Genomic DNA, 144,179 nt, shown 5'->3' with positions numbered 1-144,179 from the left:
GTCCTTGGGCGGGTCTTGCTGTGGCTGCTGTGGGAGATGGGGGTGAGATTCCCATGTCACTGGAGTTGTGTGCCTAGGAGGATTATGGCTGCCTCTGCTGAGTCATGCAGGTTGTCAGGAAAATCGGGGGGAGCGGCAGTCACAGGCCTCACCCAGCTCCCATGTAAACCAAACGGCCAGTCTCATTCCCACTGTGCCTGCCCCAACAGCCCTCAGACCATTTCCAGGTGGAGAGCAGTATGTGTTTGAAAACCTGTCTCGGCGGGGCGCGGTGGCTCAAGCCTGAAATCCCAGCACTTTGGGAGGCTGAGGCGGGCAGATCACGAGGTCAGGAGATGGAGACCATCCTGGCTAACACCGTGAAACCCCGTCTCTACTAAAAGATAAAAAAAACTAGCCGGGCGTGGTGGCGGGCACCTGTAGTCCCAGCTACTCAGGAGGCTGAGGCAGGAGAATGGCATGAACCCAGGGGAGGGAGCTTGCAGTGAGCCGAGATTGCGCCACTGCACTCCAGCCTGGGGCACAGAGCAAGACTCTGTCTCAAAAAAAAAAAAAAAAAAAAAAAAAAAGAAAAGAAAACCTGTCCCAGGCTCTCCACCTCCTATCTGTGAAAGAAAAGCTCTTAGTACTTTCTCTGCCTGTGAAGTCTCCACACCAGATTAGCGCCCTCCCCTAAGTTCTCACCAGGACACTTATCACCCCATTCACATTGTTAGCAAGTTCAGCTACAGATTTGTTTCCCCCTGTTTAGTTTTACCCCCTGCTCCTCTCCGGATGGATCCCTGTGGTGCCAGGCAGGAATGGCCTGCTAGGGAACCCAGCAAGCTCTCAGGGCCTTTCAGTGCTTCCTCTACCCCTGTATTTCACTCAGCTTTCCAAATTGACTCAGTTCCAGGTAAAGTTGGAAACTTCTCCCCCAAACAGACCTTCAGCTTCTCCATTTGCGCTGAGTGTTCGGGAGAGGAGGGTCTCCGTTCCCCGTTTCCACAGTTAAGGCACTCAGAGTTTTGCGGGAGGTGGAGGGAGGGTCTCCTGTGTACTGCAGGAGCAGTCTGCTTCCTTCAGAGGGTCTGTGGGTCCTCTCCGGATTGCTGGTCTATTTTTTGACTTTTTAATAATAACAGTTCTGACTGGCATGAGATGATATCTCATTGTGGTTTTGATTTGCATTTCTCTAATGATTGGTGAGGTTGAGCTTTTTTTCATATATTTGTTGGCTGCATGTATGGCTTCTTTTGAGAACGGTTTGGTCACGTCCTTTGCCCACTTTTTAATGTGATTGTTTGTTGTTTCCTTTAAAATTTGTTTAAGTTCCTTGTAGATGCTAGATATTATACCTTTGTCAGAGGGATAGATTGCAAAAGTTTTCTCCTTTTCTGTGGGTTGTATTTTTACTCTGCTGATAGTTTCTTTTGCTGTGCAGAAGCTCCTTAGTTTAATTAGATCCCATTTGGCAATTTGTGCTTGTGTTGTGATTGCTTTTGAGTTCTTTGTCATGACATCTTTGCCCATGCTTATGCCCTGAATGGTATTGCCTAGGTTGTCTTCCAGGGTTTTTATATTTGTGTTTTACATTTAACTCTTCAATCCATCTTAAGTTTATTTCTTATATATGGTATAAGGAAGGGGTCTAGTTTCAATTTTCTGCATATGACCAGCCAGTTATCCCAGTACCATTAATTAAATAGGGAATTCTTTCCCCATTGCTTGTTTTTGTGTGGTATGTTGAAGATCAGATGGTTTTAAGTGTATGGTCTTACTTCTGGGTTCTCTAGTCTGTTCCATTGATCTTTGTTTGTTCTTGTAGCAATACCATGCTGTTTTGGTTACTGTAGCCTCATATTTTGTAGTCAGATAGTATGATGCCTCCAGCTTTGTTCTGTTTGCTTAGAATTGTCTTAGCTATTCAGGATCTTTTTTGGTTCCATATGAATATCAAAATAGTTTTTTTGTAATTCTGTGAAGAATGTCAATGGTAGCTTAATGGGAATAGCATTGAATCTATAAACTGCTTTGGGCAGTATGGCCGTTTTCATGATACTGTTTTTTCTACCCATTAGTATGGACTATTTTTCCATCTGTTTGTGTCCTCTCTGATTTCCTTGAGCAGCGGTTGTAGTTCTCCTTAAAGAGATCCTTCACTTCCCTCGTTAGCTGTATTGCTAGGTATTTTATTCTCTTTTTAGTAATTGTGAATTGGAGTTCATTCATGATTTGGGTCTCCGCTTGTCTGTTGTTGGTGTATAGTAATGCTTGTGATTTATGCATATTGTTTGCATACTGAGACTTTGCTGAAGTTGCTTATCAGCTTGAGAAACTTTTGGGCTGAGACAATGGGGTTTTCTAAATATAGGAGCATGTCATCTGCAAACAAAGATAGTTTGACTTCCTCTCTTTCTATCTGAATACACTTCATTTCTTTTGCTTGCCTCATTGCCCTGGCCAGAGATTCCAATACTATGTTGAATAGGAGTGGTGAGAGAGGGCATCCTTGTCTTGTGCTCATTTTCAAGCGGAACGCTTACAGCTTTTTCCCATTCAGTGTGATATTGGCTGTGTGTTTGTCATATGTGGCCCTTATTGTTTTGAGGTACGTTCCTTCAATACTTAATTTATTGAGAATTTTTAAGGGATGTTGAATTTTATTGAAGGCCTTTTCTGCATCTATTGAGATAATCATGTGGTGTCTGTCTTTAGTTCTGTCTATGTGATGAATCACTTCTATTGATGTGCATATGTTAACCAACCTTGCATCCCTGGGATGCAGCCTGGTCGTAGTGAATAAGCTTTTTGATGTGCTGCTGAATTCAGTTTGCCAGTCTTTTGCTGATTTTTGCATTGATGTTCATCAAGGATATTGGCCTGTAGTTTTCTTTATTTGTTGTATCTCTGCCAGGTTTTTGTATCAGAATGATGCTGGCCTCATAGAATGAGCTAGAGAGGATCCCCACCTTTTCAATATTTTGGAATAGTTTCAGTTGAATGGGACCAGCTCTTCTTTGTACCTCTGGTAGAATCAGTTGTGAATCTGTCTGGTCCTAGGCTTTTTTTTTTTAGCTGGTAGGCTATTTATTACAGCTTCAATTTCAGAACTTATTATTGGTCTGTTGACGGATGTAATTCCTTCCTGGTTTAGTCTTAGGAGGGTGTATGTGTCCAGGAATTTATTCATTTAGATTGTCTAGTTTATGTGTATAGAGGCTTTTATAATATTCTCTGATAATTTTCTAGTTTATGTGCATAGAGGTGTTTATAGTATTATCTGATAGGTGTTTGTACTTCTGGGGGGCCAGTGGTGATATCTTCCTTATCATTTCTAATTGTGTTTATATGAATCTTCTCTCTTTTCTTCCTTAGTAGTCTACCTGGCAGTCCAGAAAAATTGAGGTTGAAAAAGTGTCCCTCCCTTACCAGCCAGATGGTTTTAATCTGTAGTTGCAGCCTGGATTATCTGTCACTAAAACAGGTAGAACTTCTCTTGCATTTCCAAAGCTGTGCACCACCACTAAATTATTAATTGATTTAGTATTTCTAAAGATCCATGTGGTCAATAAATTCATTAAGGAATCCAAATACCAATTGTACATCAATAAAATTTTGAAAAAAACAAATTGTTATAACAGTTTAAAACCAAGGTACCAATTTTCTCTACCTTACTCCTCAATCAAAAGTAGTGTTCCCAGAACTGTAACATACAGATCTATACTGATTTGCTAACCATAACCCATAGCAAAGAATTAACATTATGGATAACAGGAGTAAATGGAAAAGGAAAACAAAGTTATGGGAAGGAAAGATATGTTTCTTGATTTTGTTCTCTAGTTTGTATTACTTGATACTGGTGAACCACAACCAACAATTGGTTATCTTGAGTTTCAATCAATTATGACAACATGCGTCACATTTTCTGGAGGAAACAACTTTCATTTATAAATGAGTTTCTCTGCCAGAAATTGGAACCCAAAACACCTCTGGCGCTTTGCATATTGAGACATTTGAACTACAGGCTTCTAGATGTTCCCTTTTAGTTTCAATTTTCTCCTGTACCCCAACCTTAGCAATTTCAGTGGGGCTTTTTCTGTGAAGAAGCTGAGCATAGGCCCAAGTTTCACAACATCTTAGATATTCACTGTGTGTGACCTGAAACAAACTATAAAAACTTTCTTAACTCCTGTTCCCTCATCTATTAAAAGATCATAATAATAATACTCTAGCTCACATGGCAATGTTAAGGATTTAATGAGATAATATAATTAACATGCCTTGTGCAATGCCTGACACAAAATAGGTACAGGGCATGTTTTTAATAGCTCACTGTCCAAACAAATATCCTGATTTTAAGGGTCTTCTGCTCTTCTCCTTTATGCTTCTTCATTTAGCAGAAGGTAATGAGGCCATAGGGAGAGAGGATCACACACATGATAAAATATGTAAAAGAGATTAGGTGAATTTAGGAATTATAAAGACATCAAATGTGCAGCACCATAAAAGGTCATCAAGAACTGTGTCATAGCTGTATACATTATGCAATGATTTTCTTTTATGAAATGGTCACAAATTCACATGGTTCCCCAAGGCCTACTTGATTACATATTGTCCCAGTAAATTTTGTACTCCTCTATGCTTTGTTTACCCTAATAAGATTGGAAGCTATTGAAAAATAGGATCTTAGCATCTTGACTTCTTTAATATTTTGTACCTTCAATATGTAATAGAGTACAGGACACTTAATCTTCATTTGTTTGTTGGTTAACTAATGGAGAAATTAGATATGATTGTGTTGTTCCTCTATCAACTATGAACTTATAGACAAAATCTTGTGGAGAGAAAAGACACAGAAAAATATAAGAAATGGTGAATTCAATGAAACATGTATAATTATGGATTTAGAGTAACACTGACATTATAATCCTCTTTATTCACACTTTTAACCCAATTTGGAGTTGTTCTTCAGATATTGTTATAGTATCATAATTTTATCTAAAATAAAACATCAAAAAATGATTGGGCATCAAATTTTTATGAATATTCTAAGTCAAAATGATAAGTCTATTTTCAGTGTCTTGATCACAGGCAAGACGATCACTGAAATCCATAGTTGATTAAGCCAATGTTTATGAAATCGTATCTGTCAGATCAAGTGTGCCCACTTCTTGGTGATGAAAGTACATTGTAATGTTTAACAATTCTGTCTTCTTTTGTTTGTGATTCTATGAGTGAGACTATTTGCATATGACATTTACTTTTTATTACACGAAGCTCTTGTATTTTAGTATTGTCTGTTATTATTCACAAAGAAGGGAAAAATTGCTGTTTGTGTAGTATAGCTGGAGTCCAATACTTCAGTTTTGTTTCAGTTAAATAAACAGTTCCATTTATAAACATTCTTTGGTTCACCTTCAGTGATTCTTCCCTTGGCAGAGTGCTGCTGTCACACTATTTCCACATGTTCTCAGGCAAAGAGAACACAGTTCAACTTCCATGCCACTGGGTCACTGGTTTGGGGGAAAAGTCAACACATGTTAGGTGAACTCTGCACACTCAGCCCTGGAGAACAGAATGAACCACACTTGGTCTCTTTTCAGAAAGCAGTGGAGGAGATAGAGAGGGAATCAGACTTATAAATATCCAACTGTCCTCATAGAGGACAAAGGAGATGATTATAAAAAGATTTATAAATAAGTAGCACTCAATTAAAATCTTGTGACTGCAGGAGAAATTAAACATGGGGTCTTAGGGCTAAATGCATTTTTCCTGCCACTGCTATTTAACCTCTGTTTTATTAAAATGCAGTTTTTCATAGTTAATAAATTATAGTTATATCTTTAACTAATATGAAACATTTTTATTAAGCATTATTATAAAATAATTTGGAACAATTATAATGATATGTGATCTTTACTAAGTACTTTCTATCTACCAATGATTGTGCTAAGGATTTTATAGTACTTGTTTAATTCATTTACATATAAAATATGTAATACAACTGAATATGATGAGAAGAATGGTTGGAAAATATTGTGAACAGAGTAGATGGAGTGGAATTTAGAAAATTATACATGGAGAAAAGATGGATCAAAACAGAAAGTAATTTTTTTGGCCATCCCAGAAGAAGAAAACAATTATCAACCCCCAATAAAGTAAATGTGTGCTCCTCCCTGTCAAGGACCTGGAGAAGTCTGGCAGTGTGTGTGGTTCCACTAAATAGTAACTCCTACCTCCTAGGAAGGTGAGGGTGGGAGTGGGCTGTTGTGATCACAGCTCAAATAATGCACAGAAAGATAAAGATCCATTCTAAGGGATAAATCATTTTCAAACCACAGGTAGAGCTGAGATGATTTTTCCAGCTGTTTCTGAGACTGTACATACCCATTGACTCTGGGTAGAGCTAGGAAACTGAAAAAAACAGCAACACGTGTGCCCACCAAGTTCCTTCTTCTGGCCCAGAAAAAGGAATAAATGTCAATGGTTGCAGATGAGGTGGGTGCACTCTGAAGACTAAGGTCACTTAGGAATCCTAAATATTTATATGCACTCAAACATTTAATGTTTAATATATGCAGGTAATCTATATTTTGTTATTTATATTTCTTAATATTGCATCATCATAACAGTGCTTGAAACAATTTTAGATATTCTCAGAAGTGCTGAGAAAAGAAAGTATATCTCCAGTAAGATTCTATAAAGCTAATTATCAGGATAATTCATAAAAATGGCCTAGGTTAAGATGCTATATATATAATATAAACACTTTTTTAGAAGACACTTGCAGATAGTCTACTTCTAGATAACCCAACTGACTGTCCTTATTTTTAAAAAAACATTTAAGTATTTGAAGATTAAGACAAGCAAATCTAGTCTATGATGTATAGCTTTTAGTTCATACTCTTGAACTATCAATTTTGTCTTCTAGAGACACATTTATTCTTTATAATAAGGCAGTCTTAGAATCAGAGAACTCTACTTAATTAATCTCAACTGGAGTCCCCCGATAAATATATAGACTATGAAATAGTCTAAGCACCTAATAATGATTTCTAACATCTGAAAGAAAATAGTTTCAATGCACAATAGAATATGATGGTTTTATGAAACAACTATGAAAACAGATATTTTGCAATAAAATAAGAAGAATATTAAAAAATAATTTTTAGGACTATTATCCTATGTCACAATGTAAAACCTTGTTTAGAAAGCAAATGTAGAGATTTCTAAATATGAAAAGTTGGAATAGATATCTTCTTTCCTGTCTTTCCCACTAAGTACATCCAAAATCCCTGGACTTTATATATATTACAGACTTAAGAAGGTTGTGAAATATGGAGCAAAGGAAGATAGTCTAGGGATCTTGGAATTAGGAATGAAGTAGTGCATTTCCTGTGTTTTGCTTTTACATTATCTATGCCATATTTGATTCTGCAGAACCCAGCAACCCAGAAACACCAACAAGCACAAACAAAATAAACCCCAAGAAAAACCCATTCTCTCTATCCTAAGGACTAGGAAAGGGGCAGCTTAACAACACAGAAAATTTTTACGCAGTAGTCACTCTATGAAAGCAATACATCACAGAAAAAACCATGACCCCACTCTCACCTCCCACTGACAAAGGCTGAATTTGCAACCTACATGTCCACTCTTTCCATGGTGAAATGAGGTACCTCTTTACCCCACTTCCACCCGGCCAGTGTGGTATCAGAGAAAGCTAAATGGAGAGCCCAGAGTTTTACCCCAACAGGGCAGTAAAGAATCCCTTCCCTGGTCTCCTGGAGTATCAGTGGAGACCACATGGGAGAGCCTGGACTTCCGCTCCCATTGAGGATAAAGAAATACGTACCTCCTCCTGTTAGGGTAATATCAGAGGAGATATAATGGAGAGTCAGAATTGTTATCACCACTAATAATTAACTAGAACAGCCTCTCACCCTTTCAAACATATATCCCTAACATGTCAGTAGAGGCTACATGGCTAAGAGTAGCAGAAACAAGACACCCTTGCTTGGCCAGTCATGATCATGTCAGCAGATGTGTACTGGAGAGCTTCAACTATCATCTCTGCCAAGCAGTAGGAAGAAACTCCTTGGGTGTAAACAGATAGGGAGTGAGTAACCTGGATTTCCACTGTCACTAGAAGTACTGTTACTCCCATGGGAATGGTGGCAGAAGAGGCTTGTTAAAATAGATTTAAATAAAATGCATAGCCTCATAATATAATACCAAAAACATATAAATTTCTATTAAAAATCACTTCCCATACCAAGATCCTGAAACATCTTAACTTCAAGGAGAAAAGACAATCCACAAATGCCAATAGCTAGATGATGCAGATGTTAAAAATATCTGGCAAGGACTTTAAAAGCAGTGATCATAAAAATGCTTCAATGAGCCACTATGAACTTGTTTGAAACAAAATATGGAAAGTAAGGGGAGAGGATATAAAAAGCAAAATGGAAACTTAAAATTTAAAAGTGTAGTAACCAAATTGAAAACCTTCTAGATGGGCTCAAAAGCAGAATGAAAAGAAAAAAGAAAGGAATTTGCGAATTTGAATATAGAATAATAGAAATTACCCAATATAGACAATAATGAGAAATTGAACATAGTAAAGTTCAGGGATGTGAGGGATTGTAGCAAAAGATTCAACATTTGTGTCATTGGAGTCCTAAAAGGAAGGGATATTGAATTTATAATTTTAAGACTTTTAAAAAAAGAAGGTCTCCAGGACACATGGTTTCACTGAAGAATTCTACCAAAGTTTAAAGAATAGTTGATATAAATCTGTTTCAGAAAACAAGAAACAACTTTTCCCAACTCATTTTATGAAGCTGATACTACTTTGATATCAAACCAGAGAAAGGCAACATGAAAAAGGAAGCTAAAGACTAATATCCTTCATGAATATGGACATAGAAATTCTTCATAAAATGTTAGAAAATAGAATTCTGCAATATGTTAGAAAATTACGAACCATGGTCAAATGAGCTTTATTTCAGAGATGCAAGGCTGATTTTAAAATCAATATAATCCACTATATAATAGGTTAAGAAGAAAAATCAGAATAAAAATGATCATATACATTGGTGCTAAAAAGTTATTTGACAAAATTCAACATCTTTTATGTATAATCTCCCAGAATAGTGTGGAATTTATTCAGCTTGTTGAATAACATCTGCAAAAAACCTTCAGCTAACCTCATACCTATTAATGAAAGACCGAATGCCTTTTCTCCTAAGATTAGGAACTGGTTACTACTCTTACCCAACATGGTACTAGAAATTCTAGACGACAAATTAACACATAAAAAAGGAAATAAATGGGATATAAATCAGAAAGAAAGAAATAAAACAGTCTCTATCTACAGATGACATAAATTTACATAGTAAATCCTAAGGAAACTATGAAAAACTCATAAACTAAGTGAGTACAATAAAGTCACAGGATACAAGTTTAACAAAAAACACAACTGTATTTCTATATAAGCTCAATGAACAAACACATATACATCTAAATTAGAAATGCAATATCATTTATAATCACTCAAAAAAGGAAATACTTTGATGTAAATCTAACAAAACGTACATGACTTGTAAGTTAAACTGCACAACACTGAAGAAGACCTTAAAGAAATTGAGGTGGGCGGATCACGAGGGCAGGAGATCGAGACCATCCTAGCTAAAACGGTGAAACCCTGTCTCTACTAAAAATACAAAAAAGTAGCCGGGCATGGTGGCAGGCACCTGTAGTCCCAGCTACTCTGGAGGCTGAGGCAGGAGAATGGTGTGACCCTGGGAGGCGGAGTTTGCAGTGAGCCAAGAACGCACCACTGTACTCCAGACTGGGCGACAGAGCGAGACTCCATCTCAAATAATAATAATAATAATAATAATAATAATAATAATGAATAAATAAATCAAGAAAAATGCCATGCCCATGGATTGGAAGACTCCACATAGGAAAGATGTAATTTTCCTGTGCATTAATGTAATTCTTATGAAAATTCCAGCAATATTTTGTATAAATATAGCAATATCATTTAAAAGTTTACATGAAAAGACAAAGCGTCTAAAATAGCTAAAACAATTTTTAAATGGAAGAATAAAATGGGAGAAATCAGTCTACAAAATTCCAAGTCTCGGAATCATATCATCTGCAAACAGAGATGGTTTGACGTTTTCCCTGTTTGGATGCTTTTTCTTTCTTTCTTCTGCCTGATTGCTCTGGCCAGGACTTCCAGTACTATTCTGAGTGAGAGTGGTAAAGGAGGGCATCCTTCTCTAGCTCTAGTTTTCAAAGGGAATGTGTCCAGATTTTGGCCATTCAATATGATGTTCACTGTGAGTTTGTCATAGATGGCTCTTACTATTTTGAAGTATGTTTCTTCAGTGCCTAGTTTATTGAGTATTTTTAACATTAAGGGATGTTGAATTTGATCAAAATCCTTTTCTGCATCTGTTGAGATAATCATATGGTTTTTGTTTAGTAGTTCTGTTTATGTAATGCATCATATTTATTGATTGGTATATGTTGAACCAACCTTGCATCCCAGGGTTAAAACCTTCATGATCATGGTGGATTAGCTTTGTGGTGTTCTGCTAGATTCAGTTTTGCTAATATTTCATAAAGGATTTTTGCATCTATGTTCATTATGGATATTGGCCTGGACTTTCTTTTTGTTGTTGTTGTGTCTTTGCCAGGTTTTGGTATTAGGATGATGCTGACCACAGAATGAATTGGGTAGGAGTTCCTAGTCTCTACCCACCCACAAGCTCCTTGGTCTGATTAACGACCTCAGAAAACTTTCAGAATACAGAATCAATGTACAAAACTTAGTAGCATTCATATACACCAACAACATCCAAGCTGAGAGCCAAATCAGAAATACAACAATTGCCACAAAAAAATGCCCAGGTATATAGCTAACCAGGGAGGTGAAAAATCTCTACAGTGAGAATTACAAAACACTGCTTATAGAAATCAGAAATGACAAACAAATGTGAAAACGTTCCATGATAATGGATAGAAAGAACTAATATTGTCAAAATGGACATATTACCCAAAGAAATTTATAGATTCAAAGCTATTTCTTTCAAACTACTAATGACATTTTTCCTAGAATTAGAGAAAACTGTTTTAAAATTCATATGGAATCAAAAAAGAACCCAAATAGCCAAGTCAATGCTAAGTAAATGGAAGAATGCTGGAGACATCACACTACCCAACTTCAAACTATGCTACAAGGCTACAGCAAGCAAAACAGCATGTTACTGGTACAAAAAAACACACAGACCAATGAAACAGTATAGAGAGCCCAGAAATGATGCTTCACACCTACAATAATTTGATCTTCAACAAAACTGATAAAAACAAGCAGTGGCTAAAGGACTCTATTCAATAAATGGTGCTGGAATAACTGCCTAACCATATGCAGATGATTGAAACTGGACCCCATCCTTTTACCATATACAAAACCAACTCAAGATGGATTGAAGAGTTAAATGTAAAACATAAAACCATAATAAAAACTCTGGAAGATAACCTAGGAAATGCCATTCTGTACATAAGACCTGCAAATTTTTCATGATGAAGATATCAAAAACAATTGCAACAAAAACAAAAATTGACAAATGAGACCTAATAAATCTAAAGGCTTCTGAACAGCAAAAGAAATTAACAACAGAGTAAACAGATAATGTACAGAATGGGAGAAAATATTCACAAACTATGCATCTGATAAAGGTCTAATATACAGAATCTATATGGAACTTAAAACACATTTACAAGCAAAAAACACACAACCCTATCAAAAAGTGGGCAAAGGACATGAACAGACACATTTCAAAAGAAGATATACATGTGGCCAACAAGCATGTGAAAGAAGTACTCAACATAAACTAATCATTAGAGAAATGCATATCCAAACAACAATGAGATACTGTCTCACACCAGTCAGGATGGCTATTATTAAAAAGTCAAAAAATAACATACAGACCTGGTTGCAGAGAAAAGGGAATGCTGATACAATGCTAATGGGAATGTAAATTAGCTCAGCCACTGTAGAAATTGGTGTGGCAATTTCTCAAAGAAAACAAAATTACCATTCAACCCCTCAAGGGCATTATTGGGTATATACCCAAAGGAATATAAATCATTCTACCATAAAGATACATGTACACATATGTTCGCTGCAGCACTACTCACAATGGCAAAGATATGGAATCATCCTAAATGTCCATCAGTGGTAGGCTGGATGAAGAAAGTGTGGCACACAGGAATACTGCACAGCCACAAAAAAGAACAAGATCACAGTTGGGGGTTATTATTCTAAGCAAATTAACACAGAAACAGAAAACCAAGTACAACATGTTCTCACTTATAAGTGAGAGCTAAATAATGAGAACACATGGATACAAAGAGGGGGAAAAAAAGACACTGGGGACTACTAGAGAGTAGAGAGAGGGAGATGTGAAAATCTGCAGAGCTCAAGATCATTGTGAAGGTTTTTGAGGTAGATCTAGAGCAAACTGTTAGAAATGGAAATCATTCTGTAACTATTAGCATAAGAATTGCTTTCATTAAATTGCTTATAAGGCCAAAGTTAATGGTCCATGGAAGTTTCTTTTATATGAATACAGAGTTAACCTTTGCTAAATTAAAACAATAATTATAGCAGTCATTGCAAGTTTTAATTTAAATTGTCACATGTGACAGGATTTTCTTATTTTTGTGGCTGATGCTATTTCACTGTATGTATATACCACATTTTCTTTACACATTTGATATGGTTCGAATATATGTGCCTGCCCAAATCTCATGTCGAATTGTAATCCCCAGTGTTAGAGCAGGGGTCTGGTAAGAGGTGATTGGATTATGGGTGTGAATTCCCCCTTGCCGTTCTCATAATAGTGAATGAGTTTTCATGAGATCTGGTTGCTTAAAGGTGAGTAGCACCTCCCCCTTTGCTCTCTTCTTCCTGCTCCGGCCATGTAAGATCTAACTCTTTCCACTTTGCCTTCACCATAACTGTAAGTCTCCTGAGACCTCCCCATCCCTGCTTCATGTACATCCTGCAAAACTGTGAGTCTCTCTCTCTTTTTTTTTTTTAAATAAATTACCCAATCTCAGGTAGTTCTTTATAGCAATGTGAGAATGGACGAATACACCATTCTTCCATCGATGGGCATTTAGATTGTCATACAATATAGATGAACCTTGAGGATATCATGCTAATTGAAATAAGCCAATCACAGAAGCACAAATACTGCATGATTCCACTTACACAAGGTATTCTCACCTAGTCAAACATAGAAACACAAAAGAACGGTGGTTTCCAGGAGCTAGTGAGAGGGGAAAATAGGGAGTTGTTCTTCAATAGATATAGAGTTCCAGTTATGAAAGATGAAAAAGTTCTAGAGACATGCTATACAACATTGTGCTTATAGATAACAACCCTGTACTGTACACTTAAAAATTTGTGAAAAGAGTTGATCTCACAGTGTTTTTTTAATACAATAAAAAGTTAAATTACCACTGGAAATACTTTTCTATATCAGTGCTCTTTCAACTGCGATCCACAAATTGTGCTAACAATAAACTCTTTGTTATGGGGTTTGTGTCAATATAAAGAGCTTAATCACAATTCACAATAGCACTAAGCATTCTGTTTCACATATCTGACAGGTTCTTGGTAGCAAGACTTTATTGATTAAGATAGCAATGCATTAAATTACATTTTTGATCAAGCTTCTTATCTCTTAGTGTAAGTGTAATGAACAGTTTGGGAAATAGCTACTTTGAGTATGTGGTTACTTTTATTCTTTGTGAGTCATTTCAAAAATAATCAAAAACAGAAATTACAAATAGAAAGGCAGAATGACTTCCTCATCTGTGCATACACACACACGCTCGCGCGCGCGCATGAGCACACACACACACACGATCCCAGGAAGCTCTGCCTCCTGGCAGGCACTTCGATTGCTGAGATATGGACTATAATGGTATGTTCAAAAGAGTTCAAAGAAAAATTTCAAAATCAAGAGATTAGTGCCTTTCTTTTGTTTTGTTTTGTTTGATATCCAGAAAAACAGATTGTGAAATTTGTTTTCTGACATCAAAGAAAGAGTCCACTTTCAGTCATTTTTTTTTGTATTCTGTTCAGTGGAAAGTATGGCCAAGCCAGGACTTACCATTCAATGACAAAGTTAATGCAATAACTAATAACCCGATATGGCTCAAAAATTGAGTACATTTTTGGGAAAAATGTTTTGGTTGACAGGCAGTAATACAGCTGCACACCTTAAGTTTCTGGAAATGGTGTCACTAGCAGTAATTAACTCTTTCCAAATCTGTGAAGTAACTTCTTGTGGCATCTTCAAATACTCCACATTGAAAGCAAAATGGTATAAATTATACTATTTTTACAACTCAAGTCTTCTCTTTATATGGCCTGAGGCAAACATCAGAGTGCCTCATAGTGTATTGTCAATGCATACCTGTTTAATTGAGATACTTTGGTGTTATGGAAATAACTTGGGCTTGGGAACATGAATATTAGGTTCTAGGCCTAGATCTAACGGACTTAGTGGTGTGACCTGAGTAAGTCATTAGTTGAGTTTACACTTTGATTTCCACTTACTGAAAATTCAGGTTAGAGGAACAACATAGTACATTACTTTTAAAGGCATTTACTTATCTTGCTTAATAAATACCATTAACCAATTTCCAAACTCTTAGAATAATTTCTTTACTGGTCTTTAGTCAGGAAATTTTAGATATACATATAAATTTCACACCTACTGATCGCTTCAGGTAAATCTTCTTAAAGGATTTATTTGACCATTTCACTTTTTATTATTACAATTGAACAAGAAAATAAAAGTTCACTACCATTCTCTAAATAAAGCTCAAAATGTTGACTTTCAGTTTGGCTTTACAAAATCCATTAACAGCCATTATTCTCAGTCTTTTATTTCATTCTGCTGTGAAATTAGTATTTATTCTAGCCCAACAGTGTCCTGCTCTTTACCATACCTGGCTAAGCTCTGCTGCTGTGTTATTGGCTTATAATGTTCCTTTAACCTAGAAGTCTCCTCCTTTTCTCTTTTTTAACCCTTGTTTTGCCAACAATAGTTCACGTTTATTGAGTGCTCACTAGTACCAGCAAATACACTAAAACTTTTACAGAATTTTCTTGTTTTTAATTTGCACAACTCTCTCAAATAGGCAATATTATTAAGTCCATTTTCCTGATAAGAAAACTGAGATATAGAGAGGTTAAATAAATGTTCCAATGTCAGGCAGACAGTATAGTAGCAAAATTGGAAATGAAATAAAAGTCCATTTTATAGGAGTTAAAAATACATCTTATAAGTATTAAAAATACATTTTATAGGAAGCATAGAGTTCTCAACAGGAGACCAAAGGAAAGTCATTAAGGTGGCTTCAAAGGTTATAATAATTATCTCTACTTTAAAAATAATTAAAAGTTTAAAAATAACTTTTATATTCTTCATTCTGTTTAATTTATTTCTTCTTAATTTAGTATCAGCAGAACCTTAAGTTTGGCAAAAAATAGTAATAATGAAATTAAGAGAACATTTTAAAATGTAATAGTTATTTTCCAATTTGAGTACAAAGCTAAAAGAATATGATTATTTCATCTTACTTTTTGGTTGTAATAAAAATAATAAAACGGATTTTTACAAGGCTGAAAAGAATTTCACTAGAACACTGATTTTCTTAAAGTATAAAAATCTTAATAATTTAAACATAAAATTATGTTTACTTGAATGTAAATTATCTGATCCCAACACAGAGTCTGCTTAATTAAAGGATGACTTTTGTATTATTAAAGCTTATCTATATGTATGTATATAGCTTTTGCATTCAACTAGTTGACTAGGGAAGGCTTTCAAAAGATTTAAGAGGTATTCATTTGTTGAACAAATGCTTTATATTCACCACTGGGAAATAGTTTAAGCCTGCTGTGTCAATTAGCTTAATTGATAAGAACTTCAATTGGTCCTGGAGTGTGTTAATTTCCTAAGGTGAGCCTATTGAGAGAATTACTTAGAGAAACTTTCACAGTTGGGAAACCTTTCAAACACACTTCACTTAATCTGGGATTGGGTTACCACATTTTCACACATATTTGATGCCCCAAATAGTCCCTACTTTAGCACCTTTGATGTCAAGATAATCCTCTGCTCCCTCTTTCTCAGTTTTCTTCATCTGCCACTCACTTAGACAAGAAGGACAAAAATTCATACTGATTGTTCCAAAAGGTAAAATTTTCAGTACTTGAAAATTACTCTTTAGTGTAAGGAAGAATTTCCTTAAACTTGTCTCAAAATTATAAGATGTGTAGTTTGCAGGTGGATTACGAATATGCCTATATGTGCTTAGAAGTGTTTACCCATATAAATCCTTTACATATGCAATACTATGTTATCATAGCAGATCTATAAATTACTTATTTCCATTTTATAAATACAACAAACCAGGCTCAGAGAAACTAAATGACTATTTAAGGCTGCATAGCAGAGTCATACATTAAATCAAATCTGGAAAACTGTGTTCTTTTCTCCACATTATACTATCTTATTAAAGATGAGCTGGGCAGTAGCTTTGAGGCATATGCTAAAAGAAATTCAAGCAATTGTTGGAAATTTAGGGAAGAGTTGGACTAAGGTCTTGCACTTATCTTTGAGTCACTTGATGGCCTAGTCTCTTTCTGAAGAGTCTGAAAATTAATGAGATCTCTCTCTCGCTCTCTTCCCTTCTCTGTCTCTCGCTCCCTCTAATTTTTACATGATGGCTGATGCATACAGAGAGTGACGAAAACCACTATAAGCCAGATTTAGGCCTCTGGAGCCTAAATTCTTCTGAGCTTTGCAGCTTGATTGACAGGTTTCCTCCCAGTTACCCTTACCCTCTGTGCAAGGTGCTGGTAGCTGCTCAAAGGTGTTAACTTCTTTGTTTACAAAGGTTCACACCTATGGGACTTTTCCCTTAATTTCACTCTCACAATCCACGTCCTAATTATGCTCTGAACTTTTCATCTCTCTAAATGTCTTAAAATCTATGGCTCTCAAATCTCTGTGTTCAGTGTGGTCCACTTTTGTAAAATGTATTGTCTTAATGAACCCCATTACCTGAATTTTTACAGCTCTCCTAAACTAAAATGCCCCAGTGCCAACAAATTGGCTAACCTAGAAGAAATGGATACATTTCTAAAAACATACAACTTACCAAGACTAAATCAAGAAGAAATAGAAAATCAGAACAGACCAACAACTGGTACAGATTGAATCAATAATTTTTTTAAAAATCTCACATCATAGAAAAGCCCAGAACAAGATAGATTTATAGCAGAATTCTACCAAACATTTAAAGAAGAATATCAATCCTTCTCAAACTCTTCCAAAAATTTAAGGAAAATAAGTACTTTTAAACTACTTTTACGAGTCCAGCATTACTCCTATGTCAAAGCCAGATAAGGACACTACAAGAAAATAAAATGGCAGGTCAATATCCCTGATGTACATAGATACAAAAATCTTCAATACAATATTAGCAAACTGAATTCAACAGCACATTTAGAGGATCTTTCCCCACAGTCAAGTGGGATCATTGTCCATAAAGTTGGATGTCCTACTATCCTTGCATCTATGAAACAATGGATAATGTGATATGGTTTATCACATTTATTATGCAAATAAATAAAAGCATTAAACAATATTAACAAGACAAAGAACAAATGCCAAAGAATCATTTCAGCGGATGTTGAGAAAGCATTTGACGAAGTTCAGCATTTGTTATGATAAAAGGTCTCAAAAAATTAAGCATAGAAGAAACATGTTTCAGTACTATAAAGGCCATATATAAAAAGTTCACGACCAGCCTCATACTCAAAAGTAAAATGTTGAAAGGTTTTCTCTAAGATCAGGAACAAGACAAAGATGCTCACTCTTGCCACATCTATTTAACATAGTCTGAGAAATCCTAGCCAGAACAATAGGCTATAAGAAGAAATAAAAGGCATCCAAATAGGAAAGGAATAAGTGAAATTGTCTCTGCAGATGACATGATCTTATCCACAGAAAATATCAAAGACTCCACCAAAACAATTTGTTTACTGGTAAACAAATTCAGTAAAGTTGCAAAGTACAAAATCAACACACAAAAATCAGCAGCATTTTCTTATACCAACAATAAACAATCTGAAAGAAATTAATATATCAATCCCATTTAAAAGAATGTACACACGAAAAATATGTAGGAGTAAATTTAACCAAGAAAGTGAAAGATCCATATACAGAAAAGTATAAAACATCGATTAAATAAAATCACAGTTGACACAAATAAATGGGGAAGTCTCATGTTCATGGGTTGGAAGAATTAATATTATTAAAATGTGTATATTATCCAAATAATTTACAGATTCAGTGCAACCCCTACCAAAATTTCAATGTCATTTTTCATGGAAATAAAAAAATAAGTAAAATGTATATGAAACCACAAAGTACCCTGAATAGCTAAAGCAATCTTAGGCAACAGGAACAAAGTCAGAAGCATCACACTGCCTGACTTCAAAATCTATTACAAAGTTATAATAACCAAAACAATATCACACCGGCATAAAAATATATATTACTTTGACCAATGGAACAGGGTAGGGAGCTAAAAAATAAAGGCATATGTGTAGTTAATTGATTTAAACAAAAGTGCCAAGAACATACAATGGAGAAAAGACAGTCTCTTCAGTGCTGTGGGTAAAAACTGGATATCCACATGCAGAAAAATAAAATATTATCTGTATCTCACACCATCTACAAAATCAACTCAAAATGAATTACAGACTTAAAGGTAAGACCTAAAACTAAAGGCACTTAAAGAAAGTACAGGGGAAATCCTCCATAACATTGGTCTAGGCAAAGATTTCTTGGACACAACTCCAAAAGCCTATACAATCAAAGCAAAAATAAATAAATGGAATTGCATTAAACTAGAAAGCTGCTGCACAGCCAAGACAACAATTAGCAGATGAAGAGACAATTCACAAATTTGGATAAAATATTTGCAAACCATATATCTAATAAGTGCCTAATATCCAAAATATATAAAAAACTCAAACAACTTTATATCAAGAAAACAACCCAATCAAAAAATGGGCAAAGGATCTAATAGATACTTCTCAAAAGAAGACACACAACAACAAATATATGAAAAATGCTTATCGTCACTAATCAGCAGGAAAATGAAAATTAAAACCATAGTCATCTATCACCGCCACACACCTGTTAGAATAACACCTGTTATTATGAAAAAGATAAAAGATAAATGTAGGTAGGGGTGTGGAGAAAAGGGAATACTTGTGCACTGTTGTTGCGAATATACATGAGTAGTCCTTACAGAAAACATTATTGGGGTTCCTCAGAAAACTAAAGACAGAATTGTCATATGATCCAGCAATCGATCTTCTGAGTATATACCCAAAGGAATTGAAATCAGTATGTGATAGAAATATGTACACTCCAATATTCGTCCCAGCATTATTCACAATAGCCAAGATATGAAAGCAACCTATGTGTTCATCATCAGATGAATGGATAAAGAAAATGTGGCATATACATATGCTGAATTTTGAATACTATTCAGCCTTAAAAAGGGAGGGGGAAATCCTACCATTTGCAACAACTTGGATACACCTGCAACACATTGTGATAAGTGATTGTGCTAAGCCAGGCACAAAAAGAAAAAAGAATGCATCTAGCCTATATATGGAATGCAAAAAAAGTTGAACTTGTAGAAGTAGAGAGTAGATGATTGCCAGATGCTGGAGAATGGAGAGAAGATGGAGAAATAGGAGATATTGATCACAGGGAAATTTCGCTTAGAGAGGAGGAATAAGCCTTACTGGTCTATGGCACAGAATAGTGACTATAAATAAACAATTCATTGTATATTTCAAAATTGCTAAAAGAATAGATTTTAAATATTTTCACCAAAAAAACTGATAAATACATGAGGTGCTGTATTTCCTAATTAGTCTGATTTAATCATTCTACATTGATAACACACATCAAACCATCACAATGTACCCCGTAAATATATATAATTTTTATTTGTCAATTAAAAATAAATTTAAAAAATAAAAAAATAAAATGCCCCAAATAATCTAGTAATCTTTATATTTACTTATATCTCTTCTTTGATTCTTCAAAACCATAAGGTAGAGCATTTGAATTTACCTTGGCCTTCTATAATAAATTAAAGATCCAATTGACTACACTTAAGGTTTAGTTAATGGGACTTCACTTCCTAAACACCCTTTGCCTCATTGGTCTTTCTTTGTTTTCTCTTAGAATAAGTTCTCTTCTTCTTTGGTCTGGTCTAGAGCAGTCACCTTCTTTAAGAGTTACTATTATGAAATCAATATGAGAATGTCTCTGCAAAGCTAAATAAATATAAAATAAATAATAAGTATATTGTATATAATTTCATTTGATTCTATGAAAAAGTATTGCTTTTTATTAAGGTGCGAAAATTAAAGCTGAAAATATACAAGTGTCTTGCCAAAGGTCACATAGCGAAAGAACTGAGTATCAATTCTTTCTTATCACAGTCTCTTTCTATTATTGCAGGCTAGGCCTACCAAAAATTCCTCTTTATACATGGGCTGAAATCGAAATTCCTTTAAAATGTGGCTCTACCTTCAAAATTTTAACTTCTTTCACTCCCACACATTTAATTAATGCTTGCTTAACAAAACTACTTGTCATTTCTCTCAGTAAGCAGGTCTTTATAAATCCACACATATTCCAACTGTCATTAGAGAGGTAACCAGTAACAAGAATTTTTCTCTACAGAACTTGAACCTCCATGAGCAGGAGAACGTTGCTAACCCCTACTCCTCTCTGTCTGTAACACTGACAACTTTGCGAACACTATTTTTCTTAGGAATGATTGTATTATTCTTTTTTTGTGTGGTTACTTACTATAAGAAGCCCTATTCTCCCACACCATTTCTTTTCCCTTAGAAATTTGATTCCTTTAGATTCTGTACATTACCTTTTCTGACCTCAACTCCCATTGCTCATCATCTTCTAAAATATTTTCCCTGGACTCTCTGAAATTCCATGTCAATTATAAAGATAAACCTTTATATCTCCAGCATTTTCAGTGAACAGTCTTCACCTTTTATTCTCTAACCTAAAACCAGATTTCTACTGTGACTATTTTCTATGTGATCTTATCAAATAATCATAGGTTTTTCCCTACCTGCCTCCCACCATCCATTGTAGAGGTGAATTTGTCTCTGCTTTCCTCACTATTGTTGCCTCCAGATACTTTTCTCTCCAGCCTCTCTAATCCGAATCTCATGTTTCTATGTCACTCATCTATCATCATGTCTCGTTATTGCAGACATCTACCCCTCCGTTCGGGTCACTATTCTTCTTCTTTGACATTAGCACTGGATTCACTATTATTCTCGCCAATATCACTCTTATCATAACTCTTGGAGATTTCCCTGTCCATAAAGATGCTTCCATGATTCAAATCTCTCAGCAACTTGATCTCCTTTACTCTACCACAGCCATACATCCTCATGATCACACCCTACTGCTTGTCTTGATCAACGACTAAAGCAACCTTCCTCCTTAATTTCAGCGTCACACCTCCTACTTCTTCTTTTTCTGGCTCACTCCCTCTAGTAACCCAGCTCCAACAATCCTTCAAAATGCAAGACATATCTTATTCTATAACTTGACAATATCCCTTAGCCCTTTACTCACTTCCATCCTTACTCAGATTAAATTCCATAGCCAATTATTATAATCATTTTGCTCTGTTTCATATACACTCAGCCTCCTTGCCCTCTGCCTGCAGCCGCACAAATGAATATGTCTGGAAAAAAGCCCACAATTATGCTGACTGGCCACTCTTTATAATCATGATCATTAGCCTCAAATGGTTCCTTAATGATGCCCAGTCATCACATTTTATTTTGCTTTTCTTATTCATGCTTCCCTTCAACTAGAGAATTGCTTCACAGTTGTTCTTTTCTTAAACTTCCATAATCTCCTCCTTCATCCTCATTCTCAGATGATTATTTGCTTGCTATTTCAGAACTGACTACATAATTTGTAAGTCTTGGTGCAAAATAAAAATACAGGGTCTCTTGTTTTAAAAGCAGAAAAAAAGTGCTATTAAAGGCACTAAAATATAGCTCTGTTTGCTTCCACAGACTCTCCTTCTCAAAATATCATATCATTTTTAAATTTAGTATTTAATGATTCTCTAAGCAAAGAAAAATTAAAAATTTAAGGTGCTAGTATGGATTCTACGATTCATCTTTATATTGTGGAATTCTAGTTTTACATGCATTTATAAGAATATTTAACCCATAAGCATACTAACCAAACTCACACAGTTCGTATTATGTAGCTTATACATGTAAATGTATTTTTTCTTGACAGAATAGTAGATATGCTGCACAAAAGTAATTCAACTATTTACTTTTACTTCTTGATGTGTGCATGTTCTAACTAAACTCTCTACCTTCAACATATTGATGAATAAGGGTGGAAAGGAAATAGAACTGTAGGTTATTTTGTCTTCCCCCTTCTTTTTATGTCATCATTTTCGGTATAAATAGTCAGCTAAAACTGAAAAGTAACATGAATGAGAAAAGATATAACAGCACTTCCTTTTTTTTGCACCCAACAATGTTTTTAATTTTTAATTTTTGTCCATACATAATAGGTATATATATTTATGAGGTACATGAGCTGTTTTGATACAGGCATGCAATGTGAAATAAGCATATCATGAAGAATGGAGGATCCATTCCCTCAAGCATTTATCCATTGAATTGCAAACAATCCCATGACACTAATAGGGCTTTTTGATCATTTGTGTTTCTTGAAACGTTACTATTTTTTGAATTGGAAGCAAGTTCTTGTACTAACTGAAAGTGTGACTTTTTGGGACCTCAATGCCCCAGGCTTACTCAGTCATAGACTGGTTTGCCTTGTACTTGCTTTGAGTCTTGATGAACTCCCACATATTGTGGGTTCATTGGAATTGTGTGCTCAAGGCCATTGGTAGTGCTATATGTGAATGAAGTGGCAAGAAAGAGCAGATACATATGTTGTGTACATTTCTGTTTAGACTCACATTCCCTTGTCTCAATGGATTTCACAAAACACATATTCAAAGATAAAATGTTAATAATTTCATGACATCAGATAATTAAAATAAATAATGGATCTTTCTGGGCAAGGAGAATTTTGCAATTGCATGGGTTGCACACCCATGAGAATAGGCATGCCACCCAAAGAATAGGACAAGGACTGCCCTATTTTATGAGAAATAGAAATCATCAGAAGAGAACTTTGATAATCTCCTGCCACCACACCACCATTCTGACCTGCCTCTACACCCATATCCCAAATTCCCACCTACTTTAAGGAACAGTCCATACTCCTGTGTATGTTTTAGCCTTTCACATCTATAGAAATCTCTCCTCTTTCAACTATTCAAGGTATTACATTTCTGCCTTTTCTTTCCCACATCCTCTCTACTAGATCATTCTTATCAGCATTTAAACATATTGTTATTTCTCCTATACATATTAAAAAAATCTTCTCTTAACCTTATCACTCAATCAAGCTACCATACCATTTATCTCCCTATCTTTAAAGCAAAACTCCTTGAAAGAATGGTTTATTCCTACTGTGTTCAATGTCTCTCCTTCCACTCACCTTTGAATTTACTTCAATTAGGCACGACCATCGATGCCACCTGAGATACCTCGTGGCATTGTTTTGCTAATTCTAATGACCAGTTTATGGTCAAATTCTCATCTTATTGTACCTGTTGCAGCACTTGATTAAAACTTGATCTCTTCTCAAGCCTGTAATCCCAGCACTTTGGGAGGCCGAGACGGGCGGATCACAAGGTCAGGAGATCGAGACCAGCCTGGCTAATACGGTGAAACCCCGTCTCTACTAAAAAAATACAAAAAACTAGCTGGGTGAGGTGGCGGGCGCCTGTAGTCCCAGCTACTCGGGAGGCTGAGGCAGGAGAATGGCGTAGACCCGGGAGGCGGAGCTTGCAGTGAGCTGAGATGCGGCCACTGCACTCCAGCCTGGGCGACAGAGCGAGACTCCGTCTCAAAAAAAAAAAAAACTTGATCTCTTGTCTTTGAAACTTACTTTTTACTTGGTTTTTGTGATGGTTAATTTTATGTGTCATATTGGTTAGGCCACAGTATCCAGATATTTGGTCAAACACCAGCCTGGATGTCACTGTAAAAAATGTTTTCAGATAAAATTAACATTTAAACAAGTAGACTTTTAGTAAAGCAAATCACTTTGCATAATTCTGGCGGGCCACATCCAATCAGTTGAAGACCTTAAGACAAAAAAGATGAAAGCCTCCCAAAGAAGAAAAAATACTCCCATCAGACTGCCATCGAACTTGAACTGCAACATCAATGCTTCCTTGGGTCTACAGCCTGCAGCCTATCCTGCAGATTTTGGACTTGCCGGCCTCTACAATCACGTGAGTCAATTTCACACACACATACACACACACCACTCTATTGGTTCTGGTTCTCTAGAGAACCCTGACTAATATAGCTTCCAAGACTATGAAGTCAACCACCTAGTTTTGCCTTTACCCCTCAAGCTAGTCCAACTGAGTCTCATTTGCAATTTCTTCTCCATTTCCCCAGTTTTTAAAGTCTGGAGTACTACAGGATTTGTCCTTGGCATTAATCTTTTTGCTTTTTATATTTACTCTCTAGGTAATTTCATCCACAATATGTTTTAAATACTGTCTAAGTGCTGGTAGCTCTCGATTTCTTCTCTAGCACAAAAATCTCCTTTGAACTTCAGGTTCATATAGTCTGCTTATTTTGCATCCCCACTTAGATGGCATATAGGCACTTCTAATTTAACACGGCTAAGAATGAGCTCCTGGCATGTGACTTCCCTCAAAAATCACTCTATTTTTCTCTTCAACTTTCTCAACTCAGTAAATGAGAGCTCCATTACTCTAGTTGCTTGACCCAAAACTTTGGTAGTGTCCTTGGCTCCTTTCTTTCTCTAACACTCCACATTAAATCAGAAAATCTCATTGGCTGTGTTTTCAAAATACATCCAGATCCCAACCATTTCTTAAAATTTTCATGTCAACATCTCTGGACCACACCACCATCCTCTTGCTTCTGTATTACTATAGGAACTGGCTAATTGGTGTTTCTTTTCCTGTCATTAGCTTCTACCTACCATCCCTTGTGCCACATCCTATATAATTAACATCAAGAGTTATTTGTCTCAAATCAAATTATACATTTTTTTTTTTTTTGGCTCTAAACTCTTTTCTCTTACCCAGAGAAACCATCAAAGTATTTGTAATGTCCTACATTATATGAGACCCTGTTACCTCTATGACTTTATGCCCCTTGGTTATCCTGTTTCTTTCTTTTTCTTCAAACCCGTAAGTCGTACTGTGTCTTCAAGGCTTTTGTATTTGCTGTTCTTTTGCGAAGGATATAAGATCTAGGTCTAGATTCAATATTTTTTTGCATGTGGATGTCCATTTGTTCCAGTATTATTTGTTGAAAGAGTATCTTTTCTCCACTGTATTGCCTTTGCTCCTTTGTCAGGGATCAGTTGACTATATTTATGTGAGTCTATTTCTGGGCTCTCTATTCTGTTCCATTAATCTATTTGTCTAATCTTTCACCAATACCACACTGTCTTGATTAATGTAACTTTATAGTAAGTCTTAGTGAACATACTTACATAAGTGTTTTACCACCTTCTCTTTGTCTTCTCATCTGCTGAACACTATGCATAGTCAGGACATGACTGACATGTCACTCAGGGCCCAGCTGCCTCACCGTACAAGGTGAGTTAGACTGTCTGCCTCTGTATTTCCACAGGGAAATATGGGAAATATGCATTTCTTTTTACTATGTTTTAGAACAGGTCCCATTGTATTTAATTAGTTTATTTACATTTATGTTTCCTTTTGAAAATAAATCAAAGAATAAGTCCCATTCATCTGTGTATTCCAAACACCTGAAATACTATCTGATGCAAAGCAGAGGCCATGACACATGTATCTGGTCAGGAGGCCTTCAACTTTTCCCTTTTTTGTATAATGTTGGCTATGAGTTTGTCATAGATGGTTTTTTATTACCTTAATGTATGTCCCTTCCATGCCAATTTTTCTGAATATTTCAATCATAAAAGAATTCTGGTTGGTCAAGTGCTTTTTCTGTATCCATTGAGATGATTATGTGATTTTTGTTTTTAATTCTGCTTATGTGGTGTATAAGAATTCATCCCATTGAGATGAGGAGGGTTGTGTTGGTGCCCAGAATAAATTTCTACTCATTTAGCATTTGGAGGACTATGCGCCTTGCTGACCAGCTACCTGATTATTTACTTGAAAACAAAGGCTATCTCTCAACATACCCCAATTTCTATTCACAAAGCTTACAACATGACCTCCCAGGAATTTCATGATATAGAACAAGACCCACATTAGCTATCTAAATGAGCAAACCAATGAATTTGTTTTCTTATTAATATTTTTAAATTTTTATTATATATAAGGTATACAATATGATTACTCAATATACTATAATAATCATTTAACTATGTATATGTATATCATACTATACACATACATAGTTTATATATTATGTAATGCATATTATGATATACATATACATAGTTAAATGATTATTATGGTAAATTAGCATATCTATATATGTATATATAAAGAGGGTTTATAGATATATAAAGATATATATAAAGAGGTAACTAACTGAAATAATGGATATGCTAATTTACTGCAATAATCATTTAACTATATATAGTTGAATGATTATATTATATATGTATGTGTGCGTGTTGGTAAGAGCACCTAAAATAAACTCTCCTGGAAAATTATCAATATGCAGTATAGTATTATTAACTATAATCCTTATATGCTATAAATCTCTAGATTCCTTCATCCTACATAACTGCAACTTTATTATACTTTTGACCTATGTAGCAAATTTGTTTTTAAATATGAATGATCAGCCAAAATCAGCAGGCATTTCAGGAACACAAATAACATAAAATGCAAAGTCCAAGTAAACCAACAAAGACTTTTACCCAAGGTGAAACTGTGATTCAGGAACAGAAGAAAATATTTTAATTTGTAGAATGGGATAACACATTTTATTTTATTTTTTTTTTTTTATATTTTTTTTTTTTTTTTTTTGAGACGGAGTCTCGCTGTGTCACCCAGGCTGGAGTGCAGTGGCACGATCTCGGCTCACTGCAAGCTCCGCCTCAGCCTCCGAGTAGCTGGGACTACAGGCGCCCGCCACCACGCCCGGCTAGTTTTTTGTATTTTTAGTAGAGACGGGGTTTCACCATGTTAGCCAGGATGGTCTCGATCTCCTGACTTCGTGATCCACCCGCCTCGGCCTCCCAAAGTACTGGGATTACAGGCTTGAGCCACCGCGCCCGGCCGGGATAACACATTTTAAACTATACACCGATGTGCGGAGAAATTGTGACTTCTTTGCTTTCTTTTTCTTTCATTTTTGGTTGTGGTTGTTGTTTTGAGGCAGGGTCTCAATCTGTCACCTAGGTTGGAGTGCAGTAGTGCCAAGATAGCTCCCTGCAGCCTCAATCTCCTGGGCTCAAATAATCCTCCTGCGTCAGCCTCCCAAGTAGGTAGGACTAGAGGCACACACCACCACACCTGAATTTTTAAAACGACGAATTTTATAGTATATTTGCACCGACGGGACCTTGCTATGTTGTCCAGGCTGGTCTTGAAGTCCTGGCCTCAAGGGATCCTCCCACCTTGACCTCCCAAAGTGCTGGGATTATGGGCATGAGCTACTGTGCCCTGCCAACTTTTTTGTTTGCTATACCTGAGATAATATTCTTCAAATGCTTTCCATTCATTGGGAATATATTGCTGGGTGATAAGAATTTAGAGGTTAGCATGTTAATAACCTCTTTTTAGTTTAAAATTATGACCTTCAAGCCCTCACTAAATCTATTCCAGTTTCATGTTTTCTCATTTATGGTCTCCCAAATAGTATCTGAGGAATTTCTAGGCGTAAGAAGGAGACAAGGATTTATTAACTTGTGGGATCTTGTGCTCATTCTATTTTTTTCCTGGCCTATGAAGCAGGTGGCTTTATCCACTTGTCATGTTGCACTCACCCACTCCCTGCTGAAGCGGTGGTTGGTGAACTCATGGTCTCTACTCACTTGGCTCATTCGAGTCCTTAGATCCCCTCTATTGATTTGCTTCTTGCAGTCTTCCAAGATTTTTCTGACATCAGTCATTGAATTGCTTCCCTATTGACTTTTGGTTTTCAAATAATTCCAGATGTGTAGAAAAGTTGCAAGAATTACACCAAAATTCCTATATATTTACCCTTAGATTTTCCAAAAGTTAATATTTTAATGTATTTGCTTTATTGTTTCCTCTGTGTTTGTAGAGGAAAGAATATCATTACTTTTCTGAACTATTTCACAGTAAGGTGCACACATTATTTCCCTTTACCCAAAACACTTCACTGTATATTTCTTAAAATCAAGGATACTCTCTTACATACCCAAAATAAGATTATCAAAATCAGTTAATTAAGATTGGTATAATATTCTCCTTTAATGTAATGGCATTATTACAATTTTGTGAAATTCCTATAAGTGTTCTTTATAACAAAAGGAAAAACAATATATTCAGGACATCACCTTTACCATTAAGTCTTTTTAAGTATCCTTTAATACGGAGCAGCTCCTCAGTCCTTGTCTTTTGTGACATTGATATTTAAAAAGTATAGAGGATTTATTTCATAAAATGTCTTTCAGTCTAGGTTTGTCTGATGTTTCCACATGATTATGTTCAAGTTAAGTATTTTTGGTAGGAACACCATGAATGCCTACTTTTTGATTTATAGCCTAAACTGTTTGCCCTACATGAAGTAGTTCCAAAGTCACTTTGTACCTAGCAAGGAAACTTTCAGACTTTCTAGTCAACATCACTGGCAAACTTTTCTGCTTCTTCATCAGGTACAAAGGGATTCAGAAAACCTTCCATGATATCTATAAATACTGTGATTCTTTGTGGATTGAAACTCAAACTCTTCTACTGCCTAAACATGGAAAACCCTAAATTTATCCTAAAATAGGGTTACTCATATTTTGAAAATAAGGATAAAGATCCTCTTCTCTCAACTTGCCCTTCAACCTAATACCCTGCCTCAGAGAGAAACAAAAGGAATATGCATCCAGAAAACAAAAATAAACTTTGATGACTAAAAAAAAAAAGAGAACATGAAGGAATTCTTAGAAACTGAAGACATTACTGCTAAATTTTAAGAAATAATAAAAGAAGATTTCAAAGATAAAGTCCAAGAAATATCCCAAAGGACAGAAAGTGATGGAAACACATGAAGGTAAGCGCAACGTAAAGAGCAAATCCAATTAATAAGGGAAGATCTAAAAGAGAAAATAGAAATTTATATTCCCATCCAGAGTATTAATCAAGTGCAAGGGCAACATAAAGACTTTCTCACCCATGAAAGAAATAGTTGTTTTCACACTCTATCTAAAGAAGTTACTTGAATATCTATGTGTTTTGTCCTACTGACAACCCTTGTAAATTGCCAGGCTTACCTTCAGAAACACCAGAACAATAAAAAGGTGTCATGAGAACCAAAGAGTGGATGCAAGTTTCTTGTATCTAACCAGGTTTGGATGAGTGGCATCAGTATCAGTTGCATGATTTTATAGGAAAATTTCACAGCTCTAAATATCCAATGCCTCCATCTTGGTATAGATATTAAAGGAAATTTTTTTTTTTTTTTTTTTTTTTTTTTTTTTTTTTTTTTTTGAGACGGAGTCTGGCTTTGTCGCTCAGGCTGGAGTGCAGTGGCGCGATCTCTGCTCACTGCAAGCTCTGCCTCCCGGGTTCACGCCATTCTCCTGCCTCAACCTCCCGAATAGTTGGGACTACAGGCGCCCACCACCACGCCCGGCTTATTTTTTGTATTTTTAGTAGAGACGGAGTTTCATCGTGTTAGCCAGGATGGTCTTGATATCCTGACCTCGTGATCCGCCCGCGTCGGCCTCCCAAGGTGCTGGGATTACAGGCGTGAGCCACCGTGCCCGGCCAAAGGAACCTTACATCCCTTAACATTACTTGTTGAACTCTTTCTAACCATCACTTCACTACCCTGTATTGAAGCCCATAAAAAGGCATATTCATCTTTTTTCAACAGAAAACACAAAGGCAAATAAACCTTTTGGCAAAATACATTTTTAAAAACTATCTAAAAAGTCAATTTTCAAATACGAACAAAAAATTGCATAACTTTGAGAAACTGGTAGAACAAAAGATGATTCTGATTACCCTTGATATTGTGAGCCATCATGGTACAGAGCAGTAATTCTAATAAAAGTTTGTAAAGAAGCATATACAAAGTCCAGAAAAAATATTTTGTCCTACCTTGGTAAATATTTCCATGGCCACAGTTTTTGGGAGACAATTCTCCATGGCTCTCTTATTTCTGCAAATTTTCAAAGGCGTTCATTCGTAATTTAATCTGGAACACCTTTTCAAGTATATTTGTATATCAGGCAGTCTTAGAAAACAAAAATGTCTCTCCCTGGTGCAGATTTGTTTACGTTACAGGGTGAGAAAAATAACGTCTTTCTCTGGAGGGGAAGGTGGAAGGTGAGAATTTTGGCTCGGGGAAACAGTATAATGATGTGTTGGTCACTACTACTGACGCAATAATATTCGGTCCCTAACCGAAGAGCCCCATGTCTCTGCTAGTCTTTATGAAAATGTAGCAGGGCTAACTTATCAGCATGTAAGCAGAACAAAATCTCAAACGTTTTGCAGTTCTCATTAATAACAATGCAAATGCTTTTTTTTTATTTTCAACTTTTAGAAAAAATATAAGCAGGCTATTTTTGTAGGCATCCATAAATTGATTTTTAAAATTATATAGAATTACAAAGGACCTAAAATAACAGAACAATTATGAAAAAAAATGCTTGGAGAACAAATACCTCCTGATTTTCAAAATTGTTTTAAATCTACAATAATTAAGACAGTGTGGTAATGGATATGAAGATAAACACATGTATCAATGGAACTGAATCGAAGTTCAGAAATAGAACCACATTATACGGTGAATTGATTGTCAACAACAATGTCAAGGTAATTTATTGAGGAAAGAATTTTCTTTTCAAAAAAGGTGCAGGAACAATTAATTAAATATAGGAAAGAAAAAAATGAACATTGCTCTTTACCTGACACTATATGCAAACTTCGACTTAAAATAGACCTAAATATAAAAAGCTTAAACTAAAATAATTCTAGAAGAAAACATAGGATAAAATCTTTATGAATTTGAGCTAAATAAATAATTCTTGCACAAACGAGCCTATACCATAAAAGTAAACTTTGATAATTTGAATTTCATTAAAATAAAAAGCAAAAATAAAACTTTTATTCCCTAAATTTACCATTAAGGAAATGAAAAGTCAAGTCAGACTAGGGGAAATATTCTCTCTCTCTCTCTCTTTTTCTCTCTTTCTACATATACATATATATGTGTGTGTGTGTGTGTGTGTGTATGTGTATGTGTGTATATAAAATTATATAAATATATATAATATATAAATATATTTTAAAACCTTAAAGTATTCAAGATGGTGATAATATGTATGGAAACAATAGCAACTGCTTGTTTTGCTTTAATTCTTAATGTCTGTATTGTTCATTTTTAGACAACATAATAAAATGTCTAACTATAGTCAGTTTTTAATGGCCCTACTCAGAATTTCTGGCATTGTCTAAAAGCTGTTCATAGAGAAAGTTGTTAGGTATCTTGGTACTAAGCAAAGAAACTGGAAAATAGTTTGGAAATAAACTCAAGTATAATTTTTTTAAAATACAGTGTTTGATCTGGATATTAAGATTGTTGATAGGAAGGGATTACTTTTCACTTAGAATTTGTTAGCAATTTTCAATGTTTGTTACTTTCACGCAGTTTGTCACCTATGTAAATTTATACTTGAAATGGTAAATTTAGGTATTGCCTCTTCTTTTCAAAATTTCAGCCAGTTGGCTATTACTGTTATCATTAGAAGAGCTCATTGCGGTTGATTGCCTTACAGCAACTCTCTGACCAACAGCAACTTACAGGCTTAAAACCATCAATAACTTAAGTGGGCCTATACTCAAGAACTCTCTATTAGTATCTAAGTTAGTATTTCTCAAACTTGGATACACATGTAATTGCTTCAAAAAATACTTACACCTGGATCCCCTACCATTTTCATTTTTTTAATTGTCTGGGAAATGGAATTTTAAAAATAGTCCCTGTTGATTACCATGTGTAGCAATGTTGATAATGCCCTGATTAATCCAGCCTTACTGTATAACTTATCATGTGTGGTAAGTTAGTAGCAGCTCAGTGTTTCATGACTGTACTTCATCTACAAGTCAGTTGGTTTCTGTGGATGAAAAGCATCTTAATGACTCTTTGTGTTATTCAAATTACGACTTTCATAAAGCTTTATTTCAAGCTTCTAATCTACTGCTGTAGATTTGAGGAAATGTGAGCTTTAGAGACAGAAAATTATTAGTCAATTACAAAAAGGAGAAAGAGAATTTCATATCATGAATTTCTAAACCACATTTTTCTTCCACACATAGTCCTCTGGTTCAACTTATGATAGAGGATCCAGAAATATCATTGCATAGTCATTTACAGTGAGTTTTTTCCTAATTTAAGTAATTAGATTTATTAATTAATCTTAGGTAATTAAGATTTATTGATTTGGTTAACAGAAAGACTTTGTAGTTTTAAAGTTTTAGTCGTATATTATCCATTGCTAACTGATTTAAAATCAGTGGTTATTATGGGCCACATTGTGTCCCTTCCAAATGCCTAGGTTGAAGTCCTAACTTCACTACCTCAGAATGTGACTATATTTGGAGACGGGTCTTTAAAGAAGTAAAATGGGGTCTTTAGGGAGGATTCTAATGCAATACGACTTGTCTCCTTATAAGAAGAGAAGATTGGAAGATTAGGACACAGACACATAGAAGGAGGGTCATGTGAGGACACAGGCAGAAGGGCATCATCTGTAAGCCAGGGAGAAGCTTCAGAAGAAACCAACCCTGCCAACACCTGGATCTCAGACTCTAGTCTCAAGAATTTTGAAAAAAAAAAATTCTGTTGTTTAAGACACCCAGCCTATAGTACTTTGATTTAGCAGCCTTAGCTAATGAATACACTGGTTGTCAACCTTGGCTGCTCAATAGAAACACCTGTAGCTACAAACAATAAAATTAAAATAAAATGAAATGACATCCAGGCTAATTAAATCATAATGGAGCAAGGGATAGTGAAGGGAGTACAGCGTGAGTGGGCACTAATTTTTAAAAACAATGTCTCTGTATTATTGAGGACAGGCTTATGTTTAACTGACTTCTTTCTGTAACAGTCTCCTGCAAAGTTGCCTATAGAAAATAATCTGAAAATTGATAAACATGTCATCAACTCTTTTCAATCTATTCAGGTTCTATTTGTTATTTTGACAAGTGTGTTCCTTAAATTATTCAGTATCTAGTATTTCGTATCCACTTAGTATTTAGTATTGTGTGACAGAAAACAGAAGTGAGGTAGTTTAAATTTTTGTTATCCATTATTGAAACAAATTTCTTCTAATGGCTTATGCAGAAGAAGCATTATTTATTCTATTGCAATATTTCCCTTAAGAGCTAGATCTTGATATGTTCCTGTGTTTTCAATTTGATAGCATAGCCCCAAAGAAAACATAAATGTCAGAATTTTAAGCAACTTCATAGTAATATTGAGGATTAATACCAATTATTAATTTAAAGTTTTTAAAATTGTTTCGTTTGATTTCCTTAAAAAGAAAATACTACATCAAATGTAAAAACAGAAAAAAAAAAGTCCTGAAACAGAAAAGAATACAAATAAGACAGCAGCAGCTGCAACAACTAACCACAGCAGGAACGAACCGCCCAGATACACCATTTAAAATTTAGCTCTTTCCATATCGTTGTTTCCAAATGAGTACTGCTGCTTGCTTGGCTGAAGATAGGTAAGACACATGACACATATTGACCATAATATGCGTGGTAGGGCGTCTCCAGGAACTGACCCATATAACAGGATAAAAGTCACCTGGAGACCTCTGGTTGTTCCTGCAAATCAACCCTGAGACCAAAGATGGTGCAGGGTTTAAAACCAAAAAATCAGGTGCTGGCATAGATGGGCTGAATTCAAATCTAGTTTTAATCCTTTTGGTTTTGTCACAAAACCAAAAATTATGATTTATTATGATTATTATTATTTTAATTTTCATGTGACTTTCTTGCCTCAAAAGTTTGTTATGGTAATTTATTTAAGGTAGTATTAAACACTCAATGTTAATTTACATCGACGTTGTCTACTACAACTGTCTAGAAATCCTTACATCTTTTTCTACATTTCCACATGACTTTTGTATTTGATCTATATTTTACTTTTCCATTCTATTTCTTTTTCACTGTCTTTTATACGGACAATACGAAAAGTTCAGATTGCTTTTTTAAATCCTGTATCAACCACATGCCAATATGGTTCCATTTTGGTTTTCACTGGAAATTATCCCACTGGTAATATACTGAAAGAGAAGCTCCTGCTCTCATCAGCCATAATTATCTCATTTGTTATCCATTACTTCACCTTAGAAAGGGAATGTAGCTCTGAGATGGTTTGTGGTTAAAGAAAAAAACTGAAAAAGATAGTGTCAAAACCTTACAGAGAAAAAAAAATTCTGCTTTTATTAAAGAAGCTGCTCAATTTTACCAGCTTTACCCACTTAGCCAGCTTATACTGATAACTCTTCAGTTCTTTTCACTGAATCATCACTTAACTCATCCTCATCCATAATCTAGCAGCACTAAAACCTCAATCTGAGATACGACTCAAGGTCAGGCACTTAATTACTATGAACACTAATTCCTCTCAAAATTTTACTCCTTTGAATCTCATTATTTCTAATAGCTCCTGAAATTTAATATTTCTGATAATTCCAATAATCCTTTTATCTGTAACATATTTGACACTGAGTATGGAACATATTGAACGTGATATATAATCATCTATCTGTTTTAAATATAACGTTTAAAACGATAAGTCTTTTCTTCTTTAACTGGTCATAGTACCCATGAGGAAAAAGACTACGAACTAAATTTCTTCTTGTCCTCTGTAAAGGCTAGTCCCAAGAGTGACAGGAACATAAGAGGCATATATTTAGCTTGATTTTATAAGCAATTATTCCTTCAAAATAAAACATAACAGAAAAACATCATTGGTGTTATTCCTTGGCGACTATGATTTGGCTCTGTGTCCCCACCCAAATCTCATCTTGAATTATAGTCCCCATATGTTGAGGGAGGGACCTGGTGGGAGGTGATTGGATCATGGGGATGGTTTCCTCCACGCTTTTCTCATGATAGTGCGGGAGTTCTCACAAGATCTGATGGTTTTAAAAGTGGCATTTTTCCCTGACCTTTCTCTCTCTTCTGCCACCTTGGGAAGAAGGCGCCCGCTTCCCCTTCCACCATGATTGTAAGTTTTCTGAGGCCTCCCCAGTTAAGTGGAACTGTGAGTCAATTAAACTTTGTTTCTTCATAAATTACCCAGTCTCAGATAGTATCTTTATAGCAGTGTGAGAACAGATGAATACACTTGGTATTTTACTGAATAAGGTGCTAGATGGATGTATCTCTTATTTGACTTCATTGTCCTTAAAAGATCTTGTTGTGTCTTGGTTTGGTCATAGTCATGAGTAGAGATGAAATTCATCCCATTGAAACAAAAGCTCTAGACATATTTCAAAATTGTGAGAAAATGTTATATTATTCTTGAGTCAGTGGTTTTATTTCATGTACATTAGTATATTGCTACAACGTAACTGTGGATTTAATTTGGCTGCCTACTAATTACATGTGCAAAGAAATGTTCCTTGTGCCAGATCTCATTAAATAATATAATGTAACAGGAACATGTTTCTTACATAGTTAATAATTTCATGTTCGCTTTTTAAATTTATTTTCATTCCATTGCCTGCTTGTCTTGGGGTGAATAATAAGCATATGACATGCATGAAAATCTGACTGCATAGATAAAAGGCTTGCCTTTTCACTATAAACTCCACTGGTGATTCATTACTTCCTTCACATTTATGAAACTGGGAGGATTCTAAAAAGTAATAAAATATCATGATGTGAAAAGAAAGTAAATTTTTTACTTGCAGGAGATGGTTGGATATTCCCTGATCACAAGCCACAGTTATCATACTGCCTATTGTGTTAATTGGTATTTTCTATTCTAATGTTCGCTGAAATTGTGAATGTCAATGTCTTCAAACACAATAGAGATTGATATATTGGGAGCCCATGAAAAAAATCTCTTTTGGAATATATGAGTGTATGTATTTGTGTTTGTGTGTGTACACACACAAAATTTGCTATTTCTCAGACTATAAGAGAGAGTATAATAAGTACAAAATAAATTGACTTTTAATAGTTGATTATATTAGAGAGAGCACTGATTATTAAATTCAACTAAGTCCTAAAGCTATAATTACAATTGTGTTGACTGATACATACTTTTCTCATAAGTGGTATTTTCTGAATCAATACTGGGACTTCCAAACAGGCCCCTAGAAGTAAAATGATAATTTCAACAAATTTTTCTAAATATATTGACCATTGGAAATTTTCTATGATTTAGCTACTGCCTTTCAATCTAATGACGGTTCTTGGCTGGAAGGATTGAAAAACATTTACAATAGATTTTATTCTTATTAATAATGTTTCTTGATGGCATTAAATGAAAATGAGCATAACAATTATATTTGTTCAGGGTTATCACAGCGTGTAGAATAAAAACAGGTTGACCAAAAAGAAAATGAATTAAAATTACCCATAAACCCTGCCTACAGCATAATTAAGAGTGAGATAATACTACAAGATAAAATTTATGTGTAAGTATGCATAACATACAAGACCACTGCAGTAGTCCCCCCAGAGTCTACGTCAGAACAAACAGTCAAACAAAAGTTGCATGGGAGGGAGAAGCAGGGTCCCTGTGGACTAATCCACAGAAGAACAGAAACCCAAATGAAGTGGGAGTACTGGAAACAAGTCCGAGATCTGGTGCATTAGTGTACCGACTAGATGGAAGATGGAACAAACGGTCCTAGCAATTGCTTGGCATGAGAGGTGCTAGCCTTGGTAAGAGAAGGAGGCACCCTTGAAGAGGAAGATAAATCTGAGATGGTTGTTGGTTAAGGTAAACAGGAAAATCTAAAAAGTCTATGTCAAAATAACTCAGGAAACCAGAGCAAAAACTCTCCATTTATTAAAGAAGCTACTCCACTATACCAATGAAAAAAGACTTTTTCTTTACTAGAATACTGGGTGTAATATTCAAACCCCTTCATCCATTCAGCCTCATTGTGTCACCTATATATCGTGGGTCCAGGAAAATCCAATGCATATAAACGTGAACCAACAAAAAACGTCAAATACATATAAAGTTATGAGAAGAAGCTGGGAAAGATGAAACAAATCTTTTGAGCAGATCATTTTTCCTTTTTCTTTTTTCTTTTTTTTTTTTTTTTTTTTTTTTTTTTTTTTTTTTTTTTTTTTTTTGAAATGGAGTCTTCCTCTGTTGCCAAGGCTGGAGTGCAGTGACACAATCTCAGCAAACTGCAATCTCCACCTCCCAGGTTCAAACGATTCTCCTTTCTCAGCCTCCCGAGTAGCTGGAACTACAGGCGCACGCCACCACATCCAGCTAATTTTTTAATTTTTAGTAGAGATGGGGTTTCACCATATTGGTCAGGCTGGTCTTGAATTCCTGACCTCAGGTAATCCACCCGCCTCGGCCTCCCAAAGTTCTGGAATTACAGGCATAAGACAACATGCCTGGCCCTAAACAGGTCATTTTTTAAAAGCCTTTTTGTAAAGCCCTTTGAAAAGGTGGTAAAATACAGGGAAATTAAAATGTCCATTAAAATAAAAATTAAATATAATTTCAGATTAAAAAGCACCAGAAACTAGAAATCCAAAATCTCAACATAAAAATGGCTAATGCCAGGCAAATGTGAAATTGAATTTGAACTGAGGAACTAAATTAAAGTAAAAGATAAAATCTTCTCAGATAAGAAAACTAAATTATAAGATACACAAGGAAGAACAGGGAAGGCCAGAATACAGTAAGAACCAGAGAGAAGGAGCCAAGAAAATTCAACTGAATAAAGAAGGCATAAAATAGGAAAGAAACAAAAGTGATAAGAAAGATTGACAACTACAACTAGAGCAAGACTAATCTTTAAAAGAATAATCCAAGGAAACCTCCTCAAAATAAAAGATGACCTGAATTTACACATATGCCATATACTTAGGAAAAATGAGCAGAATGGTCAACTCAAAACTTACCTGAACAGAAACAAGTGTTAATAATAAAGAAGGCAAAATCCTCTGGTTCTTCAAGCAAAAAAGTCCTAATTACTAATAAAGGAAAAAAAAATCATTTCGGCACCTGATTTCTTGATAACCACATCCACATTGAAAGCAGAAAATGATGGAACAGAAATAAGAATTTTGTGTCCAACCAAGCTTTTCTTCAAATACAAAGTCTATAAAATGAATGAAGAACTCAGGAAACATTGACTAATGAGGCATCAGCAAGAAACTGATTTAATATTGCATATTTAAAACTGAAACAAAAGTGGGATAATAATGAAAAAATGTATGTAAATATTATGTGCTCCGATAAAGTTCAAAAAGAAACAGGACAAAAAAAATGGGAACAAAAGAAAGCAAGTAATAGGAAACCTCACTTAATGCCACATAGATAACAGGTAGAAGTCAAACAAAATTCTTTAAAGCTGACAAAGCAAGGGTAAAAGTCTAAACAAGGAAAAGGGTATCAAATACTACTATAATAGCAACACTAGAAAACAAACACAAGACTTTTCAAATACGAGAAGTAATCCAATATTTTTAAAATAATAAAAACAGGTCACATAGTGGAAAACACAGTAAGTAGAACATAATGTGACAAAGCTGAAACTGAGCAAATCAAATATATTAGTAAATTCAAATAGGCTTAGCTTTAAGTTCCTTTGTAAAGGAAAATGTTTTCTGATTGGTTCAGAAAGCAAAATCGTCCTATGTGCTATATGAAAAAGACACCCTTAGAACAACGTGATTCAGAAAGTCTAGAAATATAAGATAGGTGTTGGAAGCAGGCAAATTCAGACAAAATAAAGTAGACATTTGGATCTCAATGTCTGACAAGGTCAAATTAAGAACAAAAGGATTAAGAGTGAAATGAATGACACTTCATAATGCTGAAGGGCCGCTTCACAAAGAAGGTACAATAGGTATTAACATGTGTGCTTCCAATAACATAATAGCAAGTTTAAAAAAGTAGAAAAATGCTAACAAAAGCAAGATTATGTTAGGCAAATTTTACATACATATATATATATATATATAATTTCTTTTTTTTTTCCTGAGGCAAGGTCGAGCTCTATTGCCCAGGCTGGAGTGAAGTGGCCCTTGGCTAACTGCAACCTTCGCCTCCCAGGCTGAAGCCATCCTCTCACCTCAGTCTCCCTAGAGCTAGAACTACAGGTGCATGCCACCACGCCTGGCTAATTTTTGTACTTTTTGTAGAGACAAGGTTTCACCATGTTGCTCGGGTTGGACTCAAACTCAAGAGCTCCAGCGATCTGCCCACCTTGGCCTCCCAAAGTGCTAGGGTTACAGGTGTAAGCCATCACTCCTGGCCTTAATATACCTTTTTAGTCTAAAATAGTTCACATGAACACATAAAATGTTAGAATACAAAAGAACTATTCCAGTGTATCTAAAACATTAACCAAAAATGATGGTATATTAATGTCACAAAAAATAACTTAAAATTGCATGAAATAGAAATGATACATTAGTCACAATGCAATAAAACTATAAATAAATAGAAATCAAAATAACAACAATACAAATTATTCCACAGAGAAATTCTTAAAATCCTCTGTTAAACAACTCTTGAGTCTAAGAGGAAACATAAAACAAGATGTATGTTATCTAATAAATAACATAATGAAAATATAATTTAACAAATCTATAGGGTTCAGTACAATTAAGTGATTAGAGAAAGCCCTTGCCCTTTAACTTTTATTTAAATATCAATAAGATATAAAAATAACTGAATTAATCTTAAACTTTAAAAAGATGGAAAAACTTTCAAAGTAAACAAAGGAAAATGGAATGTTCTAATATAGAAAAAAGCAGATATTTATAAGGTAGAAAAATTGGATTAATAATTTTTAAAAACCTGGATTATGACAAAACCAACAAAATAAGCAAATGCCTGGGTTCTTAATAAATAAAAATGATAGAACAAATGAACAAAATAACAAGGGTGAATTGGTCACTGGAAAAAAATTAAAGAAATCTGATAAGAGATGACTTTGCATATCAAAATTACAAATCTTGATGACCACTATACACCTATTATAAAGTCCAAATGCAAGACACTGACAACACTCCAAATCTACTCCATTTACTCCAAATGCTGGAGTAGATGTGGGGTAACAGAAACTCTCATTCATGGCTGGTAGAAATGCAATGATACAGCCACTTTAAATAGTTTGGCAGTTTTTTATAAAACTAAACAAACTCTAACTATACAGTTTAATAATTGTCACCCCTGGGATTCACCTTAAATTAAAACCTTATGTTCACACAAAAACCTGCTCATATGTGTGTGTGTATAGCAGCATATTCACAAATGCCACAACTTGAAAGCTACCAAGATGTTCTTCAGTAGGTGAATGGATAAATAAACTGGTACATCAGACAAAGCAGTATTTTTCAGAACTGAAAAGAAATGAGTCATCAAGTCATGAAAAGACATGGAGAAAACTTAAATGCATATTACTAAGTAAAGCAAGTTTTTCTGAAAAGCCTACATACTATATGACGTTCTGGAAAGTGCACAACTATGGCAACAGTAAATAGCAGTTACTAGGGAGTAGGGTGAAAGGTGGGATCACACAGGTTTTTAGGGCTGTGAAGCTTTTATTTATGATGATATAATGCTGGAGACACGTTATTATAGATTTGTCAAAATGCATAGAACAAAAATATCTAGGAATACAGCTAACCAGGGAGGTGACAGATCTCTACAAGGAAAACTACAAACCATTGCTCAAAGAAACCAGAGATGGCACAAATAAATGGAAAAACATTCCATGCTCCTGAATCGGTAGAATCAATATCGTTAAAATGGCCATACTGCCCAAAGAAATTTATAGATTCAATGCTATGCCTATTACACTACTATTGACATTCTTCACAGAACTAGAAAAAACTATTTTAAAATTCATATGGAACCAAAGAAAAGAGCCCAAATAGCCAAGGCAATCGTAAGCAAAAACATCGAAGCTGGAAGCATCATGCTACCCATCTTCAAACTATACTACAGGGCTACAGTAACCAAAAAAGCATGGTTCTGATACCAAAACAGACATATAGACCAAGGAAACTAGATAGAGAGCCCAGAAATCAGACAGCACACCTGCAAACTATCTGATCTTTGACAAACCTGACAAGAACAAGCAATGGGGAAAGGATTCTCTATTCAACAAATGGTACTGGGATAACTGGCTGGCCATATGTTTAAGACTGAAATTAAACCCCTTCCTTGCGCTGTTTACAAGATATAAACTTAAGATAGATTAAGACTTAAATGTAAAACCCAAAACTATAAAAACCTGGAAGACAACCTAGGCAATACCATTTAGAACATAGGCACAGGCAAAAATTTCATGACAAAGACAACAAAAGCAATTGCAACAAAAGCAAAAATTGCCAAATGGGATCTAATTAAATTAAGGAGTTTCTGCACAGCAAAAGAAACTATCAACAGCATGAACAGACAACATAGAGAATGAGAGGAAACTTTTGCAGCCTATCCATCTAACAAAGGTCTAATATCCATGATCCACAAGGAACTTAAACAAATTTACAAGAAAAAAAAAAAAACATTAAAACATGAGTGAATTACATGAACAGACACTTCTCAAAAAAAGACATACATGTGGCCAACAAACTTATGAAAAAAAAACACAGCCTCACTGATCATTAGAGAAATGCAAATCAAAACCATAATGAGATACAATCTCATGCCAGTCAGAATGGCTATTATTCAAAAGTCAAAATGTAACAGATGCTGGTGAGGCTGTGGAGAAAAGGGATGCTTATACAATGTTGATAGGAGTGTAAGGTAGTTCAGCCATTATGGAAGACAGTGTGGTGGTTCTTCAGAGACTTAAAGACAGAAATACCATTTGACTCAACAAACCCATAGGAATATAAATCATTCTATTATAAAGACATGCACACGTATGTTCATTGCAGCACTATTCGCAATAGCAAAGACATGGAATCAAGCTGAGTGCCTATTAGTGATAGACTGGATAAAGAAAATATGGTGCATATACATCATGGAATACCATGAAGCCATAAAAAAGAATGACATCGTGTCCTTTGCAGACACAGAATTGGACCCCATTATTCTCAGAAAACTAACACAGAAACAGAAAACCAAATACTGCAGGTTCTCACTTATAAGTGGGAGCTGAGTGATAACACATGGACAGTAGAGGGGGATGACATACACTGGGACCTTTCAGAGGGTAAAGGGTGGAAAGAGGGAGAAGATCAGGAGAAACAACTAATGGGTACCAGACTTAATACCTGGGTTATGAAATAATCTGTACAAGAAACCCCATGACACAAGTTTATGTGTAACAAACTCGCACTTGTACCCTTGAATTTAAAATAAAAGTTAACAAAAAGAAAGAATGAAAAGATTGACTATTTGACAGTACAATAGGGTGACTGTCATCAATAATAATTTAGTCATACATTTAAAAATAATTAAAAGAGTAACTGGATTGTAATTGGGCACCTACAACTATCTGACAATCAACAAACCTGACAAAAACAATCAATGGGGAAAAGATTCCCTATTCAATAAATGGTACTGGGACAACTGGCTAACTATATGCAGAAGATTGAAACTGGACCCCTTCTTACACCATATACAAAAATTAACTCAAGATAGAGACTTAAATGTAAAACCCAAAAGTATGAAAATCCTGAAAGACAACCTAGGGTTGTAACTGGATTGTTTGTAAAACAAAGAATAAATGCTTGAGAAAATGAATACCCCATTCTCCATGATGTGAGTATTTCACATTGCATGCCTGTATCAAAATATCTCATGTATCTCATTAATATGTACACCTACAATGTACCCACAAAAATTAAAAATTAAAAAAAGTGCATGGTAGGGGATCAAAGTCTACATAATAAAGGATGGCCATTTGCCTCTAAAAATTCACTATCTTGTTCTTATAAATGTTAAGAACCTTAAAAATTGTGCATAATCTTTCAAGTTATAAAGGAATGTAATCTGGCTTGCTTGCTCTTTTTGTTGTTAATTTAGCTAAGAACATATAATAAAATACAGAAATATAAAAAATCCTGATTATATAATTATAATTATATATTTTAAATGATATATTTTCTTGTTTACTGAAGAAAAATCATATCCATACACACTAAACAAGCAGAATTCACTATTCATTTCTGATAAAATTCATTATTAAATGTGAATATCAGGAAATAATGAGAGTCAGAATTGTAAAAGATGAGATTAAATGATTTACATTTGAAGACGAGATGACAGTACAATTGGATGTTAACCTCTGTGAAAGGCTTTTGGGAGATATGTTTTATGAGAAATTGAAGCTAGGTGCAATGTGATTTACATAGTGCTATCTTTTGCAGTAAAAGGTAGGGAAATCAAAATATATGTCCATATTTGCTTATTCCTACAAAAAGAGATGCAAGAAGCATTAACTGGAAAATAATCAAAATAAATTAATATGGGGAAAGGCATGAAAGAAGTGGAGAGAATATCACTGAAAGTGAGTATTCTTTGAGGAAAGCATTTTAAGGTATATTTTTGTTTTTCAAGCTGTATAAGTTTTGCATATTTTCTAAATATAAAATTATCAAATCCTGAAATTAAAAATAAATGGAAATGAGCTAGTCTAATTGAGCATTATATTAGTATAATAGTTGTGGAGAAAAATATTTCAGATAACTAAAATACATTTTTATAACTATACCTACTTAATGTAATATATTATAAACATAAAAAGGATTACAAAATTCTTAAACTTAATCAGGATTTTTCTTTTTAGAATTCATACATGATATTGTAATTTTGAAAATATTTCACATATAGGATAGAGCTAAGAACAAATGTGTGAGAACATATCTGTAAAAATATCTTTAGAAAATAAGATTTTGATGTAAGAGAAAAATTAGAATAAAAAGCCAAAGAAGGTACAAAGGTTAACGTGGAATTACAATTCTAAGGCCAGGTGTGGTGGTTCACGCCTGTAATCCCAGTACTTTGGGAGGCCGAGGCAGGCAGATCATCTGAGGTCAGGAGTTCAAGACCAGCCTGGCCAACATGGTGAAGCCCCATCTCTACTGGAAGTACAAAAATTAGCTGGGCTTGGTGGCAGGTACCTGTAATCCCAGCTACTCAGGAGGCTGAGACAGGAGAATCAACTGAACCAGAGAGCCAGAGGTTGCAGTGAGCTGAGATTGCGCCACTGCACTTCAGCCTGGGCAACAGGGTGGGACTCTGTCTCAAAAAAAAAAAAAAGAAAGAAAGAAATTATAAATATTAATGTGAACTTATGATTTTTAAAGAGTATATTTGTGCTTCTGCTTTAATAATTTAGAATAACATCCCAATGAGCATAACTAGTAGCCAGATATTAATTTCTAAATATCATTTCCTAATCAAAGGAACCAGCATTTCTTAGAATAATAGTTGATTCCAGAACTAGGGCAGATTTTAAAAAATGCAAGGCAAACTTAGGATATTTTTCTGTGCCAGAAAGCGAGGAAGAAATGTGATAATTAAACGATAAATGAAACAAAACCTGGTTCTTTGGAAAGATAAATAAAATTGACAGGCCATTAGCCGGATTAACCAAGAAAAGAAGAGAGAAAATCCAAGTAACCTCATTAAGAAACAAAACAGGAGATATTACAACTGCCACCACTGAAATACCAAAGATCATTCAAGGCTACTATGAATACCTTTACACACATAAACTATAAAACCTAGAAGAGATGGATAAATGCCTGCAAAATTCAACCCCACTAGCCTAAATCAGGAAGAATTAGATACCCTGAACAGACCAAAAACAAGCAGTGACACTGAAATGGTAATTTAAAATTTAACAACAAAAAAAAGTCCAGGACCAGACAGATTCACAGCAGAATTTTACCAGACATTCAAAGAAGAATTGGTACCAATGCTTTTGACACTATTCCACAAGATACAAAAAGAAGGAACCCTCCCTAATTTATTCTATGAAGCCGGCATCACTCTAATATCAAAAGCAGGAAAGGACATAATCAAAAAGGAAAACTACAGAATGATATCCTTGATGAACATAGATGCTAAAATCCCTAACAAAATACTTGCTTACTGAATCCAACATCATATCTAAAAGATAATACACCATGATCAAGTGGGTTTCATACCAGGGATGCAGGGATGGTTTAACATATGCAAGTCAATAAATGTGATACACTACATAAACAGAATTAAAAACAAAAATCACATGATCATTTCAATCAATGCAAAAAGCATTCAACAAAATCCAGCATCTATGATTAAAACTCTCAGCAAAATCGGCATAGAAGGGACGTATCTTAATGTAATAAAAGCCACCTATGACTAATTAAACTAAAGAACTTTTGCACGGCAAAAGGAAGAGTCAGCAGAGTAAACAGACAACCCACAAAGTGGGAGAAAATCTTCGCAATCTATACATCTGACAAAGGACTAATATCCAGAATCTAAAACTAAAACAAATCAGTAAGAAAAAAACCAAACAATTCCATCAAAAATGGGGCTAAGTTTTCGGAAGCTGAGGTGGAAGGATCACCTGAGGTCAGGAGTTTGAGACCAGGCTGGCCAACATGGTGAAACCCCGTCTCTACTAAAAATACAAAAAATACCTGGGTGTGGTGGCACGCACCTGTGATCCCAGCTACTCAAGAGACTGAGGCATGAGAATTACTTGAACCTGTGAGGCAAAAGTTACAGTGAGCTGAGGCACTCCAGCCTGGACAACAGAGCAAGACTCTGCATTAAAAAAAAAAAAAAAAAAAAAAGTGGGCTAAGGACATGAACAGACAATTCTCCAAAGAAGATATACAAATAGCCAATAAACATATGAAGAAATGTTCAATATCACTAATGATCCGGGAAATGAAAATCAAAACCACAATGCAATATCACCTCACTCATGCAAGAATGGCCATAATCAAAAAATCAAAAACAGTAGTAGATATTGGCGTGGATGCGGTAAACAGGGAACACTTCTACACTGCTGGTGGGAATGTAAACTAGGACAGCCACTATGGAAAACAACGCGTAGATTCCTTAAAGAACTGAAAGTAGAACTACCATTTGATCCAGCAATCCCACTACTGGGTATCTACCCAGAGGAAAAGAAGTCATTATGCAAAAAAGATACTTTCACAAGCATGTTTATAGCACAACAATTCACAATTGCAAAATCACGGAACAAATCCAAATGCCCATCAATCAATGAATGGATAAAGACACTGTAGTACAAATATGCAATGGAATACTCTGCAGCCTTAAAAAGGAATGAATTAACAGCATTTGCAGTGACCTGGATGAGATTGGAGACTTACTCTAAGTGAAGTAAAGCAGGAATGGAAAACCAAACATCATATGTTCTCATTGATATGTGGGAGCTAAGCTATGAGGACACAAAGGCATAAGAATGATACAATGGTGGCCGGGCGCAGTGGCTCACGCCTGTAATCCCAGCACTTTGGCAGGCCGAGGTGGGCGGATCACGAGGTCAGGAGATCAAGATCATCCTGGCTAACACGGTGAAACCCCGTCTCCACTAAAAATAAAAAAATTCCCGGGACGTGTTGGTGCGCGCCTGTAGTCCCAGCTACTTGGGAGGCTGAGGCGGGAGAATGGAGTGACCCGGGAGGCAGAGCTTGCAGCGAGCCGAGATTGCGCCACTGCACTCCAGCCTGGGTGACAGAGCAAGAGACTCCGTCTCCAAAACAATAAACAAAAGAATGATACAATGGACTTTGGGGACTTAGGGGGAAGAGTGGGAGGGGGAGGAGGAATAAAATACTACAAATATGGTGCAGTGTATACTGCTTGTGTGATGGGGCACGAAAATCTCACAAATCACCACTAAAGAACTTACTTATGTAACCAAATACCATCTGTACCCTGATAACTTGCGGAAAAATAAAATAAAACAAACAAAAACCAAAAAGGAACTGAGATCCCAGCAGTTTGAGAAGCCAAGGTGGGTGGATCACTTGAATCCAGAAGTTCAAGACCAGCATGCGCAACATGGTGAAACCCCTTCTCTACAAAAAAAAAAAAAAAAACTTAGCCGGACGTGGTGACGTGAGTCTGTAGTCCCAGCTACTAGAGAAGCTGAGGTGGGAGGATCACTTAACCCTGGAAAGTCAAGGCTGCAGTGAGTAGTGTCCATGCCACTACACTCCCACCTGGGTGACAGAGCAAACCCCTTCTAAAAAAAAAGAAAGAAAGAAAGTAAAGGATTAAGCATTTAAGCTAGGTTTTTTTAGTAGAACTCTTGTTTAACCCCAGAGGAAGGAGAAAGCTCTTAAAAAAAAAAAAATACGCAGAGCACTAGTGAAAAGGGAATGAGAGAATTATAAATGAAATACTTGTTATGCAAGAATCATTAATGAAGACTAAAATCACTAGCTGCAAGATATCAGGGACCAGTACTTTCACATGGGTTTTATGATGACTTTTAAAAAGAAAAAGCATACTTTCACCATGAACACATTTAAGAGGTTTCACCTTAAGTGATCAAAGTTAGCATTAATAATGGTGCAACCTGATATTGGGATGTGACACTTTGTGCCACCTGACTTGACCCAATGCGAAGTGTACAGGATCACCTATGTAGTGTTACCGGAAGAAAAAATGTTTAGTTTGAAGTTCATCACAAAGGAAGGTACAATTTCCAATTTACTAGAAATATGTGAGATAAAGGAGCTCATAAATGATGTCACAAAGTACCAATCACCCAAATCCAGAATGCAATACATTCCGTATAACAACTGACCTGATCTCTTAAAAATCCAATATCACAAAGAAAAAGCAAGTAGAAGGCCTGTCTGTGGTTAAAATAGATTAAAGATACATAATTTAAAGCAATGCATAAATTTTTATTGCTTTCTGGTTTTGAAAGATAGCAATATGACATTTGGAAAAAATGGGAAGGATTTGAATATGACTTGAATGATAGATGATATTAAGAAATTATTATCAATTTTCTTAGAAGTGAGAGGGACATTGTTGCTATATGTGTAAATGTCCTTATTCTAGGACCTGTGTTCTAAAGCTTTTAGGAGTGAAGTAGCATGCTATCTCAAACTTACTTTAAGTAGTTCAAAAATATATATTTTTTTAAATTTGTGTCTGTACACGTGTAGAGAAAAGAGAGATGGTATATTTGGGAAAATGTTAATAGATGTTGATAAGATTTGTGACTATATCTTCACCATATTATATTTTTTATTTTTCTTTTGTAATTTTTCATAACAAGGAGAGAAATTTCTACCTTTGTAAAAAACCAATTGCAGCTGTAAAGATTGTGTAGTTTTTTTTTTTATTTCAGTGATTGTTCTCTAAATATCTATAAGAATAAGGCGCTGTACATTATGAAAAATGAATCAGACAGATTTCAGCATTCAAAGTGTGGTAAAACAGTAAACATTAAAATAATTTAACAAGCAATAATTCCTCTCAGAGGAAAAAGCAATGATGACATAGGGAAATAAAAATATGCATAGGTAAAATAATATGGATTTTAAGGAATTAATGATTTTTTATCTATAAGAAGAAAATTTAAGAAAGCCTTCATATAGAAAGTAAGATTTTTCTTTGTTGTTTGTTTGTTTCCTTTTGTTTTTAAGACAAGGTCTCACTTTGTTATCCAGGCTGGAGTGCAGTGCCATGATCACAGCTCACTGCAGCCTCAACTTCCCAGGCTCAAAAAGGCTGGAATTCTCCCACCTCAGCATCCTAAGTAGCTGGGACTATAGGCATGAGCCACCACACCTGGTGAATGTTTTAATTTTTTGTAGAGGTCTCCCTATTTTTCCCAGGCCCAGGCTGGTCTTGAATCCCTGGGCTCAAGCTGTCTCCCAGCCTCGGCCTCCCTAAGTGCTGGGATTACAGTTGTGAGCCACCATGCCCACCAGAAAGTAAGATTTTTAACTAAACTAAATACAAGAAAGATTAAAGATATACCTTTCAAGGTCACTAAAAGATCTTGTTTCAGTAATAAAGAATATTTGATCATTATATTAAGCAGCTCCCATAAGTGATTTTTGTTTAGATGTTGTTATGTCCAGCTAGTATACTTTGTGATTTTTATACTGTGTACAATTTTGTGGTCTGGTTAAGTGAAAAGTGGTGACACAAGATCATGAACTTAGAGTCAAAAGAATTTAGGCCATTTAACTTGTAACAATGGCATTTCTTTTTATTCATATATTACCTTAATATTTCCAAGTGTTTAGTCTGTATTATTTCCATTTATTTCAACCATCTCATGGGTTAAATGATGTACAAACTATAATTCCCTTATACAAAGTCAAAGAAATAAGATTTTATTAGGTTGTAGCTTTCAGAAATCAGCTACTTTCTTTTTTGTAACAAGAATAGTACAAATAGTGTCTATCACATAGAAGATCCAATACGATTCTAAGTGAATGAACTCACAGGTGAATGAATGAATGTGTGAACAAGTTGGTATGAAAAACACAGTGATACAGGTTCCTCAAAGTCTCTCCACTTCACCCCATCCCCTAAAGAGTGGTTCACTTTTGGGTGGGTGCGGTGACTCACGTCTGTAATACCGGCACTTTGGGAGGCTGCGGAGGGTGGATCACCTGAGGTTGGGAGTTGAAGACCAGCCTGACCAATGTGATGAAACCCTGTCTCTACTAAAAATACAAAAATTAGCCAGGCATGGTGGCATATGCCTATAATCCCAGCTACTCGGGAGGATGAGACAGGAGAATCACTTGAACCCAGGAGGCGGAGGTTGCAGTGAGCCCAGGTCACGTCATTGAACTCCAGTCTGGACAACAAAAGCAAAACTCCGTCTCAAAACAGACAAACAAACAAACAAAAAAAAAACTAATAAAGTGGTTTGCTTTCTATGTAGCCCCAGAAGATTCTATGAAGGGATGAAATAGTTTTGGTACTGAAAGACAAATAACCATTTAAGGTGCTCTTATCTTACTAAACACAGAAAGAGCACTTCAGGTTTAGTCTTAAACTTCTGGCAAGGTACTTGGCCCAAAGTACAACACAATAGCCCTCCTACATCCTCAGTTTGCTTGCCACGTTTAGGTTACCGTGGGTCAACTTTGGTCTGCAAATATTAAATGGAAAATTTTAGAAACAAACAGTTCATAAGTTTTAAATTGCAGACCTTCTTGAGTAGCATGATAAAATATTGCACCATCTCACTCCATCTTGTTCAAGATGTGAATCATCCCTTTTCCCTGAGTATACTCATTGTATACACTATCAGTGTTAATGAGGTTAGTCATCAACATCATCTGCTCCTGACATCTGAACATGGACATCATAGCTCTATGATCCAGGATCACCCAAAGCAGATGATCCTCCTTCCGATGTATCTTCAGAAGGTTAGTAGTGACCTAACGCTGCATCACAGTGCTTACATCATTCACCTCACTTCATCTCGTCATGTAGGCTTTTCTCCTCTCACATATGACAAGAAGGGTGAGTATATTACAGTACAATATTTTGAGAGAGTGACCACATTCTAATAACTTTTATTACAGTTATATTATTGTAATTGTTCTATTTTGTTATTATTGTTGTTAATCACTGTGCCCAATTTATAAATTACACTTTATCATAGACATTTATGTACATGAAAAAACATAGAATATGTAAGGTTTAGTTCTATCTGTGGTTTCAGCCATCCCCTGGGTGTCTTGGACTATATCCTCTGTGGATAAGGAGGCACTACTGTTATTCCAAATCGTGCTGAAAACTTCTAAATTTAAATTATGTAAGGTTGACATCTAAAGACTAAGGGGTAAGCTAACACAGGTAAGCCTTTGTTTATGCAGGAAGTCATTCCAATATAATTGTTGTAGAAAACTTCATAATTCATCAGAAGTCATGTTTACATACACATTTTGATACAAACGGTTGCATCTATGTTTGAGTGGGGTTCAGAATTAATTTTACTTCTTTTCTATGTAATGGCTCATTTCCTAGCTGGTTTATTAAAATGTGGTTCTAGGTAAGTGCAAATGCAAAGGTATTGTTGCTATAGAAGCTATCATAACTCATGTCACTAAATGAAAGGCACATTGAATGATTATTCCTGTATTTTTTATTGTTTTTCTCATCAACAACCTACTAAAATTTTATGGCACCTTGAGTTTTGTAAGCCTCAAATAAACTTTTTTAAGAACCATAACTGCATTATTTTCGGTTGAGTTATTCTGGTAACTAAAGCCATATAATAAGCTCAGTACTGAAAGGTTTTTTTTTGTTTTGCTTTGTTTTGTTTTGTTTTTAAATGCTCTGTCGCCCAGGCTGGAGTGCAGCTGTGTGATCTCGGCTCACTGCAAGCTCCGCCTGCCGGGTTACGCCATTCTCCTGCCTCAGCCTACCGAGTAGCTGGGACTGCAGGCGCCTGCTACCACACCCGGCTAATTTTTTTGTATTTTTAGTAGAGATGGGGTTTCACCGTGTTAGCCAGGATGGTCTCGATCTCCTGACCTTGCGATCCGCCCACCTCGGCCTCCCAAAGTGCTGAGATTAGGGGCGTGAGCCACTGCGCCCGGCCTTAAACTGCTTCTATCCACATTATAGACCACTAATAAGCTTATGAAAGTATGTTTAAATTAAAGGCAGAAATGAAGAGCATACAAATATGTATTATGCACAAACATAGTTTTACCTTGCACTATGGCTCTGTGAAAAACACAAGAGTAGAAATTGGCTGTTTACTGTTACAAGTTACAGGTACCTACAGTTAAATTGCCAATGTTCTTTAACCAAGAATATGTGCACTAAAGCCCCTGCTGACCTAACATGGCTTCTGCTAGTGTCTACTTGACACTGCAAGTAAACACTGCAAATCAGAGCTTCGTTGCTTTTTGGTGTTAAGAGCTGATCACCGGCACACTGAATGTCAGACAATTCAGGCTGAATTCTGTATTTCTGAAATCAGTATTGCAATAATTACAAAAGCCATTACACATTGAATTTTTATTTATGTGCCAGTACTGTGCTAAGAAAGTTACCCGCATTTGTTCATTTAATCGTTACATGTCCATTTCTTCTCAGCAAGAAGAAAATTGACATGTAACAGGTACTCAGATGTAACATCAACTTTTAAAATAAAGACAAAATCTGACCTTGCACTTGTGCGACTGAACTCACTTGTCTGACCCTAATCCTGGGCCCATCAGAACCTGCCTTTTAAAAAACTTGGATATTTTGTTCATTATATATCATTTAAAAATTGATTTTGATTTAAAAAATATCAAACTAACATGTGTCTTTAAGTACTAAGTTGTCTTAATTCAGGCTGCTATGACAAAAATAACAGTTTGAGTGGCTTAGAAAACAAATTTTTATTTCTCAGACATTCTAGAAGCTGGGGCATTCAAGATGAAGGCACTAGACAATTCAGTATCTGGTCAGAGCCCAGTATTATTCCCATCATGCAATGCTATAAATAAATACCTGAGACTGGGTAATTTATAAAGAGGTTTAATTGGCTCACAATTCTGCAGTGTGTACAGGAAGCATCTGCAGGCTGTACACTATAGCATTCTGCAGACTGTACAGGAAGCTTCTCCTTCAGGGTTGGCCTCTGGAAACTTACAATGGTGGAAGGCAAAGGTGAAGCAGGCCGTTCGCATGAATGGAGTGGGAGGAAGAGAGAGAGGAGGTGCTATGCACTTTTAAACAACCAGATCTCACGATAACTCGCCCAGTCACTGTCATGAGAACAGCACTGAGAGGATGGTGCTAATCCATTCATGAGAATTTCTTCCCCAACCCACCCTGTGATCCAGTCACCTCCTACTAGGCCCCACCTCCAACACTGGGGATTACATTTCAACATGAGATTTGGGTAGGGGCACAGATTCAAATCAAGTGAAGCCTACTTTCTGATTCATAGATCGCTGTTTTTCCTTATGTCCTCACATGGCAGAAGGAGCAAGCTTGCTCTCTGAGGCCTCTTTTGTAAGTACACTAATGGCATTCATGAGGCTTCCACCCAGAAGACCTAATCACCTCCCCAAGGCTCCACCTTCTAATGCCATCACATTGGCAGTTAGGATTCAAGATATGAATTTTCAGGGGACACAAACATTCAGTCCATAACATGAGTTTCTGATCACTTGATTAGGGCTTTTTTTGGCATTCTCCTTTCCTCTTAAATTTTACACCTGAGACGGCTGCCAATCCCACCTCACTCTAATCTGGCCCTGAGAGACATAGGAAGAGATCATCTTCTTCCCGAGGTGATATTTCATTTGCGTCTGCTAAGCGTTTATAGAGACAAGCACTCTGGAATTCCTTACAGATTGAAGTAGTATCTCAGTTTCAGAGATTTAGATGCTAGTACCCTGAGCAGCAGCCCTAGGGAAGCCTGTCTGCTTATGTTCTTCCTTGTTCCCAGACTGAAGCCCACTGTTGTCATCTTGTACCTGTGAAACCTTTCATCTCATCCCTGTGTGGCACAAGCTCCTTTTAGTAGCTCAGATTCCTGAGCTTCTCTCCTTTTCTGTGTCCTGGATGAGAAAATATTAATTATTTCATCAACTTTTTTTCCACTCCAGATTAACTAATTGTCCTCAATGAAAGATTTGATGTGAGTGACCTAATCAGCCACTAATGGTAGTAGAAATCCAAGATCATTTTATAAAACCTAAATTATTTGCCTTAAATATTCTGGCTGTTTAAAGTCCCTCAAATACTCACATAACTCCACCAATCTTTTGCCATACAAACAGATAAGACTATTTTGCCTAGTAAGAAAAGGTTTTGCTCCCAGAAAAGTTCTAAAAGATATTCAGTAATATCTCTAAGTTCAAAATATCAGGGAGTTCAAAAATCATGTCATCTATTACTGTGGAATGTTTGCTCATGAAAGAGATTCTATTTTTAATGCCTTTATTCCTTTCCTAAAGAGCTCTTGGAAATCATATGTCATTTTCTTTGTTTACTAACTTGGTAGAGAGGGAATTTAAACCTTTTTGAAAGCAAAAATATTTTGAGAATCTAAGGAAAAAGATATAAAGTTTTCTGCAGAAATATTTATCTATGTTCAAATATTTGCATATATAAATTCAATGGGTTTCTTATACCTCAGATATACATTACCAAAATTATATATATGGACAATTATTTGAACAATAATTGGTTCTCAGTCAATAACATAGGTTTATTTTATATTAGTGACACCTAAAACATTTTCATGTTTTTGGCCAACTCTACCATAGCTTGGAATGTTCCATTTGTTCTGTGGATTATGTGAGTAGTATTATGATAATAACAGAGAAAAGCATACAAAAGAATAATAACAGTGGAAGAAAATATCAAAATAACGTTACGTTAAGCAGTAAAAACATACAAAAGAGGAAGAAGAAGCGGGGTTTGCAAAGTAGCCATACCTGGAAAGATTGAATGTGTTGGTAACAGATTCATGAACTGAGCAATCAAAAATAGACTTAGTAAATGTTAAGACTGTGCCTATTCCATTGATATAATTCCACTGTCCAGCAACTGAGTAGTGTGCAATACATGTGTTAGAAAAGTCCACAAAAGAGAATTGAAGTGAGTGTTTTGAACGACAGCTGTCTAGAAGAATGAGAAATGGAAATACACTCTGGTAGGAAAAACAAAACAAAACAGGACAACAGGAGGTGATTGTAGAGACATGATCTGTTGAGAAGAAGGGGTGGAAATCTTCTTTTGAGCTAAAAATTTTTGGTTAAAATATTAACCTATGAGTTAAAACTAATTTATGTATGGTAAAAGGGGCCTCAACTTACGTATGATAGAGAAGCCTCCATCTCCGTAGTTACCTTATGATTCTTTCAGAGTTCCCAGGGCACAAAGGCAAGTTGCTAGTGTAACTCACAGCAGGTAAGAAATTAAATCATTTGGGTGGTGTGGGCGGGGGGTCATTGAACTTTAAACATAATTTATATTAGTTATTTCAATTCAGTTTTACATTGTTCTCCAAACACCACAAGGATCATTATACAGATTCATAAAAAGCTGGGAAATTATTTTCCCAGAAGGTTCATATGTAGCTGGTATAACAATTACCTTGACCTAAAGGATTAAAGTAATTCTGAGTGTATTAATCTCTCCTGAGCCACACAAAACTTTTTTTGATTTATCCCAGAACCATCAGAGCTGGCCTGATGCTTGCAAACTATGCAATGGTAGTTGAATTTAGCACCTCATATTTATTTGTCTCAATATTTCATTAGGATGTTGAAATCAAAATATTGCTATCAATTGTCACTATTTATCCTATAATTCTGAAGTACAGTCATGCATCACTTAATAGCAGGAATAAGTCCTGAGCAATGTGCTTTTAGGTGATTTTGTTATTGTGCATACATTATAAAGTGTATTTACACAAACCTAGATGGTATAGCCTACTACACACCTGGGCTATGTGGTAGAGCGTATTGCTCCTAGGCTAAACACCTGTACAGCAGATTACTGGGCAATTGTAATACAATGGGAAATATTTGTGTATTTAAAGACAGAAAAAGTAAACTAAAAATACAGTATAAAAAATAAAAATGGTATACCTGTATAAAGCATTTACCATGAATAGAGCTTGCAGGACTAGAAGTTGCTCTGGGTGAATTAATTAGTGAGTGGTGGTTGCATGTGAAGGCCTGGGACATTTGTGTACACTACTATAGACTTTATAAACACTGTTTACTTCTGCTACACCAAATGTATTTAAAAAATGTTTTCTTCAATAACGTTAACCTAGTAGCTATTTTATTTTGTAAACTTTAATTTTTAAATTGTTTATTCTAAAAACACACATTGTACATATGTACGAAAAATAATTGCTTTATGTCCTCGTTCTATAATTTTTTTCTAGTTTTACACTTTGTTGCTTTACTTTTAAAATGTTTTGTTAAAAACTAAAACACAAGCACACACATTAGCCGAGGCCTATACAGGTTCAGGATGATCAATATCACTGTCATCCACCTCCACATCGTGTTCCACTGAGAGGTCTTCAGGGGCAGTAACATACATGGAGCTGTCACCTCCTATTACTACAATGCCTGCTTCTAGAATACCTCCTGAAGGACCTGCCTGAGGTTGTTTTACAGTTAACTGTCTGTTTCTTTGTTTGTTTGTTTGTTTACATATAAGTAGAAGTACACTTTAAAAATAATGATTAAAAAGTATACTATAGTAAATATGCAGGCCAGTAATACAGTCATTTATTATTGTTAAATATTATGTACCTTACATATTGTGTATGCCAAATTTATACCACTGGTGGTGCAGTAGGTTTGTTTACACCAGCGTCACTAGAAGCACATATGTAATGCATTGTACTATGATCTTATGACAACTAGTCACTAAATGATAGGAATTTTTCAGCTCCGTTATACTCTGATGGAACCACCACTCTATGTGTGGTTCATCATTGATCAAAACGTCAATGTGGCACATGACCAAATGTTAACTTTCAGTCAGACGTTAGTAATTCCATCAGAAAAAATCTTCCCTCACCTACCCCTTCCCCCCACCACCTCCCACCTCATGTATAACTTCGGAGAAAAAGGAAGAAATAACTCAAAGCAGAAACAAATCTTTTAGCAGTTGTAACAAGAAATGTGCAAAATAAATTATTTTGTAAACATCAGAATTGCATGTCCTTAAGTGTGAAAGTGTTCTCTCTCTTTTTTTAAATGAAAACTGCTAGTATCAGTGTAGAAGACTTGTAGTATCAGTGTAGAAGACTTGACTGGATAGAAATTTAAAATGGGAAGTAAAATGACTGTGTATATATATATATATTCCTGCATCATTAACAAGAATGCATTTATTTCAGTGATTTTTTTCCTTCTGGACTCATAGGTATGCTGTTACTTATTGAACTCTTCAGAAACATGAAAGATCTTTCTTATTGATAATTTCTAATTTTTCTGAAGTGCTATGTGTTTTTTAGGCAAAAATCATCATATACCTCTGTTCATAACCTGAATAAAGATAATATTTTTAATATATCAAGTTGCCAGCTGCTTTTCAACTGGTGCCTTCAGGATAGAAGACAGTGACAAAATGTCAGAAAACAGTGTGATTTAGCCAAATTCTGCTTTAATAGGTTTTATTTTTATTTAGGTACAATAAGGCCAACAGATGAAGAGGCAACTACCATTGAAAAGATAATTCGTTATACTCTTAGACCCCCAAAACAGGAAGGTCATACTAGGAATCACTGAGTTTGGCCATGAGGCAGGAGAGCAACAGACTATGGTCCAGATCCTTTATTGTGGTTTCTACAAGAAGGAACAGGCAAAGCAGGGTAAGCAGCCTTACGATTGGCTAGTTTGGAATAATTTCAGCAGGCTCTGGGGCATAAGGACTGGCCCTGGTTGTCTGGTACCTGGTCCTGGGGTGATCAGGGCTGATGTATAGTGCCCCTGAGTGTAAAAGCCTGGTAACTAGGTGATTGGAGGAGTGGACTTAACTGGCTGCTCAGGAAGGGAACTGAACAGCCTCTATCCAGGGCATGCAAACTGGATCAAGACAGCATTTTTTAAAAAACTATATACAATTGTATGTGTGTATATATACTTTTGATATATTTTTCTGGTCAAGATGGTGGCCAGCTCTAGCAGTTTTGTTGCTAGAGGGTTTGAACTTAGTGTAGTAAAGGCTATGTAAAGATTAGTGTCATTTGTGTGTAACCAAGGGGAAGGGGTGGTTGTAGCAGTCACGGATGGAGACACGAGGCAGTGGGCCTTGGTAGAAAAGTGAGGGAATCAAAGGAAAAGGCACTGGGGAGTGAGTAATTCTCACTTCAGAAGGTCAAGGGATTGATTGACTGATAAGAGGAAGATGCCTTCTGGGGAAAACAATCATCTCCATTCATTTTTAGAATGGCACAGATTTTAGTATCCTGTACTCCATTTCCTTTTAAGCATGAATGTGTAGTGGTGTATGTTTTGGGAGAGAGCAAGGAGTGTACAAGGATCACAGGCTAAGCAGACAGCAATCTCCGGAAACATAATAGGATTCCTAATATCAAAGTAAGAAAAGCAATAAATGTCTCACACCCAATTTGTCAGCACCTTAGGAGAGGCAGCCCGTGGGAGTTGCAAGTACAGGGATTTCAGGGTCCTAGGTGAAGTCACAGGGAGCGATGTCATATCCAGTGGTGAGCCCCTGGGCCAGGATGATGTCATGTAGAATGTGGGTTCATTGTCACCAGGTGATTAGGTGTTCTTTTTAAGTGGATATCCACCGCAGAAGATAGGGGTTTTGTTATCGTGACTCTGTGGACTGAAAATGAGACTAGGCCACTTGCGTATTTAAAGGCAAGATTGGCCTGAGAATTTGACTGGTAAATAAATGTCATTTAAGTCAACAGGCTTCTGGGTGCCAGCTAGCAAAGGCAATATTGGCATCCGTGATGCTGTAGTAAGGGACAAAAGCACCAGAACTCTACTGGCACAATTAAATTCCCCATTAAAGATGGCAGAATCTAAAGTTTCTGATATTTAAGGTTTTGCCTAGGTAGGTAATGAGAAGGATTATGTTGCAAATAGGTTTTAAATTATATGGCCTGACTTGGATATATGTTGTTAATAGGGGAACAGGCTGTTTAAAACAGCGGCCCCCATCCTTTTTGGAAGAGAATTTTTTCCACGGCCAGACAGTGTGGGGCAGGGGATAGTTTTGGGATGAAACTCTTCCATGTCATGTCATCAGCCATTAGATTATCATAAGGAGCACACAAGTTCGATCCCTCACACATAGTTCACAATCGGGTTCATGCTAATATGAGAATCGGTTGCCACTGCTGATCTGAAAGGAGGCAGAGCTCAGGTGGTAAAGCTGGCTAGCTCAAGGCTCACCTCCTGCTGTGCAGCAGGGTTCCTACCAGGCCTCAGATCGGAGCAGTACCAGTCTGCCGCTCAGGGGTTGAGGACCTCAGGTTTAAAAGAAATCCACACATTAATATTTGAGACTCTTCAAAGAAAAGATTAACAGTCAGGCCTACACATTCAACAATTTGCTTTCTAGTGTATCACCCTTAAATTTTATGAAAAGAAAGTTGAAAATAATTTTTAAAAAGGAAGAGGGCTTAGAGGCATCAGATAAATGTAGCAGAAGTAAACTTCTAAAATCAACATCTATCATGATTTTCCTTTATTCTGAGATATTTTTGCATAATATGAGAACGAAATGCTATGAGAAGTTAACAGTAAACAAAGAAATCCCTTACAATAAAAATATAGCAACCAAAATCTTTTAAAAATTAATTTGAACATTCTTGAGATCTTATAGATATGGAAAGCAGATTAGGGCTGGCACTGGTTAGGGATGAAGGAACAGAGAGGAAATGGTGAGGCTACAAGGGTAGCATGAGGCATAACTTTGTGGAGCTGGGACAGTTCTGAATCTTGATTGGGGTTACAAGTCTACATTTAAAATTGCACAGAACTACACACACACACACATACACATGCGTACATGTAAAATGGGAAATCTGAATAAGATCTGGGGGTCATATCAATGTCAATTTCCTGATTTTGATATTGTACTATGCTGTAGTTATGTAAGTTGTTACCAAACAAAAGGAATGTCAGTTATTAACTCCAGGTAAAAACAAGTGGAACAAGAAAGGTAAGTTATATTAATTGGTTCAAAAGTGTACAATATCTATGTAGTTATACATTAAACATTATTATTAAATTAAAAATTGTGATATAAACTGCATTGGAAAAAATGAGTAGAGGCTAAGTGGGAAGATGGATTTTTAAAAGTTAATATTTTTTCTCCATATAATACTTAAAATTGATAAATCAAGAAATAGTGCTATAAGAATATTACTTTAAAATGTACAGCTAAATATAAAAAGAAACATTTGTAAGAGTTGAAAGAATAATTGGCCCTGGAAATTGCTGTTTTTTATTATAATCTTATTTATAAGATTTGTTTTGACTGTGAGCATGTATTGCTCCAGCAAGAATAAAATTTAACCCAACATATATAAAATATATTAAAGAAAACTTATGAAACAAGAATTTTTTATTATGTTATTTTAAGGAATAATAGATAAAATGATATTACCTCAAAATAAAGTTGGATCAAATATGAAGAAGATGTCATTTTCAGCTTACCTAATTACTTTATACCCACATCACATTCATTGTTAGCAGGTTATATTGTTTGGAGTCATCTCAGATCGTGTTAGGAATTCTAGATATTGACATAGAGATTTTCTAGTTCGATGGTCAACATACTGGATTATAAATCCCTAATGGGGAATCAACACTCTCTTATTTATCTTGTTAATTCACCCTCAGAACTTTTTTTCACCACGTATTTGTTTAATTTAACTGGAATACAGACAAAAAAAAAAATTCAGAAGACTAATGGCGGTTGTTTTTATTTCATAAGTAACCATGAGATCAGATCAGATTCATTTAGTGTGCCCCATGTGAATAAAAGTAGACATATAAAACAATAAGAAAATGAAAAATAAGGATGTATATGTTGATGCATTTTTAGATGGAATACGTTTTTATTATTAAGATGATAAAGCCAACATCTTTACAACAGCAGATAAATCACAGAGACTAGAATTTGACAAAGAGCTGATACACATTTTCCTAAATGAGATTTAAAAGAAAATGTTAGAGAATCTTAAAGTGAAAAAGTTTTGTTTCTGGTCAGAGATTTTTAGTATTAGTCTTTACCATTTGGGGTGTTAAATTTGAGCTTTTAAGAGATGTTTTATCACTTGTGAAAATATGAAAAAGAAAGTCGTTATTTTCTTTTCTAATAGGACTGTATTTGTGATCATATAGTTTGATCTGCTGCGCTTAGGTACCCAAAGTCATAGTTTACATAGTTTGGATTTCAGTATGTTTGCCACATTGTTGATGAGACTGGACTTAATTTTCTTTATTAATAAAATTGTTAAACAATGATTTCAGGCAAAAAGCAAATATATGATAGAACAGTAGACAATGCATAATACTTAGAATATTTAAAGCAAAATAAAATAGCAATTTCAGAGAGAAGTTAAGTTGGAAAAAGCTTGCTGGAGATAACAAAACTTGCTTACCACAAACTATAAGAAAAAGGGACTAGGGCAGATGGGGAGATAAGTATCTATTTTATCTGGTTGAAGCAGAGCTTTTGTAGTAATGTAGCAATGAGATCAGACAGATAGAATGAGAGACTAGCTTAATGTTTCATGTTCCACTGATTTTCAGGATAACTGCTCCAAATGAAAAGCCTTTTGGTCACTAAGGCACATCAAATAGAAGATGAAGAAAACCATTAAGGATTCGTTCCCCAATCCTCACGCACATGTGCACCTTGCAAATGTGAGTTTGCCAAATATTCCCTAAGTGCTTGCAGTGTCCTTTACTTACCATGTGCCCAGACCTGCTTTTTTTTTTTTTTTTTTTTTTTTAATAGTTCTCTTCCTGCTTGAACATGTTTCTGTGGATTAGATTCTGAAATGGTGAAGATAATGTCCCTTCTCTAGCCAAAGCTTGACCTTCAAACTAACTGCTAGTCCTCTTCCAGAACTGACTCACCTAAAGATCCGGGACTGCTTTTCCCCTTCTCCAGTTCTTTATCTTTGTCACCACCTGCACAAACACAAAATACGAATCAGGTCAGAGAGTCTTGAAGTGAAGAAATAGTGTTACTTAAAGAGAACCTGAGAAATCTACATTAACTTCTTTGTTTTATCAATCAGTTAACTTGACCTGAGAGAAGTAGGAGCATGTTCAAAGTTAGGCAACTTGACAGGGGGGACCAAGCAGAGATTAGAGTCCAAGTCTCTGAATTACTAAACTAGCCTTTTCTTCTAATCTGAACTTTTATCAACTAGTATGGCAGGGCTAGACTGGCTATGTGCATACCACATGATTTACAAATGTATGTGCATCTGTAAATAAAAGCATTCCATGTTTGGTTTCAGGCGTGAAAAGCTACTAACGAGATAAGAAAATAAAATACTTAGTGCATTTACTTAACTACAGTTGAATCTAATGAAGAATGAAATATCAATTCATGGTCACAGCCACAGCTTGTAATTGTCAAGGAAAATGATCCTGCCCTTCACTCTCTGTACTGCCCACAGGAGAAATATTGTGGAATACTTACTAACCACACATTTTACAATTTTACTATTCAGTCTATAACAATAGTCGTTACCTCCATATCCCAACGATTGGCCTCATCATCCTAAATTAATTGCAAAGGCATATTTAGGAGTTAACATTGCCAGGTCCCTGTAGAAAACAAATTTTATGAATTATGTTTTAGTAGTAGCATATCAAGATTCAGACCTAGATAGAAATAGATAGAATTTCTCTGCTTGTTAGTGAATGGAAGACATTTCAGGAACATGACCAATCATGACAGATTCTAGTAACACCTGAACATAAATTTATTCTCTCTAATCAACTCTTAAGAATGCATCACCTTCCAACTGAACTCTAATAACTCAATCTAAATGCTCCAGCCCTTTTCAATCATATCTAGAAAATCTTTGGACATTAGGAACATTAACCAAATCTATCTTCCTTTCTACAAATACAGATAATTTAGGATAGAATAAAAATAATCTGACTGTTGCCATTTTTAATAAAAAGATGTTATTAACTTTTATTTTAAAAATCTAATAGAAGTGAAGAATAATTCTGATTGTCCTTTCGTTAAGCTGATCTCTGCATCTCTCCTGCCATCTATTCACTCTCCTAAATCTACACTTTGGTTTATCTAGATAGAAATGCTTTGAAGCACAATCTAACTGAAAATATCTGGGTGTATATACAGGTATATCATTTACAAATTTAGTGTGCAGTCCTGATATACACATTGGAAAAAATTGTTTGAATTTCTTGAATTCTATTTTCCAGCTACTCCTTATGTTATTGTAGGCCTTATCAACCTTGGCCAGATGCTAATTTTCCAGATCGGTGGTCCTGCGGTCAATGCCTGAAATACAAGAGGACTTGATATTCAATTTCTTTTTCATAATTTCTGACAGAATTTCTCAAAGAATGTCAAATCTTACATTAAATATTACACTTTGTGCCAGTTAACAAGTGCTTAAGCTCCTTCCTATATTCAGGGCCTTACTCTTAAAGTTGAGAAGTTGGAAAGAAGGGGCACAAGAAAAAATATCTCTTCATTGACACTCTGCCAGAGTTAAATAATTAAAATTGAAAGGTGATGGCATAGTACTTTCTTTACATCAGGTATTTTAAAGGTCTCTGATGATTCAAATGAAAAGAATATAATAAGACTTAGTCTTCTCAAAAATTAATAAAAAAGTGTATAGATATATACATAGAAATACATACATATTTTTGAAGTTTATGTCTACTCCTAGGTAGTGGACACTGAAAAGTATACCCCTGTGATATTGCAGTTTTGTTAAATACAATTTTAGGAAGGTTAAAGTAGAGAGCAGACAATAAGGTTAGTAGAAAAATGTATGAAACTTAAGAATTCTGGAGGCTTCATATGAATGCAAATGTTATTTTTCTTTAAAAAGTTTATTTCCTAAGAAGAAAGAGCTTAAATTGAATATGAGCTTCAGAAAGCATCACATCTAATTCCTCCATTTTTGAAGCCATAGAAATTTGAACTATGGAAAAATATGTCCTGATTGACATAAGGATCAAGTAGGTTTGATAGATTCATTGTTTTCTATATGAATACTCAATGACTTTAAAATTGAAAAGTATTCTAAACTTCACGCATTCATTTGGGATCTAATTTACATAAATTTCAGCATTATAAGTCTGTTTCATAAATAATGCTCTCTATAAAACAGATATTTAATCTGATTCTTATTTGGTCCCACTAAGTGAAAATGCCCAGACATGGGATGTAGACACAGACCAACAAACACATGGTTTTAAAAAGACTTTTTGTTGATTATGCAGGAAAAATATATGAATTATTTTAGACTACTTAACATACAGCGGGCATCACTCTTAAAGCTTTTAAATTGTGCAATCCATTCATGATTGTGAAAATCAGTTTGGAGACACTGCAGTAGGATCTAACATTTCAAAATGTATGTGTGTGCGTGTGTGTATATGTAGGTATACATATATTTTTTAAAAGGATACTTCCAAGTATTTATAAGTACTAAATTAATATTTGTAAAGGAATTAGATATGAATTTACAAGTATTAGAATCATTGTTGGTATAAGAAGCCAGGAAAGGGACTGGGAGAGGAGGGAACCATGGACTGCTAACTCCTAAAGTAACGTCATATCCATTTACTTCATTCTGCCTCACAAATAGTATCTTGTGCTTTTAGAGCCTTGCTATAAAAAGGTTGGGAAGCATTTCTCTTTGACAGCTATTTGCTACTCCCAAGCTCTCTTTCACACGGCCAACATCAGCCCCATATTAGCCTTAGATGTCAGGAGGCTTCTCCTCTTACTTTCTTAATCTGATTTGGACACTTCCACCTTGAGCGTCATTTGCTTTTTCCTTTTGGGAAGGTTAGATCTGTTGCAAGTCCTTATATAAGGCCAATTTTTAAAAATTTGTCTGCCCAACGTGACAATTAAACAAACAAAAACCAATGGGTACTCATAGGCAAATACATAGAAAAGTTTACAAAGCACTAGTGCTTCACAATTAAGTAGACACTATATACATCAGTTAGTGCTTTGTTTCATTTTTCCCTGAATCAGTCTAATACTTTCTGCTTTAAGAATGGGGAAAAATGGGCCGGGCGCGGTGGCTCAAGCCTGTAATCTCAGCACTTTGGGAGGCCGAGACGGGCGGATCACGAGGTCGGGAGATCGAGACCATCCTGGCTAACACGGTGAAACCCCGTCTCTACTAAAAAAATACAAAAAACTAGCCGGGCGAGGTGGCGGGCGCCTGTAGTCCCAGCTACTTGGGAGGCTGAGGCAGGAGAATGGCGTAAACCCGGGAGGCGGAGCTTGCAGTGAGCTGAGATGCGGCCACTGCACTCCAGCCTGGGTGACAGAGCGAGACTCCGTCTCAAAAAAAAAAAAAAAAAAAAAAAAAAGAATGGGGAAAAATGGATACCTAAAGTAGAACTCACAACACTAAATATTTGTTGAGTGAATACATTTACTGCTGTTTGAATGATGACAGTTCATCCATATCCTAGGACATATTTCCTAAAGCACACTCAAGCTTTTAATGAAGGCCAAAATGCTTCTGTGTACATTAATAAGTTGTATATGTCAAATTAAAATACAGTATATAGTCTGAATGTGTGGCAGGTCCAAGTTCAAATGGTGACTCATATTCTGTTTGATGTTTGGAACTCAAAAGAGGCAGTAAATATATACAATATAAGAAAAGTAAAATCTTAGATGGCCTCAATTTTATTAAAAATATGTGAATACTAGGCTGATTAAAATTGTACTGTGTGAGAGCACACTGTGATTTTCTTGGATCCAGATGATAATGAATTACTTTGGAAACATTAGGTTGATGAATGTGGTACATGGCCTTGGTTCTGATGGATCCTTCAGTCTCTCCTGCATTTGTCTTTTTAAAGATGATGGAATTGTGTCTCTAATATTCTAATGCATATTTTGAGATTCTGTGGATTAGTTATCTCTACTACCATATTACACAACAAATAAATCTTTGGACAGTAAGTGAAATGCTTTCACCCTCATTCTAATCAACGTATATGTTGTCAATGGAAAGAATTATTTCAGTTCATTGGATTTGATAACCAGGATTACAATGAGAATGAATTTGATGCCTAAAATATGTATGAACCTTAGGTGACTTTAATTTTATCATTTACCTAGAAAAACATTTTAATGTGTTTATCTTGACTTTTTAAAGTTGATATGCTTCTATAGAAAAGTTATTGTATTTAACTATGTAAAGAAAAAAGAAAACACGATACAGTCATTCTTCCCTTTGAAGAAGACTAGCCGGTCAATAAATTCTGATTTCTGTCTATATAAAAGACAAAAGATTAAAATTTGAAGGTGATTTGTTACATAGGATATATGGTAGAGTTTAGAATTCAAAGGATTATTTTATGTATCTTTAAAATGTTTCTAGCTGCTGACAGAAATAGAACACATAAGAGTGAATTAAAATTTATAAATCTCTTCAACCTTTCATAGAATCCGAGTTTATATATTTTCTGGTCTCATTTGCATGAGTGACCTTTTCTAGTGGAGTGAAATCCACAAGGATGCACCTATAAATTAGATCCATACAAGAATTTAAATTGCCTCCTGACAATGAACTAAGTGCAGCTTTTGAAATTTCTTTGTGTGACATGATGTAATCTACATACTTGTCAATGTCTACATCTATGACATTCATTAAAAAATGAATCATTCAAAAACAGGAATAGAAGTATGACTTCTTACATTGTTCATAATACGTTTTCATTCCATATTTTTTATTATCTATATGCTACTAACCACAATTAAGCCTTCTCAAACATGTATTATGTTTTTCAAGTTCCTTCTCAATATTTCATCTAACACATATGTGCAAACTTTTAAGCAAAATCTGTTCAAACAACTAAAATATTTATATTTATATATTTAAATATTTATATATGGAAATTAAAGGCAATAGCAATAATTCCTTCCCAGGTTTAATATCATTGTTTATTGAAACTCAACTGAAAATTAGAATTAATACAAAATCATGTCAGTTGGGAAAAAATACAAACAACCTTACAGATTATCAGTGTTGAAATGGAACTAAAACTGTGTTAGTTATGACTTTAGAAGACAATTTAGAAGCAACATCTTCTAAAAACAATTTTCCGGAAATATTCAGAATGATTAGGTAAAATAATACAACTTTATTGAATTGATACTCCTCTTTTCTTAAGTTAGAAAGAGATTTCTCTGCAACTTGATTCCCAATATTTATGGACTTAAAACATGTATACACATACTCAAAAGAAGCTTAAATCATTTCCAACTTCATATTTCAAGACATTTCTATGCATACTGAACTCTATATTTTGATTATATCACATTTGAGTTCTATATTTGAATTTCAAAGTATTCAAAATACATAATATTCTCTCAAACATTAGCATACTGGAATAGTTTACATTTGAAGAAAAAGTACTAGGATAACACTGAATATCTGACACCGGAGAATGCTATGTACACACAGTGGATACCAGTGGATGAAAAAGCAGCTCTTAGCTGAATCTCTGGCTCATTTACTAAGTTCATCATAATGAGACCCCTATGCATCCGATTTCCTATGAACTCACCTGAAGGTCTAACTATGTACACAACTTAAAATAACCTGAAACATGAATAGTTCTATTAAAAGCTTTGCTTTCCTATAGCAATGCAGCTGCCAGTTTGAATATTTGAGGACCCACAACACTGCTCTTTTATTTTACAACATGCTGGTTTAGAATTTTGGAGAGAAAAATGGCAGGGCTGATTAACTATCTCAATTGTTGCATTAAAATTTCCCTTCTGATTAAAAAGTCAGATCATTTGATGCCAAAATGATCTGACTTTATTGCTCTATTGAAGGATTTGGCTCAAACACAAAGATTATATCTTGTTTACTTTTGTCTCCCTTAAATTGTGTGAAGTATAAAATATTTAAAAGTTGTGAATTGAATGAGACTGAATTAATAAAATGAATCATAAATGTAGAATTTAATTTCTTTTTAATTAAAAAACTGACACAAATAATTCAGACATAATACACCTTTAACTTCTTCAGTTTTAACTGTTAGAGAATGATGATTTCTGCATCTCCTTTTTAAGCATCTGGAATTAGATGAGGCAAATATATTTATACCTCTTTAGCTCTTAAAGACAATCTAAGAGATAATTAAATTTAATCTATATTCATTTTGAGATAGTCAGATCTCTTTTAGTATCTCTTCTTCATGTCTTTTGAATATTGTCATTTCTCTCTACCACACTGCTATCAACAGCAGCCCCTGCCTACATCACCTACACTTCGTGATAGTTGGTTTCCACACGCTGTAGCCATTGTGATCCTTCTTTGATTTTATGTAATTGGTTTAGTGGCACAAAACACATGATTATTTTATGAAAAAGATATTAAAGACAGAAAATTAAAAATAATTAAGTTAAATTTAAATCAACACAAATCAATTATGTCCCCAGCACCTTCTAAAATATAAAATCCAATTTTCTGTTCTGGTCAGTCACTTGTTTTTTTAATTAAGAAGTATGTTATAAAAACTTTTCTTTATTACTACCTATGAATTCAAATGATCATTTTAAAGGATGATGAGTACTTAACTCTCTGAATATACCAAAAATTACTGGAACAATGTAAAATTGAAGAAAACTTTGGTTTTTATCAAATTTCTATGATTATAAAGAATATGGGGAATCCTCTTTACTTACATTTCAATATTTTTGAGGGGTTTTTTTCAATTTCTTTTGTTAAATTCCTAAAATTGGGTTGAGAAATAAGAACCTTTTGGGTTTTTTTTTTTAATATATATTACAAGATTCTGTTCACAAAAACCATATTATGTTACATCCTGATATGGGCCTGCCTGTTCCATGCCAGTGGTTTGTTGAGACTTGGTAGTGTTTCTGTGTTTCTTCCTTCAGTGATGGCTAAAATTCCATGGTGAAGAAATTTGACCCTGGAATTTTCTTTGTTGGAAGGTTTTAACTGGCATCTTCAATTTCTTTAATACATATGGATCTAGTTAAGTTTCAATTTATTCTTGCCTGAGCTTTGATAATTTGCAAATATGGAAATAATCAGATTTCTGTTTGCTCTTGATTGAGCTTTGACAATTTGTGACTTTTAAGAAATTTCTCAATTTCACTGAAATGATTAAGTATATGGCATCAAGTTGTTTATATTTTCCTATTATCTTTTTAATGTCTGTAGTTCTATAGTAATACTCTCTCTTAGTTTCTGATCTTTGCAATTTGCATTTTTTCATGATGAGCCCGCCTAACATTTTGTTTTTTCCGTAGTTATTACTACTTTTTTGTTGATATTGTTCCATTTAGGTTAAATTTTCTCACTTGATTAAACTTTTTTGTTTCTGTTATTACTCTATTTTCATTTATTATTTTGAATAGTTGTTCTTGTCCTTTTTAAATGCCTAGCTGGTCTTTTTTATTGCCTTTTTATTCCTAAAAAACAACTTGTTAATTTATTTGTTATTTCTGAAAATTTTTTTTCTAATTCAGATATATGCTTTTCCTTTACTAATCAAATTATTCTATGATTCATCTCTCTTTTTTTAACTGAGTCAGATGATGTTTAATTTGTCTTTTGTGCTTTCTTTTTCATTTGTATGATGACTTAAGTAAAATATATATTTTCTTCTGAACCTAGTTCTGCTCTACCCAAAGTTTGATGTAATTTTTAAACTGCTACTTTTATAAAATTCAGCAACTTTAATTTTTATTTTCATGATTTATTTTAATTTTTTTAACATACAAGTGAAGTTACCTCTTTGATTTCTGAATGTTTAAATTTTTAGATGCTTGAAGCTGACATGATATATGATTTAAGATTTTAATTTACATAAAGTTATATATATTTATGGACTACAGTGTGATATTTCATCACACATCTGCCATGTGTAATAATCAGTGAAATTAGCCCATCCATCACCTCAAGCATTTATTATTTCTTTGTGTTGGGAACACTCAAGTCCTGTCTTTCAGCTATTTGAAAATATACAATAAATTATCATTAATTATAGTCATACTTTGGTGCTATAGGACATTAGAAATTATTCTTCCTCTCTAGCTGGATTTTGTGTCTGTGAACCAGAATCTCCCTATCTTCTCCTCTTCCACATTCTTCCCTGCCTCAAGTAATTATTCTTTTACTTTCTACTTCTATGAGATCAACTGTTTTAGCATCTACGTATGAATGAGAACTTTTGGTATTTGTCTTTCCATGCCTGGCTAATTTCACTTAACATAATAGTCTTCAGGTTCATCTGTATTTCCAGAAACAACCAGACTTTATTCTTTTTTATGGCTGAATAATATTCCATTGTATATATATGCTGCATTTCCTTCATTCATTCATTGATGGATACTTAGGTTGATTCCACATTTTGACTCTTGTGAGTACTGCTGCAATAAACAGGAGAGTGCAGATATTTCTTTGAGATACTGATTTACATTCCTTTCAGAATATACCTAGTAGTGAGGTTGCTGAATCATATAGTAGTTCTATTTTTGCTTTTTGAGGAACCTCCATATTGTTTTCCATAATGGCTGAACTAATGTAAATTCCTAACAACAGTCCATAAGAGTTTCCTCTTCTTCATATCCTCCCAGCATTTTTATTTTTTGTTTTTTTGATAAAAGCCATTCTAACTGGAATGAGAGAATATTTTGCTGTCTTTTTGATTTGGATTTCCATAATGATTAGTGATGTTGATCATACTTTTATGCATGTGTTGGCCATTTGTATGTCTTCTTTTGAGAAATGTCTATTCAGAACATTTTCCCATTTATTAATTGGAGTTTGTTTTTTTTGTTTTTTCCTGTTGAGTAGTTTGAGTTCCTTGTATATTCTGAATGTTAAATCCTTGTAGAATGAATAGCTTACAATTATTTTATCTCATTTTGCAGGTTGTTTATTCATTCTGTTCGTTGTTTTCTTTGATGTTCAGAAGCTTTTTAGTTTGATATAATTTCATCTGTCTACTTTTATTTTGATTGCCTGTGTTTTTAAAGTCTTAATCAAAAATCTTTACCCAGACTAATGTCTTAAAGTATTTCCTTTACATTTTCTACTAGAAGTTTTACAGTTTGGGGTCTTAAATTTAAGTTTTTATCCTGATTATGCGTACAGATATCTCATTTTACCAGTGGCATTTATTGAAAACACTATCCTTTTCCTGATGTATGTTCTTGGCACATTTGTTGAAAATCAGTTGGCTGCAAATATGTAGATTTGTTTCTAGTTTCTCTATTCAGTTTCATTGGTCAGTGTGTCTATTTTTATGCCAATTGCCACGTTACTTTGGTTAAATCTTGGTAGTATATTTTGAAATCAGGTAGTGTGAGGCATACAGCTTTGTTCTTTTGCTTCAGATTGCTTTTGCTATTTGGGGTCTTTTGTAGTTCCGTATAAATTTTAGACTTCTTTTTTCCATTTTTGTGAAGAATGACATTGGTATTTTGATAAGGATTGCATTGAATCTTTAGATTGCTTGGGGTAGTATGGACTATATTAAGTCTTCTAATTCATGAACACAGTATATAGGTATATTCCTTCTATACCTAATTTGTTGAGAGTTTTTATATGACGAATGTTGGATTTTATCAAATGTTGTTCTGTATTTTGTCTATTGAGATGATCATATGACACTTGCCCTTCATTCGGCTGATATCATGTATCACTTACTGATTTGCGTATGTTGATAACTATTCGCATCTCTTGGATACATCCCACTTGATCTTGATGTATAATCTTTTTTATATGCTGTTGGATATGGTTTGCACTAAAATATGGGCTCTTCACCTCATTTAACATTGTTGGTATGAATTGTACCTCATGTAATATTAAATAATAGATCTTTGATATCTTTTGTTTGCATTTGCCTAGTAAAATTTTTCACTTGTCCATTTCATTTTAGTCATTTGGAATCTTTATTTTACCTATATCTCATAAATATAGCATCTGATTAGGTTTTGGTTTATTATACTGCCTTAAAATTTTTATTTTATAAAGGAAATAAGCTTATTTAAATGTAGTGGTGTGACAGATATACTTGCTCTTAGTTCTGAAATATTTTGTTATAATTTTTGTGTGTATATATAAGTAATTTTTAAAAAGACTTTCGTTAGGAGATACTTTTCCTTTGTCTTAAAAATATTATTGCTCAGATTTTGGCTTCTCGTAATGGCAGATTAGCTTTTGGGAAGCAGGGATAACCTTCTGACAGATAACAATTATAGAAGCCATACAAACTACTAAAATACATTTGAAGGTAATTTTGAAGAGATCACAGACAGAAACTGTCTATCTTTGAAAGGTGAGATTTCTAATTTATTTCTTTTGCCCAAGGGCTGTTCAAAATTCTCATGCAGCCCAGTACAGAAGTTACAGTATTAGTGTCTTAGGTGACAGAGGAGAGTTTTGAGAGCTTGAAGAATAGCCGGAAATGTAGAGGTAATATACCAAATTGAAAGGGGCTTTAGAGGAGTGAATTAGGTTGAAATAAATAAAGATTTCAGCTGTTGTCACAGCCAAGGAGGCAGTTTGGAATCTGTGTCTAGTCAAATTTACTGTGCTAGAACAAACCTCTTCACAGGAATATAACATAATCCTGAGCTTGCACAAGATAACATTGACGGAGTTTGGTAAATTCTCAAATATCATTAAATATGAAAAGAAACAGAAAAACAAAACCCATATTCAAGAGAAATGGCAAGAAATAAAACTGAAATGTACTAAATGTTGTAATTATCAGGCGCAAACTTTCAAGTAGCTATCATAAATGTATTTTATGATTTAAAACATTCAGTCATAATGATTAAACAGACAGAGAAACTCAACAGATTATAAAATGTACTGAATAAAAATTTTAGTGATGAAAATAATATCTGAAGTGAAAGACTTGTGTTATGGGATTTGCTGAAGATTAGAAATGATTGAAAAGATAATAAGTAACCTTTAAAAAAGGAAAACAATACATATACATACATATATATTTGCATATAGGTAACAACTTAAAGAAGAGACAGAAACATTAAGGAAGAATAATGAGGCTTCAGAAACCTGTAAAATAATATGAAGCCATCGATCATATATTCAATTAGAGCAGTAGAGGGACAAAAAGGGTAGAACAGGCAAGAAAAAGATATATACAAAATGGTAGAAAACCCTCCATTTAGGTGAAAACTGTAAATATATCAATCCGAGAATCTCAACAAACCCCCAGCAAGAAAGAACAGAAGAATATAAGATAAAAATCATTCCTACAAGAAAAAGAAAAAACCTGACAGTTTTTTACTTTCAAGGACTCTAGGCCATGCCTAGAAGTAATTAGAAGTTTCTGGATTTTTCTCTTGCTCCATACTTAGAAGTAATCTGAAGACTGGATATTTCCTTGGAGTTTGTGCTTCTTCCCTATTCTCTTTGTTTCTTTATATTACTTTCAGAAGCAGAGAAAGGAGGTCCAGAACTAAGCAACCATCATGTTCATACTAGAACTAGAGGATGAAATGAGAATAGTGGCAATCTCACTCAAACTATATGACTCAGAAAACAGAGCCAGATTGTGGGGAAAGGGAGTAATGAGTATAGAGAGGATAACTATCAGGTACCCACTAAAATGTTACTAACTTTTTAGTAATGATTTCTGATATGCCATGAGCTCTTGCCACCTGCAGATTTAAAAATTTACATGCTGTGGACACACAAAAATTTTAAAAAGTAAGATTTTTGAACCATTTTTTCCTAAGATTGCATTAAAGCATTTTCCCACTTACTCTGTTCTATTTCCAGAAAGCACAAATTATCTATATTTATAAACTGAATAAATGGATGCCCTACACAATTCTTACTAATACTCATGGAGCAAGTGACTATACTTTGACATTTCTGCTAATGCTGCCACAGAAAACCAGACACCCTCATGATGATCTCTGGTACCAGACACAAAAGAAATGGCAAAATCAAGCTGCCATATTGCATTAACTGTGCAAATGTCATGGGAGTGTAATTGATTGGCAGAACCAAAATTATATCCAGAGCTATAGCTGTAAGACTTTCTGGAAAATATAGAATTCAAGCCACTGCAATAAAGAAAAACACACCAGAAATATGTTTAAATGACTGTTGTTCTCCAACCAATGATGTCCATTTCCAATTAAAATAAAGGACTTTGCTTCTTTTTGTTTCCCTTTGTTAGTATGGTGAGAGTAAGAGAGTCATCATTTACAAAATCATCCCAGTCTAGTTTTTAAAGAATTCACATCTGATTATGTCGTATCTTGCTTAGAACATGAAGACATATTTGCAAAAATTATGTATTATAATTTTTCTTATTTATTATTTGTTATCTTACACTTTAAAAAAGATGCGTCCTGTTGCTGAGCCTACATAGAAATCACTTGACATTGAAAGAAGGTTGAATTTCATTACCCTATTCCAAATGATTTTAGTACATAACTGCATGCCAATAGGAGGCAACCACAATTTGATTCATGATCCATGGTAAAGAAGTCAATCCAGGTTACATGTGTTAGTCTGAGTATGAGATGAAAATATCCTGATGGAAGTGAGAATTATTTGCACTATAAAAGAAGGAAGACTTAAAAGAAGAAGCCAGACCCTGAGAATATTGAACTGTCAAGTAATATAAAAACTGCTCTATTCTTGAAGCAAAAGATAGTATAGCCAGACCATTAACTGTTGATAAACCAAATGTTCAAATCCAGTTTGGGTATGTACACAATATGTAAATAGATATTTGTTTAAAAAGTGATCTTTTTCAAAAGGAGATATGAAATTGAGGCATATGTCTTATAAATCAAAATATAACACACACTTAGTGATAACGTCACTCCATCTTAATCCTGGATTCCACTTTCTTGTGTCCTACATAGCACACAGTTAAATGTAAAGATAGAAATATTGATGGAGTTTATATTAGACTAAAGTAAAAGCTTAGGGGCCAAGATTTTACTTTTAAACAAGTGGAAACTTTTTTTTTTTTAAGTGTGATCTTTGATTAAAACTGTAATTCCTTCAAGTTGATATTCCTTCAAAATAACTTATGACAGGAATACTGCAGTCACTATCATATTCTGATTAAACACCTGGTTTGGAATGTCATTACAGATAAACATTTTTTTAAAAAGTGGTTTTTAAGGGAAATTTTAATGTGTTCTGGTATGCCCTTAGGAACAATGAAAATGTATGACTATAAACATGTCACAATTTTCTTGTTGTTGGAGAGCTATGAAAATTTTAATCAAGCCTTGATTTTCAGTGAAGGTCACTCATTCATTGATTCTGTGTATATTTACTGAATGCTGACCACGTATCAAGCATTATTTTAGAAGCATTCATTGGTGAAATAAGCAGCAAAAATATTTCCACTGACACTTTTATTCTAGTGGATGGAGACCGACAATAGACAACACAAAGGGGCATAATAAAATGACATATCAGATGTTGATAATTTCTGATAAATTCTATGGAGAAAAATGAAATAATAATAAGAAGATGAAAAGCCTCCTTATTATATGTCTATTATAAATGGACACTGACCAAAGATCAAAAGTTGGACAAATTTATTATTATTTCAAGGTAAGATGAGGAGTAAGTGCTAAACCCTGAGGCCAAAACTTGTCCAGAGTGTTCAAGAAATAACAAGGAGTTCAGCGTGCTGGGAGGAAATATTGGGGAGTTGTGGTCAGAGAAAATAGAGAAGACAAAATCAAGTAAACTCTGAATGCCTTCATAAGAATCTGTCTGTTATCCTACATCATGGGCCATGGGAGGGTTTGAAGAATAAGGATAACATGATCTGACTTAAATCGTAAGGAACAAGTGTGGGAGCAGAGGGACAAATTCAAAAGTCACTTTATTAATTTTGGTGAGAAATGGTTGTGTCTTGAGTTGGAGTGCCAGTTAATGGAAGTGATAGGAAATGGAGGAATGCTGAAAGTTATCTTTTTTAAAATGCAAGAAGGGGAGAGATTTAATGCACATGGTTTTACCTAGAGACATAGATGGTTCATCCGTTGTAAAAGGAAAGATGGTTGAATATACATAAGTAGTGATTGTGTAAACTTGTAGGTGTTCTATTCTAATGGATTTTTCTTAGTAAAACAGTAGCAGGGTTACCAAGTATGAATAAGGAACATGAACAGATGTGGGACATGTACTCTGATTGCCATGCAAATCTACAGCTTGTGTATTGATGTTAACAGTCAAGAATTTCAAATGCAAAGAGCATGGATGTGTGTTATTCTCTGTGTAGCCATATTTAGCTATATGTCTGTAGTATCAGAGCAGGCAGAGAGTTGAATTTAACCAGGACAGGGATTTTGCCAAGTGAGTACAAAATATAAGAGTAGCAAGAGAGTTGAGAGTGTATGCAAGGGAATAATTTTATTGATAAAATATAGCCTCAAAGCTGGAGCAGAAGAAAATAATAATGTGAGTGTGTTGAGATATGGTAAATTGTAGTTAGATTAATGGATTCTAGGTATAGTAAGTATGAAGAATTGAAGGAGTTGTAATGCTAAAGGGAGGGAGCTGAAGATGGATGTAAGCATTAGAGAGAAGTATGCATAAAATTGAGATTATGAAGACGTTATTTTTGTTTATAATAAACAAGATCCAGGGCATAAGCATAGATGTGAAAGGATAATGTAGGGTGGAGAACAAACTCAAGGGAAGAGGAAGTTAGCAGATCGGAGAGAACTGGGAGTTATGGATAATAGGAGGATAATACACAATGTAGATAACAAAATTATTAAGACTATAATGAGTAGTGTTGGAAGAACTAATCAGAAAAAAACTCAAATCTTCAAAGAATGGGGTCACCTGTATGCAGAATGACTACAATTATTCATTGCCTATAATTCAGAAATAAATGGTTTTAGGGAGAGAAGAAGGAAAATAGCCTGCAAGAATAATGTGACAAAGGAAGACACCAAAAATGATACTGGGAGTGAGTGTGAGGGAGAAAAGAATTACAGTGAACAACCTCTCAGTAAAGCAAGTCACTGGTTTGTTGTTGTTGTTGTTGTTGTTGTTGTTTGCTTTTGTGAAGGTGGACATTTCCATGAGGATTTGCCACCTCTGCAGTAATGATCTTGTTGAGGATAATCCTGTGCAATTTTTCCTTTACTTGCATGATTAAATAAATGAGCTGGGCAAGATCACATGTTGGTGGAGTTTTAATGATCAGAATAGTTTTAATGCATCTCCTACAAATCAATGCTACAAAGGAGTTCTGAACCACCTGGTTATTATCTGAAATTAAATATGTGGAGAATTATATGAAGTATTCTTTCTTAGGAATGGCTTTCTTCACATATTGTACCAAGATTATAACATAACTTAATTAAGGAGTTTAGCTGTTGTCAGCAAGTTTGTGTGTTAGAAACAAGCTATTTTAAATCACAAATTTTCTCATTTAACCTTTAAATGGTCCTAGAGATAAGAAAGCTGGCATTGCTGCCATATTTCTCTCAAGCTGTTTTTGGAGATGGCATTGTTACTCTCTTGGGGGAATTTTAAGCTGTATCTCTGATAATTGCCAGGAAAGAGAATATTATATATGAGCTATCAATCTTCACAGGTTTACATAAGATAAAGGATATCTGAGGTCGCGAAAGGGTCTGTTTTCAAGTGACATAGAGGTTTTATACTCTTTTAAAATCCCACAGTTGTAGTAAGGTCATCTGTGTCATGTTCAGAATAAGTGATCTGAATCATTATTTTCTTACAGTTATTTTTTATGTAATGCAGCTAGAAAACTACAGTAATCCTCCCTTATTCTCAGGGGATACATTCCAAGACCCCCAGTGGATGTCTAAAATCATGGATAGTACAAAACCATATTTATACACTCTGGTTTTTCCTACACATACATGCCTATCATCAAGTTTAATTTATCAGTAAGACACACAGGAAGAGATTAACCATGTTAATTAATAATAAAATAGAATAATTTTTATAGCAACATACTACAATAAAAGTTACATAAATGTGGTCTCTCTCTCTCTCAAAATATCTTATTGTCCTGTACTCACCCATCTTGTGATGATGTGAGAAGATAAAATGTCCATGTAATGAGATGAAATGAGGTGAATGATGTAGGCATTGTGATATAAGTAGAAAATTCCAGAAATAAACAACTCATAAGTTTTAAATTGCACACCATTCTGAGTAGCATGATGCAATCTCATGCTTTCCTGTTCTGTGCCCCCCAATTGCTATTCTGCTGTCACAGTATTGCAGTGCTTGTGTTCAAATAACTCTTATTTACTTAATAATGGCCCAAGGTGCAATATAGTGTGGTATTTTATGATCACAGTTGACTGGGGGTAACTGAAATTGCAGAAAATGAAACTTTTGATAAGGGAGGACAACTGTACTCTAGTTTTGAAAGTTAACATTTAGCAAAAATAAGAATTCATCTTATTAAAAAAGGAGATGATGAAACTCCTCAATTACATTATTTATGAATTCCTTCAATTCAATTTTCACAAGGGAGGGTTTTAGTATTTTTCTAACCTTAGTGACAATAATATGTTTCTTATTTTTAAAAGATTTATATTTCATTATCAAGAAGCATGCTACATTTTTAAGGCTTCAAGTTCAAATTTTTAAAGCTACTTTACAATTTTCTTTAAAACCCCATATGTTCATTTTGATAAGTAACTTATTTTCAAGTATTACCTCTCATATGCTAAAACATTTCAACCTTGAGGATGAACACTAAAAATATAAGCAACTCTTCACCAAAAGTAGCAATTTAGTGTCATGTAGGTCCATTTTACCCCTTTATTTATTTAGAGGAAAAACAAGAGGAGTAAAATGCATAGGCTCTCTAGCAGCTCAAATTCTAGGATATTCAATTACTTGGTGGCAGCTGACCATTAGATTAGATACATCCCAGCACATCACAGAGGGTGAAAAGGTTCCTCCAGAGACAAAGGTGCTTTAAAGCAATTTCACATCTAATTATGTTTCCTGTAAGATTTTGTTTGTGTCTGATTTAAAATAGGATGTAATCAGCTAGAGAGAGAAAAAAATCAAAAGATTAACATCATCTTATTATCTATTATCTTGTATGAAATAGGCCTGGGCTCAGACTGATGTGAAGAAAACTATTTATAGAAAATTTTTGTTCTCTGTTATTTAAAAGGGAGGTTGCTGCTGGATAGATTATATGAGCAGATGTATTAATTTAGCATAATGTACCAGCATACCACCATAACCCCAGCAGCTAATGTCTGTAATAAAAATGTTTGCTTTATATACTGTTATACACCTGAAGAACATTCTAGTGTTTGTTCATGTTCTAGTGTTTGTTCTTGGACCATGACCTTCATAAATTCTTTATAATAAGTGGATGTAAGAGCCTGTAACATATGTGGGCCAAGTTCAACTGAATTATGATTCAAAAAGATGTTTTCACTGTTTACTTCATACTCAGCATTAGAAAGTATTATAGTAAACTTGAAAGTGCATTTTTTCACACAAATGAATGTAATTCAGGTTGGGTCCTTGTTCAGAGAGTTAGTTCTAGGCATTTGTGAATTCGAAAGAAGTATATTCTGACTACTTTTGTGCCTATTAATTATTGGTTTATGCGGCAAAGGGTTTGAAAACAAGCATTATTTCCTGTCCTTATTGTTTATGCTTGTACTTTTAAATAGAAAAAGGGTTTATTACCCAGAAAAACTGTTCAAAAACTAGAAAAGTAGACAGGTGCAACTTTTGGTACCCAATAGTATACAATACTTATATAAGACTTATTTCCCTTTGTTCCTTTACATGTAGTCATCAAAAAACATTTTCTCTTTTCCTTGATAATAGTCTATCTTTAACTGGCCTCATAGTTTTAAAACTCACTCTTAGATAATTAAAAGTTCTCTAGTCATATTTTTTAAATTTTAAATTTTGTGGATACATAGTAGGTGTATATGTTTATGGGGCATATGAGATATTTTTATACAGACATAAAATGTGTAATAACTACATCAGGGTAAATGTGGTATCCATCACCTCAACCATTTGTCCTTGTGTTGTGTTAAAAACAATCCAATTCTACCCTTTTAGTTATCTTAAAATGTACAGTTAAATTACTACTGACCATAGTCACCCTGTTGTGCTATCAAATAATATATCTTGTTCATTATTTCCAACTATTTTTGTACCCATTAAGTATCCCCACTCACCCTGTACACTCCCACCCCACCACGCCACTACCCTTCCCAGTCTCTGGTAACCATCATTTTATTCTTTGCCTCCATGAATTCAATTGTTTTAATTTTTAGCTCTCACAAATAAGTAAGAGCATGCGAGACTTACCTCTTTCTACGCCTGGCTTATTTCACTTAACATAATGACCTGCAGTTCCATCCATGTTATTGCAAATGAAAGGATCTCATTCTTTTTTTATAGCTGGCTAACACTGTATTGTGTGTAGGTACCACATTTTCTTTCTCCATTTATCTGTTGATGGACACTTAGGTTGTTTCTAAATCTTGGCTACCGTGAATAGTGCTGCAATATACATGGGAGTGCAGATGTCCTTTAGATATACTGATTCCCTTTCTTTTGGGTATATATCTAGCAGTGGGATTGGATCACGTAGTAGCTCTATTTTTACTTTTCTGAAGAACCTCCAAACTGTTCTCCATAATGGTTGTCCTAATTTACATTCCCACTAACAGTATATGGCAAGGTTTGGCTCAGTGGCTCCACCCAAATCTTATCTTGAATTGTAATCCTGATTATCCCCACGTGTCTAGGGACAGAGCCGGTGAGAGGGGATTGGATCATGGGGGCAGTTTCCCCCATGCTGTTCCCATGATAGTGAGTCAGTTGTCATGAGATCTGATGGTTTTATGTGGGGCTCTTCCCCCTTTGCTCCTCATTCGGCTCTCTCTGCTGCCTCAGTGGGAGAAGGTTCAAACTTGCTTCCCCTTTGCCTTTCACCATGATTGCAAGTTTCCAGAGGCCTCCCCAGCCATTTGGAACTGTGAGTCAATTAAACCTTTTTTCTTTATGAATTACTCAGTCTCTGGTGTTTCTTTCTAGTAGTGTGAAAATGGACTAATATAGGATAAAGGGTTTCCTTTTCTCCATTTCCTTGCCAGTATTTATCATTGATGGATAAACTTCTTTTAACTGGAGTGAAATAGTATCTCATTGTGGTTTTGATTTGAATTTCTCTGATCATAAAAGATTTTTGAGCACATTTTGATATGCCTGTTTGCCATCTGTATGTCTTCTTTTGAAATCTGTCTATTCAGATCTTTTGCCCGTTTTTAATTGTATTACGAGATTTTTTTCCTATAGAGTTGTTTGAGCTTCTTATATATCCTTTTGTTATTATTATATATTCTGGTTATTAATCCTTTGTCAGATAGATAGTTTGTGAATATTTTCTCCCATTCTCTATATTAAATTTTTAACAAAATCTCAATTAAGACATTAAAACAAGCAATTCTCCACACTAATAAAAATGTTTGCAATAGTCAATTTATTGGTACATTAAAAATACATCAAAAATTTTTGTTGCTTCCACAGCAAAGATTTATTTCTTGCTCTCAAGTCTGTGGAGCAACTATAGTTCTCCTGAATTCTCCTGGGCTCTGCTGGTCTAAGCTGGATATGAGGCTTTGATTCAGTTGAAGTCTTTCTCACTTGTCTCTATCATTCTTCAGTCAGTTAATACCCAGGGCATTTGCTTCTCAAGGTAATAGCATAAGTGCAAGACATAGAAACAAACACACAAACATATAATTTAAAGCCCCTGATTTTATTACACTCACTACTATTACATCAGCCTCAGAAACTCACATGGCTAGATTCAGCATTAGTGAGGTGAAAAATTACAGTCTTACCACAGTGAAATGAGGGAGAAGATAAAGGCAGAGAGGGAAAAAAAGTTGTTGGAAGACAATACAACCTATCACAACATCAAACCTGATACAAGGGCAAAATTTCTCCCTTTCTCCAGTCACTGCCCATAGTAAGTAAACTTGCAGTTTGCAGTGGAGATGGTTGGTGTGGCCGTTCTATTCTCGACTCCTCCACCCTGCCTCAATAACCGTAATATAACCATAATAACTCATTCATAAGTAGAAGTAGAGATGTGACAGGAAGGACATTTAAGGGAAGAGGTCAGTTAAATTTCTTGTGTGAATGTTTATTGTCATAAGATGACTTTCCACTGCATGTGCCTGGCTGATGCTTAGAGGTAACGTTCTGGAGTCTGTTTTTGGTATTAAACACATTCTCCTGATTGTGCTCTCCAGCTAAAACTTTCAGACACAAGCAGTATGTTTTATCCCCCTTTTAAAACATTGTGGTAAAATACACATAACATAAAGTGTACCATCTTTACCATTTTAAGTGTACAGTTCAACGGTATTAAATACATTCATAGTATTGTGGAACCATCACATTTATCTATCTCCATAACCCTTTCATCTTGTAAAACTAAAACTCTATACCCATTAAATAATAACCCTTTATTCCCTCATCCTCACAGCCCTTGGCAACGAGCATTCTACTTCCTATCTCTGTGATGTTAACTACTCATATATGTGAAATTACACAGTATTTGTCTTTTTGTGGCTGGCTTATTTCACCTAGCATAATGTATTTGAGGCTCCATGTCAGGATACCATACTGTTTTTTGCAGTGGCTGTATCATTTTACATTTCCACCAAAAGCGTTCAAGAGTTCTAGTCCCTCCAAATTCTAGCCAAAACTTGTTATTTTTGTTTTGTTTTGTTTTGTTTATACTAGACAGCCTAATAAATGTAAGTCAAATGCAAACAAAAGCATTTGATTTTTGTGTGTTGATGTTGTATCCTGATATTTTGCTGAATTCATTTATTGGTTCTAACAGTTTGTTGGTGGTGGTGTAGAATCGTTAAGGTTTTCTACACCATATCATCTGCAAATAGATAATTTTCTTACTTTCCAATTTTGTTCTTTATATTTCTTTATTTTACCTAATTGCTCTGGCTAGAACTTTGAATACTATGTTGAATAGCAGTGCCAAAAATAGGCATTCTTGCTTTGTTTCTGATCCTAGAGGAAAAGCGTTAAGATTTACACCATTGAGTATTGTATTTGCTGTAGTTTTTTTCAATACATATTTCATTATCTTGAGACAGTTTTTTTAGCATTTTTTAAGTAAGGGTGCCAAATTTTTTCAAATGCTTCTTCTAGATCAGTTGAGATAACAGTTTGAGTTTTTTCCTTCATTCTGTTAATGAGGTGTATTACATTCATGAATTTTCATATATCAAATCAATCCTTTTTTTCCAGGAATAATTTCCACTTGATCATGCTGTATAATCCTTTTAATATGCTTTTAAATTCATTGTGCTAATATTTTTTGAGGATTTTTATGTTAACATTTAAAACGGATATTGCTGTACAGTTTTCTTTTCTTGTAGTGCCTTTGGCTTTAGTATCAAAGTAATGCTGGCCTCAGAATGAGTTAGGAAGTGTTTCTACTCTTCAGTTTCAAGAAACGTTTGAAAAGCAATGGTATTAGTTCTTTTTAAAATGCTTTGTAACATTCACCAGATAAACCATCAGGTCCTGGGCTTTTCTTCTTTTTTTAACTGCATATTGACGAATTAGAGTTGTATATATTTTTGGAGTACAGAGTGATGTTACAATTTTTAATACAAGCGGAATGATTAAATCAAGCTAAGTCACATATCCATTGTCTCAAATATTTAACATTTTTGTGATGAGAACTTCAGAAATTTACTCTCAGTGATATTGTAATTTGCAATACTCAATTATTAACTATATTCACCATGTTTTACAATAGATCTCATAAAAATTAGATTTATTACTCCTATCTAATTGAGGCTTTGTACCTTGTGACTATAATCTCCACATTTTTCCTGTCCCAAGGCCCATGAAAACCACCATTCCACTTTTTGCTTCTATCAGTTCTTTTGTTTTAGATTACACCTAACAGTGAGAACATGTAGTATTTCTCTTTCCAGGTTTGACTTATTTCATTTAATATGATGTTTTTCCAGTTCCATCTATGTTGTCTCAAGTGACAGAATTTCTCCCTTTTTTAAGGCTGAATAGTCATCCATTGTGTATGTATGCCATATTTTCTTTATTCATTCACACTTGATGAACACTTAGTTTGATTTCATAACTTGGCTATTGTGAATAATGCTGCAGTGAACATAGGTGTGCAGATATCTTTTTGATACACTGATTTCAAATCTTTTGTGTAAACACTCAAAAGTGAAATTGCTGGGCTTTTCTTTAATGGGAGATATTTTACAATTAATTCCATCTTATTATTGATCTATTCAGATACTTTATTTCTTTGTGACTTAGTGTTCATAGGTTTTGTGTTTCTAGGAAACTGTCCATTGGCATACACTTGTTCATAGTATTCTCTTCTAAATCCTTTTATTTTTATAGAATCCATAAAAATATCTCATTTTCACTTCTGATTTTAGCAATTTGAGTCCTCCATTTTTCTCTTGTAGGAATAGGTTCACATATTTTGTTGATTGTTTTTAAGAACCACCATTTGGTTTGCTTTCTTTTCTGGTTTTTTTTTTTAGGTTTTTTTGTTTTGTTTTTGTTTTTGTTTTTGTTTGTCTATTTCACTTATCACTGTTCTAATCTTTATTCTTTCCACTCTTCTGCAAGCTTTGGGTTTATGTTGTTCTTCTTTTTCTAAGTTCTTAAGTTGTAAAGCTAGCTTGTTGATTAGAGATTTTTCTTGTTTTTCAAAAAGGCATGTATAGCTGTATTTTTCCATATTAATGCTTTCACGGTGCCCTATCAGTTTTACTAGGTTGTGTTTTCATTTTGCTTCATCTCTAAGTATTTTCTAATTTTCTTTATGATGTTTTTGTTTATCTGTTTGTTGTTTAAAAGTGTATTGTTTACACAACTTTGTACATTTTCCAATTTTACTTTTTATTGTTTTTTATCTTCTTTTTATTGTAGTTGGAGAAGATACTTTGTATAATATCTATCTTTTAAAATCTATTGAGAATTCATGGCCTAACAGATCATCTATCCTGAAAAATGTCCTAATGCTCTTGGGAAGAATGTATGTTCTGTTTTGATGGCTAGAGTGCTCTTCAAAAGTCTGCTAAATCTAGTTGGTTTATTGTGTTAAGTCCTCTATTTCCTCACTTATCATCTCTCTGGTTGTTCTATTAATTATTGAGAGTAGATTATTGAAATCTCTGTTATTGTATAACTATCAATTTCTCCTTTCAATTTTATCAGTTTTGCCTCACATGTTTTGATGTTCTTATTCAGTGCATAAATGTTTATAATTTTAACTTGCTGTATTGAATCTTTTATTAATATATAATGTCTTTTGTCCCTTGTCAACTTTTTGAATTTGAAGTCCATTTTTTCTGATAGTTACCCCTGCCTTCCTTTGTTCAATGTTTTCATATTTTTGCATATGTTCACTTTCAATCAATTTGTGGTTTTGGAGTAAAAGTTATTGTCTTATAGATAGTATATAGTTGAATATGTCTTTTTATCCATTCTAAAAATCTCTGTTTTGATTTTTTTATTGAGGAGTTTAATCCATTTACATTTAAAATAATTACTGATAAAGAGGGACTTAATTGTGTCATTTTGCTGTTTGTTTTCTATATGCCCTGCAAGCTGTGCACAAGCTACTCCAGGAATTCAGCTGGCTGCCACTGGGATGGGGGATGGGTAGCTGCTACTCTGCTACGACAGAAAATTGACCGCATTAAACACAGATTACCTTCTAAATCTTCCGCTTGGATATTTCAAGCCTTCAGTAGACTTCAGAGTTATAAAACAGTTACTTCAGACATATTCTACCAGTAAAATTGTTGTCTAGGTGGAGTTACAGATTCCCGGTGCTTTCTACTCCACCATTTTGCCAGAATCCTCCCATAGGCAGTATGTTTCTATAGCTGAAGGTTTCCCTCTTCAGTACTGTTTGTTTGTTTGTTTGTTTGTTTTCCATCAGTCCCTGCCTTATAGTTTCGAAAGTTTCAACAAGGGAATCAGGGCTCCCTTGCTGAGGGGCCTAAGAAGGATGAAACTAATTTTCAGCCTGTTTTCAACCATTTTCTTTGAAATAAACAATTTGATCTGACACGTCACTTTGATATGTAGCACACATTATTAGTTGGCACCCTGGTCAAAGCTTCTATTTTAACATCCCTTAATATGTGAATGGCAGTAAAGCCAACATAAGTAGTTATGAATAGTGATTTCACTTTGGTGGGACTTAAGAGAGCTCTCGGTTTGTTCTGCCTCCCATGTGGTCAATGCCTGCCACAAGGGACTTACTCAAGCCATTTGACCTACCATTGAAAGTCAGTCCAAACACTCCCTAGAAGCAATCACAGTTTCCTGTTGCTCCCCTGCCTAATCAGTGCTCCAACTCATCTCCGTAGCTTGCATATTCTAAACTGCAGAAGATATATTCCAATCTCTCTGTAAGTGGCTTTATAAATGTTTTTGTATGTAATGGAGGTAAAACAAAGAGCTGTACCCCCACCACCACCTTTTTTTTTTTCCTTTTCTCTTTTCTTTTTTTTTTAGAAATGAGGGAGGGTGAAGAAAATCATGGAGGGCAGCAGTTCTATTTCAAAAGCCTATTAATAAATTCTTTCTTTTTTATTTTCTGGAACTTTTTATATCCTAGATTTGGAGTCAAGGCTCCCTTATGAGAGAACTCAAGATTGATGCAACCAATTTTCAGCCTGTTTTCAGCCATCTTCTTTGAAATAAACGATTTGATCTGACACTTCACTTTGATACGTAGCACACATTATCTGTTGGCACCCTGGTCAAAGCTTCAATTTTAACATCCCATTATATGTGAATGGCAGTAAAGTTAGTATAGATAGTCAAGAATAGGCTCATGCTTTATTTTAATAGTTTCAGTCTCTGGGTCAACCTATAAGTAATTCTTAAAAGAACATAGAGTAAGCTTGCTCAGAGTTTTGGTCCCACATTCATAAACACTGTGCTCTATCAATCTAAAGTCTACTTTTTATATAGAGCCATTGTATTAATTTTGAATAAAAAATATTTAATTAAAAATAATGCTTTTACTAGTTTTGACTTCATGAATTGATTTTCCTAAAAAATAGATAAAGGTTTAACTGTGGGGCATAAACTTTTAGTGATAAGACAAAGAGGGTAAGCAAGTTTGAAGACCTCCCAATATTTATTCTCTTACGATTAGATTTTCTTCACATATTAATGTTTCCTTACTTCCAGGAAACCTCTTCTAAACTTCTAGGCTCAGTTAAATATCTTAATGTATGTTCCCATCATTCTTTGTACTTCTTTTTCCACAACATCCATATTTTACTGTAATTAATTGTTTAATCTTGTCTTCTCCATCATCCAGAAAATTCTGTAAGAGTTGTCTTATTTATTTACTACCAGCTCCCCAAGACATAGCACAGTACACGGCAGAGGGTAATGACTTAAAACAAATTTTAAGTGAATAAATGAATTAGTGTGTGTATGGTCTCTGAAATAACATGGTAGTATTCTCATTGAACAATATTATACACCTAAAACGAATTCTTACTAACTGAGGAATAGCTAGCATGGTTACAGACCAAATTATTAACCTACCTTTTAATTCAACCAATATACTGTCACCATTATAAAACTAGTTTGTGAATTAGTGCTTTTACCTTCCACCTGGCAAAGGTAAAAGCACATTTTTGTTCTCAGAGCTAGAATCCAACCTGAGCCATTTTGTTGACCTTCAATACCTCGCTGTGGGAATACCATTATAAACCATGGTGACATCTGTTCTTGGCAGTAAAGAGCCACAGTAACACAGCATTTATCTCAATATTCTGATTCTGAGTGTATTGAGAGACATTTTGTAGGAATGCACTGCAATTTAATTTAATAATGTCAACCAATATGATTAAAGCTAACTTGCCAATATTGGCAAGTTAATTTTCTTATTTCTATTATTACTGTCTTGATGAATAAAATGACTCAATGCACTTTAGTTGTAGATGATCAGTGGTTATCAAAATATATCATTCCCTATGTTATGATGCAAGCAATCTCTAAGAATCTTAAGGATCTTGTAAACACTTATAAACTTCTTCAGAATTGTAGGCAGTACACTTTCTATCATAACTCTCTTTTTGATTCAATATTTATTTTACTCTTTAAGCCACTCTTAAATCTGCTAATTTCTGTAGATTAATGGCCTAAGAACATTAAAATAAAAGGGAAGTGAAGAGGTTATGATATAAATTATAAAATGTTCAAACTCATTGCTAAAGAGAAGGTCAAGATAAAATAGATTTTTGTCAATCAATTAACATTTTTTCATTTAATAAAGATGGTAAGAATGTGGTGAAAGCAGAACTCTTCCACATTGTCAATGGGAAGATAAAAAGTGTCAACTCTTTTGGAAAGTTTGTTGACAATATAAAATAGTTATAAGTTTAATTCAGATATTCTTTCTATTGTGAATGATGTTAAGGAAAAATAGCCCATTTACTGATTCTGTTAAAAAAATGATTGAGGCTGGGCGCGGTGGCTCAAGCCTGTAATCCCAGCACTTTGGGAGGCCGAGACGGGCGGACCACGAGGTCAGGAGATCGAGACCATCTTGGCTAACACAGTGAATCCCCGTCTCTACTAAAAAACACAAAAAACTAGCCGGGCGAGGTGGTGGGTGCCTGTAGTCCCAGCTACTCGGGAGGCTGAGGCAGGAGAATGGCGTAAACCTGGGAGGCGGAGCTTGCAGTGAGCTAAGATCCGGCCACTGCACTCCGGCCTGGGCGACAGAGCAAGACTCCGTCTCAAAAAAAAAAAAAAAAAAAAAAAAAAAAAAAAAAAAAAAAAAAAAAAAAAAAAAATTGAATACCCACACTGCCTGACGTTGAGGGGACATGAATATTAAGTGAATTTCCTTGAAGGGGAAAATCTGAGTCATCATATAGACTGAGTCCAAGGCAATCACTTAGAAATAATCAGGATTAGTTTATTACTTTTTTTCATTATTTATTATTATTATTATTATACTTTAAGTTCTAGGGTACATGTGCATAATGTGTAGGTTTGTTACATATGTATACTTGTGCCATGTTGGTGTGCTGTACCCATCAACTCGTCAGCACCCATCAACTCATCATTTACATCAGGTATAACTCCCAATGCAATCCCTCCCCCCTCCCCCTTCCCCATAATAGGCCCCGGTGTGTGATGTTCCCCTTCAGTCCAAGTGATCTCATTGTTCAGTTCCCACCTATGAATGAGAACACGCGGTGTTTGGTTTTCTGTTCTTGCCATAGTTTGCTGAGAATGATGGTTTCCAGCTGCATCCATGTCCCTACAAAGGACACAAACTCATCCGTTTTTATGGCTGCATAGTATTCCATGGTGTATATGTGCCACATTTTCTTAATCCAGTCTGTCACTGATGGACATTTGGGTTGATTCCAAGTCTTTGCTATTGTGAATAGTGCCGCAATGAACATACGTGTGCATGTGTCTTTATAGGAGCATGATTTATAATCCTTTGGGTATATACCCAGTAATGGGATGGCTGGGTCAGATGGTATTTCTAGTTCTAGATCCTTAAGGAATCGCCATACTGTTTTCCATAATGGTTGAACTAGTTCACAATCCCACCAACAGTGTAAAAGTGTTCCTATTTCTCCACATCCTCTCCAGCACCTGTTGTTTCCTGACTTTTTAATGATTGCCATTCTAACTGGTGTGAGATGGTATCTCATTGTGATTTTGTTTATGATTATGGCATGCCCAGGCTGGAGTGCAGTGACGCGATCTCAGCTCACTGCAACCTCTGTCTCCCAGGTTCAAGTGATTCACCTGCCCCAGCCTCCAGAATAGCTGGGATTACAGGCATGCGCCACCACTCCCGGCTACTTTTTGTATTTTTAGTCGAGACGGGGTTTCACCATGTTGGTCTGGCTGGTCTCAATCTCCTGACCTCAGGTGATCCACCCACCTCAGCCTCCCAAAGTGCTGGGATTCCAGGCATGAGCCACGGAGCCCGGCCAGAAGTCCTTTTAAGAAGGTAGGAAGATGCAGAGAGATAAAGAAAAAGGCAAAATTCAAGCACTTTTGCTTTGTTCTTTTGTCTCCTCAGATTAGCCTCTGCACACTCACCAACACGTTATAGTTACCCCCAAACTACAACCTTAGTCCCATAGCTTAAATGACCTCCAGGGCTGGCAGATCATAGCTAAATAATTTAAAGTCTATACTTTATATATTTAGGGGGAAATCTTATTTATGCAGTTGAACTCAGGTGTCTATATCTAATTTGCTTCTTTATGGTGGCATTGAAGAATAGGACTCTGTCTTCCCAGGGCTCAGTTTCCTAAGAAGGAGGTATAGGTGTACGGGGAAGAAATGATAGGCATCTTTGTTAAACTTACTAAGTGGGTATTTTCATTAGTTTGGGAACTTGAATAAAAAAATATTTTAATAAGTATAATTATTAAAGTTGTGAATTCTAAATAAGTATTTGACTAAGGGTAGGTGGATCTTAAGGAAAGTATTAATTCAAGGCTGAGAAATCTTTGATGAGCATCCCTCTAGGCTGCATGTGAGGGGTGGACGTGGTACTGATTCAAAAAGATCGATGTTTCTCCACAGTGGTGCTAAGAGATCAGAGAGAGACACAAGTCTACTATTGTATAGCTGATTATAGGATTGGGAAATGGACGCAAGACATGCGAAAATAAAGACCTTCATTATCCTAAGGAATGACTTATCCATTCTGAACTTCCAGGTACTAGTGAGAGAGAAATTTTGAAACAGTAACTCTCTCTCCGCAAAACTCATATCACAATACTCCACACTTTAGCTATTTCAAAATGATCTCTTTATTTCATTATTTGCATCTTAAAAACCTAAAGCACAATGGTTTCAGTTCAATGGTTTTAAATAGTATTTTTTCCTAAACACAGAACTTTTACCTATAGCAAGTTTAAGTGTTTTTATTAAGGTTAAACCTTAATACATATATCCATGTATGCTTGGGGAAAAAAAAAAAAAAAAGCCAACCAAAAACAAACAAAAAGCCCTACATTTTCATTGTAGTGCTTACATTGATTGTATAAGACCTCCACAAATTTGAACTAGAAATGGATTTACAGTTGTTAGGAAAAAGAAAGCTCCCAGCTTATTATGGAAGGTTTTGGGATGCGGTAAAATAGACTAAGATAGAATTGTGATTTCTTGCTTACATTAAGAAGATGTATCTAAATCAAAAACAAATTATTTGACTGGGGCTTGTATGGGGGATCGCTCCTTTTTCCAGGTTTTATAATTTTCCCCTCAAATCTACCTGGTTTTTCCATGTCCCATTGAGTTTCTTCTTGAGTCTGCTATATTTTTCAAAGAAATCTTTTATTAGAGCCACGAAAGTCATCTCCTGCGCTTCTGGAGAGGTATTATGCAAGATTTGCAGATGATCAAACTGAATCTCAGGAAATCAATCCATCTCGCAAAGTCACACACTTAGTAAGAGGAAAGTAAAAAAGAAAGATTCTAATCTCAAAGCACTCTCTAATTTTAATGAAGCTTTAATGCTCTACTGAACAAAAAATGTTGATCTAGGTAAAGTACTTTCTGCTTCTAATACTGTATTATTTTTTGGTATATATAGGTTTGTTAATAGGCAAATTAAACTCAAATGAAGCATTTTTTGCCTATGCAATCATCTTAAATTTATCAAGCACTTATTTATCTGTGATGAGCCCAATCTGTTCCTAATATACCCTATAGATTTATATCTACATAATACATATGCACTTTTCTGCAAAATGTACTTTAGGTGTATTATTTCTAAAATATTTTTTCCATTTCATTTTGTTTCTGCTTCTGCAAAATCAAAACTGCATTTTCATACTTTGAAAAGTAGCTCATGTGTTACATAATTCCATTGCAGGATGTTATGCACCATCATGTGATGCAATTTGTGGAGTGATTTTATAAGAACAGCTCTCTGCTTGATTCTACTTCATTGCCACATAATGAAAAATGCTGCTGTTTTTCCTTTTAAACTTTGCAGGTCACATCTTTTCTCTGCACAATAATTTCTGTATATTAAAAAAAACCCACACCTACAAAATAGCATAGCTTAGGTTGCTTTGGAATTCATGATTGAATTGAAGATACTGTGCTCTAAGAAATGTATTTGTATATATTGTTATTAAGGTTTAGGTTTGGGAATAACTTGCCAAGTCATCTCAGCCAGAATCCAATTATTGATTTTGCCAATGGTTCTGATCAAAGGTGTTGAGATTTATAGAAAATAAATGCTTTCACAGTGGTGGAGTTCTATATAATCTCCATGTGCATAAAGAATATACATATCTTCTACAGAAACAAGCAATCACTTCAGGCAAAGTGATTTTTTTTTTTTTCTGAAGGAAATTACAAAGTTCAGAAAACAACATAATTTATCAGAGCCCTTGAAAATGATGGTGGGATTTTTAGATGTTGTGAGGATGGAAATGTACATTGACTTGAATGTACTAGCGGAATTTCAGGAAAGAATTACACATCTGAATGTGGTGATTCAGTAAGTAGAAGAGGTATGAAACTTTATTTTGCTTGAGATTGTATTTACCGCACTATCATCCCATCATTGGTGAAGAATTTACATTTTTGCTTAGGAATCATGATACCAAATTATCACATCTAATACTTTATATAAACTATCCTTCTCATTGAATATTCGAAATTTAGTTTATGTGTTTCAGGAAGTAGGGTTCACACTGCAAAGGTAGCTAAATTCCACACATTGACAGTCTAATGAATAATCACACACACATACGCACACACATATGCACACACATACATGCATGCATGTACATAAACAAAATCAAAAATCAAATAGAGGAAAATTTTTATAAGTCCTTATATGATATTTTTAATTACGTGAAATAAAGAAAGAGTAGAGACTTGTATATAAATGTTGTGTATACATATTATTAATAGGATGACTTAAATACTTGACATAAATAAGCAGGACCAATGCATTTATTAATTTGAGCTTTATTAATATATTTTGCATTTTTCCTGTATTCCCCGTCCCCCCGCCAAATGTGAAGTCTTTGAGGAAAAGACTTTAGTGTCTATATTTTTTCATAGCACTTAACCCTGTACGTTATATATGGTCTGTGTTCAAAAAAATAGGGTAAATCATATAATAGTGTATAATAAGATGGTATGTATTTGATTCAAATTAATTCAATTAGCTGGGTTCTACAGCATAGAATTTTTTAAAATGTTAATGAATTCAACAAATATTTATTGAAAGTTAGGTGCTGCTTGAGGATCTGGGAATACAACGGTAAAAAGGTAAGCATAGTCAATATAAAACGACATCAAATACAACCATTCAGTGTGTTAAATATGATAATGGGAAGGCTGTGAGCACAATAAATAAGGAGCAGGGGTAACATATATGGTTTCAAGAGACAGGCAAGGCCAGAGGATACAGAACCTAAGAGGTCTTGCTAAGAAGACTGGATTTTATTTTAAGTAACATGAGAAGACACTGGAAGACTTTGAGCAGGAGGTCACATGAACTTACTGGAATTTTAAAAAAGTCACTTCATTTGCTGTTTGGAATTGTATTAAAAGAATAAGACTGGTAAAAGAAAATGAAATTGTAAAGTCACAGCAATTTTAACTGAAGATTGTTGTATAGATTTGGATGGCAAGTATTTCAGGGATGGTCTTCTTACTTTAGGTTGCATATACCACTTACTTTGATCACTCAGAGCTTTTATATCCAGTTAAGGTCCTAAACTATTCTGGCTGCTGCATTTATTGTTAAATTAATCTTGACAATTGCTAGATCTCTGATAAAATTTTACATAAATCTTAGCATGTCCTGAATTGCTTTATTTCTTGATTTCCTATCTTGTTTTCAGATAAGACAGGTAGTCATGACTTTTAATTTTCGTTTATTTTTTATTATTATACTTTAAGTTCTAGGGTACATGTGCACAATGTACCGGTTTGTTACATATGTATACATGTGCCATGTTGGTGTGCCGCACCCATCAAACTTGTCATTTACATTACATATTTCTCCTAATGCTATCCCTCCCCCCTCCCCCCGCCCCATGACAGGCCCCAGTGTGTGATGATCCCCACCCTGTGTCCAAGTGTTCTCATTGTTCAATTCCCACCTATGAGTGAGAACATGCAGTGTATGGTTTTCTGTCCCTACAATAGTTTGCTCAGAATAATGGCTTCCACCTTCATCTATGTCTCTACAAAGAACATGAACTCATCCTTTTTTAGGGCTGCATACTATTCTATAGTGTATATGTGTCACATTTTCTTAATCCAGTCTATCACTGATGGACATTTGGGTTGGTTCCAAGTCTTTGCTATTGTGAATAGTGTCGCAGTAAACATACGTGTGCATGTGTCTTTATAGCAACATGATCTATAATCCTTCAAGTGTGTGCCCAGTAATGGGGTGGCTGGGTCAAATGGTATTTCTAGTTCTAGATCCTTGAGGAATTGCCACACTGTCTTCCACAGTGGTTGAACTAGTTTACAGTCCCACCAACAGTGTAAAAGCATTCCTATTTCTCCACATCCTCTCCAGCACCTGTTGTTTCCTGACTTTTTAATGACTGCCATTTTAACTGGTGTGAGATGGTATCTCATTGTGGTTTTGATTTGCATTTCTCTGATGACTAGTGATGACGAGCATTTTTTTTCAAGTGTCTGTTGGCTGTATGAATGTCTTCTTTTGAGAACTGTCTGTTCATATCCTTTGCCCACTTTTTGATGGGGTTGTTTGTTTTTTTCTTGTAAATTTGTTTGAGTTCTTTGTAGGTTCTGGATATTAGCCCTTTGTCAGATGAGTAGATTGCAAAAATTTTCTCCCATTCTGTAAGTTGCCTGTTCACTCTGATGGTAGTTTCTTTTGCTGTGCAGAAGCTCTTTAGTTTAATGAGATCCCATTTGTCAATTTTGGCTTTTGTTGCCGTTGCTTTTGGTGTTTTAGACATGAAGTCTTTGCCCATGCCTATGTCCTGAATGGCATTACCTATGTTATCTTCTACAGTTTTTATGGTATTAGGTCTAACATTTAAGTCTCTAATCCATCTTGAATTAATTTTCGTATAAGGAGTAAAGAAAGGATCTGGTTTCAGCTTTCTACTCATGACTAGCCAATTTTCCCAGCACCATTTATTAAATAGGGAACCCGTTCCCCATTTCTTGTTTTTGTCAGGTTTGTCAAAGATCAGATGGTTGTAGATGTGTGGTATTATTTCTGAGGACTCTGTTCTGTTCCATTGGTCTATATCTCTGTTGTGGTACCAGTACCATGCTGTTTCAGTTACTGTAGCCTTGAGTATAGTTTGAAGTCAGGTAGCATGATGCCTCCAGCTTTGTTCTTTTGGCTTAGGATTGTCTTGGCAATGTGGGCTCTTTTTTGGTTCTATATGAACTTTAAAGTAGTTTTTTCCAATTCTGTGAAGAAAGTCATTTGTAGCTTGATGGGGATGGCATTGAATCTATATATTACCTCAGGCAGTATGGCCATTTTCACAGCATTGATTCTTCCTATCCATGATCATGGAATGTTCTTCCATTTGTTTGTGTCCTCTTTTATTTCACTGAGCAGTGGTTTGTAGTTCTCCTTGAAGAGGTCCTTCACATCCCTTGTAAGTTGGATTCCTAGGTATTTTATTCTCTTTGAAGCAATTGTGAATGGGAGTTCACTCATGATTTGGCTGTTTGACTTTTATTAGTGTGTAGGAATGTTTGTGATTTTTGCACATTGATTATCCTGAGACTTTGCTGAAGTTGCTTATCAGCTTAAGGAGATTTTAGGCTGAGACAATGGGGTTTTCTAAATATACAATCATGTCATCTGCAAACAGGGACAATTTGACTTCCTCTTTTCCTAATTGAATACCCTTTGTTTCTTTCTCTTGCCTGATTTCCCTGGCCAGAACTTCCAACACTATGTTGAATAGGAGTGGTGAGAGAGGGCATCCCTGTCTTGTGCCAGTTTTCAAAGGGAATGCTTCCAGTTTTTGCCCATTCAGTATGATATTGGCTGTGGGTTTGTCATAAATAGTTCTTGTTATTTTGAGATACGTGCCATCAATACCTAGTTTATTGAGAGTTTTTAGCATGAAGGGCTGTTGATTTTTGTTAAAGGCCTTTTCTGCATCTACTGAGATAATCATGTGGTTTTTGTCTTTGGTTCTGTTTATAGGATGTATTACATTTATTGATTTGTGTATGTTGAACCAGGCTTGCATCCCAGGGATGAAGTCAACTTGATCATGATGAATAAGCTTTTTGATGTGCTGCTGGATTCAGTTTGCCAGTATTTTATTGAGGATTTTTGCATCAATGTTCATCAGGGATATTGGTCTAAAATTCCCTTTTTTATGTGTGTCTCTGTCAGGCTTTGGTCTCAGGAGGATGTTGGCCTCATAAAATAAATTAGGGCGGATTCCCTCTTTTTCTATTGATTGGAATAGTTTCAGAAGGAATGGTACCAGCTCCTCTCCATACCTCTGGTAGAATTTGGCTGTGAATCTATCTGGTCCTGGACTTTTTTTGGTTAGGAGGATATTAATTATTGCCTCAATTTCAGAACCTGTTACTGGTCTATTCAAGGATTCAGCTTCTTCCTGGTTTAGTCTCGGGAGGGTGTATGTGTCCAGGAATGTATCCATTTCTTCTAGATTTTCTACTTTATTTGCGTAGATGTGTTTATAATATTTTCTGATGGTAGTTTGTATTTCTGTAGAATCAGTGGTGATATCCCCTTTATCATTTTTATTGCACCTATTTGATTCTTCCCTCTTTTTTACTTTATTAGTCTTGCTAGTAGTCTATTTTGTTGATCTTTTCAAAAAACCAGCTCCTGGATTTATTGATCTTTTGAAGGGTTTTTTCATGTCTCTGTCTCCTTCAGTTCTGCTCTGATCTTAGTTACTTCTTACCTTCTGCTAGCTTTTGAATGTGTTTGCTCTTGCTTCTCTAATTCTTTTAACTGTGATATTAGGGTGTCAATGTTAGATCTTATCAGCTTTCCCATGTGGGCATTTAGTGCTATAATTTTACCTCTACACACTGCTTTAAATGTGTCCCAGAGATCCTGGTATGTTGTGTGTTTGTTCTCATTGGTTTCAAAGAACATCTTTATTTCTGCCTTCATTTCATTATGTACCCAGTAGTCACTCAGAAACAGGTTGTTCAGTTTCCATGTAGTTGAGTGGTTTTGAATGAATTTCTTAATCCTGAGTTCTAGTTTGATGGCACTGTGGTCTGAGAGACAGTTTGTTATAATTTCTGTTATTTTACATTTGCTGAGGAGTGCTTTATTTCCAACTATGTGGTCAATTTTGGAATAAGTGTGATGTGGTGCTGAGAAGAATGCGTATTCTGTTGATTTGGGGTGGAGAGTTTTGTAGATGTCTATTAGGTCCACTTGGTGCAGAGCTGAGTTCAATTCCTGGATATCCTTGTTAACTTTCTGTCTCATTGATCTGTCTAATGTTGACAGTGGGATGTTAAAGTCTCCCATTATTATTGTGTGGGAGTCTAAGTCTCTTTGTAGGTCTCTAAGGACTTGTTTTATGAATATGGGTGCTCCTGTATTGGGTGCAAATATATTTAGGATAGTTAGCTCCTCTTGTTGAATTGATGCCTTTACTATTAACTAATGGCTTTCTTTGTCTCTTTTGATCATTGTTGGTTTAAAGTCTGTTTTATCAGAGACTAGGATTACAGCTCCTGCTTTTTTTTGTTTTCCATTTTCTTGGTAGATCTTCCTCCATCCTTTTATTTTGAGCCTATGTGTGTCTCTGCACATGAGATGGGTCTCCTGAATACAGCAAACTGACGGGTCATGACTCTTTATCCAATTTACCAGTCTGTGTCTTTTAATTGGAGCATTTAGTCTATTTATATTTAAGGTTAATATTGTTATATGTGAATTTGATCCTCTCATTATGATGTTAGCTGGTTATTTTGGTCATCAGTTGATGCAGTTTCTTCCTAGCATTGACGGTCTTTACAATTTGGCATGTTTTTGAAGCAGATGGTACCGGTTGTTTCTTTCCATGTTTAGTGCTTCCTTCAGGAGCTCTTGTAAGGCAAGCCTGGTGGTGACAAAATCTCTCTGCATTTGTTTGTCTGTAAAGGATTTTTTTTTCTCCTTCACTTATGAAGCTTAGTTTGGCTGGATATGAAATTCTGGGTTGAAAATTCTTTTCTTTAAGAATGTTGAATATTGGCCCCCACTGTCTTCTGGCTTGTAGAGTTTCTGCCAAGAGATCAGCTATTAGTCTGATGGGTTTCCCTTTGTGGGTAACCCGAGCTTTCTCTCTGTCCTTAACATTTTTTCCTTCATTTCAACTTTGGTGAATCTGACAATTATGTGTCTTGGAGTTGCTCTTCTTGAGGAGTATCTTTGTGGTATTCTCTGTATTTCCTGAATTTGAATGTTGGCCTGCCTTGCTATGTTGGGGAAGTTCTCCTGGATAATATTCTGAAGAGCGTTTTACATCTTGGTTCCATTCTCCCTGTCACTTTCAGGTACACAAATCAGACGTAGATTTGATCTTTTCACATAGTCCCATATTTCTTGGAGGCTTTGTTCATTTCTTTTTACTCTTTTTTCTCTAAACTTCTCTTCTCGCTTCATTTCATTCATTTGATCTTCGATTACTGATACTCTTCCTTCCACTTGGATCAAATCGGCTACTGAAGCTTGTACATGCATCACGTAGTTCTCATGCCATGGTTTTCAGCTCCATCAGGTCATTTAAGGACTTCTCTACACTGGTTATTCTAGTTAGCCATTCATCTAATCTTTTTTCAAGGTTTTTAGCTTTTTTGCCAATGGGTTCAAACATCCTCCTTTAGCTTGGAGAAGTTTATTACCAATCGTCTGAAGCCTTCTTCTCTCAACTTTTAAAGTCTTTCTCCATCCAGCTTTGTTCTGTTGCTGGCAAGGAGCTGTGCTCCTTTAGAGGAGAAGAAGTGCTCTGATTTTTAGAATTTTCAGGTTTTGTGCTCTGGTTTCTCCCCATCTTTGTGGTTTTATCTACCCTTGGTCTTTGATGATGGTGACATACAGATGGAGTTTGGGTGTGGATGTCCTTTCTGTTAGTTTTCCTTCTAACAGTCAGGATCCTCAGCTGCAGGTCTGTTGGAGTTTGCTGGAGGTCCTCTCCAGAACCTGTTTGCCTGGGTATCACCAGTGTAGGCTGCAGAGCAGCAAATATTGCAGAAAGGAAGATGCTGCTGCCTGATCCTTCCTCTGGAAGCTTTGTCTCAGAGGGGCACCTGGCTGTATGAGGTGTCAGTCGGCCCCTACTGGGAGGTGTCTCCCATTTAGGCTTCTTGGGGGTCAGAGACCCACTTGAGGAGGCAGTCTGTCCATTCTCAGATCTCAAACTCCATGCTGGGAGAACCACTACTCTCTTCAAATTGTCAGACAGGGACGTTTAAGTCTGCAGAAGTTTCTCCTGCCTTTTGTTCAGCTATGCCCTGCCCCCAGAGGTGGAGTCTACAGAGGCAGGCATGCCTGTTGACCTGCGGTGGGCTCCACCCAGTTCAAGCTTCCTGGACGCTTTGTTTACCTACCCAAGCCTCAGCAATGGCAGATGCCCCTCCGCCAGCCTCGCTGCCGCCTTGCAGTTGGATCTCAGACTGCAGTGCTAGCAGTGAGTGAGGCTCTGTGGTCATGGGACCCTCCAAATGAGGCGCGGGGTATCATCTCCTGGTGTGCCATTTGCTAAGGCCATTGGAAAAGCACAGTATTAGGGTGGGAGTGTCCTGATTTTCCAGGTACTGTCTGTCATGGCTTTGCTTTGCTAGGAAAGGGAATTCCCCGATCTCTTGCGCTTCCCAGGTGAGAGGATGCCCCACCCTGCTCCATGGGCTGCACCCACTGTCTGACGAGCCCCATTGAGATGAACCCAGTACCTCAGTTGGAAATGCAGAAATCACCCGTCTTCTGTGTCACTCACACTGGAAGCTGCAGACTGGAGCTGTTCCTATTCGGGCATCTTGGAACCAAGTCCATGACTTTTAATTTTCTATTTACAAGTTCTTAGGGAAACCATATCTAGTACATTAATTGTTTATTCTAATTTACAAGTGAGACACTAAAGCAAAGAATTTGTTAATTTACCAAAAAGCACAAAAAGCATTGGCAGAGAGAAGCAAAATGAATTAATACTTATTTTTTCATCCATAATTTATACTGTGTAGGATGTAAAACTTATATTTTTACTTCCCATTTAATCTGCACAAAAGCTATATGAGGTAAGAATTATTTTCCCCAATTTACAGATGAAAAACCAAAACATAGTGATTTAATTGACTTTTTGAAACTTACTCAGCTGTTAAATTTTAGAGTGAGGATTTAAACACAGCCTACTTTAATTTTCAAGCTCTAGCCTGTGTTCAGAGGTACTTGCTACAAATGCCACCTCCAAATCTGAATTAAATAAATATGCAGGTTAAGATTCAGTCTTTTGCACCTTATACAAACAAAACGCAAGCCCTCATGAGGACTCTAGCAGTGATTCTTTGATTTTCTGTGAACTTGTAGGTCTCAAACTCTTCAGTACCCAAGCCAAAACCACTTCAAACCATAAAATGTAAATGTAATTTCTTATTATTATTGTATAAGAATGTGTGTATCTATGTGTAGGTAGAAAAGTATACTAAAATTATATTCTACATTGTTAATTATTGAACTTTTAAACTGCAGTGTAGTAGGTGATTTTTAAAATGGTGTTGCTTGTTTAGGCTGTTTATATATTGTTTCAACATGGATTAAAAGTTGATACATGGAACAAATCGCTCTCAGGTCTCTCATGTTTGAATCACCATAAAGGCACACGAAGGTAACCGGGAAATTGATTATCAATTCTACAAATCTACTGTACTTGTTTAAGCTTTCAGGTTAGGTATACTGTTAGGATCTGTCAGGATTGAAGAATATATAATAGTGTATGCTCAGGTTTATTTATTCCTAAACATATTTGAAAGTATGCAGTTTAGAGAAAATCTATTTGGTAAAAATGTCTCCATTTCCTAGTTATATTCATTATTTTTTAATGTATTTTGACATTGGCTATCTACTAAAAACTTAGATACTGACAACATACTGCTTATTTTCCAATAGCCACAGAATCAAATTATAAGTCTAATAAAAACTCCCCAAGCTATAAATGAACATTTTGAATTCATGAAATGAAATTCTGATGTCTCAATAAATCTGATGTACATGCTGGCTGCCTTTCAATGAATTTTGAAGTCATTATGGGCAGTGCTCATATGATACAGTATTGTTCATAATAGAGCAATATGGTTTCCAAAGAAACTGATGGGTGAATCAAATTAAATACCATCTCCTGTTTTTCCTCTATGACAGAATATTATGTAGCAGTAGTAACATATTATTTTCATTATATTGCCAATTTGCTTTTAATCAAAGGAAAATTTCCTTCGTTAAAACATCTAATAGTCCAGAAATATATAAAACCACAATTGCTTAATAGTATGCAGCATTTTGCTTCTCTCTTTTATGGAAGGTCTATGAATTTTTTTCTCTGGGTCATGGAACTGAAGAAGTGACATTTGTGTGAGTATGTTTGTGATCGCTATTACTGTGCTATTACTTGTCAGCAGACTTGCTCCATGAGGCTCATAAATTAAACTGCCAGTCTTGATAAGATGGTACAAATATTTATGTAGCTAAAATCTTTTAGTTCAATATCTTTTTCCACCGGTTTTACCAGAATTTCACGGTACCCCTAGGATATATTCAGGATATATTCAATGGATGACAAATGCAGCATTTATGATGATCTCTCCCTCTCAGTGTGTATCTGAAAGACTTGATGCTTAAAGTTGGCTCAAGGACCAACAGACATGGACATTTGTTAGAAATAAAGAATCTCACGCCCCATTCAAAACTCACTAAATCAGAATTTTCATATTTATGAATTTCCCAAGTGATCTGTATACACATAAAAAGTTGAAAAACACTCTCTTAATACAACACTTCCCATTTATATTTTTCCTACCTCTCAAAAATAAAAGTTCCTTAGTTACTTTGGTCCTTCTCCATAGTGAATGTGTGCTGGTTTTCTGATATGTCCTTCACAGCAATTGAGGTAGAGCCTCATGCTTTTGCTGTAGTGTAGTGTCCTGGTTATTGTGCCTTTTGCCCTATTAATAAGTTTTGGAGTCTGTTCTGAGAATTTTGCCTGGTACTTGCTTTCAAATTGAAAACTACTTCCACCTGAATGTCTTTCCTTGTCTTTTTGAAAACAAATATTTCCTTTCAAGATTGAGCCCAAGCTCCACCAGTGATTATATTTGCTGGGTGCTCTACCTGAGTAATCTAAATTACACCCATAAAATAGATGCCATTATCATTCCCATTTTGTAAATGAGAAAACAGGAAGATACAGTAATGTGACAACAGTCATACAAAGAATAAATAATAAACTAGAATTCAAACCCAGACCATATGACTCCAGAGAACTTAATATTTGTCACAATGTCAGGACACAACTGGAAATCTATTTAGAATTGCCCCATATGGTTCTGAAATCACAGGAATTTATTTCCAATTATGTTCCTTAAATATTACCTTACATGACTTTATGGCATTACTCCACTCCTAGGTTGCATTTTCTAAGCTTCTATATTTTTGTTATACTTGTAACTTTGTCTTTCTTTCACATTTGTCACTTTCATACCTCATATATAATATATAATAATTGATTGAGCAGTTTCAAGAGTTTTACACCAAATTATGCTGTTTTTTGTTTGTCCTCGGAACAAAGATAAACATATTCATTCACTTACTCAATAAATCACAATATAGCATTTTTGGGGGGAGGCAGACACTGTACTAGGTTCTATAGATATAGCATTTAGAAAGGTTTCAACTTATTTAAGGAGAAAGATATCAATCAAATGACAATTATAATTATATTGATGAATGTATAAGTACAACTGATCAAAGTTTCATTGACCAGATATCAAGGCTGTGACAGCATTCAGAAGTGGACTTATTCCAATATGTTCCTGGTCTGAGATGGCATCACTGAGGAGGTTTGCTTGAAAGAAGTTGTCAAGGACTGACCAGGAACTGAATAAGTAAAATTGGGAAGGGAAGTGTATAACGTTTCTGGTTGAGAAAACATCTCAAGCAAAGTTTCTGTAGGTAAAAGAAGGATGGCATGAAGGGAGGCCTAAGAGAAGGTTTGATAATGTGCTCAATGTCCTAGTCTAATCAAAATGTCAGCACATATTGCACACTTCTAAATAAGGTTGGGCACAGCTATGGGTTGAATTGTGCCGCAATCACCTCCCTGCCCCACTGCCCCTAAAAAGGTATGCTGAAGTTCTAACCCCCAACACTTGAGAATGTAACATTATTTAGAAATAGAATCACTGTAGATGTAGTTAGTGTAGTGTAATGTGATGTAATTACACTGTAGATGTAAGATGATGCCAGACTGGAATAGGGTGGGCTCTTCATCCAATATTTCTGATGCCTTTATAAGAAGACAGTCATGTGAACACAGAGAAAGAATGAGAGCACCATATGGTGAGAAAGATAGAGATTAGAGTTGTGCAGCTGCAAGGATAGAAACACCAAATATTGTCAGTAAACCACCAGAAACTAGGTAGCGTCAAGGAAGGATTTTTCTAACGGTTTCAGAAGGAACATGACCCTGCTGACTTCTTGCTTCCAGACTTCTATTCTCCAGAGCTGTGAAACAATAAATTTCTGTCCTTTTAAGGAGCCCAGTTTGTGACACTTTGTTACAGGATTTCAAAGAAACTCATACAGCCCCTTTATATCGTGACCTAGAAAACCTGCTTCTATTTTTTTTTTTTTTTTAGTGAAAGTGTTACAAACTGTAAATCCAGAAATAAAATCTAATGTATGAAATTTCTATTAGAATTTAGTGTCAAGAGAAGAAAGAAAATTTTCTGATAATGAAGCATCAAAGGCTGAAAACAATGTACTATCACAGCAACAGTATAAAATATGTAATTACCCTTTTTTGCTTCCTTATATGTGTGCGTACATATGTGTAAATTCCATAAAATGTCAAAAAATTTACTCAGCAAGCATATCGTAAGCACATCAAATTTCATTGCATAGTGGACATTGCTTGCAAGAATTTTCAATTACCAAGTAAAACCCAGTAATTACAAAACCAATCATTTGAAAAACACCATCATCAGGAACCAGTGAATAAAGGACCCAACCAACAAAATGCATTTTAATTGTTCTCATTTAAAACTGTATATACTTTTCAAAATATTGCTCTTATTTCTGAGAAACTGATTACAAAATATATCACAGTGCATGTAACTGCAAGTTCCATTTCTAGCAGAATGTTGCTGGTATAATTTGAGGCATCAGATAGTGGAAAAAAATAATTTTTTGCCCACTAATGGCATAGTTCCTTTATTATAGTCAAACACAATAACTGAACTATATAGGACAGATAATTCTTTAATGAGAGCAATTGCATTCAGGGCACAAATGGCCACATTATTTACATGGATTTTATAAGCACAGAAACACATCTACTTTCTTCCTATGTTAGGTACATGGATTTTTAACAATATACTAATGCACATCAATATTGTGTCATAATTTTCTGTTTTAAAAACTATGTGTCACAATTTTTGTTAAGAGAATTTAATGATACATTATTCAATAAATTACTTAAAAAATAAATTAGATTCCAATTTTTCCTCATCACCTTATAATATATACAAATATAACTTCATGTTGATTATATAATTTACAAATTATTTACAGGAACAAATTGCATAATAAAAGTGAAGATGCCACCTTGCATTTCAAATTGTAGTCCAAAAATCATGAACTACATGCTTATATTTTGTGTATTGTTACAAATAACTTTAAAAATAAAAGACGCATTTAGTATTCATTCATTCAGTACCAAGTATGAGGGATAAATGTTATATTATCACATTCTGCTTGATATATGGAGTTGAACATTTATTTTTCAAACTTAAAGGCAATGTGATGTTGCCAAAATGGTATTTATCTAAGCAGCTGTATACAATTATGCCAGATTTCCTTTTAAAATATTTGTAGATGGCGAGGCTCAGTGGCTCAAGCCTGTAATCCTAGTGCTTTGGGGTCCCGAGGAGGGTGGATCACTTGAGCCCGGGAGTTTGAGACACAGCCTGGGCAACATGATGAAATCTTGTCTCTAAAAAAAAAAAAAAAAAAAATAGCTGGGCATGGTAGTGTGTGCCTGTCACTCCAGCTACTCAGGAGACTGGGGTGGCAGGATTGCCTGAGCCTGCAGAGGTTGAGGCTGCAGTGAGCTGTGATCAGGTCACTGCACTCCAACCCGGGCAACAGAATGAGACTTTGTCTCAAGAAAAACACAATAAAATTAAAATAAAATACTCATACACAAAAATAAGCACATCACTGAAAACTAAGACCACCAGTTAGTTAACCCAACATCCTATAGCAAGTCTCTGCCTACTATTATGTTGATGATGCTACGTTCAAACAATCAAACAAAAAGAAGAAAGTTTTAAGTAAACAACTTAACATTATGCCTTAAGAAAATAGAAAAAGACGAATAAACTAAGCCCAATGTTAGCAGAGGTAAAGAAATAATAAAGACTGGAAGAGAAATAAATGAATAGAGACCAAAAAAAAAAAAAAAGGTCAACAGATTGAGAGTTGGGTTTTTTTAAAAAGATAAGCAAATGGACAAAGTTTTAACTAGACTAACCAAGAGAAAGAAGAAGAGACATTACAATTAATACCACAGAAATACAAAAAAATGATGACACTGTCATGTGTAATTATATGCCCCCCAAATGGATAACCTAAAAGAATTGGCTACATTCCTAGATACATGCCACCTTGGCCAAGACTGAATCACAGGGGAAAAAACCTTAACGGACCAATAATGAGAAAGAAGATTAAAGTAGGAATAAAAAGTCTCCCAACCAAGAAGAGCCCAACCTGATGGTTTCACTACTTAATTCTACTAAATATTTAAAGAACTAATGGCCATTCTCAATAAACTATTCAAAAAAATGAAGAAGAGGGAGTGCTTCCAAACTCTTTTTATGAAGCCAGCATTACATTAATACCAAAGTCGAATGAGGCTATCACCATCAAAATTAGGGACTAACATCATATATGCAAAAATCCTCAATCAAATACCAAAAAAAACCTGAATATGACAACATATTAAGATATATTCACTGTTATCTAGTATAATCTAATGGGATATATTTCTGGGATGAAAGGATAGTTCAACATAAGCAAATCAATAAATGGGACGCATCACTTTACAGAATGAAGAACAAAAATTATATGATTATTTTAATAGATTTAGAAAAAAGCATTTGACAAAAATCAACATCCTTGTATGGTAAAACTCTCAACAAATTGGGTAGAGAAGAAATGTAGTTCAACACAATGAAGGCCCACAAAAAATCCATAGTTAACATAATACTCAAGAGGGGAAATGGTAAAAGCTTTTCTTCTAAGAACTGGAAAAAAGATGCCAATTTTCACCACTTCTATTCGACATAGTACTGAAAGCCTTAGCCAGAGCAATGAGGCAAGAGAAAGAAATAAAAGCATCCAAATTGAAAAGAATAAAAGGTATAGGGTCTCTGTTTGCAAAGGACATAATCTTATATATAAAAAACCCTAAAGATTCCACCAAATAACTGTTAGAACTGATAAATTAAGTAAACTTGCAGGGTAAAAGATCAACACATAGAAATCAGTAGCATTTCTCTACAATAACAATGAACTTTCTTTTCTAATTTTTTTATTATACTTTAAGTTCTGGGATAATGTGCAGAGTGTGTAGGTTTGTTACATATGTATACATGTGCCATGGTGACTTGGGGCACCCATCAACCCGTCATCTACGTTAGCTATTTCTCCTAATGCCATCCCTCCCCTAGCCCCCCAACTCCAAAAAGGCCCCAGTGTGTGATGTTCCCCTCCTTGTGTCCATGTGTTCCTGTTGTTCATCTCCCACTTATGAGTGAGAACATGCGGTGTTTTCTGTTTGTGTGTTAGTTTGTTGAGAATGACAGTTTCCAGCTTCATCCATGTCCCTGCAAAGGACATGAACTCATCCTTTTATTATGGCTGTGTAGTATTCCATCGTGTATATGTGCCACATTTTCTTTACCCAGTTTACCATTGATGGGCATTTGGGTTGATTCCAAGTGCTTGCTATTGTGAATAGTGCTGCAATAAACATATGTGTGCATGTGTCTTTATAGTAGAATAATGTATAATCCTTTGGGTATATACCCAGTAATGGGATTGCTGGGTCAAATAGTATTTCTGGTTCCAGATCCTTGAGGATTAGCCACACTGTCTTCCACAATGGTTGAACTAATTTACACTCCCATAAATGGTGTAAAAGTGTTCCTATTTCTCCACATCCTCTCCAACATCAGGTGTTTCCTGAGTTTTTAATGATCACCATTCTAACTGGCGTGAGATGGTATCTCATTGTGGTTTTGATTTGCATTTCTCTGATGACCAGTGATGATGAGCTTCTTTTCATATGTTAGTTGGCCGCATAAATGTCTTCTTTTGAGAAGTGCTTGTTCATATCCTTCACCCACTTTTTGATGGGGTTGGGTTTTTTTTCTTGTAAATTCGTTTACGTTCTTTGTAGACTCTGGATATTAGCCATTTGTCAGATGGATAGATCGCAAAAATTTTCTCCCGTTCTGTAGGTTGCCTGTTCACTCTGATGATTGTTTCTTTTGTTGTGCAGAAGCTAGATCCCATTTGTCAATTCTGGCTTTTGTTGCCATTGCTTTTGGTGTTTGAAATCTTTTCCCATGCTTATATCCTAAATGGTATTGCCTAGGTTTTCTTCTAAGGTTGTTATGTTAAATCTTTAATCCATCTTGAGGTGATTTTCATGTAAGGTGTAAGGAAGGGGTCCGGTTTTAGTTTTCTGCAAATGGCTACCGTGTTTTCCCAACACCATTTATTAAATGGGGAATCCTTTCCTCATTGCTTGTTTTTGTCAGCTTTGTCAAAAATAAGATGGTTGTAGATGTATGGTGTTATTTCTGAGGCCTCTGTTCCATTGGTTTATATATCTGTTTTGGTAACAGTACCATGCTGTTTTGGTTCCTGTGTTCTTGTAGTCAGTTTGAAGTCAGGGAGCATGATGCCTCCAGCTTTGTTCTTTTTGCTTAGGACTTGATGGCTATACAGGCTCTTTTTTGGTTCCATATGAAATTTAAAGTAGTTTTTTTCTAATTCTGTGAAGAAAGTCAATGGTAGCTTGATGGGGATTACATTGAACCTATAAATTACTTTGGGCAGTATGGCCATTTTCACAATACTGATTCTTCCTATGCATGAGCATGGAATGTTTTTCCATTTATTTGTGTCCATTCTTATTTCCTTGAACAGTGGTTTGTAGTTCTCCTTGAAGAGGTCCTTCACATCCCTTGTAAGTTGTATTCTTAGGTATTTTATTCTCTTTGTAGCAATTGCAAATGGGAATTCACTCATGATTTGGCTCTCTATGTGTCTATTATTGGTGTATAGGAATGCCTGTGATTTTTGCACATTGATTTTGTTTCTTGAGACTGCTTAAGTTACTTATCAGCTTAAGGAATTTTTGGGCTGAGGCGATGGGGTTTTCTAAATATATAATCATGTCATCTACAAACAGAGACAATTTGACTTCCTCTCTTCCTATTTGAATATCCTTTATTTCTTTCTCTTGCCTGATTGCCCTGGCCAGAATTTCCAATACTATGTTGAATAGGAGTGGTGAGTGATGAATTCCTTGTCTTGTGCCAGTTTTCAAAGGGAATGCTTCCACCTTTGCCCATTCAGTATGATATTGGCTGTGGGTTTGTCAGAAATAGCTCTTATTATTTTGAGATATGCTCCATCAATACCTATTTTTTTAGTGTTTTTAGCATGAAGTGGTGTTGAATTTTATTGAAGGCCTTTTCTGCATCTGTTGAGATAATCGTGCGGTTTTTGTCGTTGGTTCTGTTTATGTGATGGATTACATTTATTGATTTGCGTATATTGAACCAGCCTTGCATCCCAGGAATGAGGCCAACTTAATCATGGTGGATAAGTTTTTTGATGTGCTGCTGGATTCAGTTTGCCAGTATTATATTGAGGATTTTCACATAGATGTTCATCAGGGATATTGACCTGGAATTTTCTTTTTTGTTGTTGTGTCTCTGCCAGGTTTTGGTATCAGGATGATGCTGGCCCCTTAAAATGAGTTAGGTAGAAGTCCCTCTTTTTCTATTGCTTGGAATAGTTTCAAAAGGACTGATACCAGCACCTCTTTGTACTTCTGGTAGAATTCAGCTATGAATCAATCTAGTCCTGGACTTTTTTTGGTTGATAGGTTATTAATCACTGCCTCAGTTTCAGATCTTGTTATTGGTCTATTCAGGGTTTCGACTCCTTCCTGGTTTAGTCTTGGGAGGGTGTATGTGTCCAGGAATGTATCTATTTCTTCTAGATTTTCTACTTTATTTGCATAGAGGTACTTGTAGTATTCTCTGATAGTAGTTTGTATTTCTGTGGAATCAGTGGTGACATCCCGTTTAGCATTTTTTATTGTGTCTATTTGATTCTTCTCTCTTTTCTTCTTTATTAGTCTGACCAGTAGTCTATTTTGTTAATCTTAAAAAAAAAAAAAAAACTGCTCCTGGGGTCATTGATTTTTTGAAGGGTTTTTCATGTCTCTGTCTCCTTCAGTCCTGCTCATGTCTTAGTTATTTCGTGTCTTCTGCTAGCATTTGAATTTGTTTGTTTTGCTTCTCTAGTTCTTTTAATTGTGATGTTAGGGTGTCAATTTTAGATCTTACCAGCTTTCCCATGTGGGCATTTAGTGCTATAAATTTCCCTGTAAACACTGCTTTAGCTATGTTCCAGAGATTCTGGTATGTTGTGTCTTTGTTCTCATTGGTTTCAAAGAGCTTATTTATTTCTGTGTTAATTTTGTTTTTTACCCAGTAGTCTTTCAGGAAGAGGTTGTTCAGTTTCCATGTATTTGTGCGATTTTTAGTGAGTTTCTTTATCCTGAATTCTAATTTGATTGCACTGTGGTCTGAGAGACTGTTATGATTACCATTCTTTTGCATTTGCTGAGGAGTCTTTTACTTCTAATTATGCTGTCAGTTTTAGAATAAGTGTGATGTGGTGCTGAGAAGAATGTACATTCTGTTGATTTGGAGTGGAGAGTTCTGTAGATGTCTATTAGGTCCACTTGGTCCAGAGCTGAGTTCAAGTCCTGAATATCCTTGTTGATTTTCTGTCTCACTGATCTAATATTGACAGTGGGGTGTTAAAGTCTCCCACTATTATCGTGTGACTCTTGTTATGTTTTAGCAAAGAGATTGGTGGCATTTTGCCCCTGCCTTAGAGATTGTGTAACTTTGAACCTGAGACAGATGATTTAGTGTATCTGATGGAAAAAATAATTTATAAGCAGAAAAGCATTCAAGATGTGACCTGGGTGCTGTTAAAGGCATTCAGTTTTAAAAGATAAGCAGAGCATAAAAGTTTGGAAAATTTGCTGGCTGACAATGCAATAGAAAAGAAAAATTCATTTTCTGAGGAGAAATTGAAGCTGGCTGCAGGTTGCATAAGTAACAAGGAGCTGAAATGTTAATCCCCAAGACAATGGAGAAAATGTCTCCAGGGCATATCTGAAGTCTTCACAGCAGCCCTCCCCCATCACAGGTCTGGAAGACTAGGAGGAAAAAGTGGTTTAATGGGCTGGCCCCAGGGTCTATGTGCTGTGTACAGTCTAGGGACTTGGTGCCCTGCATCCAGTCTCTCCAGTCATGGCTGAAAGGGGCCAATATAGAGCCAGGGCCATGGCTTCAGAGGGTGCAAGCCTCAAAGTTTGGCAGCTTCCTCATGGCGTTGAGCCTGCCAGTTCACAGAAATTGAAAATTGGGGTTTGAGAACCTTTGCCTAGCTTTCCTGGAATATATGGAAGCACCTGGATGTCAAGAAATTTGCTGCAGGGGAGGGGCTTTCATGGAGAACCTCTGCTAGGGCAGTGTGGAAGGAAAATATGTGGTCAGAGCTCCCACATGGAGTCACTATTGGGTTACCATCTAGTGGAGCTGTGGGAAGAGGGCCGTGGTCCTCCAGACCCCAGATGGTAGGTCCACTGACAGCTCGCACCATGCATTTGGAGAAGCCAAGACACTCAACGCCAGCACATGAAAGCAGCCAGGAAGGAGGCTGTCCCCTGTAGAGCCAGAGGGACAGAGCTGCCCAAGACCATGGGAACCCACCTCTTACACCAGTGTGACCTGAATATGAGACATGGAGTCAAAGGAGATCACTTTGGAGCTTTAAGATCTGAGTGTCCTGCTGGATTTCAGACTTGCCTGGGGCCTGTAGCCCCTTTGTTTTGGCCAATTTCTCCCATTTGGAGTGAGTGTATTTATCCAATGCCTGTACCCCCATTGTATCTAGGAAATAATTAACTGGCTTTGGATTTTACAGGCTCATGAGTGGAAGAGACTGGACTGTGGATTTTTGAGTTAATCCTGAAATGAGTTAAGACTTTGGAGGACTATTAGGAGGGCATGATTAGTTTTAAAATGTGAGGATGTAAGATTTGGGAGGGGCCAGGAATGGAATGATATGGCTTGGTTGTGTTCTCACCCAAATTTCATCTTGAATTCCCACAATTCCCATGTGTTGTGAAAGAAACCTGGTGGGAGGTGATTGAATTGTGGGGGCGGATCTTTCCTGCACTGTTCTTTTGATAGTGAATGAATCTCATGAAATCAATAGTTTTAAAAAGGGAAGGTTCCCTGCACAAGCTCTCTTTTTGCCTGCTGCCAACCATGTAAGGCATGTCTTGCTCCTCTTTACCTTCTGCCATGATTATGAGGCTTCCCCAGCCATATGGAACTTTAAGTCCATTATAAACCTCTTTCTTTTGTAAATTGCCCAGTCTTGAGTATGTCTTTGTCAGCAGTCTGAAAACGGGCTAATACATAATCTGATATTAAAAATAAACAAGGGACCAGAATCAACATTTCTCAAAAGAAAAAATACAAATAGATAACAGATACGTTTAAAACATGCTCAATATCACCAATTATTAGAAATATGAAAATTAAAAACCACAGTGAGATATTAACTCACACCTGTTAGAATGTCTATCAGAAAAAAAAAGGGGAAAGATAACAAGTATTGGCAAGGATGTGGAGAAAAGGGAACCCTTGTACACTGTTAGTGGGAATGCAAATTACTATAATCATTATGGAAAACACTATGGAGGTTCCTCAAAAAACTAAAAATAGCATTACCATATGATATAACAATCTTACATCTGAGCATTTCCCCCAAATATTTAAATCAGTATGTGACAGAGATGTCTGCACTCCCCTGTTTATTGCAGCATTATTCACAATGGCCGTATTATGGAATTAAACTAAGTGTTCATGAGCTAATTAATGGATAAATACAATGTGGTATTCATACGCCATGAAATATTATTCAGCCCTAAAAAAGAAAAAAAATGTACAATTTAAGACAATGAAATTGAAGAACATCATGCTAAGTGAAACAAGCCAAACACAGAAAGATACCACATGCTATCACTTATATGTGGAAGTAGAGAATAGAATGGTGGTTTTCACAGGCCTGAGGGTAGGGAAAATGTGGAGATGATAGTCACAGTGTACAAAGCCTCAGTTAGACAGGAGAAATAGGGTTTTTCTTTTTTTTATATCAGTTGTACAGTGGGGTGAATATAGATAACAGCTGAATTCTGTGAAGTTCAATATCCTAAGAGAGTAATTTCTAATGTTCTTGTATAAAAATTTAAATGTTTGAAGTAATGATATATTAAGCTAATCTAATGTTTCTACATTGCAACAAAAATTATACCATCACTTTGTGCCCCATAAATATATACAAGTATAATTTGTCAATATATAACAAAAATTAAAAACAAACAAACAAAAAATGTCAGGCTTCAGTTTCTACAACCTTGGTTCAACTCATAAAATGGACATGACCTATTAAAAATGTGTTGTCTCGCCCTAAGAAATGTTGGAGACTCCTGAGGTTTGTCATACCCCAAAAGCCTTCCAATATTCATTGAAGGAAAAGGAATATGTTTGAGGAACACAGGGTAAACCAAAACTAATATGAAAATATGACAGGGGTGACTTAGACCCTTTCAGACAGCATGTGAACATCAGTGATGATCTCTGGCTCTTTCTGTCACCTATTATTCCAAAGTTTTTGTTTCCATTAATTCTTTTTTTCTTTTCTTTTCTCTTCTTTTCTCTTCTCTTCTCTTCTCTTCTCTTCTCTCCTCTTCTTTTCTTTACTATTTCTTTTTGAGACAGAGTCTCACTCTATCACTCAGGCTGGAGTGCAGTGGTATGATCTCAGCTGACTCCAACCTCTGCCTCCTGAGTTCACACAATTCTAGTGTCTCAGTCTCCCGAGTGGGGATTATCAGCATACACCAGCACACCTGGCTAATTTTTGTATTTTTGGTAACAGTGGGATTTTGCCATGTTGGCCAGGCTGGTCTTGAACTCCTGACCTCAAGTGATCCATCCATCTCAGCTTCCCAACATGCTAGGATTACAGGTGTGAGCCACCATGCCTGGCACTTTCCACTATTTCATCCCAAACAATTTATGGTGCAAATGTAGTGTGAGATACTTTTATTTGAAAATGTAAGTTTATTAAAAATATATTTGACATACAGATCCATGTAGGTAAGATTTCTCTCTCTGCCTAGGAAAGCTAAATATTTTTCTTGACAATGTTTTGTAATATTGATGTATATATGTGTGTCTATATATGCATACACATTATTATAAACATTAGACTCCTTTAACCAAAGAAAAATTCCAGTTTAAATATTAGTACCTAATTAACTTATAGAACAGGTATTCAGGTCCCTAGAGTGTACATGAATGCATTTTCAATTAGTAAGAAAGATTATTTGATATTCTAACATCTCACAGTTATATTTTCTGATCCACAACTCCTCTAGTTTGGCTTCCTGTGTAGTTGTTTTAATGCTTCAATTACCTTTTATAGGGCCTGGAAAATCACTGCCTTTCTAACATCCATCTTCTTTTATGTGCCCCAAATCATGATACGTTAAATAAGAGTTTCCGATAATCAGCACCCGCTGGGAATATCTCTGTCACACCATTTCTTATAAAAGACCTTATTTCCATAAACCTAACACTAGATATTAAGAAAATTCTACTCCTCTGTGGGGCTAAATGGGAATCAACCTTGTATGCACATTGTAGTTATGATCCCCTGGCCGATCTGTTAGTCTATTTTTCATATGGCTCCATGCTCTTTTCCATGTACCCCCCACTTTTAATTGTACTCTAAATAAGTTGTTTCTAATTGTCTTTAGTATTTACTGCTGCAAAGTACCAGGAGATTATTGATTATTCAGCAAAACTTCACAATCATGAAAATGTTCTTGTTTGTTTAGTATGCCATAGACATTTGGTTAATGAGTTTTGTTAGTGTATTATCTTTGAAGGCATTTCCAAGGCGATATGTTACTATGCTTTGTTGCTGATCTGTCTAGGACTCTGGGAAAATGGGTATAACTGTTTGTAGTTTTTAGTGCTTCCAACTTAACTTGACAGGTACTTCTTTTACAATAGGAGATCACTGATCTACAATTTTAATGAAATAAACTTTTAAAATCTATATTTAAAATATAATCTGGATTTTATTTTGTAAAGATATATATGTGAGAGGATTTTATCCTGTTTATATTAATATTTCTCTACTTTAAAAATTCTATATTTACTATTAAAATTACATCTTATTTTTAAAATATATGTGTTCTATATTACATACTATCTATAACATGAAGTATGCTTAGTACTTCTGGATAATTTCTCTTTTCAAGGTATGGGAAATATTTTTAAAATGTAATTGAACGTTTTTTCCTAAAGAGTTGTATGTATAACATAGCTAAGTACACAGCAAAAAAGCACAATTATTATGTAAGACATTGGTATTTAATTTTATAACCTTACACTCAAGAACTGTATTTAAAGTACTTAACAATAAGTGTGGTATAGGCACTGACCAATCAGAAAAGACTTTGGCTGTATGGCTGGTGCAGAATGTTAAAAGCCAATTTTCCTATCTGCCATGCATTACCCCTTTAGTTGTTACATGTGAGGACATCTAACAGAGGGTCCTAAGAAGTGTCCCTCTTGGCTAAAACAGCAGAAACACTGTCAGGAGGCTCAGGACAGTGGCTTTTTAGTCACTGGTATCACTGTTTTAACTGCTACTGCAGCTGTTCTGATCCACATGAGGTGAATGCAACCTCTGCATATGACTCCTGTATCTGCTTGGTGGGAAAGAAAGAAAGAATCTCATTCTTTATTCCTTCAGAAAGGGAAAAAGGAAAAATGAATGTCTAGTTTCCTTTACCTGCGCGTGAAGGTAAAGAGCCTAACAGAATACTCACATTCATTCGAGACAGGACACAGAGCTCTATACCATGATGAGTGAAAGTATTCGCCATCTGGAATTTTGATACCGAAATTTAAGGCAGGTTTTGGATATTTAAAAAAGGGACAAGCAATTATAATTCCGGGAACCGAGTTCAGTGGCAGGATCATGCGAGTATTTGGTGCTCAAGAAGAGATTAAGAGATAGGAGAGCTCTTGAGGTTTCCTGGAGGAAATGTCATCTTGGCCTACTCTGTTTTTGCTTCATTTTTTTGTGGCAAATACATAAAGCATAAAATTTAAATTCAAACTCAACCATTTTTATGTGTATGGTTCAATAATATCAGATACATTTATAATCTTGTGCAACCATCACTGCCATCCATCCTCATAACTCTTCTCATTTTACAAAACTGAAACTCTATACCCATTAAATAATAACTTATTGTCCCCTCCCCTCAGCTTCTGGCAACCACCAGTCAGCTTTCTGTCTCTGTGATTTTGACTACCAAAGTACTTTATATGTATGGAATTATACAATATTTGTCTTTACATGACTGGCTTATTTCACTTAGCCTAATGTACTCAAGTTTCATTCATGTTGTAGCATATATTAGAATTTTCTTCCTTTTGAAGGCTGAATAATATTTCATTGTATGTATGCACTACATTTTGCATATCCATTCATCCATTCATAAACAAACTGGTTTCTTACATGTTTTAACTATCATGAATAATGCTGCTATAAACATAGGTGTACAACTATCTCCTAGAGACCCTGCTTTCAATTCTTGAGATGTATATACCCACAAGTAGAACTGCTGGATCATATAATAGCTTTATTATTATTTTCAATAAATGTCATACTTATTTCCACAGTGGCTGTACCATTTTCCATTCCACCAACAGTACCCAAGGTTCTAATTACTCTATATCCCCATGCTTGTTATTTTTTAAATATTAGCCATTGTAATGTGTGTAAAGTGATATCTCATTACAGTTTTGATTTTCATTTTTCTAATGATTACTGATATTGAACATCTTTATGTGTGCTTATTGGCCATTTGTATATCTTCTTTAGAGAAGTATCTATTCAAGTCCTTTGCTCATTTTTTATTTGGGTTGTCCAGGCAACTAAGTGGAAGCTAGATATTCTCAGTCTTAACCATAGTGCTTCCCAAGTCCATATACTGTGAGTACAGGTTTATAGGAACATTCATAATGTGCCATTGTAGAACAGAAAATGAACAGCCAGTCACTGTGTTTATCTCAACACAAATATGGCATGCCATAGAAATATTCAAAACTCAGTTCACTCCCTAAAATATTTTGCATCTGGTTGTTAAAATACTACTTTAGAAAATCAAGGTTAGGTTTGAATAATAAGACCCACTTCCTCACACCCCAGCAGTGTTTGATGCAGCAGTAAAAGCAATTGCATATAGGTGAAAAATATTTAAGTATTCTTTGTGCTTAGTAGCTTAAATGAGATATTGAATGCTTCACAGTTTTCTCCCACTGATATCCATAGAAGGCTTTCAAGACAGAATTAAAGAAGAGGAAAAAAATCATCTTTGCCTCTGGAAATAGGAAATGAAAACATTAAGAAGAAAAAAAAGAAACAATAATATTTACTTTCAAAGTGCTTTTTTTATTGTTGGTTTTGTTTGCATTTTGCTTTGTTTTACTTGACTTTTTGGCCCAAGCACCTTAATGTGTTGTATCCCCAAATATTGCATAATTGTATATTACAGTGAGGCATACATACCTCACACACATATATGTTCTCAGAGTATTTTTAAAAATCACTCTAAGATGGGCATGAGTGGGAATTGCCCATGGGTAAAAAAATATATTTAGACAGAGTCATTAAGATCCAGTATTTGATAGCACAGCAGGGTGACTACCATCAACAATAACTTATTGTATATTTTGAAACAACTAAAAGAGTATAATTGGATATTTTGTAACACAACAAAAAGAATAAATGCTTGAGGTGATGGATACCCCATTTACCCCGATGTGATTATTACCCATTGTATGCCTGTATTAAAACATCTAATGTACCCTATAAATATATACACCTACTATGTAGCAACAAAAATTACATACCTACTACATACCTACTATGTAGCAACAAAAATTAAAAATTTTTTTAAATTAAAAAAGAAATCACTTTGAAAGACATAAATTCTCTCTATCTTCTCTGACAACTTTTTATTACTCTTGGTAACCAGGAACATTGCAATATAAGAAAAGATATTGTAAACACTATGCAAAACAATCTCTACTTAATAGAGAGCTGTGAGAATATATGTTACAATGATAATTGTATGGCAAAACAAAAGCTGTGGTTAATTAGACCTCCAATGAATTTCCAGTACTCTTCTTTTCCCTCAGAAAGTTCTACTCAAGATAACCTAATTAAATAATGATATGAAGCCTGAGCTGCAATGTTTCAGACTACTTCTGAGACAATGAATAGCAGTTCACAAATGGTGCAGTTCAATCACAGCTCCTGACCTCAATATATGGCTCAACGTGCACATAAATTAGATCTAATTTTATCATGTTCCTGAGGGGTTCTTTTCCTCCCTGTCTGAAACCCTCAGTTATGATGCTTCTGATGAACCAGTATGCCTCCATGACTGACATTTGGCTCCTGGATTTAAACAACATTGCATTCTATAAAGCAAAATCAAAAGTAAAATCAAAACTCAAATGTGTTGGCATGGTGATACTGGTGAGTTGGGGGAGGTCACCAAATGCCAGTGGGACCTCAACCCCAGCCTGTGTGTCCAGGCTCTTGACACTGTCATGAGAAGGAATTCAAGGACAAGTCAGAAAACAGTGAAAGTACGGAGATAGCATATTAATATTTGAAAGTGAAAAATACACACTCGAGAAAGGGGAGTGCAGGCATACGTAAGAGAGAGTCATGAAGAGGGGCTTAGGGTTTCTGTCTTTATGTGTTTCCTCAACCAAGGGTTGGAATATTCACAAAGATTCCTGGAAAAAGGTGAAAGTTTCTTGGAACTGTGGTACCACCTATTTTTACACCAAATACAGGTGTTCCTGGAACTGTCATGGTGCTGGCAGGTGTGTGATTTATTATGTTAATGGGTGTATAGTGAGGTCCTAGGTGAAACTTAGTTCAAACCCAGCACCATCTTGGGTCCAGTTGATCTCAGCTATCTTGCCCCACACCCTGGTGTTTCGGGGTTTTGTCAGCCCTTAGTTTATGCATTTATTTCAACAGTTTCTTTTTGCTAGTCATGTGAAACTGCTACCTCAAATTTTCGGTTCTCCTGTGACCACCTTGTATTATTCCTGTCTCAATGATAATGTTATAAAGCAACCAGGCAAAAGAAATCATGCAGACTGAAGAATGCAACTTAATTAAATGATGTCTTCTTGCATGTCTTGTTTAGTCTTAGATTTTAGTGTAAGTTATTTTCCTTAATATATTTATGATAACTGAAGTTCAAGCTATCAAGAAGAATAACCCAGAGATAACTTTTTAAGATATCTCCTAAAGTGCTGCATGACCTTAGAAATGGATAGAATCAAAATGCAATAGCTAACATGTTAATTCAAGACACTTTTTTTTCTTAAAAATGGAAAATAATTCATTAAATTTATTAAATTCTAATACTTTTGTATGTCAAACAGAATAAAATGAGTTGACCACTCTAAAGATTCAGGATCTCTGTCTTTAGAAAGACTTTACCTAAAGACAAAAAGTGCCATTTACAAGTATCTACAATGCAGGATTCTATGCAACTGGTGTTGTAAGAGGCGTGAATTAAAAATGTATAGTAATTCAAAGATAAAGATACTATTTTATCCTCAAAGTATTAAAGAAGGCAGAAGACAGTGGAAAAGGTCATGCTTTGATTCACCCTCAATAATGAGTGTGTTTTGAAATATTGGGATTTTGATAAGGCTAATACAATCCATCTATACAGGAATCACAAGGGATATGTGAGTGGGAAATATATGCTTAAAGAATATTCAGTGGTTCAGCCTGGCACCAGGTAAGGAAGACTAATTCTGCAGAGTCATAGAAAATAAGGCTAGGAAAGGAGGTCAGAATCAGAATGATTTGGATATTGAATGCCAGTATACTTGTGTGTTTACTGTGTTTATTTAATATTGTCAGATTTTTTTTTTAAAGCAACAAAACAATAGAGGTACTATAACTCTGTAAAGTAATTTTAAAAGTTGTATGCACAGAAAATATAATTAAAAAGAATCAAAATTCTTAATTTTTTAAAAAAGTGTACGTATTTTAACAAATCAAAAATAATATATATAGATTCATTTATGAAAATATTTATAATTATAAAATTAATATATACTCAAATAAGAAAATACTGATGTTCAAAACATGGAAAAGTAAGTGTACACACACACTCTCTCTTTTGCTAGTAATCCAATCAGCTGAAAATAATGTTTTAATATTTTATTTCATACTATTTGATGTGTATTAAAAATAATTCAAATACACACTTCTTTGAAGATTGTTGCTTTTAATTTAAATATTAATAAGTGATGAAAATGTACCAATGTTAAAAAATGTACATTGATTTTTTTCTTAAATAAAATAACAAATTAAGAACACCTGAAAAATCTTCAAGCCCAAGTAAATGCTAGATCACAATATGACAAGATGCTTTAAAACATATGGTTGATCTTACAGGAACAAAATGGAAAGTCGGGCAAGAAACAAAGTAGATTCAACAGATGCTGGATTTTAGTAGTAGGTATGCAAAGATTTTCATAAATCCCTATTTTTGCACATTTGTTTCCAATTTTCTATTTTAAATAAGCTGTGATTTAACTCTTCATAATTGTACATATACATTTGATTCATTGTTTTGGGAAAATTCCTAGAAATGTTGGCTCATAGGACATATACATTCTTTAAAGTTTTGTACATGTTTTGATAAATTCCTTTTCAAAATGACTGAGCCAATGTATATTCTAACAACCACAACAACTTTGTATTGACACTTACCATGTCAAGTATATTACATAAAAATCCCATATATTAGCCTCCCAAGGAATGTGTCCCAGAGTCAGAAAATACATACAGAAAGACCAATAAAGCTTAAAGCATAAAAATTAAACATATTTGCATGTTTAATTAGTTGATGTAGTAACTAATAATCTAGGAATTTTAATCCACAAGCTTATCTCTTTTCTAAAAGCAATGATCTCAACAATGTCTCTAATGCCACCATAAAGAAGAGTGTCAATTTCTTTATGTGGTTCCCCTTCCTGGTCTTTACCATTCTTTTGAATTTTTGCCAATCTGTAGGGGGAAATGGTATCTCATTCTACTTTTCATTTCTTTGATAATGAGTAAAGGCCAAATATTTATTTTAATATTTACTAACAATTCACATTTCTAATTTCGTATTTGCTTATTCATGGATAGGAAGGCTGCCCTTTCCTTCTTTACTTGTAAGAACTTTGAACTATGTGAGCATCAATGTCCTTACACCTATATTAAGGGGATTTTCTCAAATATATTGTTAATCATTTTAACTACAAGTTTTACCATACAAATATGATTAATTTTTATACTTTAAGATTCATCAGTCTTTCTATATATACTTTCTTACTCTGGGACACATTCCTAGATGGACATTGTCTTTTCAGTTTTAGATACACTTTATATTCATGATCTACTTTTAGAAGCATAAAGAGAAAAAAGTAATAAGTGTGATGATCTAAGGTTATTAATTATTTTTCTTTTTAACCTTTGAAACTTTCCTTTGTACCACGTGCACTTTGCCCTACTCTGTCCTTCTGCCTGAAGAAGATTATAAGTTGTTACAAAAGGAATCAAACGGAAAGATTGAGTTTTTGACATTGAAAAATATGACTTGGAAGCAAGCCAATAACCTTGACAGTGAGGGTAGAGTCATGAGGGAAGATTGGTAAATTCCTTTATCTCTGTTTTGCACAAGCAAGAGCTAGGCTGTGTGGGCTAAACCATAGAAGCCCACATAGGAAGAGCAAACAGGGAAGCTGGGTCTTTTCTGACACTAGGGAAACTAAAGGAGTAATAGATGAGAAGCAGAGGACAGAGAAATGACTAGCAGACCGATGTTCTGATTTCTTTTTTTAAATATTTTTTAGAAACAGACATTTATATGAGGGTGTGATATGGCTTGGCTCTGTGTCCCCACCCAAATCTCATCTCAGATTGTAATTCCTGCATGTCAGAGGAGGGGTGTGGTAGAAGATGGTTGGATCACAGAGGCAGATTTCTCCCTTGTTGTTCTCCTGATGGTGAGTGAGTTCTCATGAGAGTTGATGGTTTGAAAGGGTGGCACTTCTCCCCCTTGCTCTCTTTCTCTCCTGCTGCCATGTAAGGTGTGCCTTGCTTCCCCTTCACCTTCTGCCATGATTCTGAGTTTCCTGAGGCCTCCCCAGTCATGTGGAACTGTGAGTCAATTAAACCTTTCTTCATAAATTACCCAGTCTCAGATATTTCTTTATAGCTCTGTGAAAATGAACTAATACAGAGTGGAAAACAATAGTTAGGTCACTAGTTATTTGGAACGCTGAGGGTCATGGTACCCATTACTCAGCAACAGACTCATCAAAGTAACTTTGGTACTGTCCAGCAGAGGGAAGCATTTGAGTGTTCTCTAAAACAACCTTTTATTTTATTTTATTTTATTTTATTTTATTTTATTTTATTTTATTTTTTATTTTATTTTATTTTACTTTATAGAACCAAAAGCATGTCAGAGGCTTGCCGGAGTCTTTACTGTAGTACAGCCTGGCTGGGATCAAAGACAGTAACACTCAGATTGCAGATGAGTTATATAAACAAATCCTTAGGTAGATCCAGGCTCATTAGGAACAGCCATGAGGACTGTTTCTAGAACTGAGGGTAGAACCAAGGTTAATAGACCACAGACTTAAGCATTAGAAGCCAGGGACACCTAAACATAAAACACACATAGGATTTACCTTTCAAATGACACATGCCAGCCTGAGTTGGTCCACCCAACACCACACTTCCTACTGCTAGATGTTTGTCTTGTGGTGAGAATCAATGAGAGGTGTTAAAAGAAAATGTTTAGGCAAACTCAATTGAACAGAGTTTAATTAAGCAAAGGACAATTTGTGAATTGGGCAGCCCTCAGAACCAGACTAGGTTCAGAGTGATTTCAGGGCTGCCACATGGTTGGATAACATATATGGACAGAAAAAGGAAACTAGCATATAGAAAATGGAACTAAGGTACAGAAACAGTTGGACTGGTTAGAGCTGGGCATTTGCCTTACTTGAGCCTGTTTTGAACAGGTGGGCACCTGTGGGTGACCAAAGTTTGCCTGCTCTGTTTGGCTATGACTGGACTATTTGTTACATAAATAGATTACAATCTATTTACACATCAAATTAAGTTACAGTTCACTATGTACAAAGAAACTTTTAGGCCAAATTTAAAATACCTATGAAGGCAGCTCTACAACAAATTTAATTAAACAGGCTATCTGAAACATGGTTTAATATTGTGATCAATCCAGCTTTTAAACTGGACAAGATATTTAGTTGATCTTTCTCCTACCAGCCAATGAATGGTTTCTCACGAAAGAGACTAGAGGAGCTAATGACAAATAAAGGGAACGGGTAATTTTTTCTTTGTATCAAAGTTGTAGAGAGTTAATATGCAATCCAACTGACTATCTTTTTAAAAGATACTGGACCATCAAAATGTATAAAGAGATTTTAAGAAAATGAGTAAAAGTATTTTCGAGTGTGTATATTTCTAAAGATGCAGTAAACATTCAAGACTTTCAAGTTTCATTTTAGTTTAGTTATGTGAGAAAGGATAAATGAACAATCCATATTTTTGTTTTATTCACCTACTTCACCTCATAAAACATAGGCACAGAGAGACAGAGAACTTTTACTACTCATTTAATATGAATCATTACTAATCTTGATTTCTGTGATAGGATTCTCAAATACCAAAATCACAATGAGTTATGAGAGAGAAAAATCTATGCATTCCTATTCATAGAGAATACATGTATTTTTTAACAAATAGATTTTCCTTTAATCTTTCTCTGTAACTTAAGTCTTCCAGTTTAAAAAAAAAAATCAATATATGGGAAATAAACATAGTATGTCAACACATATAATCTGGATTATATGCAATTGTTTTGCATATATGTAAGAATCTTTACTGAACCAAATACAGGTAATAATTCTGATATTAGCAAAATTTGTTCTTGTTTTTAAATTTCAAAAATGTCAGTATGTAATCTTTCCCCCATTGAACTGTAAAAAGTGAGTATGGTTAGAATGAGAAAAAAGCATATGGGTAAATTGTCTGTGATCTTTGATTTTTTTGGTGTGCCTCTTATAACTCCATAAGGAAAACACCTGTGTAATTGCTGTACATTAGATAATATGGGTCAATAAGATGGTCTTGTATTTAAGTATACCTAACCTACTTACTGGGTATGCAAACAGTCTTATTAATTTGTTTTGGAAATGTACTTCTGATTATTCTCGTTACGTCTGCCATACTTGCAGGCCATTCTAAACGACACACCAGGTGAGGTACTCTGATTTCTGCCATCACAAGATTTACACTGGAACTTAAAACTTAAACACTGTGAGCAATAATTGGGGTTTAAAAATCTTCAAATTGTTTCAAGATTAATTTTTATAGACTAGGGGTTGATAGCTTGACCTTTTTATTCAATTTAATGGTAGTAATTTTTTAACATTTGCTTTATCCTAAGAAGTCCTAAAGGATAGCAGTGTCATATGAACCTAAATAGTTTTTTCAGCCCTAAAAGGAAATTAGCTAGGCTCATCAACCCTACGGGCAACAATGCAACCTCTAAGAAGGGGATTTATTGATTGAAAAGATAATTCACCAGCCCTTTCATGTAAAGGGTTTTTTCAACAACTACAGCAGAAGGGGTTCAAAGGTCAACAGCTTATATTTTATGCTGCCAAACTGCAACTTAATTGCCCTATCATTTTGAGTTTACCAGTTTTTTCTCTAATTTTCTCTTTTACTTTTGAGGAGAGACTACTGAAAAAAATAAGAATATTAAAAATAAAAACATGGCTACTATATGATTAATACTATATTTCAAAGATGGCAAAATTGAAATACATTCAAAATTTGTATTTAATATTTGCCCAATTCAGATATCAGAACCAATGTTTCAACTTTTAATTTCTTTCGGTAATCTACTATGTGGTATTGCTCTCCAGGCAGTGCTGGATTTTCATCCTCGGTCAATCTAAAGCATGAATTCAATAGATTTTTTCATCTCAAGCTTATCTAATATATTCACTTAAGTGATATTAATTCTGAATTACTACTCTAAGTAGGTAAGGTAGTATTTATTTTAAAAGTAATAAAAGGGAAACTCTTAGGTATTCAGGCATAAATAGGTACTTAAATAGTCAATGAAGTATTACTTAAGAGTAACTGATCTTGAGTAATTATAATTTTAGCACAATGTGCATGCCAATCTCACATAAATTTGATCAGTCATCCAAATATTCACTTATTACCTAACTTATATTCTTTTAAAAAGATGGTAACTACTATATATCAAAGTATAGCTCTCTATACTGTAAAATGCAAAATTAACCAGTTCATTTCAGACTTTGATTTTAGATAGCTTCATTATACTGTTTCCATCACCATTAAGAAACCACTGCTAATACTTTTCTTCCATAGTTATTATCACAAATGAGCATAAGTTTGTAGTTTTATAAAAAGTAGCAAAAGTACAAACTAATAGAGTTGTTTCTTCTTCTTCTTCTTCTTCTTCTTCTCTTCTTCTTCTTCTTCTTCTTCTTCTTCTTCTTCTTCTTCTCCTCCTCCTCCTCCTCCTTCTTCTTATTCTTCTCCTTCTCCTTCTTTTCTGAGATAATCTAAGCTCACTGAGACCTCCACGTCCTGGGCTTAAGCTATTCTCCTGCCTCAGACTCTCAAGTAGCTGGGATGACAGGGGCACACCACCAAGCCTGGCCAATTTTTTGTATCTTTAGTAGAAATGGGGTTTTGCCATGTTGGCCAGGCTCATCTCGAACTCCTGACCTCAAGCAATCCACCCATCTTTTGGCCTCCCAAAGTGCTGGGATTACGGGCATGAGCCACCGTGCCCAGCCTAGTTTCATAAAGATAATTTTATTGTGATGTGGTAAAGTTATTTTGTTTTTGCTATTTTTGATTAGCTGGGAACAGAATGCCTTTAATGAGAACATTTTGGGCTTTTGTTTTGTTTTGTTTTTAGAGAAATTGTTTTGATAAGGTTAGCACAAAGTAAGCAGCAAAAGAGATGGCAGAATTTCCTTTCATAAGGAAACAACAGTGGGTTGGTGAAAAGGTGGAGAGAAAGAAGAGAAAGAAAATGAGCAAGACGGTGAAAGCTGGGACCTTGTATAAATTCCACAATCTTCCTGAAACCTCATGTAAAGTTTTCAAATTACATAAATACCTTGTAAATGAAGCTCATTTGATGGGACTTGAGGAGGAGCTGAACTCTAGAGAGTATTAAGTCAATGTAAGTGAAACATGAGATAAATGGCCTTAAGATCCCTAAAGTAAGTGAATTCAGCTTAGTTCTGAGCAGGATGCCCAAATCAGATGTGAGCTAAATCCTAATTGATTTCACACACAGAGGCACATGCCACATGTGTAGGGGGATAAGAAGGGAGCTAGGAGGGAGAGAGAGAAAGGGAGAGAAGGAGAAAAGAAAAAGGAGGAGGAGGAGAAAAAGAGGGACAAAGAAGAGGAAGAGAAGAAACAAGAAACATAAAGAGAGCATTATATTTTCAAAAGACATAAATAATGGTTCAAGCAATCGTACACAGATTTTAAAAGGCAAAAGAAGCTATCAAACTGACATTGACGTTGCAATGAATTAAGCAAATTAATTAAAATGTATGATGAAGATTTGATGAAATCCCAATCAAAATACCAGTAAGTTATTTTCAGTATATCAACAAAGCAAATCTAAAGTTTATATGGAGAGGTAAATCCTCAGAATAGCCAACACAATATTGAAGAAGAACAGAGTTAGAGTACTGATGCTACCTGGCTTCAAGACTTGCTATAAATCTACTATAATTAAGAGTGTAACAGTGGTGAAAAAATAGACGAATTGATCGGTGGGATGGAATAAAGAGCCCAGAAATAGAGCCACATAAATATGGTCAACTGATCTTTGACAAAGGAGCAAAGGCAATGCAATGGAGCAAAGATAGTCTTTTCAATAAGTGAAGCTTGGACGACTAAATATCCACATGAAAGGAAAAAAGAATTTAAATGGAGACCTTACACCCTTCACAAAAATTAACTCAAAATGGTTCATACATCTAACAGTAAAATTCAAAACTGTAAAACTATAACACTCCTAGAACATAACATAGGAGAAAATCTAGATAATCTTGGGTTTAACAATGAAATTTTAGATAAAACACCAAAGGTGTAATCCATGAAAGAAAAAAATGATAAGCTGGACTCCATTAAAACTGAAATATTTTGCTGTGCAAAAGAAATTGTCAAGGAAATGAGAAGACAAGTTGTAGACTGGGAGAAAATATTTGCAAATGACACATCTCATAAAGGATTGTTATCCATGATTTACAAAGAACTCTTAAAATTAAACAAAACAAAAATAATTAAAAATAGGCCAAAGATCTTAACATACATATCACTAAAGAAAATATGTAGATGGCAAATAAGCCTATGAAAAAGATGCTCCATATTGTGTGTCATCAGAAAAATGCAAATTAAAATGACAAAGCAATACCACTATATACTTATAAGAATGGTCAAAATGCAGAACTCTGACAAGACAAAATGCTGGAGAGGAAATGGGGCAACAGAAATGCTTATTCATTGCTGGTGGGAATGCAAAATGGCACAGCCACTTTGGAAAACAGTGTGGCAATGTCTTACAAAACCAAAGATACTCTTAGCATATGATCTTTCATTCATGCTTCTCTTGGGTATTTACCAAAAAGAGCTGCAAACTTAAGTCTACACAAAAACCTGCACATGGATGTTTATAGTAGTTTTATTCATAATTGCCAAAACTTGGAAGCAGCCAACATGTCCTTCAGTAAGTGAATGGATAAGTAGACTGGCACTTCCAGGCAATGGAATAATATGCAGTGCTAAAAGAAATGAGCTATCAAACCATGAAAAGACATTGAGGCAAATTAAATGCATATTACTATGAGTGTAAGAGACCAGTTTGAAAAATATACATACTGTATGATTCCAAGTACATGGCATAATGAAAAGGTAAAACTATGGAAACTATAAAAAAAAAAATCTGGTTGTCAGGGCTTAGGGAGGAAGGAGGAATGAATAGATGGAATCTAAAGAATTTTTAGGTAAGCGATACTAATCTGAATGGCATTATAATTTTGGATACATGAAATTATAAATTTGTCCAAGCACATGGAATATACAACACTAAGCGTGAACCCTAAAGGAAACTGTAGACTTTGGGTGATAATGATGTGTCAATGTAGGTTCATCAGTTGTAACAAATCTGCCACTCTAGCGGGGATGTTAATATGGGGAATATTCCACGTGAGGGGCAAGGAAGAGGTATTTAGGAAATATCTATACATTGTTCTCTGTAAATTTTGCTGTGAACCCAAAATTGCTCTAAAAAATAAAGTCTAACAAAAATATAAATAAATAAAATTAAAAGAAAAAAGTATAACGAAGTTCTTTCAAGTAGAGATTCAGACAGAAATTTAAATGAATAAAACCCAAATGTAGTTAACAGCAAATTTTCTTATGAACATATATTGTTAAAATCTTAAATTCTTAAGAACATATATTTCCTTAAATTTATTCATAATAATTCATATTAAAATTTTATATATGAGTCTTTGATTTTTACCCTATTTCATTAAAAAGTAATTTCTTCTGAAACTAAGATAAATTATAATTATCAATACTTTTGAATATTTGTAGACTAAAGTAAGAATATGCTATTATTTATCTAATTCAGCAGTATGTATCTCATGCTTTTGGGTCTATATCTAGACCACTTTAATATAAAATAAGCAAGATTATGTATACTATGGATTTGAAGAAGCTGCTTAGAGGTCAGAAACACAGTGGAATATGGGATTATGGGCAGCCCTAGAGATGCATGTCTTTAGTAACAATTTAGGAATTGAAGAACTTCAAGATTTCATCTTGAATTTGAGGCACTATGTACCAATTTTTAAATTGTAGAATATAGGATTATGCTTTTTTAAAAGTAATAAAAATTATGTTCCTTTTCATTAAAGCAGTTTGTAACATATCTGGGTTTGTAACTGCATCCTGAAGAGCTGGAGAATAGTACAGGAAATATTTTTTAAAATAAAGGTTAAAACAAAATATGGAAACAGTATTTATGTAAAAAGCTTTATTTAAATCATAACTGATATTTAAACATTGAATTACATATAAATAATATATTATCTCCAATAAAATGAAATAATAAACTAGAAAAATAACAAGGTGCTTGACAAAAGTAACCCAAAGGTGACTGACTCTCTGATTCAATCTTTCCAGTAACAGTTAAATAAGTGAGAGAACTTAAGAAAGATAGTGTAAAAAAATGAGGGGCCAAGAGACAACTCGGGAGTCTTGAGACAGTTCCTGGAGGAAGGAAGTTGGGGGGGCTGGGGTCAGAGGAGGTGACTCTGGGAAGGTATAGAGAAGGGAGCCATGGAGAAGACGCAGTGTCAGAAGAGAGGGAGACAAATAGACTGGTCAGGGAAAGGTGGGGAAGTTCGGACGCCCAAAAAGAAGAGGATTTTAGGAAAGCAGGTGACCATCTGGGCTCCCCCTTCTCTCAGGCATGCTATTACTCCCTGAATCTCTCCTATTTTGTACTTCAGTATTTATTAATAGCCTATAAATTCAGTGTTTACATCAGTATTTTAAAAAAAGAATTTGGAAATAATAAAGGAAAACCAGAGTATATACTGAGTTAAGTTTTTTCTTAGAGAAAAGTGTGTTTTAAATGACTCCTGTACCTCAGTATCTCCCTTTGTAAAATATAAGTAATAATAAAACAGTAAGACTAAACTGTTTTTACAAAGACAAAGAAATAAAGCTGCTATAAAGGTTCTTATAGAAGCATGAGTGCCACTATACGGTAAATTTTTAAAAATCTCTCTTAAAATGTCCATCTGTATGTATGGTTTCTGCTGTAAAAAAATATATTTCTCATTTTCTTATTGCCAGCTAGTGAAACAGCATTATAAATTACTAGAACCAAAAACCACATACTTTAGCTTATTGTTATATTTTATTTTAATCATGTCAATCAATGCACATTTCAGTACATATAGATATATACTTACATAATATAGGCAATACATATTTCACTTCAGACCTTAACAGTATTTATATCATGGATGCACAATAAAAGTCCTGTATAACAATTTTAGATTATTTACAAACTACACAATCTGCATACAGATTTTTTATTAAAATTTTTAATCTCATGTTTATTTGACAGTCGCAGAGCCTTTTTTGCAGTTACGTGTAAAAGTAATGCAAAGTCTCTTTAGTATTCAACTAAGCAAATCATAATGAACAGCCCAAATTTTCTGGTCTCTCTACAAGGTCACATTATAGTTTATAAACCTAGATATAATTTTGTGTTTGGGTACCCCAAGGTGCCCTGTATAACTTATCTATTTTTTACTGAGACTAAATTTTTCAAAAAGGAAAGTTTTATTTGATTTTTTTCAGCAAGAATTTACATGAAACCTGCAGGGTCTGGTCTTTTTACTTCTTTAACTCCTCTTAAATAAGTATTCCCAAAATGCTGAAAAAGGGCAACATTATAATTCCAAATAAATATGATGCAACCAGTCTCTGTCTCTGACTTCTTTTCTCTTCTTCTTCCTTCCCACTCCTCTTCTTCCCCCTTCCCACTCCTCCACGGCCACACTAAATATACACATGAGCGTATTCTGCCTGTAGGGCAACACTGTGCTTATCACAGTGAATAAATATTTATTCAATGAAAAACACTTTGACTTTTCATTCTTTTGTTCTCTCAATGCACAGTAAGTGCACATCTGTGCCAAGCACTGTGCTAATCATAAAATAAAATGAAAGAAAGAAATGGTGACAACTAGATCATATGGTGGAGATACATTGGGTGCAAATAGAGCTGAGAATCTGAACTTGTGTGGAGAGTGGGAGAAAGGAGAGGATGAGGGGGCTACAGTCAGGGTCTCTTAGAGAATGTGACTTTCAAACTGAGAGGTAAATGATAAGTGAGTTAGCCACATTAAGATAAAGGAGATTTGGAGGTAGGAAAAAGAGCTGGTGATGATCAGAAGTCAAAAGAAAATATAGTGTATGCAATTAATTTTTTAAAAATCAGTATGATTGAAAGATAGAACCCAAAAGGAGATAAGGAAAGCAAAAGAGACAGGAGGGAGAAATAGGGGCCAGTCTGACAGGCCTGAATATTATCTTAATGATAATAAAAATCCATTAAAAAGTTTAAGAGGATCAATGTAATAAAATGTTTTATAAAAAAGGTTATGATGGCTTCTTTGCAGAGAATATATGGACAAGGGTCATGCTTTGCATTAATGAAAGCAAGGCTGTTGCAGCAATTCACGTAATAGCTGATGGCGGTTGCCCTGAGCTCATGATTCTAGGTCGTTTGAAGCACTGTGAAAGAGATTGAGTATGGGCCAGGCACGGTGGCTCATTCCTGTAATCCCAGCACTTTGGGAAGCTGAGGCAGGTGGATCACCTGAGGTCAGGAGTTCAAGACCAGTCTGTTCTATATGGTGAAACCCCATCTCTACTAAAAACACAAAAATTAGTCAGGCGTGGTGGCAGGCGCCTGTAATCCCAGCTACTGGGAGGCTGAGGCAGGAGAATCTCTTGAACCTGGGAGGCGGAGGTTGCAATGAGCCGAGATCATGCCATTGCACTCCATCATGGGCAACAAGAGCAAAACTTTGTCTCAAAAAAAAAAAAAAAAAAAAAAAGAGAGAGAGAGAGAGATTGAGTACGAAGAGTTTAGTAACAGCATGGTGGGAGTACCCCATACCCCAGTGTGCATCTTAGGACCACCTCTCAGTGGAGACTCAAGTCTCCCCTAGTCACATAACTTCAGATTTCAGGGAATTCTTGGTTGACATCATATAGCACTAGCAGAGATCAAGGTCAGTAGGCTTTTATGCCAGTAAGAATGTTAACACCGCCTATCTGAGAGAGGAAACGGACACCATTGGCAGTTTGCTATTCAAGTCCTAGGTGTATCACAGAGAAAGCCACCAAATAGAGCACAAGGTGCCTACTCCAGAAAAGCAGCCAAGGCAATTTGGAATACTTGGGAACAACAGTCTATCTCCTACAAATATCTATGTTATAATGTATGAAAGCTAAGTGAGGAGATAATTTTACACAGATGGAGTGTAGATTGAAAGGTGTCCTCCAAATATGTAGTAACTCATACCTTGCAATATATAATAGTTCACACTGTAAAAGATGCATTCCATTTTCTTTGTTCAAACTTCTCCTGCTTGGTAATTTCACATACACTCCAGCTTAATGCTGAGTTGTAATGCCTACCTAGTGTTTCTATATCCACAGGGGGCACTGTATCTAATTTTCTGTGGCTAATTTTATTTTGGGATTGACAGTTGCACTATGTAACACTACACAATTTTAATATTGTGTAGGAAATATAACTAGGAGAGCAACAACCAAAAGCCTTGCTTTAATTTTTAAAAGATATGAGGAGTATTATTTTAGGAAAAGCAGAATAGTGACAAATAAGTTCAAATATTTTCTTCTGATGTGAATTTTTCATTTTAACTTCAGTGCAGTCAGAAGCCAGATGTTTCTCAAAGCTACCTATGTGAGCTGTTACATCTTTGAAGGGTTGCAGGTTGTACACAGCTGACTGAGGCTGCTAAAAAGCTCTGAAAAAAACAGAGTTAGATGCTATTCCAACTGCTTGGCCAGAAGAGAAATTTTGCAGCAGGGCTATGTTTAGCACCATGGACAACGCAATTCAGAGTCCCAGAGCAATCCACACTTTTGCAGGGGAGAGTCATTACATCTGGAAAGAGCTTTGAATGGCATTTGTGCTCTCACCAGGACCTGGCCCTTTATCTGGATGTATGATATTGTTATGAGAAATAAAAAAGAAACAAATCTTGTTTTAGCCACCGTGCTATGCTCTTAATAGCATCTCAAGCCTCAACTCCCTCCTTAACTTTTATGTGATACTTCACATCAAAACCTAAAAGGAACTAATAATCACAAAGGCAAACCACATTTAGAGGGTGAGATCTGTTCTAGGCTATTCCTTCTATGTCAGCTTGGAAAAACTCCTTTCTACTCTAGACAAATTCAAGGACAAGTGATTTGGGAGGTAATTGCAGAAGAAGGAACATATAGAAATATGTAAAGATTTTATTAAAACTTTAAAAACTATTGAAGCTGCGTAATATGATGCAAAAGGCACTGAACTCAGATTTGAGAGCCTTAGAACCAACAGATCAGATCTTCGTCTATGTAACCTTTGGAAAGTCATTTAATGTCCCAGATTTACTCCAGGGTAAAAATAAAAGGTTTAGACTAAATGATGATGATGACAATATTACATAGTTTTCAAAAGGATTTTCTATACCTTATTTTGTGATTCAATATTCACATAATTTTTAGTGTATGGTCTGCAATACATTTGTTGGAGTCTATCCTCCCCCAAGTGAGAAGTTGCTGACAGGGAAAAAATAATCCCGATTATAATGAAAACCTGATCTGACAGGCAATTATACAACCCCAGTAATTTATTACACTAAAACTTAAAAATCTTGTATTCTGTATATTTTAGAAGAAGAGACTGAATAACAGTCAACTATCTGCATCTTTCCTATCATTTAGATGTAACAATACCCTTAGTATTTATCATACATACTGGGAACCAAATTTTTCTCTGAAGAAAATTAATAAATAGTCTATTCATCATCACACAAAGGAAGACAATACCGGACTCTCTGTAGTGTCTGGTATGCTAGAATAGACTGCTAAATAGATCCTCACATTTCCTGTGAATCACAAAGGCAAACCACATTTAGAGGGTGAATCTGTTCTAGGCTATTCCCTCTACATCAGCTTGGACAAACTCCTGTATACTCTAGGCAGATTCAAGGATAAATGATTTGGGAAATAATTACAGAAGAAGTAACTTACGGAAATCTTTTATTAAGACTTTTTAAAAGTATTGAAGCTGTGTAATATGATGGAAAAGGCATTGAACTCAGACTCAAGAGCCCTAAGAACCAAGAGATTCCCCGTAAATATCTATTTAGGAGTCTATTTTTCCCCAGAAGATTCCTGGTTTAAACTTGTGCCTAAAAGAAAAAGCAATCTATGAAGGATTTGGCATGGTGAAGAACTCTCAAGATGAAAAAGGAATAGGCATGGAAGAAGTATGCTTTAGGGATAAGATATTTTAGACAAAATTTTGGACTAAGGGGCTCCAAAGGGGTAGAAGCAGAGTTTGGTCCAGCCAAGACACTTTGTGCTTGAGATTCACAAGGCAAGAGTTTAGGTTTCTCATTCTAAATTTTTTATGCTTTTGTACTTTTTTTTCTCATTCTAGTAGCAGACAAACTAAAAACACATGCATGTCCCTAAAACTCAGATTTACTGAATCAGAAATTACAACCTTAATGCCCTAGTAAAATTCCTTCAAAAGATTTGAACTGATAAACAATGTAGTGAAAAAAATATGGAGAAATTAGAGTTTATGGTGCTGGTAGTAGCTAGTATCACTGCAAATCCGAGAAATTGAATGAATGAGCTGAGGCAGAGACAAAAAAAGCAAGACAGAAAGAAAACTCATGAGAGGAATCTCTAGAGAAGTTGTGCTTGTTGATGGCTGCCACCCACACTTTCCTTATAATTTTTTCCCCTCTTATCTTTTTGAGAGCTTTGAAAGGAAGATTCTCTTTTAGAAATTAAGTGGAATTCCAGTCTTGTAAATATTTTCAGAAAAGAAACAATAAAAATTGATTCAAGGAAGTTGAATTAAGGTATAAAAAGGCTCATGGCTATTGAGGAGGAATGTGAAGGATATTCAGCATAACCGAAGTCACATGATTGACATTCTGCTGGGAAATGTTGAAAGATGGAGTGAGATGGGTAGGGCCATTTCGTAAAGAGATGTTTGCTCTGGGAAGGTTTGTGGATTTAATTTTGAGGGCGATAGGAGCAAGGTCAATATTTTATAAGTGGAAATTCCATTTTTTTCCCAAAAGATAATTGATGTTGGGTTGGAGGAGGGAGAAAGCAGAAGAGATGAATTAGGGAGCTACTCCAGTAATCCAGCCAAGAGATGGAGGAAGGAATGAATTAGGACACTAGAGGAGAAGAAGGGATAAATTACAGATATATAGTGACCTGTCACTTAACAATGGAGCCATGTTCTGAGAAATATGCATGTCGTTAGATGATTTTGTCCTGCAAACGTCATAGAGGGTACCTGCGAAAACCTAAATGGTGTAATTTGGTACCCACCTAGGCTAGCTGGTATAACCTGCTGCACCTAGGCTACAAACCTGTATAGCATGTTCCTGTACTGAATACTGTAGGTAGTTGTAGCAAAATGGTATTGGTGCATCTAAACATAAAAAGACACATTAAAATTATTGCATAATAGATAAAAATAGTATACTTGCATAGGACACTTAGCATGAATAGAGCAGGACTGGATATTGCTTTGAGTGAGTCAGCAAGTGAGTAGAGAGTGAAAGTGGAGGCCTGGGACATTACTACACACCACTGTAGACTTTATAAACGCTGTATACTTAGGCTATACTAGATTTAAAACATATTTTTTTCTTCAGTTATAAATTAACCTTAGGTTCTTGTCGCTTTTTTACTTCATAATTTTTATGTTGTTTAAACTGTTAACTCTCTTGCAATAACACTTAGCTTAAACAAACACATTGTACAGCTGTACAAAAATATTTTTTGCTTTATATATTTATAACACTTTTTCTATTTTTTATTTTTATGCATTTTTTTTTGTCAAAAACAGAGACACAAACACACATATTAGCCTAAGCCTACACAAGGTGAGAATCATCAGGATCACTGTCTACCACTTCCATAGTTTGTTTCACTGGAAGGTCTTCAGGAGCAAAAACACACAAGGAGCTTTCCTCTCCTATGATAACAATGCATTCTTCTGGAATACTTCTAGAAGGACCTGCCTCAGACTGTTTTACAGTTAACTATTTTTTTTTAAATAAATAGATGTATACTCTAAAACAATAAAAAAGCAAAGCAAATAAGACAGTAATATAAGCCAGTTTGTTATAATCATGAAGTATTATTCACTGTACATAATTGTATGTGCTATTCTTTTCTACTCCTGGCAGTGCAGTAGGTCATAGACCAGCATCACCACAAACACATGAGCAATGTGTTGTCCTACAATGTTACAACAGCTGCAATGTCACTAGGCAATAGGAACTTTCAGCTTCATTACAATCTCATGGGACCACTGTCACATATGCAGTTCATCGTTGACCAGAAAATCATTATGTGGGGCATAACTGTATTTGAAAAGTAAACTTAATCAGTCTTAGTGAAAGACTGACTGTGAGAGTGATAAAGTTGCTAAGGAAGGCTCTAAACATAGGAGCTCGGAGAATTCGATTATAGTGATTCTATCAACCCCAGTAGGTAATACAAAAATTAATTATTTGTAACTTTAGCCAAGTTTGATTAGTCTGCTAGATATCCAGGTAGAAACACTCTTCCAGTGGGTTTGGACCCTATGAGAAACTGGGGGCTATTAAATGTCAGATTTGTCATAGATCATCTCAAGTGGTCTACCATTCTAAAATTGTATTTCCTTTCTTCCTGCCAACTCTTCTTCATCCCAAGTTAACCAAAATCCCTCTGATATCATGCTTTTTATCTGGGAAATTGTGTGATAAAATGTCCAGAATAGAAACTCTGTCACAGCCACCAGTACAAACCTTGTAAGGAATAATCCCATATTAGAAAAAGAAGAAAAACATAAAATCTTTTCAAACTTGTTTGTAATCAAAATGTATTAATATATTAAATCTCATAAATATTTATGAAAAGATTTTTCAAAATCCTTGTTTAAGCAATTATCTGCTAAATAGATCTAATTTAAGTTATTTTAGACATGTCTTATTCACACAGTTGAAAAACTATGATGTATGGTCTCACACTTTATTTTAAAAACAAATAAAATGTCTTCCATTTAGAGAGGTGTGAATTCAGCACTGTAGTTTCCTCTCTTATTTAGTTGCTAAAAATAGTATCTCATCTGTATTTAACTTTGTATGTTGTCCACTACGATAACCTGTCCTAGATGCCTTTCTGAACAGCTCTTTCTGCAGTGACAAGAAGAAATGATCAAACATGAACAGAATTCTAGGCAGTTTTTCAAAATCATGAGCCTACTTTACACAAATTAGTAAATAATTTGTATAAAACTGACGATGTTCATAAGTCATATCTTAAAATTAGTTGTTGATATTCTTAAGTCATGTCTTAAAATAAATAAAACAATTTATTTTAAAGTTCTACTGACTGGTAATGAAATTTAAAAAGTAAAATTTCAACCTTATTTAATCCTCTTTTTTTGTGGTTACAACTAAGAATTCTTAGAAGAAACCACTGAAAATCTTAGACAAAATGGAGACGAATAATGGCAGTTGCTGATTTTCACTTAATAACCTCTATTTTTCTCACCTGCATCCTTTCAACATTCATCAGCAAAGTTAACAAAAACATATTTCAAATCCGTTCTCTTTTTTTCATAATTTCCTAACCTGCTATAGTTGAAATATGTCATCCATCACCATGGGCCTTGACTCACTTATCTTCCACTCTTGTCTATCCCTTGAAATAGGTTCTCCATTTAGAATAAACTGTTGAAGGTTTAGATCAGAATATGGCCCCCATGAACAAAAGCTAAACACCTTACAATGCCGAAGCCCTTCATAATCTTGTGCCTGTTCATGTTACCAACCAGAATTTACTCTCTCCCCTCTAACCTTTGTCCTGTAACCACTCTGGGCTTATTTGATTCCCCAAACATGTCAAGCCTTTTCCCAGCTTAGGGTCCTGGCATCAGTTCTGCCTTCTACCTTGAACACTGTTCCTTTTATATTTGCTTAGCTGTCTCCCTTTTGCGTTCCAAATTTCCCACCTTAAACACAGAAGCCTTCTTTATCATCGAGTGTAAAGAAACTACCTCCTGACTCTATCTTACCCACGTAGTTGAACTTTCTTCATGGCATCTGTTTCCTATTTCTGGTAGATAGTTCTCTTGTTTGTTTATTTAGCTGTTTAGTGTTCTTCTCCCTCTATGTTATTTCAAAGCCTAGGACTGCCCTGTTCATAACAGAGATGATCAAAGTGGTGGAGAGCACAGTTAGTGGCATCAAATGGCTGAAGTTTAAAGCCCTGATTATAACTGTGCTATCTCTGGAAAGTTATTACAGTTACTTTGCATCCGTTTTTCACATGTGAAACAACAGTGAAAGCAATCCCTACTTACGTGATAAAGTTCTGTGAATATTAAGTGAGTTAAACAGGGACTGGTACACTTTAAGCATCTGAAAAATGTCATCTATGGTTCATTATTAAGCCTCAACATATGAGACAGGACTTGGTACAAATGAAACTTAATAAGCATTAACAAAATGAAAAAAATAAGATCATATCTCTTATTTATATTAAGGTTTTTTTTCTTTTAGAAATAACTTGTTATTTCCTTTATTTCATTCTTAAGATATAGGTAAATACCTAAATAGGAATTTATTTTAAAATGTGTTATCTAACTCCTCATAGATGTGGATAGTAGATTACTCTCGAGATTCACGGGTCTTTCCTATAAATATAACTAGTGATCCTGAACCTTTAGCAGTCTATAGCAAAGTAAAGCAAAAGAGAAGTGAAAAATAATAATAATTTACTAGTTGTTTATTAATTTAACTGCTGTCTCTGGGTAACCTCACAGCTGCAATAAAGGCAGTTTCAACTGTAAACTGTGAAGAATATAAATTATGGCTAATCGAAAGTGCCAGGGAGACCTGAAAAATGACAGAATGCAATTACCCAAATTGGGCATATGCCAGGCTAGTACTGACATGACTTCTCTTAGAAATACTGTGCAGTCCTACATGGCAAAAACAACCAGATTAGTAAAATACAGCTGCTAAAAACAGTTAGTGGCTCGATTTCCCACAGCCTCATCACAGCCCTCTGTTCCCAGGACCAGCTGGTAGGAAAGGAGTTTTGAGAAGATTCATTTTCACAAATGACCACTTATTGGCATAGATTTGACTTTATATTGCCAAAAGCCCAAGAGTTCTTCTGGTTACCTCATCTGGGAAATCCAGTGCGTTTTGGAGGACAGTTTATTTTAGAAACCATGGTTATCAATTTGATTTTAGGTTGGAAACTCTGCTGCTTCCTCAGTCTTGGGGATAGAATAAAACATAATCTGGTCTTCCCTTTAGACAAGAAGGTGGAATTTAATATAATAGTTTTCTTTTTATGTATCTTTTATGTATTTTGAGCTTTAATTCACGGTTATATAAAGAATACTTGCAGAGTTTATTTTTTGTACTTTTATTAGGTTTCCTTTCACTCTGAGCTGTGTATATGTGAGTTCAGTCATTTATTGCAAAGATGGAAGAAAAGTAGATTTCTTTCTAATACCTACCTAACTTGTAGTAGTTTTTATTATACCCATTTACCACAGCAGGGAATCGAGTGTTAGAGGGATTAAATACCTTCTACAAGATAACACATCTTGTCCCTGACAAAGCATGGATTCTAGCTTAGCTCCAAGTAAAAGCATAGCCATTTCTCTTTCCATGACACGTCACTTTTCTCAAGGACAACTAGATTCAGAATTGTAGAAAAGACTGAAAAACCAAATGAGACATTTAAAGAATATACCACTTGGTAATGGAAAGTGTGATAGAAAGATACCTACGTAGTGAGGACACTCCCCTAATATCCTCCTCTCTTCTTAGAGCCCAAGCAGTTTGTGGCTGAAATTCATGCATACCTGAGAGTGTCCGTACACAGATCAGTGAGCCTAAAGGAAGTCCATGCACATTAGGGGCTGAGTAGCTGGAAGGAGAGGCTTTGCACAAGAATAGAACTACACGTAACAAACTAGCCTCCAGGAGGAAGAGCTGCCTCCAGCCTTCTCTGCTACAAACATACCTTTTTAATCTCCATTATAATCCATTCAGCACTGCATGGTATTTGTCAATTATCACTTGCCTGATTCTCCTGTTTGACTGAGGTGAGAGGCTGTGCTTCACTCACTTCTGCATCAACTTTAACAGGGCTCAAAGCAGGGCAGCATAGTGTCTAAGAGCACTAGCTTTGGAGACAGACACCTGGGTTCTAATCTCTGCTTCACCACTCACCAGCTGTGTAAACTTAGACAAATTAATTAATCTCCCTGTGCCTCAGATTTCTTATCACTAAAAGACACTATAATAACACCTCTGAGCCCCACTGTAAAGATCAAATGCATTATCTGTGCAATGTATAGAACAGTGTAACTGCTGACAAAAGGAACTTAAACATTCCCCTGTCATGGTCATAAAGTTTTAATCGACAGCGTGGCTTTGGTTTGGCCTACATAGCATATAAAAGAAAAAAAATACTGAATTAGAATATATCCAGAACGGTCACACACTCCACTTTTATGCAATCTCTACTACTCCTTTTTTTCTGACATTCTGTACTCTACAATTTTGTGTCATCTGTCATACCTACAATAATTTGTTATAAGACAGCGATAAAATTGTTGAAGAGGACAAGGACAAGGACTTAATCTATTAGGATGACACAGAGGTTTGATTCAACACTTCTTGGATGCAATTGTTCAAACAACTGTGAATTCATGTCAAAGTTTATTATCCAGACTACAATTTTATGTACACAATTTTTAAAAAGCCAATTCTTTGCTTACATCAAAAGAGTCTTTGTGTGTGGAATAACTACTATCTGTTAATGTTACATGAATATGGATACGAAAATCTACTATCTGCTAATGTTACATGAATATGCATACAAAAAATCTGCAAAGTTACTTATCACAGTTAAGAGCGGCTATTATTTGTTATAAAAATTTTCATTCAGAATAGCATTCTACTTTCAGAAATACTTTATAATTAAAAATATATATCTGGCCGGTCGCAGTGGCTCACGCCTGTAATCCCAGCACTTTGGGAGGCCGAGGCAGGCGGATCACGAGGTCAGCGGATCGAGACCATCCTGGCTAACACGGTGAAACCCCATCTCTACTAAAAATGCAAAAAATTAGCCGGGCGTGGTGGTAGGCGCCTGTAGTCCCAGCTATTAGAGAGGCTGAGGCAGGAGAATGGCGTGAACCTGGGAGGCGGAGCTTGCAGTGAGCTGAGATCACACCACCGCACTCCAGCCTGGGCGACTGAGCAAGATTCCGTCTCACATTCATACAGCCAACAGACACATGAAAAAATGCTCATCATCACTGGCCATCAGAGAAATGCAAATCAAAACCACAATGAGATACCATCTCACACCAGTTAGAATGGCAATCATTAGAAAGTCAGGAAACAACAGGTGCTGGAGAGGATGTGGAGAAATAGGAACACTTTTACACTGTTGGTGGGATTGTAAACTAGTTCAACCATTATGGAAAAACATATGGCGATTCCTCAAGGATCTAGAACTAGATGTACCATATGACCCAGCCATCCCATTACTGGGTATATACCCAAAGGATTATAAATTATGCTGCTATAAAGACACATGCACACGTATGTTTATTGCAGCACTATTCACAATAGCAAAGACTTGGAATCAACCCAAATGTCCATCAGTGACAGATTGGATTAAGAAAATGTGGCACATATACACCATGGAATACTATGCAGCCATAAAAAAGGATGAGTTTGAGTCCTTTGTAGGGACTTGGATGCAGCTGGAATCCATCATTCTTAGCAAACTATCATCACAAGAACAGAAAACCAAACACCGCATGTTCTCACTCATAGGTGGGAAACTGAACAATGAGATCACTCGACTCAGGAAGGGGAACATCACACACCGGGGCTATCATGGGGAGGGGGGGAGGGGGGAGGGATTGCATTGGGAGTTATACCTGATGTAAATGACGAGTTGATGGGTGCAGCACAGCAACATGGCACAAGTATACATATGTAACAAACCTGACGTTATCACATGTACCCTACAACTTAAAGTATAATAATAATAAATAAAAAAAAAAAAAAAAAAAAAAAAAAAAAAGATTCCGTCTCAAAAAAAAAAAAAAAAAATATATATATATATATATACACACACACACACACACACACACACACACACACATATATCTTTCCATGTATTTATTTTATTATTAGCATTATTGACTAAATCATATGGTGTTTCATAAATTAACCAGTCTTCTATCAATGTACATTTTGGTTTGTTCCAGTTATTATCATTATTATTTTAAATAATTTTTTAGCAAAGTATTTGTATATAAAGCTTAATGTTCACCCCCAATTGTATCTTTAGGATAAATCCTAAAAATATTATTTATAATACAAATCCTCGCAGGGTTTCATGGTTTCCTATACAAATTATAAAATTTCTCTCTAGAAAAATTGTACAAATTTATGCTCTTGACAAGACTGTGTGAGAGACCACATTTTAAGTATTTTCTCCAACCCTGGATATTAGAGCTTTTGCCAAATTCACAAATAAAAACATGGTATTTCGATTTAGCTTTAATTTCCATTTTTTTTAATACAAACAACATTGAATATATCTACAACGTTTTATTAGTTATTTATAAATTTTCTGTTGTGAATCTTCCATTCATATCCTAGTCTAAATTTTCATTTTAAATTCAGGTATTCATGTTTTCTGATTAATCTGCCAGAATATTTTAGATGCTGATAAAATAATGTTTTCTATCAAATTACAAAGTGTTTGCCATAGGTTATTTATTTTGCAATGTTATTCATTCTTTCTCCTATTTACACAGTAAAAGCAGACTACACTGCATAGTTTCATCTGATCAGTTCAAGTTTACAAAGTCCATTTTGCCTTAATATTGAATGAGTATTCATCTGTTTTCTTAAGTTTTACTACTTAGATTTAAACTCTATTCTCCTAGAATCTTTTGAGGAGTTATGTAAGAATATATTTTTTAGGTTTCATATTTTATTGTACTGCTTGCATAAAAATGAGCTCCACCATTTTTATATTCTATAAGAGTATAAGATTAGTTTTGTGTGGGTATGGGTTCTTGACAATATTTTGTCTTTTTTTTATTTCTTCCTTCTCTATTGGTCTGTTTTGGGTTCTCTATCTCTGTTTAAATTAGTCTTCATAATTTATACTTTGGTAGAAAACTATCTACTTTTAAGAAAATTTGAAATGTATTTATATAAAATTGAATGCTATTCTCTAATTTTCAAATGTTCTCTGCCATCTCTAATTGTTTTTTTCAGTTAATGCTGTGTATTTTTACTTCTCTGTTTCCCAGAAGTTTGTCCACATCTTCTTTTTCAAGAAAATCAAATATTTAATTTATCTATTATATTTTTATCTTATTTATTGCTGATTTTATTTTAATAAGTCTTAATCTCTTAATGTTAGCCTAGGTTATTATTCCTTTTCCTGAGTCAGATACTTAGCATATTTTCACTATTTGTTAATTAATAATAATATAATAAAAGGTACAATTTTCAAAACTTATTTTCTATGAATTATTTTTTTCTTATCTACTTCCTGTACTTTGCCCAGCTTATTCAAGGAGTTTAGTACACTTTTATCACAAGTACCTGTCTCAAATCTTAGTCTCTACCTTTAATGATATGATTTGAAATTTTTAATCTAGATATTATTACCTTATTTAACTGGTGGAGAACTCCTTTGGAAATGTTTTAAGTTTTACATTTTGTTTTTTTAACACGATTTAAGCAGAAGTTAATTTTTTCTCTCTCTCTTTCTCTTTCTTTCCCCACTGGTTTCACAAGTTCTTTCAAGGCTTTGTAAGCTGTAAATTTCTTATGCATAATAATATGCAACTTCCTCAGCACTGAAAAGACGATGACACATGGAGAGAAGCAGAAAGG

The sequence above is a fragment of the Macaca thibetana genome, chromosome 4 (genome assembly GCF_024542745.1).
Source record: "Macaca thibetana thibetana isolate TM-01 chromosome 4, ASM2454274v1, whole genome shotgun sequence".
Classification (NCBI taxonomy): domain Eukaryota; kingdom Metazoa; phylum Chordata; class Mammalia; order Primates; family Cercopithecidae; genus Macaca; species Macaca thibetana.
The sequence above is the reverse complement of the archived record's forward strand: the minus strand, read 5'-3'. Positions refer to the sequence as shown.